The sequence below is a fragment of the Phyllobates terribilis genome, unplaced genomic scaffold (assembly GCF_046119375.1).
Source record: "Phyllobates terribilis strain yellow unplaced genomic scaffold, ASM4611937v1 Scaffold_2__4_contigs__length_985480577, whole genome shotgun sequence".
Lineage (NCBI taxonomy): Eukaryota > Metazoa > Chordata > Amphibia > Anura > Dendrobatidae > Phyllobates > Phyllobates terribilis.
The window spans coordinates 475283749-475427927 of record NW_027362762.1 but is presented as its reverse complement, the minus strand read 5'-3'; the positions used below and the strand labels follow the sequence as shown (position 1 = coordinate 475427927).

The 144179-nt window shown below is 42.0% G+C and overlaps 1 protein-coding gene and 1 pseudogene across 3 annotated transcripts; one reads left to right on the top strand and one right to left on the bottom strand.

Moving 5' to 3' along the window:
• Nucleotides 1–22658: 22658 nt before the first annotated feature.
• Nucleotides 22659–118370, top strand: LUZP1 (leucine zipper protein 1). 3 transcript variants are annotated; one of them, XM_073665756.1, is made up of 5 exons: nt 22659–22923; nt 68447–68510; nt 105220–108293; nt 108645–108789; nt 118082–118370. In XM_073665756.1, the coding sequence occupies exons 3-4, from the start codon at nt 105360–105362 to the stop codon at nt 108786–108788; spliced, it is 3078 nt and encodes a 1025-aa protein (XP_073521857.1). In that variant the 5' UTR covers nt 22659–22923; nt 68447–68510; nt 105220–105359; the 3' UTR covers nt 108789; nt 118082–118370. The 3 variants fall into 3 exon arrangements, with proteins under 3 accessions (XP_073521857.1, XP_073521856.1, XP_073521858.1); XM_073665755.1 differs by having other exon boundaries at nt 108645–108815; XM_073665757.1 differs by lacking the exon at nt 22659–22923 and adding an exon at nt 47097–47119 and having other exon boundaries at nt 108645–108815.
• Nucleotides 118371–142920: 24550 nt separating this feature from the next.
• Nucleotides 142921–143127, bottom strand: LOC141254696 (U2 spliceosomal RNA; annotated as a pseudogene).
• Between the last annotated feature and the right edge of the window lie 1052 nt (nt 143128–144179).

Genomic DNA, 144179 nt, shown 5'->3' with positions numbered 1-144179 from the left:
ATCACAGGGACCTCAACCTCTTCTAGCCGCATAGTGCCTCTAACAGAATCAAGCAACGCCTCCATATTATCTGAGGAGAAATAATATCTCCCAGTCTCCGTTTTTTTGATGGAGGCTAAAGATTCTCTTTCCCCAACTTCATCTGAGGCAGAGCTACTGGCCCCGTAAGAAAAAACATCCGAATCTTCCTCCTGAATCTTCCTCTTTTTAGGGGGAGAGAACATGGAGGATGAGGTGTAGTGAGCCAGAGCAGCGATAGACACCTGGACCTCCTGCCTGACCACTTGGACCTCCTTTCTGACCAGCGATCTGAGCTCATCTAGCAGCGAGGGATTTTCTGCCTTAATTATGCTGTCTGTGCAGAGCTGGCATAATTTCTTCCTATATGATGAGGGCAGTTTTTTGGCACAGACACCACACCTGCGGGATGGGTTCTTATCCTTCTTAGTAGTGGAGGCCTTGTCTTCCTAAGAGAGGGGAAGAGAAGGGAGGGAGGGGATAACAAGTGTCATCACTAGAGAGAGGCTAAGTTAACCCCCCAGTGACCGGACCCCTGTACTACTCACTGTAGCCGGGGGCGTGCAGGGCTGTGCAGATATAGGGATAGAAGATCTGTCATCCGGCATGATAGAAATAGCCTTACCTGGTGACGTCTTCTGGCGGGTTTTTGAAGCAAAAAAAACGTGCTCCCAGCAAGGAACTTCCTGTTCCCTTCCCCTTTCGGTCACCTGCGGGCTGTTAGGCGCGCAAACACGGCGTCCAGTCCCCAGGAGTGCGCTCAAAAAATGTGCATTCCAGCGTGGAGCGCATAATCCCGAACCCGGAAGTGACTAGTGGCCTTAATATGACGTCACTTCCGGGGGCGTGAGCCTCCCAGAGACGCCGATAGGAAGGGGGAGACGAAGGCATGCACGGTGGCCGGCCTGCTTTACCCTCTATGGGACGCAGGAAGACCGGGATGGTCCCAGATCCAGAGCAGACAAGGAAGGAGGAGAGGATCACCCACAACCGACCACTGCCCGGCAAGTAAGGAAAATTTCTATCAATGCTGCCGTGCTGGCCTGACAGCACTGAAAGATCTCTCCATGCCCCAAGGGGGACAGGAAAACACTGGTGGTTGGCGGTGGGGAGGGGCTTTTAACCTCTCTGTGTTCCTGTCCCCCAATACGGCATGGCCGACATCCTCCAATGCGGTCGTGGAAGGCGTATTTGAGAAAAATGTTTTGTTTTGTTTTTTAAAAGAATTTGCATAGGCTTATTTTTAAAGATATAATTTTTCTATATTTCTGCTGACAGTCATGTGAGGGCTTGTTTTTTTGAGGGATGAGAGGACCTTTTTATTGGTACCATTTTCGGGCACATAACATTTTTTGATCGCTTTATAGTCCGATTTTTGTGAGGCAGAATGAACAAAAACCAGCAATTGTTTTTGTTTGGTTCACTGTGTGGTAAAATTGATAAAACAGCTTTAGCCTTCGGGTCAGTATGATTACAGTGATAGAACATTTATATAATTTTTTTTAAGGTTTGCCACTTTTACACAAAAATAATTCTATAGAAAAAATAATTGTTTTTGCATCGCTATTTTCTGACTATTTTCTGCTATTTTTTATTTGTCAGCTGATGGAGCAGTGTGGTGGCTTGTTTTTTGCAGGAAAAAATGTTTTTTTCCGCATTCAACTTTTTGATCGTGTTTTATTCCACTTCTTTTTTCAATGGTTTGATGAAAAAACATTGTTTTTTGACATGTTTATTTTGCTTTTACAGTGTTCACTGAAGGGGCGACAGTTTTATAGATCAGGTTGTTCCGGATACGGCGATACCAATTATGTGCACTTTTTTTGTTTATTATTGTTTTTACACAAATATGCATACTTATTGTGTAGGGTTTGGTACTCACTCAGCCGGGTTAGAGGTAGACACAGGATACGGTTTCTTTAAAAACGTCCAAGGCAGGTTTATTATGCCTGCATAAACCGCACTTTTAGAAGTAAACAAATGACAGTCTTGTTCGGAACAGTGTAACAAAACAGAAAATAAACAGTACATAAAATGTGGCGGGGTCGCCCGCTAATGGTCAGTGTCCTTTTGCACAAACACGCTGGAGATCTCCACACCTCCAGCCAGAGACACTGAATGAGACACTCGGTCTCCATTTTATATGCACACCCTGGGGTGGGGATATGTGAGCAGCCAATCCCACCTGTCTCTTATGACTGCTCGTAAAAACAATCCCTGATACGCCCAACTAACCCTCTCAGCACTATGTGTGCTGGAGCATGCTTTCCCAGTTTTACATCACTGAAGCTACCAACCTCAGCGATACATACAGTGGTGGCCAAAAGTATTGGCACCCCTGCAATTCTGTCAGATACTCAGTTTCTTCCTGAAAATGATTGCAATCACAAATTCTTTGGTATTATTATCTTCATTTAATTTGCTAGCAAGGAAAAAACACAAAAGAGAATGAAGCAAAAATCAAATCATTGATCATTTCACACAAAACTCCAAAAATGGGCCAGACAAAAGTATTGGCACCCTCAGCCTAATACTTGGTTGCACAACCTTTAGCCAAAATAACTGCGAACAACCGCTTCCGGTAACCATCAATGAGTTTCTTACAATGCTCTGCTGGAATTGTAGACCATTCTTCTTTGGAAAACAGCTCCAGGTCCCTGATATTTGAAGGGTGCCTTCTCCAAACTGCCATTTTGAGATCTCTCCACAGGTGTTCTATGGGATTCAGGTCTGGACTCATTGCTGGCCACCTTAGAAGTCTCCAGTGCTTTCTCTCAAACCATTTTATAGTGCTTTTGGAAGTGTGTTTTGGGTCATTGTCCTGCTGGAAGACCCATGACCTCTGAGGGAGACCCAGCTTTCTCACACTGGGCCCTACATTATGCTGCAAAATTTGTTGGTAGTCTTCAGACTTCATAATGCCATGCACACGGTCAAGCAGTCCGGTGCCAGAGGCAGCAAAGCAACCCCAAAACATCAGGGAACCTCCACCATGTTTGACTGTAGGGACCGTGTTCTTTTCTTTGAATGCCTCTTTTTTTTCCTGTACACTCTATATTGATGCTATTTCCCAAAAAGCTCTACTTTTGTCTCATCTGACCAGAGAACATTCTTCCAAAACGTTTTAGGCTTTCTCAGGTAAGTTTTGGCAAACTCCAGCCTGGCTTTTTTATGTCTCGGGGTAAGAAGTGGGGTCTTCCTGGGTATCCTACCATACAGTCCCTTTTCATTCAGACGCCAACGGATAGTACGGGTTGACACTGTTGTACCCTCGGACTGCAGGGCAGCTTGAACTTGTTTGGATGTTAGTCGAGGTTCTTTATCCACCATCCGCACCGTCTTGCGTTGAAATCTCTCGTCAATTTTTCTTTTCCGTCCACATCTAGGGAGGTTAGCCACAGTGCCATGGGCTTTAAACTTCTTGATGACACTGCGCACAGAAGACACAGGAACATTCAGGTCTTTGGAGATGGAGTTGTAGCCTTGAGATTGCTCATGCTTCCTCACAATTTGGTTTCTCAAGTCCTCAGACAGTTCTTTGGTCATCTTTCTTTTCTCCATGCTCAATGTGGTACACACAAGGACACAGGACAGAGGTTGAGTCAACTTTAATCCATGTTAACTGGCTGCAAGTGTGATTTAGTTATTGCCAACACCTGTTATGTGCCACAGGTAAATTACAGGTGCTGTTAATTACATGAATTAGAGAAGCATCACATGATTTTTCAAACAGTGCCAATACTTTTGTCCACCCCCTTTTTTAGGCTTGGTGTGGAATTATATCCAATTTGGCTTTAGGACAATTCTTTTTGTGTTTTTTCATTGAAGACAAATTAAATGAAGATAATAATACCAAAGAATTTGTGATTGCAATCATTTTCAGGAAGAAACTGAGTATTATCTGACAGAATTGCAGGGGTGCCAATACTTTTGGCCACCACTGTATCTCCCCTCAAGGACATGTCCGGCAGCCATCTTACAATTGGAATATCTTTTTCATTTTTTTTTAAATATTTTACAATTTTTTTTTTACATCTTTTTTACTTTTTTCCCTAGACCCTCTATGGGACTTTATCTTTTATTAGTCTGATCATTGGTATTATGTATTGCAATGCACCAGCACTGCAATGCATTATATCTTTCAGTTTTAATCCACGACCCCACTATCAGTATTTGGTCAGGATTCGGTCAGTATTTTTTCTCAGTAGTTGGAGCCAAAACCAGGTGAGAAACAATCAGAAAAATGGTATAGTAGAAACAAGTGCACCAATTCTGCACTTAACACCCACTCCTGGTTTTGTCTCCCACTCCTGAGAAAAAATACTGACTGAATACTGACCAAATACTGATAGTGGGGAAGTGGCCTTACACTGACAAAAGTCTCTTAGACCATGATCCTGGCATGGTCTAAGCAGGTCTCCGTAGAAGACAGATCAGAAGGTCGTCATGTGATCTCCTGCTGTCATGGCAACCACCAGGCCCCCAGGATAAAATCACAGGAGTACCGATTGGTGGGAGATGGAGCCCCCTCCCTCTCCCAGCCTTCTAACTGCTGTGATTGCTATTGATTGCGGCATTTACAGGGTTAAACAACCTTGGGAGCTGTGACACAGCTCCTGGCTGTGATAGCCGGGTCTCGGCTATCACTCAAGCCGAGCTCTCGGCGGCGATTGTTCTGGCACAGCTCCTTTGCCTGCATGATCACCATGTCGCATCGGTATGTCATATGTCGGGAAGGGGTTAACCCCTTATTGACATTGTCAGTAATAGTACATCCTTTTGTCCTATGGAACAGGTACGTACTATTACGCGCAATGCCATCGCGTCCGCACACAAGCTGTGCGGGGCGATCGCAGCCAGGTGTCAGCTGATTGTCATAGCTGACACCCGGTGCTATGTGCCAGGAGCGGTCCAGCACCGCTCCTGGCACATTAACCCCCGAAATGCTGCAATTGAAGTCGTTCGCAGCATTCTGGGAGCAAGGGGAGGTAAGCGCAAGCCTCTTACCTTCTCTCCGGTGTCCCGCGCTGTCTGTGCTGAGTCCCGGTAGTTGCCATGGTGACATCCGGATCACCAGGCATCAGCATGTTAGTTAGATCGTGCTCCATGCACGTTCTAATTAACTTGTGTGTGCAGGGGCTGCAGCCTGCACAGCATAAGGGATGCTGCTGCATTCCTATGCTGTGCAAGTGATCAGCCTGCAAAAAATGAAAGTCCCATAGTGGGACAAAGTGTAAAAGTAAAAAAAGTGTAGGAAAGTGGACAAATTTTTTTTTAAAAATATTAAAAAAAATAAAAAATAAAAAAATACCAAAAAAATAAAAATATACTGTACCCATAAATAAATATAAAAAAAAAAACAATAAAAAGTACACATATTTGGTATTGCCGCGTCCAGAACGACCTGACATATAAAACTGTCCCACTAATTAACCCCTTTAGTGAGCACTGTTTAAAAAAACAAGCAAAAAACTATGCTTTATCATCATACCGCCATACAAAAAAATGGAATAAAATACGATCAAAAAGACCAATGTAAATAAAAATGGCACCGCTGAAAACATCATCTTGTCCCACAAAAAACAAGCCGCCATACAGCTCCATCAGCCAAAAAATAAAAAAAAAGTTATAGCTCTCAGAATAAAGCAATACAAAAAAAATATTTTTTCTATAAAAGTTTTAATTATGTAAAAGCGCCAAAACATAAAAAACTATATAAATGTGGCACCGCTGTAAACGTACTGACTCAAAGAATCAGAAGAGTCTGCCTTATCAATTTTACCACACGCGAAACGGCAAAAAAAAAAAGCCCCCAAAAATTCCTGAATTGTTGTTTTGTCTATTCTGCCTCTCAAAAATCGGAATAGAAAGCGATCAAAAAATGTCACGTGCCTGAAAATGGTACCAATAAAAACTTCAACTTGTCCCGCAAAAAACAAGCCCTTAGATGACTCTCGTCGGCCGAAATATGGAAAAATTATAGCTCTCAAAATATGGCGATGCAAAAACTAGTCTTTCCAAAAAAAAGGGTTTTTTAGTGTGACAGCTGTCAATCATAAAAACCTGATATAAATGGTATCGCTGTAACCGCACCGACCCGAAGAATAAAGTCGTCTAATCACATATATCGCATGAGGAACGGCGTAAAAAATATTAGGGTTGTGCCAGGGTTGGGGCTGTGATAGGATTATGGTTAGGGTTGGGATTTTTTCAAAAGTAAAGAAAAAAAAAAAAAGATGACAATATGGCGACTAGTGTTGAGCGCAAGTGCTTGCTACTTGAATTTGCATCAGGTGTTCGGGTATGCACCGAGTATCGCGAGTGCTCGAGTGCAATGCTCGAGTCTCCGCCCCATATGTTTTGTGGCTGTTATACAGCCAAAAAAACACACGTGGATTGCCTGCCATGCACGGGCAATCCCCTCATGGCTTTTTTTGGGTGTCCAACAACCGTGAAACATGCGTGGCGGGGACTCGAGCATGTAACTCGAGCACCCGCGATACTTGGTGTATACCCGAGTACCTGATGCAAACTCAAGTAGCGAGCACTAGTGCTCAAGACTAATGACAACTTATACAATATGATGACCAAATGTTATCAAATTCTGTATTGTACCTCTGGGTTCAAAATGTTCACTATATCCCTTGATAAAATCCTTGAGGGGTCTAGTTTCCAAAATGATGTCACTTGTGGGAGCTTTTCACTGTTTAGGCGCATCAGGGGCTCTCCAAATTATCTTGATTCCAGCCAATTTTGCGTTCAAAAAGTCACACAGTGCTCCTTCCCTTCTGAACCCTGCCATGCGCCCAAACAGTGGTTTTTCCCCACATATGGGGTATCGGCTTACTCAGGAGAAATTGCATAACAAATTGCATGGTGCAATTTCTCCTGTTACTCTTATGAAAATGCAAAATTGGGGGGTGAAAAACATTTTTGTGGGAAAAATGTGAAAATTGTATTTTTATGGCTGAATGTTATAAATTTCTGTGAAGCACCTGGGGGTTCAAGGTGCTCACTACACATCTAGATAAGTTCCCTGAGGGGTCTAGTTTCCAAAATGGTGTCACTTGTGGCGGGTTTCCACTGTTTAGGCACATCAGGGGCTCCCCAAAAGCGACATAGGGTCCGCTAATTATTCAAGCAAATTTTACATTCAAAAAGTCAAATGGAGCTCCTTCCCTTCCGAACTCTGTCGTGCGCCCAAACAGTGGTTTTCCTCCACATATGGGATATCAGCGTGCTCAGGAGAAATTGCACAAATTTTGGGGTCCATTTTTTCCTGTTACCATTGCAAAAATAAAAAAAATTGGGTCTAAAGTAACATTCGTGAAAAAATTTTAAATGTTCATTTTTTTCTTCCACATTACAAAAAATTCTGTGAAGCACAAGAAGGGTTAATAAACTTCTTGAATGTGGTTTTGAGCACCTTGAGGGGTGCAGTTTTTAGAATGGTGTCACTTTTGGGTATTTTCTGCCATGAAGGCCCCTCAAAATCACTTCAAATGTGATGTGGTCCCTAAAAAAATGGTTTTGTAAATTTTGTTGGAAAAATTAGAAATCGCTGGTCAACTTTTAACCCTTATAACTTCCGAACCCCCCAAAAATTTTGGCTCCAAAATTGGGCTGATGTAAAGTAGACAGGTGGGAAATGTTATTTATTAACTATTTTGTGTGACATATCTCTCTGATTTAATGGCATGAAAATTCAAATTTTGAAAATTGCTAAATTTTCAAAAGTTTTGCCTAATTTCCGATTTTTTCACAAATAAACCCAAGTCATATCGAAGAAATTTTACCACTATCATGAAATATAGTACGTCACGAAAAAACAATCTCTGAATCAGTGGGATCCGTTGAAGCGTTCCAGAGTTATTACCTCATAAAGTGACAGTGGTCAGAATTGTAAAAAACAGGCCTGGTTATTAACGTGCAAAGCACCCTCGGGGGTAAAGGAGTTAAGCAAGGTGCAAATATATGCTCATATTAAAGTGCAAACATTGAAGCTAATAAATTGTGAAAACCTATATATAAATATGAAAGAGCATACAAAGACAATGAATAAATTAAGGCACATAAATCACAATGTATGGCCCATAAATAAAGAAATGTGCTATAATTGTTAACAATAAACCTAAACAACTATATAATATATATAGTGGGCTAATGCTATAGTTTTCAATATATCAAACCCATAATATGGAATCCAAAGCAGTCTAGATTGATGTCAGTGGAGAAATTCCACAGGTATTGCTGGTCAAGCAAGCTTCATCAGGGGAAGGATTCCTCTAACATATTAACATCACATGACATAGAGGCAAGAAACGCAAATACCATTTAACATCTAAACTTAGTTTGAATACTTATTACATTAAAGGGGATATCCGGGACTTTAAAAAAAAATGTGCCTAAGCACTAACAGGCATCTAGTTGCTAACAGAGGCAACTACCTACCTGTTGTACCCGGCGCTAGTCATTGACTGCTCCTACCAGAGATTCAGCTGCTCCCTGTTAACAGAGCAAGGTTTCTCTTCCTGTTGACAGGGTGGGACTACTGGCTTCATGCTGATTGACAGCTGGCATCCCCCAATTAGGCAGTGAAGAGCTGGCTGCCAGTCAGCATGACACCAGTAGTCTCGCCCTGTCAACAGGAAAAAAAAACCATAACGTTTTCATTTTTCAGGCTGCGTAAGGGCTTATTTCTTGCGGCCTGAGCTGACATTTTTACTGATATCATTTAGGGTACTTACAAATGCAATGTTGCGGTGGCCCAAAAAATGTAATTTTGACGTTTTGATGTTTTTTCTTATTGCGCCGTTTACCGATTGGATTAATTTGCTTTATATTTTGATAGATCAGACTTTTACAAACACAATGATACCAGATACAGTGGGGAAAATAAGTATTTGATACACTGCCGATTTTGCAACTTTTCCCACCTACAAAGAATGGAGAGGTCTGTAATTTTTATCGTAGGGACACTTCAACTGTGAGAGACAGAATCTTAAAAAAAAATACGGAAAATCACATTGTATGATTTTTACATAATTAATTTGCATTTTATTGCGTGAAATAAATATTTGATACAATAGAAAAACAGAACTTAATATTTGGTACAGAAACCTTTGTTTGCAATTACAGAGGTCAGATGTTTCCTGTAGTTCTTGACCAAGTTTGTTCCTGTAGTTCTTGACCAAGTTTGCACACACTGCAGCAGGGATTTTGGCCCACTCCTCCATACAGATCTTCTCTAGATCTTTCAGGTTTCGGGGCTGTCACTGGGCAACATTGAGTTTCAGTTCCCTCCAAAGATTTTCTATTGGGTTCAGGTCTGGAGACCGGCTAGGCCACTCCAGGACCTTGAAATGTTTCTTACAGAGCCACTCCTTAGTTGTCCTGGCTGTGCGTTTCGGGTCACTATTATGCTGGAAGACGTAGGCACGACCCATCTTCAATGCTATTACTGAGGGAAGGAGGTTGTTGGCCAAAATCTCGTGATACATGACCCCATTCATACTCCCTTCAATACAGTGCAGTCGTCCTGTCCCCTTTGCAGAAAAGCAGCCCTAAAGTATGTGTCTCCCACCTTGCTTCACAGTTGGGACATTGTTTTTTGGGGTTGAGCTCATCCTTCTTCTTCCTACTCAATGGAGGTTGAAGTGTCAGTTCTTTCTCTCTCTTCCCAGCTATAATTAATCCCATATGTAAAATGTGAGGGTGATATGTCCCCTCTCTGGTGTTGTGTTACGGATTATAATTTTTCTCTATGACTGGGGCCATTTGGATATTTATACCATCATTCGGGGGCCATAAAAAATTATAAACTTGAAATTTATCCTGCTATATTTGGTCAAACATTTAATTAACTCACCCCAATGAGATGGCTGGACCTGGCTCTCTTCAGTGTGACGTATGAGGTTAGGTGGTATTGATGATGTTGCTATTCACAACTGCAAGAATTGTGTCTGCCTGGAGTGCAGTCGACTCTTTGCGATGAATTTTGAAAAGAACTTGCAGCAGTAAGTTCTGAACACAGATGTATATTACACTACATGTCTCCTCACAGTGGAAAAATTTGTCACTTCTCAAGTTACATTTATAGAACTCAAGCAGTGGGGGGCCTGCACTATATACATTACATAGGAGAAACAGACTGTATATATATCACATAGGAGACACTGGGGCTGGAGCATATACATTACACAGGAGACGCTGGGACTCGAGCATATGCATCCCATAAGATGTACTGGATTATTTACATCACAAGACGCAGACAAAAAATTTTACACATTGAAAAGTGTTGTGAACTACAACCCGTGATGAGTTTGTTTTCACACCATTTTCCTACAATAATTATACAATGGTATATTAGCGTACTGTGGCCCAGCCTCCTTACGAAAGTGTGAATATTGTGAGAAAATTAAGTTATTTCCTCCCAGAAGCTGCCGACTAGTCACTGTTCACAGAATGGCTCACTATCCAGTGAGCAGCTTCCAGTGAGCAGCGGCTAAAAGCATGCCGCAGCACTTTGATTGACAGCCAGCTCTGCAGTGTATCTGTACAGAATGAATTGTCAATCTAACTACCAGGGCATGCATACAGTCACTACTAACAGTATAGTTGTTAGGGCGAACACTTTGATATGTTCACTAGTTGCCTGCTCCTGGCCTAATGGATATGATCAAGTGTATGCAAGAAAGAATAACATCAGACACACACAGTCGGATGTAAGCTCTCCTTGATCAGCTTAGGCACAGCTCCAAGTGTCTATATTCAACCCGAAGATAGACGTATATAAACTGTAAATAGGGGCTCGGTTAGCCCTAGAATGTGAGTAACCAGATGTATTCATTGGTTAGTCCATGGGCAGATCCATGAGGTCATCAGGGGGCGTGGTCCATGAGATCATCAGAGGGGGCGTGATCCATGAGGTCATCAGGGGGGCGATGGTCCATGAGGTCATCAGAGGGTGTGGTCCACGAGGTCAACAGGGGGCGTGATCCATGAGGTCATCAGGGGGCGTGATCCATGAGGTCATCAGGGGGCGTGATCCATGAAGTCATCAGGGTGGGTTTCTCCAAGCGATGTGTCGCTTTGTGGTTGGTTAGTCCTTCTATAGAATGCAGCTTCCTCTTGGAACTTCCTTGTACGACAGGATGTAGTCATAAAGTCTCCACCTTTGCCACATGTACAACAGGATGTAGTCATAGGTTCAGTTGCCATCTTGCATAACAGAGCATGGTGTGATGAAACAGGAAATGGCAGCCATCTTTTGATCTAAACAAGCTTATGTAAGGTGAAATAATACACTTTATGGGTCTTTTCTCTCAATCTCCTATGTCTTGAGCTTAATTAAGTATTTGATCCTATGGCTCTCCTCAACAGTCCCCCCTAAATACTTTATTAACCTTTTGTCCCTACTGTGGTACCCTCACCCATCAGTGCGTGATCACCCCTCTTGCTTGGGTGATTGTGACCTGTTGTGCTCCTAAAAATGAGTATAGAATGGCACAACACACAAAGTAGAGGATATGTAACATTATGTAGAAGGTTCTGATGGAGGCATAAACTTCTTGCAGTGGGAGGCGTGTATCCACGTCGGCCTTCCTTTAAGTTTGACTGAAGTAGGAGTGGTCAGGAGCACTTGGTAGGGACCCTCAAATCTCAACTCCAGGGATGTCTTTCTGGCGAACTTCTTTACCAGCACGTAGTCACCAGGTTGGAAAGTGTGAGTACCTTCACTGAAATCTGGATCTGGAATGGATGATAAAACTCGTGCATGTGTTACTGACAATTCTTTAGTAAGAGCAATGACATAATTTACAAGAGTATCACTTCCTAAGGCTAGCTGTTGTGGAAAAATTGACCCAACCTTGGAGGCCCCCCAAAAAGAATCTCATATGGTGTAAGTTTAGTGGGACCCCTCGGAGTGTTTCTGACTGAATATAAGGCAATGGGCAAAATGTCTGTCCAAGGAAGTTTGACCTCCTGACTGGCTTTCAGTATTTTGTTTTTCAAGGTGCCATTTAGCCTTTCTACTGTACCACTGCTCTGGGGGTGATACGGAGTATGTAAACCCAAATCGGCCCCTACCAATGTCCATAGTTCCTTAGTCAGTGCTGCAATGAATGCGGGTCCTTGGTCACTCTCAATTACGTCGGGGATTCCATGTCTGCACACTACCTCAGTCATCAGTCTCTTAACAGTCACTCTGGCAGTCATGTTGGTTACTGGATAGGCTTCAGGCCATCCCGAGAACATGTCAGTCACTACCAGTATATACTCGTACTTCCCTACTTTTGGCATTTGAATATGATCGATTTGAATTCTTTGAAAGGGATAGAGTGGTTTAGCCAAATGTTTCTAAGTAACTTTCTGAGGCGTTGCTGGATTGCATGTTGCACACACAAAGCAGGACTTGCAATATTTTTGGGTGACAGTAGAAATCCCATGTGCCATATAAGTCTTCCAAATCAAGTCATTCATCTGATTCTTGCCTCAATGGGTGATACCGTGTGCCCATTCTGTCACCGAGGGGTACAGATTATGAGACTCCATCTTCATCCTTTTTAGCTCCTGCTTCTTGCCACGACTTCTTTTCATCATCCGGTGTCTTGTTTTGATGTAAATGGATAAAACTTCATAAGAGAACTTTGAGGCCCTTCTTCAGTGTCTTGAGACACGTACACCGCTGCTTTCTCTTTCCTAAATGAATCCTGGTCATGTGTAACCACGGCATATCCCGTATGGAATCTTCCTGTTTCATCTGCAAATCTGGAACCATCGGTGAAGAACGTCAAGTCAGCATGCGGAAGTGGGTCTTCAGACACATTCCTCTTGGAGGCAGCTTCTTCCTGCATCTGTTCGAGACAATCATGATCCTCTGAGTGTTGTAAGGCAGCACTAGTCATCATAATGGGGGATACTCACTGCACCGGGTAAATTAAGCACACTTGCAATGTCCTTCCGGTATTTCACATTTCAGCAGTTTATTATGTTATCATAAACCGCTGTTCACACACATAATGTCCACGAGCCTTTCCAGTGGCAGCTATGCCCACTTGGCTCCAGGTAAACTATAACACTTGGCTTCAGCAAACTATAACAATGTCCATATATCACAATGTCCATATAACGTACCGCTTTTACCTTTTGCAGGGTCTTAACGGTTGCAGTCCATTTAATCCGCCACCACTGTGGCTTTAAGGCTTTCCCAGGTGGGGGTCTCTAGCCGTCGTCCCGTCTAAAGCTACTGGAATGTTTCACTAACACACATCCAGTCTGCGCCTTTCCGGTCTCTTCACCAAGCCGCTGCCTTCCAAGGCCACTGGCATCTACACAAGATCCAGCCTCGACCTTTCAGGCTGCCAGGCTTCACTGTATCACGGTGTCCCACACACACAGGAACAGGCCTCACGCCCAAAACACCGAACACCTGTCTCCCATCAAGCAGGGTTTATATATCCATCTCGTGCACACACACACAGACAGACAGGACCTTGCTGATGTCACAGTCATGTGATCAGACAGACATTCTGTGCGCGCAGGACCTGTGCTATGTCACAGTCATGTGACCAGTCACCTGAGGGGGAAGGTACATGGTCAGGTAAAACACATCCTGGACCATTACCGTAATGCCAGCAAGTCGCTACATTACATATACCCCCTTTGTTCAAACTTGTGGGGTTGAACACATAATATACACAATCACTATAACCCCCAGCTCTGTTCAAACTTGTGGGGTTGAACACATAATATACAATTGTGCTACTCAGCCCCTGGAACATTAGTCAACGACATTAGCCCATTCCTTAGGGACCTACCATTTGTCACTGTCACTGACTTCGTCAGGTCAACTTTCCGGGTCGCAACCTTGTCAGAGCTCCCCCGCTCCCAGTGGTCAGTTGTAACCTTGTCAGGTCTCCCCCGCTCCCAGCGGTCAGTCGTAACCTTATCAGGTCTCCCCCGCTCCCAGCGGTCAGTCATAATCTTGTCAGACCTCCCCCGCTCCCAGTCGTACAGCGGTGTGACTCACATGCCCTGGTATTTAAGGTCCGGTTCGACTCCGTACTGTCCCGTCCTCTATTGGGTCGTTTGTATGGGCTGCTCAAACCTGAGTTACTGGAGGTCTCACTACCTCTAAACCCACGCCCACTACTCTCAGGACATCTTGAAAGGTCCCTAACTCCAGCTATAGCTGTTCTGTTATTTAGGGGGCCCTTTCTCTGTCTGGTCTCATAATTTCTAGACGGCTGCCATTTTCTGCTACTCAGATGATGCTGTCTATCCACTCGCAGTCTAGCGAGATTCAACTGTTCTACCTCTCGCAGGTAGGTCACTCGGTACTCCAACAGCATGCGCATATATCCCAGGCTTTCTTCTGTTCCTACAGTGGAGAATGATACCATGCCGTCTTCGTCTGGTATCCAGTCCTGACGATCACGTGGACTGCTTACTTTCACCACACCAGACTTCTTGACCATCATCTGCATGGCTCGACCATTTCTCCCAACGAGCTTCCTCACCAGAACTTGAGGCACCCGGATGACCTCTTCACACATACTGTGAGCTTTCCTCATCAACTCCAGTTGTCTAACGGCTTGTTCAGTCTTCAACCGGAGAAACCGCTTCATGCGAATACATTGCCAGTGCATGTCACATAGGATAGCCACCCTCTTCACTGTGACTTCGGTCGTGGACAGGACCACCAGCTGTTTAGCTTCTGAGGTCAAGTACACCTTACAGGCTCCCACGGCCTTCTTAAACTCCTCATGCACGGACTCACTGGTGCATTCTTCTCTCAAATCCTCGGGTACATCTACGAGGCACTTGTACCGAGACATTTTGGTCTCACCAGTGGTTTCCAGACGATCAACCAGCTCAGGTTTCAGGGACAACTGACCTCCAGCTTCTTCACCCTGTATGCTTTCCCTGAGCTGACTCACAGCTACAACTTCACGAATTTCCATCTTGACCACTTCCATCTCATATTTATCTGTGGTTAACACACTCTTAGCTCTCCTCAGGTCCACCCTCTCTTGGTATAAGGGAGTGAGTGCAACGTGTTCGCCCTTTTCCTTCTCCAAGAAGGCCTCGTTTACTGAGTGATACTTTGTCAGCCGAATTTTGAGCCCGGAAACTTCTTCGTCTAGCTCCGCCACTCGCCTCTCAGCAGCCCGTCTCTGAAGCTCCTCTTGCTTCCAATGGGTTTGTAGCGAGTCCTTGATCTCGGCTCCTACATCCACCGAATCATCCGAGCTCACATCACTCGAGGAGGTATCTGCTTCATACCTCCCATCACCAGCGGCCAACTCCTGGCCCTGGTCTGCGGCTTCTCCGATAGACTCCTCCATCTGCTTCTGCTCAGCCTCCATCTTGCTGAGCCTTTCCTTAAGGCACGTCTCTGCCCTCTGGAGATTATCACAGAACGTCTGCAGCTCCTTCACCTGAGCTTCCAGACCTAAGGTCCTTCTGCGGAGATCACCATTTTCATTACGGGTGTCCTGCAGAGTGGTCTCAAACACTTGGCGCATGTGCTCTGCATCCACCTTATCATTCTCTAGTTTTCCTTTAACCCTGAGGAGATCCTCATAGTCTTTCTTGATTTGTTGCAGTTCCCTCATGAGTTCACCATATTCCTTCTTGGAGTCACATAGCTCCCGGTTGAACTGTTCGTGCAGTCGTTTTAGGTTTTGGTCACGTCCGGAAACTTCAACCTGCAGCACCTCTTTTAAGGCAGATCGCTCTCTATCCCTCTGGTGTAGTCCCTCATCCAGCTTTTGCTTCACTTGTATCAGCTCTACGTGTACCAGGGAGAACCTATCTTTCAACTCGCACAGCTCATCTTCAAACTCCGCTTTGTCAAGCTCCAACTGAAAAACCTCCTCTTTATTTCTCTGGAACTTTTCCTTCCAATTGTTGACTTCCTTGCGGTTTTCCTCCAGTTCTCGCTGCAAGTTCCTCACAACCTGGTTTATTTTCTGCCTTTCAGACTCCAGGTTCTGCTGGTCTGAGGACACGATCTCCAGGTTTCCACATAGTTGCTGCACGTCACTCTGACACTGCTGGCTGATAGGCTCCAGCTCTTGGTCACGACTGGCCACCTCCTCTTTCAGGGCTGTCAGATCCTTCTGACTCGGTACCGTACCGGAGGTTGCTACTGGCAACGTCACCTCCTCTTCTGCCTCGGAAGGAGGATCCACCCTTGAAACAAAGGCACACAGTACTACATTTTCCTTATTTTCACTTTCAGCCAAGTCTACAGGAGCAACCTTTTTGTGGCCCTTGCGCAGTCTACGAGATGGGGACTTTCTCACCTCGTCTAGCCCCTCCTGACTGACCTCTCCTTCTACTTTCGTAGTGTCACCGTCAGCTACGGGGTCTGTGTCACTCCCCATGGTGTTGTGGACTAACAGGTCACCTCCCACTTTGACGTCACCCCCTTCTACTGGAGCTACCCCGTTATCAACGGTCACATTGTCATTTTTAGGAGGTACCAACCCACCACCAGTAATTTTTTTTTATTTTCTATCCTCCACGCTGTTTTGAACAACCGCCCCTTTTTAGACTCCGCCCCCTTTTTAACAACCACACCGGCAGGGGAATTTTTATAAGAAAAATCAACAATAGTCTTAGGACTCAGTTCACAACAGCTTTTACCACCTCCCCGGGCACTCTGGGACAACAATGGCGCCCCCGGAGAGTTCACAGAATGGTCCGCTGCCTCCTCTCTGTAATGGGCCAACAGCTCCTGCCCTTCCTGCACCACGACCTCTTGTCGTTTCTCCCATACCTGCTGTTGTTTCTCAAATGCCTGCTGCGAGTCCTGTTGTTGTTTCTCCCATACCTGCTGTTGTTTCTCAAATGCCTGCTGCGAGTCCTGTTGTTGTTTCTCCAATGCCTGCTGCCGCGACTCCAACAGGCATTTCAATCGCTCAACAGCTTGAGACTCATCTGCTGCTCCCTTCACAGCCATCATTATCTGCTCCTGCATTTCTTCAGGAAACTCCATTATGCCGAAGAGCGATTGCACACGGTCATCTAACTCCTTCTCCATTCCGTCTGGAGATACTGCACCATTCATGGCCATCACGGTACACACTAGACACTTTACACCGCTCTCCCCGAAAATTTTCGTGGCCCCGCCGAGCCACAGCAAAACCGGATTTGAGTGCGACGACAACCTTCGCAACCCCGCCGAGTTGCAGCCAGATGCTTTAATCCACACTCGTCGTCCTGTGCCGTTGCCCCTAGCAACCGGGCTGCAGTTGCCCCTAGCAACAGGGTTGTCGTTGCCGCTAGCAACCGGGCTGCAGTTGCCCGCATTCTCGAACCATATGTAAGGCAGCACTAATCATCATAATGGGGGATGCTCGCTGCACCGGGTAAATTAAGCACACGTGCAATGTCCTTCCGGTATTTCACAATTTAGCAGTTTATTATGTTATCATAAACCACTGTTCACACACAATGTCCACGAGCCTTTCCAGTGGCAGCTATGCCTACTTGGCTCCAGGTAAACTATAACACTTGGCTTCAGCAAACTATAACAATGTCCATATATCACAATGTCCATATAACGTACCGCTTTTACCTTTTGCAGGGTCTTAACGGTTGCAGTCCATTTAATCCGCCACCACTGTGGCTTTAAGGCTTTCCCAGGTGGGGGTCTCTAGCCGTCGTCCCGTCTAAAGCTACTGGAATGTTTCATTCACACACATCCAGTCTGCGCCTTTCCGGACTCTTCACCAAGCCGCTGCCTTCCAAGGCCACTGGCATCTACACAAGATCCAGCCTCGACCTTTCAGGCTTCACTGTATCACGGTGTCCCACACACATGGGAACAGGCCTCACGCCCAACACCTGTCTCCCATCAAGCAGGGTTTATATATCCATCCCGTGCACACACACACAGACAGACAGGACCTTGCTGATGTCACAGTCATGTGATCAGACAGACATTCTGTGCGCGCAGGACCTGTGCTATGTCACAGTCATGTGACCAGTCACCTGAGGGGGAAGGTACATGGTCAGGTAAAACACATCCTGGACCATTACCGTAATGCCAGCAAGTTGCTGCATTACAGTGTGTAAAGGCATCTTCACCTAGAGCATCAGTATCATCATCCACATCCCCCCTGGAAAGAGGAAGTAGCGTGGACGGGTTGAGGATGGTGCAGCAGACAAGAGTGACATTATCCGGAATCAAGAGGGAACATTGGAGTCTCATATGACGCTGCAGCGACAGATGTTTAGGTTCAGTTTGGTCAAGAATAGCTTTTATGTCGTGTGGAGCCATTAAGAGAACCAGATGTCCTAAGATTATATCAGAAGTTTTGTCCAGAAGCATATGTGCAGCATGTACGGCTCTGAGACAAGTTGGAGAAGCTTGAGACACCGAGTCCAGGCGGGCAGAGTAATAGCCGATGGGTCTTGTTCTTCCCCCATGTTTCCGTGCTAGGACTCCGGAAGCATGTCCTGCCACTTCACTTACAAACAAGTAAAAAGGTAGTTGATAATTTGGGATTCCAAGGGCTGGTGCAGACTGTATGGCCTGTTTAAGAGCGCAGAAGGCTTCCACGGATTTGGGACGTCTTGAGGTCATCGTACAACGGTTGCATCAGCTTTGAGGCATCTGGAATCCATTGGCGACAATATGTAATAAGTCCTAAGAAAGCTTGTAATTGCTTAGGTCCTTTTGGTAGAGGAACGGTCTCAATAGCAAGCTTCCTTTCCCCCGTTAGGTGTTTCAGGTTTGGAGAGAGACAGTGGCCTAAAAACACAACTTTGAGCTGACACCACTGAATTTTGTTGAGGGACACCTTGCAGTTTTGTTGTGCAAGATGAAGGAGAAGACTGAGACTCGACTCTTCAGCTGTCGCCTCATCCGGACAACATAGTAGATCATCCACATACTGAAGGACAACTTGATGGTTAGTCTCTCTCCACGGCCGTAAACAAGAGGCAAGGGCCTGAGAGAAATTACTTGGGTGAGTTCTGTGCTCCTTGTGGTAAGACCGTCCAGGTGTATTGTGATCCTCTGTAAGTGAAGGCAAACAGGTACCAATCTTCTGGATGTAGTGGTACGCTAAAGAAAGCATTGGCCAGATCGATGACAGTGAAATGTTTTGCATCTAATGGTATTTCTGACAACAATGTATGTGGATTGGGCACAATGGGACTTTCTAGTACAGTTGCCGCGTAAACAGCTCGGAGATCTTGAACCATACGTTACTTCGGGGCTTCTCCTTTTAATGTCCTCTTCTTTACTGGGAACAAGGGCATGTTACAGAGAGAGTTACATTTGACTAGTGCCCCATTTTCCAGCAGAGCCTTGATTTGAGTGCCCAAAGACTCTTCCTGGGGAGATTTGAGTGAGTATTGGGGCACCCTAGGGAATTGAGCTCCAGGTTTAAGAATGAGCCATACCGGAGGTACAGCAAGACGTCCAATATCTTCAGGGCCAGTAGACTATAGAGTAGATGGGACCTGTGACATCACTTCTGGCGGAACACTTGAGGTGGTGTTAGCAGATTCGTCCATCATCATGAGCAGAGGTGCGGCTTGAAGTTGACACTCTTCACTCGGATCAAGCGGGTCAGTGATGGTGATGGTGATACCATCTGATGAATAGGCGATGGTCGCTCTTAACTTTTGAAGGTCTGCTCTCAGAAGGTTAGTAGGACAAGTGGGGGACACCACAAGACGCATAAACACATCTTCGTATGGTCCAACCTGTATTTTGCAGGTGAGCTTGTTAGAAGTAGGCTTGCCATCTACTCCCACGCATGTCACGGCTTCAGAGGATATCAGACCGGGAAAAGGCAGGTCCTGTAATCTGATAACACTTCTGGCTGCACCAGTGTCCACAAGGAACGGTAAGGGTTTGCCTTGAACGTTGATACTTACTTTGGCTATTGGACCAGATATAGAATCCAAAGTAGTGGACACGGGCTTGCCCTTGTCCTATCGGATATTTAGATCCATCAGAGCAGCGGTGTGATTGGTATCTGGATGTATCCGAGCTTGTGGTGGTCGTTCGTAGTATTGGTCATTGCATCGAGGATAGTTGAATCTGCGATTATCCTCATTGTGGTTTCTGAATCTGCGTCCTTGAAGAGGGGCCCTACAATCCCATCTTTGGTGACCCGGATTACCACAATTGAAACAGACATCTTTGGTACGAGATGATGGAGGTTTCTGGGTTTGGTGTTGCACATCAGTCCATAGAATATGGGTCTTTTTGTTTGAGGTGGTCATAGATTCTCAGGGAGTGTTTCTTCGAATCCCTTAGCTATCGTTAAGACATCCTTAGGATCCAATGTAGCATATTCAGGTCTAATTGCTTGAAATTGCTTCCGCAGAGCTTCCCGAAGGCCCTCAACAAAAGAGGAAACGAGCAGTGTCCGTTGAACTTTTATTTGGTTACTGAAGCCAAGGTCATTAAACATTTGAGTTAGACGAGCATGATATCTCTCCACCGATTCCCCTGGTTCTTGCGTGACGTCCTTGAAAGATGTTGACTGATCAGCCAATTTATCCAAGGCCCATGTCTTAAGTTGTTGGCAGAACTGAACACCAGAGTCCCATGTGGTGTCACTGACAAGTGAGGCATCATTAAATGCAGTGTCCATAACAGGCCAATATGCATCGCCTGCTTTAAGATTTGCCAGGGAAATGAGATCTTGCCATGTGGCTGAGTAATTCCTTTGGATTTGAAGCATGCTTCTATAGAAAGGCATCGGCTGTATTTCTTGATCTGGGAGTTGGTTCAGCAGAGTAGCAGCTTGCTGGGGTGTAAACTTGACATAAAGGGTGGGCTCCTCAGACGTGGGCGTTGGCACAGCTGGTGGTGGCACCTGAGGCAGGAGTAGAGATGGCACCGGAAGTACAGGTGTAATTACTTGTTTATGAGGAGCAGGAGGAGGTAACTCCTATGGCTCTCCTCAACATAGTGACTGTAGCCGCTCCATGCATGCAAACATGACTAAAAGTTGGAGGCAATAAATTTTCTCCCAGTAGCTCCACTTTTAGTAAGGTGGCTAAGCAACAATGTAACACTATTAACCCTATATCTACAGGTAAAGGTAACAAATTCTATTTAAACTCCCTCATACGCAGACAAACGCTGGTCAAACCCACCGATAAGACGGTTTCGGATGACAGTCTAATGTCTAAGGGGGCCCCTGACAGATGATGTTGGGAAGTAGTGATGGGTAGTCCAGCTCTTTGGTGATCTGGATCACTTGGCTCTCCTCATGAAAAAGAGCCGGCTCTATTGGATCTCAAACAAATCCTTAAATGTGTTTCCCACATGTGAACACATATAGGGGTATTCCCATCTCCAAGATTCTATGCCAATATGTAGTAGGTGTAATATTAATATTAGCAAATACCTCCAATTAGAAATGTAGTATAGTTTTTCTGATTCACAATGTCACTTACCCCATGTGCAGGGCATTGTAGTAGCTTAGATATCCATGGTTACGACCACTAACAGCTAGCTCACTATATGAGTGGTCGTAACCATGGATACCTAAGCTACTGCAAAGCCCAGCACATGGGGTAAGCGACATTGCGAATCAGAAAAACTATACTACATTTCTAACTGGGTGTATTTGCTAATATTATTATTACACCTATTACATATTTGGATAGGATCTCGGAGATGGTAATACCATTTTAAGTTTTAATCACCGCAGCTGAAACTCTGCTCACTCGTGGAGAAAGCCCTTCTTACCGACAGATAGTAATGAAATGGCTGGGTGAGCGAGGTTTCTGCACTGTGGAGGGGTTTCATCTGCTGAAAGTCATTGTTTTACTCCAGTGAGAGCCATTCAGAGACTGTAAGTGGCTCTCACTGGGGTGCTGGCACTTTGATTTGGATCACTCGTGAACGACCCGTCACTATCGTGGTGTTAAAGGGGTTGTCCACTACTAGAACACCTTCTTGATCAAAATGTTGGCCCCTGATAAAATAATAAAGTTTATACTCATCTCCCGTGCTGGCGCCGTTCGTGCGGTGTTGGCACTCGCGGTCCCGCAGCTTCTTTAAGGATCCGGCATGTCCGATTTCAGACTGCCGATCCTCTTGATCTCCCTGAGACAAGCCGCCATCAGATATGTCAGCAGCGCTCTCATAGAGAACACAGGAGCAGTCAGAAGAGTGAGCGCTCCTGTATATGGGACGGTCAGCAGCCATCGCTGTCAGACGATCCATAGGACCCTCATTCGGATGACAGCTCCCTGCCCTGTATGGGGGGCTTTACATTTGTCTGTAGATTGGTGAAGAATATCCTCAGCTTCCACTGCCACATCCCTATTCTACCACTAACAGGCGCCAAAAGTAAATGACTTCCAAATGTCACCTCAGCTTCTTGCTGACTGGCTCCCACCATGTTCTCCAGATAACACACCCCCGGGAAGTCTCCCTGTGCTCCTCTCACGCCGCCTGCTCCCGCGCTTTTACCTCACCCGGTCAGCCCTCCTTCTCCTCCCCAACCACCGCCGCCTTTCCCTGCAGCACCGCCGCTCGTGCCTGTCCTCACGGCTCGGGTTTCTCCCCCTTCCTCCCGCCCTCTCTCCCCGCGCCTCAGCTCATTTCCCTGTCTCCCGGTCTATCCCTTCCCCTGGGCGCCGCAGGGCTCCGCCTTCGCTGAGTAACACCGAGAGCTCGGCCCAGCCTCTCCTTATATGGCCGAGGACTGACGGCAGCAGTGTGGAGGCTGGTCTCCGGGAAGGGAAGCCCACCTTACATTGTTACTATCCCCTGCCTGGAATGTGATGTCTGTGCCCTGCACTGCAGGGAAGGGAAGAGAAGGGGGAGACTGAGGATCTGAGCAAAGGAAATCGCTTTTCTAAGGGACTTTACTCTCTCTGGGCTGGAGCTGCTGGGCGCTCCATGGCGAGGTAAGGAGCTGGGATCTAGAAGGGATCTGTACTGGATCGCATGGGGATCGCTCCAGGTTACTGGATGGATCGCTAAGTTCACTTTCTGTCCCAGCTGTAGTTATTGCTGGATCTCTTCAGCACAATGGCAGAGATCACTTTCTCAGCACAAGGCTTTATGAATGGTGAAGCCTTTGTGGTTGGTGTGCTGGAATGTGATGGATCGTGTGCTATGTGCAGAGGTTAGTGGGGGGGATGACTGCAGTAACCTCATCTGCAGTGGGGGAGATCAGGTGGCTGCTAGCAGCTGCCTGCACTGAGACCCCTGAGAGCTGGGACTCCTCATTCTGGATGGAGGAATTCTAGGCATTCAATGGTGAATATCTAACCAGGCCATTTAATTTAACCATTAACTAATTAACCGCTGTGAGCCTTTGCCGTTTATGATTTCCTCTCCCTGGAACAGGAGGAGTTAATCCCTAGAAGGGGCCTGGCCACCATTAAAAGACCATTATGAATTCCTTATGCCGGTTTTGGCAACCTTGAGGGCTCCGATTATAAAGTCACTTCCTTATTTATTTATTTTTTCCCATAATTTATTTTTTCTGGTGAGGTTAGATAGGAAGCGCAGTCGTGTATGGAAGCTACACGTAGCGTGTTTGTTTATGTGGCGGAATCGGCGCTGTGGTTGTTAGGATACATTTGCTGCAATAATCTGCATGCGCTCCTTGAATAATCTCTGCTCATTCTTGAACATTTCTTCCAGGCTCTGAAGGTGCGCACCGATACATTATGCTGCATCTAAGGCTTGAGTATCTGAACCATATTCCACTATCCTCCCCCCTAAGGATAGGCTTGTCTAGGGGTGACTGGCTATACAGTGAAACTTTGTAAAAAAAAAGTGTGGGGGGGGGAAATAAGCCTCTATAACCAGAGGCTGCATCAAGGTCATTTTCCGGTTCATCCCTGCAGTAAGATTCAGCAGAAAAATAAGTTGCAAGTAATGGGTATTCGTGTCCCTTTTAAAGGTCGTCCTAGTATCTCCATAGAAATCTGAATAATCAAATAATTATTGATGCTTTCAAATGTAATTTGGATATTAATCCAGAACATCAGCCTTAATCTCCTCGGCAGTGTAATGCTTACATGAATTCTGCCAGTGATTGCATTTTATCTGCAGGCCGAAGATAATGGGTCCCTATGATGCCGCAGAGAAAATGTGATGTATTAGGGATCGGAAAGGCTTGATTTTTATATAACGAGCACATGTCATCTATGAGAGGAAAACATGGCTGCTATTGACTCGTACACTACACCTGCAATTATAGGATATCGCGTTCTCTCCTGTCAAATTCTAATCACTCAGTTCTGCAAAAGCTGAGTGACATCCAATGTCCCCATTATATCTTCCACAAGTGACTTTTGCAGTCTTGTAAGTACATATGGCTATCCATTCAGCCATACAGGGATCTAGGACTATATAACTAGACAAGAAGTATGAGAAAGCTGGAGAAGAAATCTTTTGGGTACAATCACACACCTCTTTTTAATGTTGGAAAAAAAAATCAGGTGCTGATTTGTCGGCATTCTCTACCGAAATCTGAGTCTCGCCCTTAATGGTATGTACCCACGATAAGAAGCCGCTGTGGCCCCGACGCTGCAGAACAGCCGGACCACTTCTGCCCTCATTATGCAAATGAGCGGCGCAATTTATTTATTTATTTATTTATTTTTTCACGTGCGGACTTTCCTCATAGAGGTTAAGTCTATGGGAAAGGCCTCAAGAGAAATTGACATGCTGCGGATCTGAAAGACAGACCACATGTGAGATTCCGCGGGTGATCCACAGGAGCACAGAGTGGACATGGGATTTCTACAAATCCCATCCATTATGCTGTAACGTAACATCTGGACGCTGCGAGTTTGATGCTGCATAAATACGCAGCATCAAAGCTGCAGCAAATCCTGATTGTGGGCACATACCCTTATTATCTCCCACAGCTTTTCAGTTTGAGCTGCCATAGGTTTACAGGTATCTGTAGAACATGGAGCATGTGGAAACATGCTGCGGTTTCCGAGCTGAATCCACGTCCATGAATGATGTGTGGCTTATTGACCCGGTTTTCAAGTGAGCTATTGAAGAATCAACGCCTGTATAAATGGCAATTTAGCTCTTACTTTGAAGATAATGTGAGTTGGTTTGTGGACTTTTTCATGTGGAGCTCAGCATGGAATATAAAATCTGAGTTAAAGGGTTATTTCCAAAATCATACGTTTTCCCCTGTTTATAGGATATAGGAATTGTGCACACTCAACCTCATCTCCATTAAAGGGACTCGTGTCAGGACAGAATGACTGTTCACACCAAGTACAGGCGTTTGGTGCATTATGGAGTGGCTGAACATTTAACTACGCCTAACCACCTGCTTGTTTTCCAACTATCCACTCCTCTTCCACTTTGACAGCTCTAGTTTGATAGAGCCAAAGAAGGGCTGAGATAAATGGAAAACAAGTAGGTGGGAAGGTGCACTCAAATGTTTGGCCCCGCCATGATGCACCGAGTGCCTGTACTTGGTTTGAGCATTCATTCTGTGCTGACAATCCCTTTAAAGGAAAAGCTGCAGAAACCTGTTCTCGGGATCAGTGGAGGTAGGTCTCAGGGTTTGGAACCCCACTATCAGCAAGATCTCTCCTATGCCATTGATAAGGACTAAACTTGTGATGTTGGGAATATTGTGTAATAAGTTTTTGTTCAGCTTTTTTATGTGACTCAGTATCCAGTGTATGCCACTGTAATTTATCAGGAACATATTGTTTTACGGGCTTATTCACATGACCGTATTTTTGGTCTGAGTGCTGCCGTGGAAAAAGCTTGGACCAATGTTATTCAGTGGAGCAGTGCAGATGAGCGTTTTTTTATCAAATGTGTGTGTGAAAAGGATTTCAGCATGTGTCAGTTTCCTCAGTAAATCAGATCACTCACCCATTCAAGTCAATGGGTGCATGGTAAAAAAAAAAATGCCTCAGTATAGCATTGCAATTCTTTAACATAGGAATCCATAAAATCGTCTTGTAAGTGATCAATAGCTGCTGCTGTACAAAATGACTGCACATTAGTGACAAATGTGAAAAAAAAATCAGTTTTCAGGATGAAACTCTGAACGATCTTTTTTTTTTTAATACGCTCGTGTGAACCTTCCCTTATGAAAAGGAGAAACAAATGAGTTGCCACATTACAAATATGATGAATAGCAGTCATAAAACTCAATGAAGAGGCTGTTTGATACCAGTTTCATTTCTTCCTGTTATCCTTATTTCAATAATGATTGTTGGGAGAGGTCTTCAATAGGAGGCTATTGGGGGTCTAACACTTTGAAAAAACTGCTCAAACAGTGGCTGGAATTCAGCAATGTATGGGATGGGATGTACAGTACTGAATGGCCACTGCCTGATCTCATGTTGATGGCCTATCCGATGTATAGGTCAGCAATTGTTCTTGACAATTTTGCTGAAGCCACACATCTGTGCTTTATTATGGCTATATGTTGTATCTTTAATTTAAGATGGACATCTTATAGGGATTCTCTAGGCTGAAAAGTTTGGTGCTAAATCATAAATGCCAACACTGTCATGACAGATCTATATTAGCAGCTTAGTTTGAGAGGGTGGTCAATTATAACTTTGTGCAAATTAAAGCAAAAATTACAGCCAGGGGCAGAAGACCTTATTTAATTCTTTGAATAATATCAAGTCATTTATAATTCCACTTCTTGCATGTTGCAAAAAAAGGCCATCACTTGTAAAGCTGCTGGGTTTTCAGTGCACAATTTGAAACTTCTGTGCTGCGTCATCATTCCCCTACTTTGGACCTTTTTACAGGGGATTAGATGTTTTTCTCATTTATAGTGTTTTATGGTTGGTGGTGAGCCACTAAGTCTCTGGAGAATCCCAAATAAGAGCTGATTTTTACCTCTAGCTGCCAGTGAGAAGCGGGGCACACTTGTAAAGTTGCTCTTCTTTAAAACTCTGGAAAGTACCACGTGCTGTTCTAAAACTTTCATGCGGAAGCCTCATTCGCTCAGCAAAATTCTGGATCAATACGCATGTAATCTGACTTAAATATAGCAATACAGTTTTGTCAAAGCGAAAAACCAGGAAGTATAAAAAAAAACAAAGCAGCTTTATTTAAATCATGACAAAATTCAGCATAAAAAATGCATACAAATACGCAATGGAAAAACGCAAGTAATGTAAAGTTCTGAAATTCTGCAGCGTCAAAAATTCAGCAAATACTGATCGTGGCAACGTAGCCTTATGGTTTTTTTTGTTTTTTTTTTTACTATTTTGACCAACCACCTCTTTAAAATTTCTCATGAATCCTCCAAAGACAATTGATTGGCTGCTTTCTCGATCATAATAATAATGTAAACATTGAACAGGGCTACAATGCGCAGCTTCAATGTATAGCAGCCTCTAATAGGTATTGAAGATCAACTGTTAATCTCTTGATTGGCGCTACGTTCAATATGTTTACATCCGGCCACCTCTGGAACGTATAAGCTGGCATAAGTCCTCAATATTTTGTGATCAGACAACCCTTATAAGCTTGACGTTGGATAACATTGTAATTGGTATTCCACATGAGCAGCATGGATGCCCCCTGTGTCAGTATGTAAAGTCCAGAGAAACCTGAATATTAATTCCAGAGATTCTGGACACAACACTGCAGTCAAAATGCAATATGCTAATTGCAAGTGTGCTAATTAGGAATACTAGTATATCCCCGTCAACCATGATGGTTTATTTAAAGTTGGCTCTAAATAGTATTGCAGTCTTTTAAAACATGGACAGTTGATAAATGCTCTAAAGGTGTGGGTCCAAACACTGTTTTACACAGAAATCGACACCAGGACTTCGGTCTGCCATTTCTAAGTCATAAGTTTGGGAGCAGTGAGTACGTTATATCCCTCCCACTCTAATCCAGTCTTCTAGTCGAAGATGCAGTATTGTAATTGGTGTCTTCGTTGCAGTCCTGCCCACTGGTCAATGATTGACATCAAACACGGCACATTCACTCACCAAGTAGGACATCAAGAAATGGTGGACTGGATTACCAATGTGACCGTTCAGTGTTGCAGTTGTGAAATGAGTGACATGCGGCAAGGATCTAACTTATTTTCTCACAGCTATGCAAACCTCTGGTTTACAAAAGGATTTGTTTAAAAATTAATTTTCTCGTACTGAACTGTCTTGGCTTCAATGAATAGGCAAATTTCTCACCACTGCTTCTCTATGAAGTGACTTTCCCTTGCTGGGTGCAATATTTGTGTTTATGCCATACGTTATAGTTCTATGAATGTTTTACTAAATGGCTGCACCAATGTAAATGACACCACTGAAGCTGGCCACAGACGTGAGATGTTCGTCCACAGATAGTAGGCGGATAAAGCTGTATTTGGTGAGATCTCCACCTACTGTATCCTCACCTATCCCTTGTAGATTGAGCCCTCGCGGGCAGGGTCCTTTCTCCTCCTGGACCAGTCGCTGACTTGTATTATTCAAGATTATTGTAAGTGTATTTGCTATGTACACTCCTTTTCACATGTAAAGCACCATGGAATAAATGGCGCTATAGTAATCTCAAGTCTGTGTGTTGGTCATATAGTAATAATTTTTATTTATATAGCGCCAACATATTCCGCAGCACTTTACAATTAAGTAGGGACATATACAGACAATATAAACAATACAATGTCATATTTCAACAGTTACAGGAGGATTGAGGGCCCTGTTCGCAAGCTTACAATCTATATGAAGATATTACATTATCTAAAATCTTTAAAAGTGGTCATACTCCATTGAATATAGATTTCTTTGTTTGGGATGAAAAGTTTTGGGTATCCAAAATGCCTCGCTCTATTTCCTCCGATATCTGGCGTTGGAGGATGGAGACGAGTCACCCATACACATTAGATGGATAGCAGTTTCAACACAAATAAGATGATTCAACCGTTGTTTTGTCCAATATGTATGGTTACAAATACTAAGTTGAAAGTTCATCATTTTTCAGTTCAAGCAGGAGCCAAATCAGTGGCATGAGATCGGGCATGTTGAATTTCAGTATGTCCAATTTTTTGCTTCAAGGAAGAGAAGTCGCTGCTAGGGGTGTTTTGACAGTCTTCTTCCTTTTCTCCATTCCATGTGTATGGGAAGGTCAGGCGAAATAACTGACAGCTGAAGGAGTATTGGGCTGACCACCATGTAAGATGGATTGCCATTTTTTATTTTTCCATTTATTTGGCCTCATCTGTGACTGGCAAGTCACAGGCTGATTTATATGGCAGCTACAGCAGATGTCTGACCCTTCCCTTTCAGCTTAAGGGTAATACAGATTTTGTAGGGTATATATGGTCCATATTGGCTTTTATATGTTGAGCTACAGTGAATGACTGTCTTTATATTGCGTGCACACAGATTCACGCACACACACGACTGATATAGTTAGGTATTCCACCTTTGTATACACACCCTGTGCCTTCAATAAAAAATGTGTATGTTTTAGGGTGTAACCATCATTGACTCAGGGGATGCAATGCAATTGCTACGGAGTTTATTTGCTTCACTTGTTCTATTTCTTTTGTTTAGTTCATCAAACTTTCTTTATTTGGTGATTATAACATACGGTAAAAATTATTACATAAAAGACCATAAGTGATGATGCTCAGCTAAGTCAAAGGGGAAAGAGGGCTTTCAAAGACAGCAAGCTGGATCCCATGAAAATTAGAGGACTGCCTGTAAATTGCACACTTAATTAAATAGGATTCTTAAATTTGATGAGGCTGGAGTGCTTATTTTAAAAATTTGTGTCATAATAACTATATAATCCTGATCTTAAATGACTGAATACACTTGGACTTGTAAGCTTTCTCAATTTCCATCTACCCAGCCTTCCCGACAGCTGCAGCTTATACAGAGCTGTGGGAGAGCTCAGTAGCAGGAGATGCTAAAAGCTTGTCAATCAGGCTAGTTGGGGAGAGATTTAATTTTAAACATAAATATTTTATACAGCTCTTCCTGATTTTATATATATATGTGTGTGTGTGTGTGTGTGTATGTATATATATATATATATATATATATATATATAATATTATATAAAAAAAATTTTTGAGTTAAAGTAGGCCAAACACCCATGTTATAATCTGAAATTATTGCCCTTACTTTTTTTTTTTAGTGTGGATCTGTCCCCAGATTTCGCAATGCAAACTGCATACATTATTAAATGGATCTCTAAGAAATGATGACGCTGGTGCGTGTGTTGAAAATCCATGACTGTGTAATTCTGATATTAAAGTGAGAAGTCTAAATGAAATACATCAGATAATGTGTGCAGTTTGTAACGTGAAATGTGCTGACAGTTGTGTTTTTGTTTTTTTATTACAATGTTTTTTTTTCAGCAGATGGTAAGTGGACTTCTAATATAGTACCTCTTAGTGGTGGTGCTTCAGAAGACTGACGCGGTGTGCCCTACATAACCCCAATGCCCATTGGGACAAATTTCATTCACGTGCTGAAAAAAAAAAAAAAATTTTTAGGCCAATAGTGAGAGCTATATTATATAGCAACTGATTACAATAGTATGCAGTAATGTGTACCCCCAAATAGTAGAAATTAAAACTTAAACCCGTTCCACAAAAAAAAAAGTCCTAATGCAGCTACATTACCTAAGGAACAAAAAAGGCCTCTCACTCAGCCAAACAGTTTTACTTCTTTGCACTGATGAGGGGCATACACCCTGAGGGTATGTGCACACGATCAGTAATCGCTGCGGATTGGTCGCAGCGCATTTGCGCTGCATGCAAACCGCAGCGGCCAGATGTTACAGCATAGTGGATGTGATTTGTAGAAATCCCTTGCCCAATATGCGTCTGCGGCACACCCGCGGGACCTAACATGTGGCGCGTCTTTCCAGACCGCAGCATGTCAATTTCTCCGGTGGGTCCGCATGCGGGCTTTCCCCATAGACCTAACCTCCTATGAGGAAAGTCTGCATGTGTGGAAAAATTAAAAATGGTAACACTCATTAGCATATTGAGCGGAAGCCGCCGCCGGCTTCTCCACAGCGTCGGGGAAGCAGCAGGCTCCGGATGGTAGAAACGTAGCCTAAGACACTTGGCTGCAAATTTAGCTTCAGGTTTTGGCTTCCTATAGTACAGTTTTCCCCAACTCCAGTCCTCAAGGCCCACCACCAGGTCATGTTTTCAGGATTTCCTTAGTATTACCCAGGTGATAATTCCATCACATGCACAGGCAATAATTCCATCACCTGTGCAATACTAAGGAAATCCTGAAAACATGATCTGTTGGTGGGCCTTGAGGACTGGAGTTGGGGAACACTGCTATAGTACATTGATAAGAATATCTACTTCCAATAGGTAACACTAGAGTTTCTGTCCTCTTCCTCTCTGAAGTGGCTATTTGCATATTAATAATTATTTTCCTTTTTATTAGTTCTTGGGTAGCTGCATCCTAAGAGTTTTTGGGCTCTTTAGATGCAAAACCCAAAAATATTAAAATGTTAAATAAAAACTATACAGTGACCAGTAGAATAATGTTAATGGGGTTTGCAAAGAATAACTTTTCAATTTACTTGATATTAAAAAAGCCACTCTTCTGAAGAGCAGAATTTATATGTGTGTATACATTTTTAAGGTCTTTGTTTTATTTTATTGCTTATGAGAAAGGTAAAGCAGGCAAAAAAAAAAAAAAAAATCAGTGCAGTGCTTACAGGCTCTTTTCTATAGAACTTGTAAGTGCTTCTCTGGCGCTAGCCAGATCCAGACTGCTTCACTGTCCCTGCGCTCCTGATGCCACAATTTTTAGGTTAGTGGCACAGCCATGCTGCTGATCTAAATGATCAAGAAGGAGCACAGTGCTCTCTCGGCATGCATGAAGCCAGGAGGCGAGGGAGTAGTGCGCTTCTGCTGAAAAAAGATGATGCAACCCTTTAAGGTTTAAGACATGTTGTTTTGCAGGGTTAAGGCAGGTTTCAGACTGGAGCTGGGATATGTTTAAAGGAAAAACTCAAATGTACAGCATTGCCTATAGGTTCTCTCCTGCGGCAGAGAGGAAGTTATGTATTTTTGGGGTGGGGGAGGGAGCAATATTAAGCATTTAATTTTCACATTAAGAAAGTGCATGAAGACTTCTAATCTTGTCAAACTGGTTCCCACAATGACAGGAAAGGTTAGTTTCTTACTGCACGAACATGATTGCTGGATTATTACTCATGACACTTTTTAAAGTCTGATTTGTCCTAGATGTTGATTGTAAATGAAAAGGGTGGAAAAAATTATTAGGGATTAAAAGGTGAACCTTGCGCCTTGGGCAGTTAGCTCTATCGTGATTACGTCTGAGTAGTAGAAAATACATCTAGAGGCCTCCTAGGAATTTGCTTGCACTTCTGGTTCCACTCCACCTAGTAAACGTCATTTGTGCACCAATCTTCATTCTTAGATCATCAAGTGTTACTAACAAAATTGCCAAGTATTTTATTTTCCCCACATCTTACGAATTCCTATTAAGTTGCACAGATATTTATACTCTTTAATGAGTAATTACAGTGGAAAATTCAGCTTTACAGCAGTTTTCCTATAAGATGTCAGAGAGGTCAAGTCACTGTTACTGTCATAGGCTGACTGCAAGCCGTAAAACCTGGTGATTGAAGCAATAAGTTATAGAAAGTCCTTATCTTGTCACCATTGTCAACGGAACAAAGTCCTCTCCATGAATAATAAAAGCCATCCTGGAGTATTAATTGCAAGCAGTACAGTACTAGTTCATCTGATGAGAAATAGAAATTGTTAGGTCCATGCACTGGTTATTTATAGTTTGTTACTGATTACTGCGCATTCTACCCTTATTAAATATAAAATATACGCTCTCACACATCATAGTCTTGCTGCATACATACTGGAGGTTAATAAGGATGATATCTAGTCAGCTGAATCTCTTCAGGAAAGAAAAAATCCCATCGGTTTTAATACGTTTAGCTCTTGAATTGAAAACCCACACTAATGTGAACAAGCAAGGATTTCTTAGTGTGTCTGTCACAAACTGCAAGCAGTATTAAATAGATATTAGACTTGATGAGGCTGATGTATTTACTTTAAAGATCAATGTCAGAATGGCTACATAACTCAGTCTCCTCCCACTTAGCCTGATTGACAACTCTGTGTACTTCCTCCATGCTGCTGAGATCAAATTCATTAAAAGTGCTGGCGTCTCTTATGCCAGAAATGCTACTCCCTAACGGAGTAGCATTTCTGGCGAGGCGCATGCCACTGAAAAGATGAGCCAAATGAATGAATTCCGTTCATTGTACTGCATTGTGCCATTCATTAAGACTGTTGTGCGCAACGCCGACCTTCATGAATTGGCCACGGGGACCCGCCGTCGCCAGCGGACACTTCCAACTGGATGTGTGTCCCCCGTGGCAGAATGGGAGATATATACCAGGATAAGGGACATACAGCAGAATTGGGGATATATACCAGGATAAGGAACATGAGGAATGAAGAGCAGAAAGCCATGGCTATGTGCTGTGATGCATATGAGAGACATAATAGCAGCTAGTCTCCTTTCACCAGCTCAGAGACAATTGTAAGCTATGAGCACAAGCCTACAGATGGGAAAACTGGTGACAATGCAGGAAACAAGTCATATTATGGCCAAAATCTGTGTCAATCCTCTTGCAGATATATGACCGCTTATTCAGAAAAGTTACTTGAGAGCACAGTTACCCCTAAAGTCTCTAAATAGCTGACGCAGCAATTAAAACACTAAGGCCCAGATTCCTCAAAGTGATAAGGCCAGAATTTTGGAGAAAATTACTTTGAAAATTCGCAAAATTCATGCCGGTTTTGTCCATTTTCACCAAAATGAGTGGAGTTGGGGTAGGACAGGGGCTCGTCTAATATATGACATGCTCTTCTAATTAAGTAAGGAAAGCCACAGCTAATCTTCCCCCAGTCCCTGACTAGAGTAAGATTTGTGGTGAGGTGCAAGCCACTTTTTAGATGCTCCTGGAGCCTCTGACTCCAGCACGCCCCCTCCACAAGATCGACGGGAACAACGCCGGTCTGGATGAATCTGGGCTAATAGTTGCAATTGTTATAGAGGTTTTAACACCTATAAAGACTGTGCTTATTTGATGCTGTCAATTTGGGCTGAAATACTCCCTTAATTATGTAAGCCTTTTACACATGTTTTATGTATGTTTTTTTCTTGTTTGTGCACATCGTAGGATCCAGATAGCCATTGTTTATGCTAGAACTAATACTTTTCTAGATATGACATTTCCTGATCCTAGAAGTATAACATTTGACTGACTCCTTTTAGCATCGGTCAGACTTATTTAGGAGTAGTCCGAAAATATCTTATGTCCACTAGCTAATGTACTAGAAATAACTTCTATCGTGTTCTCTGGAAGTGCAATAAGCTTTGGCTTGATCTTTTTTTTTTCCTTAACGCTGTTTTACCTAAGAAAGTCAACCAGTTTCTTAACTATATAAAGGAAAATTTTAAGTTTCTAACCCCCTTTGCTGCTGGCCATGAGCTGCAATGTTGTCCTTCACATCTTTAGGTCAGAGAGCAGCTTTTTAGCATCCATTTTTATTTCTGTTTTCATTTGTGAAATCTGCATTGCCTACTGCAGTGTTCCGTTTCTTGCTGAGTTGTATTTTCTTGCTATGTGTTTTTTTTTTTTCTTCTTTTTCTCTTCACTGCAGTAATCATCTAGACTTTGTCTTTTGCATTAATTATGATCCCAGGGCTCAAGTTCACAAGGTAGCTGAGAGATCAAGCAGTATTTTATGTTAGGTTTCACTGACATTGGAAAATGATTTGGGCAAATCAGCATTGATGCTATTTGGGCTAATAAATCTAACCTCTGTATATTATAACTCGATTGGGGTCAATTTGTATCTGACATCACTACAGGGTGATGATATGGGTTATGTTTAAAGAGGACATGTCACCAGGTCAAAAGTGGTCAGATGTTGCTCTCATTTTAATGTGTGTGTGCCAATTCTTTACAGCTAAAAAAAAAATGAAAATGAAATCTTCAGCACAAATTAATAATAAAAGTGTGTGTGTGGGTGGGGGGGAGCACAAAATCTGACCAGGTGCAGCCTGATAACAAGTCATCTTATAAGAAGACCTGTCACCAGGTCAAAAGTGGCTAGTTTTTACTCTTGTCTTATTCCTGCTGGTCAGTAGCGTAGGTACCGGTGGGGCAGAGGGCACGGTCGCCCCGGGCCCCGCGCTCTGAGGGGGCCCGGCCGGAGCTACGCTATTGTAACTGTAACGGCATGCCACTACAGTTACACTCCGGGCAGAGCAGGGAGACCCGATATCCCTGCACTGCCAGGCGGCTGCTATGGGGCCCTTGAGCAGGAGGGGGGGCCCCTGGTGCCAGCAACGCCCCACCCCCTACGCACATAACCGCATCCGCAAGCTCAGTGATGGGAGCGGGAGCGACGCTCCCTCTCCCATCAGTCCCCATAGCGTCCGCTGTGTCTGATATCACTGACGTCATCACTTGGCGCCCAGCCCGCTGTGCTGAAGATTTGTGCGGGTCGGGCGCCCGGAGCAGCGGGAGAACGAGGAGGAGCAAGAGGTGAGTATTGTGCTTATTTATTTATATTTTCTTATTGGGGAGGGGGGGATTATGCTACAGACTGCCTATGGGAGGTGGGGGGGATTATACTACAGACTGCCTATGGGAGGTGTGGGGGGGGGGGAGATTATGCTACAGACTGCCTGGGGGGTGGGGGGCATGGGATTGTGCTACAGACTCTGCCTAAGGGGGGTGAGGGGATTGTGCTACAGACTCTGCCTATGGGGGGGTGAGGGGATTGTGCTACAGACTCTGCCTATGGGGGGGTGAGGGGATTGTGCTACAGACTCTGCCTATGGGGGGGTGAGGGGATTGTGCTACAGACTCTGCCTATGGGGGGGTGAGGGGATTGTGCTACAGACTCTGCCTATGGGGGGGTGAGGGGATTGTGCTACAGACTCTGCCTATGGGGGGTGAGGGGATTGTGCTACAGAATCTGCCTATGGGGGGGTGAGGGGATTGTGCTACAGAATCTGCCTATGGGGGGGTGAGGGGATTGTGCTACAGACTCTGCCTATGGGGGGGTGAGGGGATTGTGCTACAGACTCTGCCTATGGGGGGGTGAGGGGATTGTGCTACAGACTCTGCCTATGGGGGGGTGAGGGGATTGTGCTACAGACTCTGCCTATGGGGGGTGAGGGGATTGTGCTACAGACTCTGCCTATGGGGGGGTGAAGGGATTGTGCTACAGACTCTGCCTATGGGGGGGTGAGGGGATTGTGCTACAGACTCTGCCTATGGGGGTGAGGGGATTGTGCTACAGACTCTGCCTATGGGGGGGTGAGGGGATTGTGCTACAGACTCTGCCTATGGGGGGGTGAGGGGATTGTGCTACAGACTCTGCCTATGGGGGGGTGAGGGGATTGTGCTACAGACTCTGCCTATGGGGGGGTGAGGGGATTGTGCTACAGACTCTGCCTATGGGGGGGTGAGGGGATTGTGCTACAGACTCTGCCTATGGGGGGTGAGGGGATTGTGCTACAGACTCTGCCTATGGGGGGGTGAAGGGATTGTGCTACAGACTCTGCCTATGGGAGGGTGAGGGGATTGTGCTACAGACTCTGCCTATGGGGGGGTGAAGGGATTGTGCTACAGACTCTGCCTATGGGAGGGTGAGGGGATTGTGCTACAGACTCTGCCTGTGGGGAGTGCATTATACTATATTGAGGACTATCTGGTGCATTATACTATATGGAGGCTATTTATACAGTGTGGGGATTACAGTTAGGGTCATACAGTGTGGGAGATTATGTGGGGTCTTTGTATAGTGTAGGGGCCATCATACTGTGTTGGAGACATCAGTTTGCGGGCTACTAAGGGGTCAGTATACTGTGTGTGGGGGGGTAATATACAGTGAGGGGGCATTATTCTGTGTATAGGAGAGCATAATACTGTGTAGAGAGGGGCTGTACATGGGGGGGGAGACTCAGGACATTATTAAGTGTTAAGTGGGCACTTATACTTATAGGGGAACTCAGGTTATTGTGACTGTCAAAGTGGCACACAGAGGGCATTATTACTTTGTAGGGGGCAAAATGTGGGCACTGTTTTCTAGGGCACTTGCACTGCTTTCTCCCAGGGCTGTGGAGTCTGTATAAAATGGACTGACTCATAAAATATATAATAATAGAATTGGGTACAGTAGTACAATGCAGTTTGTGGGGGAATATTTTTTCATAAGAATTTGGGAAAGTTATGAAATGTCCTATAAATGTCTGTTCTGTTCCTGATTTAGGCTTTTAGTTGAGATTTATCTGCGTTGCACTTTATGTTCATGCTCAGCACAGAGGCAGTGTTGTGGAGTTGGAGGAATAGGATCCTACTTCTGCACCTTTTTATATAGGAGTGCCGTACTTCATACCTATATTCGGTTTGTTGAACACTCATATTATAGCTTGTCTAAGTGGTGCATGTCTTTGACAATCAGATGGCCCAGACAGTGTTTTTTTTGCCAATGGAAGTAAACATTAAAGGGAATCTGTCACCACTTTGGAGTTATCAGACCTCTACTATGGGCATATAGGGTATAGAAAAGTAAATGTATACATACCTGTATGGCCCATGGTAGAGGTCTGAATGCAGAGAAATGTAGTTTTATCTTCTTGGTTTTACCCAGGCTTGGCGTCCCCCAGACGCTAAGCTATCCCCGCCCATCTGCTTATTATTCCACCAAATCCCTGCCTATGTCCACGTTTACCATATTTTCGCCCCTCCCCGCATGTCACAGATCCCTGTGACGTGCGCTTTTTTCCCTCACCCCCCTGCGCATGCGCAAAGCGCGGGTCACAGGGAGAGCGCTTTGTTTCCTCCCGGGCCCGTCTGGCTGAGCACAGTGCCGCAGCTATATATATATTTTATTTCTATTTTGGAAATTCATTGTATACTAACTTTCAGTTAGGTCCTGTAATGACGTGGTGACCTGCAGAGAATTACATGCCCTTATATTCTCAAAAAGGGTCACCATCTCGATCAGCAGAACTGCCTATAAGATGCAGTTGCATGGACTGGTCCACAGAGAGGCGAAGTGGGTGTCCAGAAGTTCATATCGAACATAATGATGATGACTGCACAGTGCCTGTCACTTAGAGCTAATGTAGGATATCATAGATCATCCTCCAGACTATATTCTTATAATTATTAGCTTATTAGAAGAATATATAGGGAAGAACAATAACACTGTTCTCCCAATATGCTGATATGTTACGATCTATAGCTGGTCATGTGATGCTGTACCGATGCAATATGGGACTTATAGCCTAGTATAGAGGAATAAAATGCAGGATGAACACTAAGAATCAAGATTGTCGCTGAACCACATGGATGTACAGATACTGGAAAGAAGTGAAGTGCAGACTGTGACAATCAGGTGGAGGGTGCACTTACAGTTTTTTTTTGTTTTTTTTTGGGGGGGGGGGGGTTCTGTAAGTAGTCTTGGGACAGCTGGGTGACCTGGAAACGGTAATAGCAGACATATCGGTTGTTACCCAGTTCTTCTACAAATCAAGATAGTTGTGTAGGACGACCCTTTTTTTCCTTCTTTCTCTCCATTACAGTCAATGACTATTATACATGTTTACTACTTTCTTACCAGAACTATGATGGATCCATTTTCCAATGAATTCTGATGGATTTAATGATGTAATATGGTCAATTTGTGTCTTTGACAGCAGATTATATTGTCTGGCCCTTACAAACATTAGAACCCAGGCGGAGGAGGAAAATGGCAATGTGTCCAGCCTTGGTTTTCTTCTCCTAGGCTTTTGTAAAGGTGTAGTAATGATGTTATGTGCAAGGAATGTGCTATTTACAGTACCTGTGAAGGTGAAGATTCACTGGTGGTTACCAGATGGCATACTAAGCAATACACAGCTACAGACAAACCAGAAGATTCTTGTGGTTCGTAAAACAGTGAAATTCCCCCCCAGGCAGGTACTGTTTGTTTCTTTAGTTGACTCGAAGGAATGTCTCAATTATTTGAGTTGAAAGCAAGTCGTTTAAGAATTATGTTTTGGGTGTCTCACACAGAATGTCTTGCCGCCGTTCATTTAAAGGAAGATATGCAATAAGTACTTCGACTTCTATTTGGAGGCGTTGCTGCGATCGTAGACGGTTGCATTCCTTTCTGACACCAACTGTATGTTATAAAACTCATTCTCCATCAATCTCTCAATATTTCTTTAGAACATTTCTTCCCATGATATAAACGTGTTACAAATTAAGAAAATCTGCTTTGCTACATTTCTTGGACTGGCAAAATACTTAATATCAGGTCGTCGTTTTCCTATATAAGACAGTTAAGGCAGAATTTTAGATCAATATTGGGCAAGGGTCACATCGTTGGCCATAAATATTAGAAAAAATAGTGCAGCTCCGCTTATATGACTGGTTCCATCTGGGGGTCTATCAGACCCCATTATAGTTGGAGTATGTTTGTCAACTTTCAGTCACTTTAGTTTCAGTACCTGTGATGGAACTGTGAATGCAGATATTAATATAAAATTAAGTGGCTGTGTAACTAGAATTTCTAATGTACATACGTTTCTGTAATTGGCACAAAGCTGAAGCGACCGGCTCCTATTCGTTGCAGGTGCTTGTTTTTGTAATGAGTTGGCAATTTTTTATTTTTTTTTTTACTCTTTTATAGCACCATTAATTCCACAGCGCTTTACAGACCTCAGCATCGCTGTCCCCATAGGGAATCTAGATTGTGAGCCCCAATCAGTATGTCTTTGGAGTGTGGGAGGAAACTGGAGAACCTGGGGAAAGCCCACACAAACACTGAAAGAACATACAAACTTCTTGCAGATGTTGTCCTTGGTGGGATTTGAATCCAGGATCCCAGAGCTGCAAGGCTACAGTTATACCCACTGAGCCACCGTGCTGCCCAAATTAGGCCAAATGTCTCATTCTAACAGGGTTTAGAGCCTCCATCCGCCGTTCTGTCACTTAAGACAGCAAAATTTTGATAATCATGGTATGTAAAATAATTTGGCCTGCTTACATTAAATCATTAGTCTATGGCCAGCTGTAGTTTCTATGTGAGTTGAAAATGTCTTTTGCCATTTTCTATCCGTATGGTATGCTCATAATGGTCCTATGGCACAGCGTCACATCCTTGTGAAATGCAGACAGTCTTATTTTATTCCTGTTGGTATTTATGACCCTGTAAATATCACACAGGCTGAAGTGCACCTAAGTCAATAATTCATCTGCCTGACCTCTGAATCTTGTGACTACACTGTGGAGTCTACCTCCTGCGTTGTTAAGAGTGAGTGTGTGCGACAACGTCATTTTGTAACTATATATTGTAAAAGTCCAATTTATTTGTCAGGAGCATTCTTTTAAAAACTAAACCATATAAATATATATTATATATAATTATTGCTGCCAATCCTATCCACCGATCAGCCTTAACATTAGAACCAATGACTGGTAAGTGATTATTTCAGGACAAAAGGTGGGATGTTTTTGCCAGAAAATTGAGTCTGTTCTTGAAGTTGATGTGTTGGATGTAAAAAAAAAAAAAAAAAAAAAAAAAAAAAAAAAAAATAGGCAAGAGCAAGTATCTGAGCAACTTCAGGGGCTAAATTGTGATGGCTGTCCAATTCCCGCCCTCCCCCAACACCCACCCTTCGCCACAGCTCCATTTCCTCAGATTGTCTGCTGTGTACACACACTGGTCTATCATAGGCTGACCTGGAAGTTTGTGCATTTCTGTGTTGCCAAGGGCAGGATGATTATCTCTGGTAGTTTACTAATCTGTACTTTATAAATAGTTGATTATTTGGTAATTCCTGCACATAAGCGGAGGAGAATGAGCCTTAGTAAGTAGGTGCCTGAATGGTCACTTTATAAGGAATTTCCATTTTCACAGTTCAGAAGCACACAGAAATGATTGAAATTAACAAAATTGGCCTTACATGCTGACTGTGCTTCCGGTACCAGCTTATCCTCAAGAGAAATTGACATGTTGTAGATATGAAAAACACACCGCAGGTGAGTTTACGCAGCGTTAAAAAGAAGCACAGTGGACATGAGATTTCTATAAATCCCATCCACTGTGCTAGAACTGTAAGACGCTGCGTTTTTGATGCAGCGTCAAAATGAATCAAAAACTCATCGTGGGCACGTAGCCACAGCCGATTCCTGACTAGTCTATCAATCCTCAGCAATATTCCCCACCTAGTGACACCCTTATATACCTGCATGACGTATCTTCTGCACTGCTGTGCCAAAAAAAGTCAGCATTATTATATGGCCGTCTCTGTAGCGACTCAAACTATGTAATTGCCTTAGTATTTATGCCACTCACTGTAATTGAAAAAACAAAACACATGAAATAGGCTTTAATTCAAACATGTCACAAATGCAACATTGAATCAGAGGTACAAAAGCTAGAATTACGGTTTTTCGCCTTTCCCCAAAAAATAGAACAGAAGGAGATTTAAAAAGTCATGTGTATCCATTGCATACAATGTTTTAATTACTTATTACATGTTATGTACCTAAAATTTAGACCTATGAAAACTACAACATTTACAACTTTGCCAACAGAAATATTAAAAAATAACACTAAACAATTTCTTCCAGAATATGGCAACCAAATCTTAAATAAAACTATAAACATTTGGCATTGCCTTAAAAGGGTACTCTGAGGAGACAAAAGATTTTTGTACTGTCCCTGCCCTCATACACTATAAAGATGAAATGCCCAGTGCACTTTAATTATTTATTCAACACTTGTAATTCTGTGTGACAGGAGCTGCTCCTCACTGCTCACCGCTCCCATCTGGGACATTATGGTACACAGCAGTGTGCTCCTCCCTCACCCCCCTGTGAGTAACAGCCAGTCTTAGAAGAGGGGGCATGGCCACGCCCCCTGTTCTTTACATAGAAACTGGTATTATCAGGATACTCACTGATAACAGCATAGAGCAACACACTGCTGTAATGTCCCAGGCGGAGGTTTGAGCAGTGTAGTGAGAAGCAGCTCCTGTCTCACCAGCCCCCTGATAATGGCTTCCTGTCTGAGGTTAGGGTGTGTGGGCTGCCCCGCCCCCCCCTCCCATCTTCTAGTAGCAGCCAGCCCCCTGTTAATATATCCTTCACTGCAGGGCTACTAGCAGGGAGCAGGTCATGCCCCCTCTCCTCGGACTGCAGACATGGAGACAATATCGGGGCTGGTGTAACAGGAGCTGCTTTATCCTATCACCCATGACAGCACCTACAACAAGAGAGGGGATCCACCCTTCCAGGACAGGAAACCTACAGAATAAAAGGGCGGCGCGCCTCCACCACCTCAGTTGGTTTCCTGTCCTTGTTAATATGGCGGCAGAAGCCCTACTTTCTGTGCTAATCCGGGGGAATCCATGGCAGAACAATAAGAAAGCGGATGTCCCCATCAAGCATTATGTAAGGTTGCGATTCAGTCTTCACCTTGCACCTTCTATAGACACTATAGGCTTGTTCTGGGATCTTCTGCTGTCCTTTCCTTTAGGAAAACTGTTCTACAGGCTGTGGTCCCACCCTAACTTTAGAATTTTTTCTCTGTAAATCTCTCGTTGTAGGTGCTGTCATAGGTGATAGGATAACACTAAATTACTTACCGGTAATGTGTTTTTCCTGAACCCATGACAGCACCCTTATATTCCCTCCCATCACTGGTAGAAGTTGATCACTTCTTTTCCTTCATGGTGTTTGATTCACGTGGTGTGTAGAAGCAAAAATCATGGGATATATAACTATTAAGTAGTGTCCTCTCATGCTCTGTAAACAACTGAGGTAGTGGAGAGGCGCCGCACTTTTATTCTGTAGGTTTCCTGTCCTGGAAGGGCGGATCCCCTCTCTCGTTGTAGGTGCTGTCATGGGTTCAGGAAAAACACTTTACCAGTAAGTAATTTAGTGTTTCACTGCACTGCACACACCTCCATCTGGGACATTACAGCAGTGTGCAGCTCCATGCTGTTATCAGCTAGTCTCCTGATAATAGCTGTATCTCTGCAGAAAACAGGGGTGTGGCCAAGCCCCCTTTTCTTGGCTGGCTGTTACTCACAGGGGGGAGTTGCACACTGATGTGTGACGTAATGTCCCTCGCGGAGGGGGGAGCAGTGAGGAGTAGCTCCTGTCATACGTAATTACAAGGTTTATAAAAATAATTAAAGTGCACTGGTTATCTCATCTTTATAGTGTATGAGGGCAGGGACAATACACTTTTTTTTTTTTTTTTAATCTCCCCGGAAGTACCTGTTTAAATCATACCAACCTGCGGAATAAAGTTTAAGGTATTACTTATACAGCATGTCTGCAAAAATATTAACGTTAATACACTTTTGGGTTTTAAAATGCTTTGTATACGCCTACATGACTTCTTGGAGGGAGGGGTAGTTTCCACTATTGGATCACTTCTGAGGGGCTTTGCAAATATGGGACCAAGAGACTATTCCACCAAATTAGCACACCAGAAGCCAAATGGTGAGCCTTCTTTTCTGAAGTGATAAAGTATGACCGCGTATTGGATGCACTCTTAAGAAATTCTGTACCAAAATATTTATTTATTTTTTTCTCTAGTCACCTAGCAGTCATCAAAGCAAAAGGTGGCTACTTTGAAGAACCTAGAATATAAGACATATTTTCAGTTGTTTCACACTTTTTTGTTAAGTATATAATTCCACATTTGTTAATTCATAGTTTTGATGCCTTCAGTGTGAATGTACAATTTTCATAGACATGAAAATAGAGAAATTTCTTTAAATGAGAAGGTGTGTCCAAACTTTTGGTCTGTACTGTATATACGTCTATCACAGTCCTGCTCATCGTTATTGGCACCTATGAAGTTTAAGTACATACTGTGGAATATCTCCTAAAAAATGAATCAAGTGAAACCGTTTTTTGTATAGAGCACTTGTGTTAAATACAAAAGAGCAAATGATAAACAATAATGTAAAACAAAAAACAATGGGAGTGACAAATAGAAAAACCTAAAGCTTGCTGTGTCACTGGTATTGGCACCCTTTACATTAATTTAGTATGGAAACACATTTTGACTCGCCTGTGGTAAATCCCAAAAGAGATTCACCTGTGATTACTTGTCGGTGACCATGTGACATGACTTAGCCAATGAATGATGACTTCAGTGTTTTAAAAAGCCACATGGTAGGCACTGTTCCTTTGTCACAATGGTGAAGACAAAGGAGCTGGCTGAGGACATCAGAACTGCTATTATTAGCAAACACAAGACTTCCAAAGGGTATAAGGCCATCTCCAAAGAACTTGGTATCCCAGTTTTAACGTTGTGCAATGTTATTAAGAAGTTTGTCAAGAACCTCCATGGACGTGAGGGAAAGGGGGAACATTGACAAGAGATGTCTTTGAAGGTTGGTGCAAATGGTGTAAGACAAAAAACAAAACAAACACCACGTCAAACATCCAAAGACCTGAAAGCCAACCTGGAACAGTCTGATGTCATGGTTTCAACAAGTACCATATGCCGCACACTAAACCAAGCAGAGCTTTGTGGGCGAAGGCCAAGGAAGAAACCATTGCTGAAGAAAAGACATAAAAAGGAACGACTGATCTTTGCCAAAGAGTACCTTGGCCAACCACAAGCCTTCTCGGAAAATGTTCTGTGGACAGATGAAACAAAAATAGAGGTTTTTGGCAAATTTTAAACAGTTTGTTTATAGACAGCGCAATGAAGCTTCTAAGGAAAAGAACACCTTACCAACAGTTAGGCATAGTGAAGAATCCAAAATGCGATGGGGTTGCTTTGCTGCGTCTGGTACTGACAGTATCACAGGAATCATGAAATTAGAGAATTATCAAAAGATTTTAGAGCAAAATGTCCCACCCAGTGTAAGAAAACTTGGTTTAAGTCGAAAATCATCGGTCCACCAGCAAGACTATGATCCAAAGCACACATCCAAAAGTACACAGGAATGGTTGAAAAAGGAAAAAATGGACTGTTTTAAAATGGCCAGCAATGAGTCCTGTCCTCAGTCCAAATGAAAATCTTTGAGGTGAGCTGAAATCTGCCATTTGGAAAAAAAAAACCCTGTAAACAATCAAGAGCTTCAACAAACTGCAATGGAAGAGTGGGAGAAAATTACAGCTGAGAAGTGCAAGAAGCTTATAGATGGCTACAAGAAACGTTTGGAGGCTGTCATCAATGCCAAAGGGTGTGCAACCAAGTATTAATTAGGATTGTGTTTATTGTTGCTCATGCTGTTTATACTGTTTCTTCTTGGTTTCTCAACTTCCATGTTGCAATTTCAATGTTTTATTGTATTTTGGACCACCAATTAAAAATTTCTGAGGATATAACTTTTGTACATTTCCATTTATTTCTGAAGATATTGTACAGTCATATAAAGTGCTGCTCACCATTATAAAATATATATATATTTTACACAAACTTATTTATATTTTAAACATATCACCATGAAAAATCAGATGACTCTGCTTGCATCACAATATAGAGCAGGGGAGCTGGGTAAATTGGTATATAGGTTTGTGGGAAAATATCCAGTGTTTTAGTTGGTTGTTTGGTTTTTTTTTCATCAAATCCTCTGCTCTTTCTGGGCTTTTAGGGCCGGTCACTGGACTGATCGCTGACTGACCGCTTTCTTTGTAAGTGTGCATACAGAGATACCTGTCAGTCACTGTTAGGACCGCCCACTGGACCAGAAAAGCCCAAAAAGAGCAGAGATTTAAAGTATACCTGACAGCTGACACAAGTTGTCCGACCCATGGGCGCATGTATCAGGCACTGGCTATACGATCTCAGCCAGTTATGTTTTTCTCTGAAATGTCGCAGCGTTTCAGAGTCAAGCATATTTTTAATAGCTGCCGGGACTGAGCAACCATGATGGAGATTAGTCAGGCAGGTGGATCCCCAGTGACTTCTCTCCGCTCACTATTCTGAATTGACAGGTCTCTGCCTATTTGGAAGTGTTAAATCGCCCTATACCGCCACCACAAGAGAAGATATAAGGAAGGGGTGTGGAAGATGGGGTGTGTGTTTGTTTTTTTGTTATAATTTTTATATTCCTTGGGCTTGCAGGCATAAACATAAACTTTTCTATACTCGCCCAACGTAGGACGTGCACTGCCTCTCTGCTGCTACTGCCCTTGCATAGGCTACAGAGCAGATGTTTTGACTGTAGCACAAGTAATTCTTGCACAATAGCTGAGCATCACCGCTGAGCCCAGTGGTTGTGTACAAAAGACATGTCCGCTATAGTCATGACATTGCTGCTCCGGTTGAAAGATGGTGCTAGAATTGTAGTGGGTGAGCATATCTGAGTTTTATTATCACTAGATTCATGCTACCTAAACCACAGGCAGCATTAGTTTGAGCTAGGTCACGCAAGTACAGCAAGGTATGTTTTCTGTGACATGCGAGGGCTACAGAGATTGACTTGACTAGTTCCGTGCGTCTTCCTGTCCTGCTTCTCTCTGCTCCACCCCAGGGAATTTACAGGTTTCTCTCTATGTACACACAGTAGAGACCTGTCAATCAACTGCAGCAGTACAGGTAGAAGCCGGACGGGGGAAGTAAGGAACTATTTAGGCTTCTCCCTCTACTCCTTGGGTGGCTTTTTAAACTATGCTTTCTCTGGGTGCAGTTGTCCTACCAGGATCGATCTGATTCGTGCTACCTGTGGTTCGGGCATCAAGAATCTAGTGACCGGTTCCCTTAAGTCTGCAGTCCACGGAATCTAATTAATCATCTTCCTATTGTAATCAAAGTAGAACCAACCAGGCTGAAATATTTCTTTTTTTTTTTTGTCTTATGGTTGTCGGGTATGGTTAGAACATGTGTATAATTATTAATATTCTCTTCTGCATTCTTGGGTGCATTACACAATCCGGTTTCCAGTTTTTAATGAGTTAAGTTCGAAACCATCAGAGAATGTCTTGTTTTGACATGTTTTGTTGAAGTATTTCTACTGTCGACCTGTGCACAAGTAATTATTCAGAATATTTAAAGGAGTGTTGCATGTTCCAACACAGATTGCTCTGCTAACTGAAAGTAATCTGGTAAGTTTCAGTACATATTTGTTCTAAGTAATGGGTTTCTTTTAAAAAATAAGTTCTGTAGAGAGATTGATAGATAGAATCTTATTAACCAATTTTATGTTTGAATGCACACTTCTTAAGGATAGTCCATCAATATTAGGACAATGAGAGTCTGGCTCTAAACATGCTTGCCAATCAGAAAAGTGAAAACAAAAAAATGTGCTTTCATAGCATTTTTATTTTATCTACTATGGCATATGCATTGGTGTTAGCTGATCATGGTCACGAGATATGGAAGAGCAGTACTGAAAATGATAAGTTGGTATATACTATAAGTTTATTGGGCCATGGATAATGGGTATTACTACTATTCTTTAGCACACCTTGCTCCTCTTAAGGCCCCGTCACACTAAGCGACGCTACAGCGATCCCGACAGCGATACGACCTGTCAGAGATCGTTGCTGCATCGCTATGTGGTCGCTGGTGAGATGTCAAACAGTCAGATCTTCTCAACGACGCAGCAACGATGCGGCGACCCGTAACGATCTGTATAACGATGCACGCCTATGTGTTTCTGTGTCTGAGTCGTCAACAAGGTTGTTGGTAAGGTGTCAAACACACCGATGCATGCTACCCAGCGGGGCCGCAACGATCAAAGAAATGTCCAGACCATTCCGACACGACCAGCGATCTCAGCAGGGGCCTGGTCGCTGCTAAGTGTCAAAAGTAGCGAGGTCGCTGTTGCGTCACAAAACTTGTGACTCAGCAGCGATCTCGCTAGCAATCTCGCTTAGTGTGACTTGCTCACTGGATAGATTACTAATGTGTCCACCTTGGACTTCTGTGTACACCACATGTTGGTCATTACAACAGAAATACTTTATCACAGAGGCCATCATTTTAGGAGTAGTGATTCCCAACAAAAGGTGTGAGATTTTTCTATAAAACAATAGAAAAAAAATTAGGGTTTTATATAGGATAATGAGGCAGTGTTTTATGACCGCTGTACATCTGTCTAGGATTGAAAGCATGGACTTTTGATCGTTAGGGGTATTTTATTATGCTTTAATAAGGAATTGTACTGTGTGTTTCCATTGACTAAAATGACAAATATGTTTGCAGTGGTTAGAAATCTGGATGAACGTTTAAAGAACTGATGGCTTTAGATTTGTTAAATTAAACTCCTGAAGCCATGCAAGTATTGTAACAATAATTTTTGTGTTTAGGTGACATACAACTTTTTAGTAGTAGGATCATATGTTAAAATTCATCATGGTCAATTATTTTTTTTAAAAGGTACCCTTCCAGAATTGGGGCCACTTCTTGAGACCTTTTGTCTTTTGAGACATTCATTTTATTTCATGTATTTTATGCGGATGCACTGCTTTTTTTTGTGGGGGGAGGGGGGTGTATTTATTTTTTTTATTTGTGTTTTTTTTTTTGTTTTTAAGGAGTTTTTTATTTTCCTGGAGAGATCTTGAAAGGTTTTTCTTTTTCCTTCCTCTTCAGTCCTATGATTTGACAGTGTCTAAATAGGAGCAGATTTAATCAGAATCCCCTTCAAAGAAGTGACATGTCCTTCTTTTTTTTTTTTTTTTTTTAGTTCAGGGAAGTAAATTCTTAAACTCATATGAACATCAGTATGTTTTCTATACGAATGAGTAGTGATCCATTCCAAGAAAGTCCTATATTTCCCTGTGAATATAGGCTTATACACATTAGATGGGTACGAAAATCTCTGCAGGACTGACCAATCTGCTCACAGTATTGTAGGCCTCACACATGCAGTTCAATTATATAAAAATCTTACAAGACCCAAATAGCACAAAACTTTGTCCTAGAAATATCTGTGACACTTTTTATTATTGGTAATAATTTTAATAACCAGACTTAATTAATCATTTCACTGATTCCATTAATTAATGACAAAATATGTGTAACAAATCAACTCGGTAATCTTGCTCTAGCACGTAATTAAAACAAAATGTCCACACTTGCGGCACTAAGCGAACGCTGATCAGCTATTTGTCTGCTGATCGGCGGTCGTTTTATAGAAGGTTTACACCGGTAGACTGCACTTATAGGGGTTGTCCACTACTATTTAAAATATGCCAAAGCATTTTTATGATGAAAAGCAGCTTCTTTTATAATTACCTCCCTCTGCCTTTTCTGCCTGTGAGCGGCGCTATCACTGGCCGCTCACAGGCAGCACGTGACCTCTCCCCGCTGACGTCCCATCTATTGAGTCGTGACTAGGGTCCCCGCGTTGGCTGCTGGGTTGTGGGCGAGGTTACCCCACCGCGTCACACCCAGCATCCACCACGCGCTTTCCCAATGAATGGAGAGAGGGAGAGCGCGCGGTGGATGCTGGATATGACATGCGGGGATAACCCCACACACAACCCAGCAGCCACCGTGGAACGCGGAGGAGGAGACCCCTGGCTGCAGCCTGGACTTGTCGTGACGTCAGCGGATGTCAGAGCCGGCTGTAGCTGGGGGTCACGTGATGCCTGTGAGAGGCCAGTGATAGCGCCACTCACAGGCAGAAAAGGCAGAGGGAGGTAATTATAAAGAAGCTGCTTTTTATCATAAAAACGCTTTGGCATATTTTAAATAGTAGTGGACAACCCCTTTTAATACTCTCAGGGTATGTGCCCACAATACAGATTTTAAGCAGAAATGTCATGAGCATTTTTTTCCTCTCACTGGTAGAAAAAAAATAAACTCACGCGGATTTTACATGCTTTTAGGCATGCTTTTTTTTCAAGCGCTTTTCCAAGCGATTTTGAGTATCACTTGGAAAAGGGCTTGACAAGTTGGTCACACAATATAAATCCATGCCAGTTGCATGGATTTATATTGTGTGACCGAGATTTCTGCTTAAAATACTGCACCTATGCTAAAAAAAAATATTCATACGGACCTCTCCGACGGCTCCCGACGGCGTCCTCTCTCCTTGGCGGCCTGTGGTGTTCTGCCAGGACCTGCGGTGACATTTAGTCAGCTGATGCTCACGCGACCATCACCTGACCGCTGACGTCAGCGGTCGCGTGACCATCAGCTGACTAAATGACGTCACCGCAGGTCCTGGCAAAACACCACAGGCCGCCAAGGATAGAGGACGCGCGCTGGGAGCAGACCAGGGGCCATCTGAGAGGTACATATGAATATTTATTTTTTACTTTAATTTTACTTTTAATTTTTTTTTTAACTTGCAGGTACCATGGTATCCGGGTTGGAGGAGAGTATACATGTGGGTATTATTCGGTTCAATGCAATGCAGCGATTTAGCCGCGAAATCGCACAATAAAGGGTCGTGTTGCGGATTTTTCCGCAGCATGTGCACAGCACATTCGGATTATCGTTGGGAAACATGGCAGACATCTTAACAAGCAATTTTGCGTTTCCGCTGCAGTATAAACGCATTAAATCGGCATCGTGGGCACACAGCCTCGCTGCGATCAGTAATTATTGTGTGCGCATAGGCTGTCATTGTGTAAACTGGACGTGCTGCCGAGAGTGAGGATCTTATAAGCAAACCAGAAGATCATTTCACCTAACGAATGAGTATTGTGCTTGTATGTTGGGTGATCGGCAGCCTGTTTACATTGCACAATTATCTGGTGATGAGCGTATATTGGAAGTCTCCTTCCCAATAGGTAATGTAAATGCAGCTTAATTGTACACAACTTAAAAGAAGGAGAGGTGGCTGGAAGGATGCACTGGAGGTAACTTAAATGCTGCCAGTTCACCTGGAGCAAAAATAGAAGTCTGACAAAAGGTCATGAATTGAACTTTTCAATAAAAAAAAATTTGTTTGCTGCATGAAAAGTCCGGTGGTCTATGTAACTTTAGTGACTGTGTTTCTTGCCTTTTGCAGACTGATGTACCTCTTTTGTTCTGCTATGGAACTGAAATAATTTTTTTTTTTTATAACTGATAAGATGCAGGCAACAACTTGCCACTAATCCTAAAAAATCACTTTCACCTTATCTAGTATAACAACATATCATTTCTGTAGCACAAAGAAATTTGCCTCCTTAATCTTACCTTTTTATTGTGTGGGTTTTTTTTTTTTTTTTTAAAGTTTTGTCCATTGTAAATACCTGTGTACCGTTCCCCCTACTGACAGCCTCTTCATAGTGAACTGCCTTCCAACTCTGCCTTTGGATTGCTTCCTGCCATACTCCTTGTCACACCAAACACCCCCCTCCCCAATACACAATAGATAGTTTGGCTGACAGCAATCGTTCAGCTGATGGCTTTCTCGCCCAATATCCCCATATACAGGAACCCTTGGCTGAGAGCTCCTGTGTTCTGAAACAGCAATAGGGCTAAGAACTAACATTCAGGTAGTTGCTAACGATCTGCCTGTTCTGCCCAGTGCTGATCTCTGCCGGCTCAGAGCAGTCACTGACCATTCCTGGCGGTGATTCTGCAGCCTCCACTGACGTCACGTTGACAGAGCCACATCTTTTTTTTGGCTCTGCTGTGTTGACAGGGAATTTCTGCCAATGTCATGCTGCAGTGCTGGGCCAGCTGTCATACTACAGTGAGCCAGCTGTCAATCATCAAGACTTTTGCTGTGTTGCCCCGTTGTCTGAGCAGACCAGAAAAGATTAGGTGATGTGAAGCAGGGGAACCACCAGCTAAGCCAGGAGGGATTGTCCCTGTTCAGAACAGGCAGGTAGTTAGCAACTACCTGCCTGTTAGTTCTTAGCCCTTTACACAAAAATAGTAAGTCCTGGCTAACCCCTTTTTAAGTTAACTCTATGGAGTTTTAACTTAATATTGGAATAAATTGGATGATTTTATCCAAGTTCTGGAGCATTTTTCACTTTCTATCTAGATCTACTGTCTCACTGACAGATCTGAACATGACCTTTCACATACCTGGTATAAATGAAACGAGCTTGACTTTTATATTCAGCAAAACACATTTGGTATTGTTTTGGGCACTTTCTGCAGACCCAGCAGGAGACCCTTTTTTATTTCTTTTAAACTGCACAATACAACAATTAAAGGGCATATGTCGGGATCATATGGGCATGTAGGTCATAAGAAGTTGAGTAAAATGATATCTGCAATCCGATTTCTAATTCCAGTTTTCTTAATATGTAAAGTAGCTGTTAAGAACTATGGGCTGGAAATAGATCTCCCGAGAATCTGCCTCCAGAACTTATTTTCAATGAAAGAGGGTGGTACATGCGTGAGACATGTAATGACTGACTTTGGGCTCTCCTGATCTATATGTATCACACTTTAAAAGCTATGTGCCCACGATCAGGCTATAGCAGCGTTTTGGAAGCGGCGTATTTTCTCTGCTTCGAAAATGCTGCATTCTAATCATGCAGGTAAACCTGCATGTTTTCATTGAACAATTAGAATTTACCGCATCTAATACATTAGATTGGGGACATTTCTGTTGTGGGGGGGGGGGGTTACTCAGTAGATTCCTGTCACTGTGAAAATGCCCTCTTTCGCTTGCTCAGAGCAGAAGTGACATGTCGGCAACAGAGCGCACTGTCATTGCACAGTGCAAGTAAAGAGCAAGCGAGCAGAAACCTTCATCGCCACCGCAAGTGATGTCATATTTGCCTGTGGTAGCGACAGGAACATCTGTCATGTGAGCCAAGTATGTGATCTGCATATTCTCGGTCACAGTCCAACTTGCATTGAGACAAGCCCATCTAGTCTTATTGTAGCCAGGAGTATGCATGTCGCATACTTTGTCACGTGACCGCCATTCCCATTACTGACACTGGAGAATCCTCACAGCACGCAGCGCGCACGGTGTGAGGGTTCACAAGTCTGCGGTCACATGAGTGACTGTAGACTTGTAGTTTTCGACTGGACAACTCCTTTAGGCTATGTGCCCACGAAGCAGAAAAATTCTGCAGCGTTTCTGCATGTTCTTTGCAGTAAAAAACGCTTGCGGATTTTACACACGTTTTGGCAGCGTTTTTACATGCGGATTTGACTTGCGTTTTTCAAATGCATTGTGACCTCAAATCAGCATGCAGAAACGCACAAATAATGGACATGCTGCGGATCTTTCCGCAAGGAAAATCCGCTGCGGAAAATTCCGCAGCATGGGCACAGAACATGCAGATTTTCATTGGGGTTCATGGGGCACAGATTACCAAGCATTTACGCTGCAGAAATTCCGCATCAAAAACGCATAGTGGGCACACAGCCAACTCTAATTGTATAAGCCCACTCGCCATCATCACAGGCACCCAAGTTCTAATGTATCATGTGATGTAATATGAAGTGAGCGGTGATTAATAAACGAGGAGAATATGTAATACTTGTATATTAATAAGTGGCACAAAATCATGTCCACAACATTTAATATAATAAAGTGGCCAACCCCTTCAAGCTTCTTACACACTTGTGATACACATTGACACAATATAGTTTTACTTTAGTCATCATCAAATTTTTTTATATTTAAAAATATATATATATCTATATATTTGAGCCCGCTGAAATCCTGAATCTTCACATGTAAAGGGTGTATTAATATTTAGTTAATTCAGTTAAAGTGCCACGAACTGCCACCACCGAACTGTGTCTGTCATAGGTATTGAGGGTATCGTGGATTTTTTTCAGAAATATTTATTTTCCAGCTGACCAATAGTTGTTCACCTGCGAAGATGGCGCTTTATTACGACCTCCATGTAGTGCAAAGGAATACATAACAAATGTTGGCAATGGTCTATCTGAATAACTAAAATATTTGAGACCTACTTGGGACACTATAGTTTCCAATGATGGATGGCAAAAAGATTCCTTCTGGCGGTAAGGTGTAGAGTTGACACCTGATGCTATGAAATGTGGAGTCTGCATATGCACATGGGCTTTCCTCTGTTTGCTTTTCTCAGTTCTGCTAGCGTCTGTTTGCTGTTACCGTCTCGTTGTGCTGCCACATCACTCTTCATGGTATTGGAGCCCTGTTTACTAAACCGTCTCGCTGGATGTGTTGGGTCGGTGCTACCTGCTCACCTCCGCCGGGGACTCTTCTTACACTCCTCTAAAAATAGGTGACTTGACTGATTCATTATTGATGAAAGAAGCTGAATTTGGAAAGTTGAGAACTTTCTTTACCTTTTTAATAGTATGCTCCTACAGTGTTTGCTATGTATACTTTATACTCTCTCAGATATGGATTGATCTTCTGTAATTTTTTTTAATATTCAACAGAGTAAAATACAATAGTTTTAAGCATTTAATAACTGCCAATCTAAAAAAATCATTCAATGATGCCTTTTTATATTGCCTTTTCCGATCATATTGTCAGTTATATCGGTTAGCATTGATTTTATTCTAGTAAAACTTCCCTAACAATGAACTCTAACCTTTGGCAATATCCCCCCTGCCTCTCCGGAAACCTATAAATAAAAGGTTAATGTAATGTTTAGTATTTATCAGATCAAGAGTAGAATGAAGAACCTGCTTACATTACACATAATTTGGGAGTACGTCTACACCGATGTGCACGTGAGCTGCAATTCATAATTTGTGGGGGGGTTTGTCATTTTTTTGTTTTTCTGTATGTTTGCAATGGTGTATTACATTGATTGCACAACATTTGATGAATTGCCACAAATTCAAAGATGGTTATTATTTTTGGCTCTTGCTTTTTTTTTTGTGCGTCTTTTTTGGAGTAAAATGTCACACAACCCTTCCAATGAGCATTAAAGTCTTAGGTTAGTCTTCATATAAAAAGAATTTATTTTTTACGCCACTAGGGTACTGCAGTACAATTCAGCCAAAATGTTGCTACATTTTGAAAATCTTCAAGTAATAAATTGGGCCCTGTCAAAGGGTGGATCCCCCCAAAAAAAACGTCCCCAAGGGGCTGCTTGTCCCTAAGTGGACAAACTATTACCTACCTTATCATTGAGGTTGGCGCCTCTGCCCCTCAACTACTGTCCCTGGGCAGCCCTAAGTCACTCTAATAGATGTAATAAAACAGTCAAGGATGGATAATGGTAGGCATAAATGATAAGGCAAATGGAAAGGTACTTTTCTCTATGATGTAATTTCTATTGCCTATAGACCGCCTCAGTGGGGGTGCCAACCTCCGTGGCAAGGTAGACAATAGTTTAGGTCTACCTAGGGATAAACAGTCCTTGGGGACTTTTTTTGGGGGGGATCCACCCTTCGACAGAGGGCACGTCCATATCTGCACAGAGCCACTTTATCTTATGTAGGGGGGTTAACCCCAGTTTCGTTTTTATTTTTGGTTTAAGGGATTATTTTTTATGTTAAGCATGTGATGGTTCCTTGAGCTATAAGCAATTCTTGTTATACGAAGTGATAAATTGGGCCAAAACATCTCCATGACCAAAATAATGTCCATAATTTGAAAATCACATATTTGAATAAGGCACAAATAAAAGTCATTATTAGGCTGGGTTCACCACCAATATACAGGCCGCAATGCATGCTCTGACTGCAGGCCTCCCGACCAAAACTTATAGCCTCGTGTGCTGAGCTTGTACGTTCGGGGTTGCTGTACGTGTATGGACTGTGAAATACACCCATGTGAACCTGGCCTTTCACGCATTCTTACTTGAGGGTGGGAAAAAGGCACAAAAGCAATACTGAATCTGCTCAGTAGACTTCAAAATCAAACCTGTGCTCGTAGGTGTAACAATTGGTAGGCTGGTGTAGTCAGCTATCCCTTTTTTTTTTTTTTTTTTAAATGGCTCACAATGCTTTTTCAATACTAGTAATCCTGCAAAAAAAATAAAAAATAAATGAGTGTTTCCCGTGAAGGTAGTGTGAGCGAAGCCAAAGAAAGATGGGTTTGCTCTCATGCAGTATAGCTACATAACGAACTCCTAGTTCCAATATGTCTACCCTTATTTTTCTATGCTCACTATAATGGATGGACTGTACTGGTTCACACATTGATCCATATAATGGTTTAACATTTTTGCAAATCCGAAAAATGACAGTCACTTGCAGGGCAGTGGAGTCTGTAAGCCAAATGTCCAACTCCTCAATTTCCCTGTCTCCAACTCCACGACTCCGACTCCATAGTCCTGCCTCACTACTGAGCGTGTACATAAAGTGTAGCACAGATTCATCTCAACTAAAAGCCGAGATCCTCAGATCAGGAATAGGACAGACATTTATAGCACATTTCATAACATTCCCAAATTCTTCTGAAAATAATTACAGCGCATACTGTATTCTAATCCTGTACTCAATTTAATATATAGGACCTCCGAGTCCGTCCATTTTATACCGACTTCACCAAAATGGACATCAACTCCACAGTCCTGGTCACTTGGGTGGTATTAAATCCAAATTTTGAGCAAACTGTTAGTTGAACATCCAAATGTTTTGAGAACAATTAATGTAATGTTGCTGCCCGGACATAAAACACTTACCTTGGCTCATCTGGCTCCACCTTATATGATGAATGGGTCAGCTGTTTGCTGCATGGCCTTTCCTCTCTGTAATTTGCTAGTAAAGCATAAGCGCTGATATTCTTTACACCTTCATCAGGTGTTAACAGCAATTAAACCACTAATTATGTAAGTCCGCTCCCTGTAGTCCCAGATGCCCATAGTGCTACGGTAACTCTTACTCTTTACAAGCATTGATTATTATCCAGATGGGCACCAAACCATATTAAGCTCTAATTTGCTGTCTTACCGAAATTGTATAATAGAAAGAAAAGAACCAGGTTTGTTTTTTTTTTTGTTTGTTTTTTTTCTTCTCCTTGTAGAAATATATGAAATGAAGATCCTAAACCAAACCTTCAAAACACAGAGGTCTGGACTTTGTCTGGCTCCGTCTGAATATTCACTTTGTTTTCATTTAGATAAACTGTTCTATTTTGGTCTGAGAAAAAGGAAATGTCTTGATTTGGTTGCAGACTTTGAGCGCAGAATTAAGTTTGTAGCCCTCCTTCGCCAGGGCAGTAAATTTCAATCATTTTGCGTGTCGGTCTAAAAGCGAGGAAATGGACCTCTAACTTTAGGAGAATACACTTCTTGGCGTTGCTGCATTGTTGATTATGTGGCCACAGATATGTCACTGAAAGGTTTGCACACTTTACAGCACATCCTATTGTCTGCTGAGTCACTGCCTCCATGTCCTTCCCCTCCCCCTCCGGCCTTCTGTCCGTTAAAGATTAGCTGTTAACACTGTCATATATGAAGATGTTTTTCTGGGTCCAAGTACACCTCTTGATAATGTGTCTGAATATGGCCATACCATAAACCTAAAGGATTGTGCAGATAATGATAGAATGATGGAACGATGTTCACCACCTGGTCCTACTTCCTGGTGCCAGACAGATCAGATACTCTCACTGTTATGTCCCCATAAATGGTGTCTTATGCACTACATTGGCCTCCATGGTGGTCTTCTGTTAATGGTATGCACTGAACAGCTGCGCCTGTGCCCCACAATTAAACCAGCTATTTTGGGGCTGGCGCAATGACTTCTACTTACAGGTGACACTTTCCTTCAGAGTCCATCTTCATTGTGCGGTGCCCAGTGGTCCTGCCGGCTACAAGTTTTGTGCCTTCTAAGGCATAATGCACACAAGCATATTATGGCTCCGTGCAGTTTTTGTGCTCTAAAAAAGAGATCTGTTATCTCTAGTTGTCAAAGGGGCCATACTGTACCTTTTTGTGTCTAAAACTCATGGGTTTTTTTTGTTCTCAATTCTACGGGGTTTCTGTGCCCTTGTACAGCATCTGGTTGCACCTTATCAAGCCTGAGACCCCCTTTTGAACAACCTTTATTTGGGATGATATAATGTTAGTTCTGGCGATAGACCGGGAATCTGCCCCTCCATGGTACAACTATGCACATTGAGGCCTTATTCAGACGTCTGTGATTTTTCTCATGCTTTACAAAAAGAAGCGTTGTTGATCACATTTTCACCACTGTCTGGTCAGTGTTTTAGTTTTTACCATCAATGATTTATATTAATAAAATATATATATATATTTATTTATTTATTTTCACGTTTGAAAAAACCGCAAACAAAACTGCAAAGCTTCTCCTGTCCATTAAATATTAATCTCAGACGGTATATGGATGCCATCCATGTGCTTTCCGTTTTAACTGACCCTTAGAATTACATGGGTAATTTTTATCCCTGACTTAGTTCAAAAACTGACATGTTGTCGTGACTCTTATTTTGCAGAGACACGGTCTGCTAAAACACACGGAGACATGAACAGCACTATTGACTATAATTAGCAAGCCTACTCTCCGGGAAAAACGCACTTACAATACGTAGGTGAAAAATGGATGACTGAGGCCTAACAGACTTGTTTTCCATGGATGGAGGTGTTGCATGGGAATGTGGTGTTTTAAGGGAACCTTCCAAGTTTTGCAGAAAGTTATGTTTAAAGGGCTGTGCTCATCTTTTCTTAAAGAGATCACTGTTCGTTGCCCCCTGGCTTCCTGCTTTGTGCTCCTGAAGATTGTCAATTATTTACCTTTCGAGGGAGACATGCAGGGGAACTGATGCTGGTTGGATTCAGCAAACTGGCTACCTTCAGAGTGAGCACAAGCCTGCAAGTGTTGTGCGATCCTTCACTCGATAACTGACTACTCTGAGTCTGCAAGATAGTCTGTAGCCTAAGTGACAAACTTAAGATTGCAATCCCTTTAATGTCAGTTCATTTTGTTTAATTGTATTCAGTCAAGAGGTGAATCTGGACAGCAGATGCATGAGAAAAATGTATGTGTGAATAAACTCTAAAGTCAATGCCTTATCACTGTCCATGCCCTATCACTGCCCTATATGACTTGAATGAAGTCCCTGAGGACAAGGCTTGTGGTGACCTTTATTTTAGTGTAAGGCCAAAAACTGATGCCTCAATTTGCTGTTTGCACAGAAAACACTGTTAACCCACAAAATCCAGTTGTTGTTTTTTTTTGCTTTTTTTTTTTTTTATATAAATGAGCACTTTGAAAATGCAGCCGCTGCTGCCCACCCTTCCCATTGCCTTCACCCTCAAAGCCATAGCAGACAAAGGAACCAACCAGCAAATCTAGGAGCCAGACTGATCACCAGGAATTAATTTGAAAAGTAGTGTAAACCAGGGGTCGACAAAGTTGTTCAGACTCTAGGCGCCAGCCAACATTTTCTAGGCGCCACTGGCGACTAGGCGCCTGGGTTTGTCGAGCCCTGGTGTAAACCATAGATATCTAATTACAGATTTAGATGATCTTGCTGGAATTGCAATATTTGGTTGCCAGCTCTATCTATAAGGGTAGGTGCACACAACAGTGTTCTCTCCATCCAAGAGAAACAGTCCAATTATTCTGATCAGAGTTTGATCAGAGTGACATCAGTTTTTCTGAGTTGGAGGAAAAAATTCTCCATTCTGTGAGTTTGTGAAAATCTGACTGCACGCGAATGTCATCCTAGAGCGGTCCAATATTTTTCACAGAATTATGAACTTGCAATGGCACTTTTGATCTGGCACTCAGATAAAAATCGGACATGTCTCTGATTTAATTTTATTTTTTTTTCTTCCCTAAAAGAAAAAAAATCGGACATGGGCGCAGCCCCATAGAATATCCTGGGTACGAGTGCTATCCATGAAAGCCAAATTATGGCACTCGTCCGACATAAGCCCTAAGATATCCTGAACAGCCAATTGATTGATTTGCGTTCTTTGTTAGAAAATCTGACTGGTGGGGAAGCTCACACACTTACTATGTGCTACGCTAACTATTACTACATACCATTTTGTGGACCATGTGGTAACAGAGTGGGCTAATATAAAATTAGTGAAGGGATACGAAGGACAGAGTGAGGGAACAATCCTCCATTCAATGCCAAAAAGTCAGGTGAGTTGTCAGACTTTGTTTTGAGAAGAGCAGATGGTATGCAGGTTGGGAGTCCTCAGAGCAGATCCGAGAGTGCTGCTGAAATGAAGGTGTGAAGGAATGACTGCACTCCTCATTATCCTGTGACACACTGTTTTCTAATGAAACTGTTACATTACAGCCCTACACAGTTACTTGTTTTTCACTTCAGGTCTGTGCAAACAATGAGCCTTGGGAGTGGCCAGACTTCCTCTGACCCCGCTGCCCCCACAGCTGATGTCTACACACTGCTTTCAAATGTAACTCTTCTACTTTGGGAGTCTTCACCAGACTAGGTCAACTGGCCTGTGCCTTGTCGTCTTGGGGTGCTTTCACATTGCGTTTTGGCACCCATTCAGTGGCCCAGTCGGTGCTTACATCCGAATCCCCCCCCCCCCCCCCCCTGCTCCCTCCGCAAAACTGGATTCGGATGTATGGTCCGAGGGGACTATAGGTTATAATTGTGCCATGCATCATTTTTGGGGCGTGTACGCCTACCGGAGGTGGACACTCAGATGTAGTAGATGTCCGCCTCCAGTAGGTGTACGCACCCGAAAATGATGCATATCAGAGCGCATGTTCACTCTGTCGGCACCGTTATAGTCTGCAGCCCCATCGGAGCATACGTCCGAATCCTGTTTTGTGGGGGGTTCAGACATAAGTCCTGACAGGGCCACTGAACGGGTGCAAAAACACCATGTGAAAGTACCCTTACCCAACAGATTTGGGTTGTGATATATAATTTTTTTTTTTTTTTTTTGAGGGCCAACCTCCTAAAGAGAATGTCTGTCTTTGATTCATCATCTCACATGATGTCCAGGTGCTAAATCTAGATGATGTGCCGAAGGCTGATGTGTATGCAGGGGCGTACATAAAAATCATGGGGCCCCATAGCATATGTTCTAATTACCCACCCAAAAAAATAAAAAATGTTGTGTTATTTGGTAGGGTAACAGGAGAACATATCTCACATATTTGCATCCCCTCTCCCCAGCCAACCAGCCTCACAACTTTCCAGCCCACCAGTGGCCTTTAATGACCACCGATCTACATGTTTGGCCGTTGTAGTAGCCTGCTTAGACAGACTTGGCTTCAGATACACACAGAACAGTCGATAATAGATTGTTCAGTGCACTTAGTCTGCCATTGTTTTTGGCAGCAGAGGTCCTGTTTACTCATTCATGTTATGAATGAATGAGCATTTTGCTCATTTGTTGGATGATCAGCAGCCTGTGTACACTGCACAATTATTGGGAATGAGCCTTCCTACTTACAGTATGCTCTTTTTCTACTGGTTGACAATCTGCAATGCTTTCAGTTGACATACTGAGGGTCGAGGCTTAGAGGGGTTGTCAAGATATTGATGACCTATACATAGGATAGGGCATCATTATCTGACTGGGGGGATCCAACACCTGACTCTCCCACGATCAGCTTTTATAAGCTTTGACTTCAGCTACCATTGTAGCGGCCACTGCTGGATACTACATGACAGCTCATATTAAAGGGAATCTTAGCTGATGTGCAGTACTCAACAGCGGCTACAACACATTTAATGGAGATTTGCAGTATTTAACAGTATTTTTTTATTGTACTGCAGACAGGGCAGAGGGGAGACTCCTGCTCTTGGAGATTGTCTTACATCTTCTCACAAATAGTTTATTTTATTTCAGAATTTTAATTGTGATGAGATAAAATAGGATCAAAATAATGCAGGGCATTAAAGGGGTCACTCTGTGACTGCAGACTTGTGAATCCTCACATTGCACAACCTACATACTGTGAGGATTCTCCGGCATCGGGAATGACTGTCATGTGACCGCAAGCATGTGATTTGCACACTCCCGGCTTCATTCCGACTAGACTGTTTCTAGCCTCACTCAATACACTTCTGCGGCGCCATCTTTGAGCGCAGCTTCTGACTGGCCGGATCTTGTTTGGTGCTCCTTTTTAAGTGAGATTTATTTTATATTATATTACAAACCTTAATTAAAGGGTTTCGCTGGTAATAACTTATTCTGATCCCCCACCACGTGACATCAGGAAAGACAACATGCTCATTCAGGGAGTAACCTAAGCAGGCACAGATCTTGTGTCATTGAACGACACGTCATCTGAGGCAGAAACACAAGCGAGCTGATTGGGTATCGTGACGGGAATCAGAATCTCCACGATGGAAAGTAATTTTGATGGAATGTAAATTACAAGGTTACTCAGGGTGTGTGGAGACGCATTAAGTGTTTTTCTGTAGAACCCCTCTTAAAACTATTTGTGCTGTACATTGGTATAGCCAAAAGCATTGCACCCTATTAATTTGTAAATAGGTGGTGTGGTGTGTGTGTGTGTATAATAGGAGAATGGAAGTATTATAGTCCTATGGTATCGTAGGCAGAACAAGCATCCCATTTATTCTCATAGGTGACAATGCACTTTCATTGTTTTGTGAATGCTACCTTTTGTGACCTGACCCACAAAACCTAGGGTATCCCTCCTAAGGGAACATCGTCCGGACTAAATAATGTGTTTTATGCTTGGATTCTCAGTCTTGACCCATTTTATTTTATTTGCATGTCTAGTCTTGCAAGTGTTAATAAAATGCATGCAGTTCTTTAAAAGGAAATTAATCACTTCTAGAACAAAGCTTAGTAGCTGGAAAACTATGCAGACAAATCGTTCTGAGCAGACCTCGAAACTTCCTGCACTGCCAAGTCTCCTTAGATATTGAAATGGCTTGTTAACAAATGGACAAAAAAGGAATTGGGAGGTATGTGAATCATGAATGTAAAATTGTATGTCGCAAGATATAGTGGGACGTGTAGGATATTTCTGCTACATACAAAGTCCGCTATAAGGGCAGGTTCATCCGAGCATCTAAAAAATATTTCAGAGCTTCATCCAGAAAAGCGGGATCATTTTTCTCACTTGTCAACTGTGTGCAATCAAGTTTTTTTTTTTTTTTTGTGGATCTATAATATTTTTTTTTTCCCCGCTGATTTGGTAACTAAAAAAAAAAAATATTTTTTTCACAGACACGACTTGGACCAAAAATGCGATAGTGCTAAGGAGCCCTAACTGCGATTGTTTCATGTGATATTACAAATTAGTTCAAAGGGGTTATAAATGGTTAGAAAAGCGTGGTTGCTTTCATCCAAGCACCAGTACCTACCTGTCCACCGGTTGTACATGGTATTGTGGCTGGTTACTTCAGAGGAACTGAGCTGCATTTACAGGCGTGGTGCGGTTTCTGAAAGATCTGTTTTTCTAATCTTGGATCTTTTAAGGACAAGCAAAGTTAGAAATTTTGGTGGAGCCTAGTGAACGCACTATAGATTCCATAATTTCCTTATGGAGAAATGACATTGTTGAGGAAGAAACCTGTGCCTCTCCCAGTTGAACTAATATTTAACAAAACTCATTATTTAATGGTTAAAGGCCCCACACACATTAGATTAATGTCGGCTGATATTGACGTGTATGGGAGTGTCGGCTGCCTGGTCTGAAGAGGTGTACATCAGGCATGTCCGATTTTGGCCAATTGCACTCTTCTCCTTTTAGATGGGGAACAAGGAGGCGCGCGGCCAAACGAGTGCTCCTGTGAGTGCTAGTCTACTAAGATAGCTGTCGGCCATAACATTGTTCGGTCGACCACCATCTAATGTGTATGGCCAGCCTTACATGCATAACATTTTTTCTTCAGCATCCAATAGCTATTCGTGTGATCTGCTGAATCATTGTAACAATGCCAACCATTGTGCACATACTTGGTCTTCAACTAAAATCCTTTAGATAATTTGGTGTAATGTCACAGTAAGGCTGGTTTCACACATCCATGTGTAACTATCCGAGTACATACCAGCCATGGACCTCCTGCCATGAACTCTGCAGCCTCACACTCTATATGAGCCACAATTCACATTTTGTCTATTTGCCTGGTACATGTATGATTCCAAAAAGGATTTTTAACTCTGCAATGACTAGTGACCACCGCATGGTTTGTGATTGCGTGTATGGAGTTTCCAACAGCAGCTATAAAGTTATTGAAAAGTGTGGTAAAGATTGTTCTGTGCACAAGGAAATGTTGTCGGTCTGTCTGAACAGTCCAATAATTGCATGCCGATCGGTTTAATGGCTACAATTGGGCAGTGTAAATGGGGCCCTCACTTTGCCAAATGCAGTTCACATCTGTAAGATGCCCTTCCCAACTGTAGACCATTTCCTTCTGGCGTGCCGTGACTAGAAGTGGGGATGTGATATCTTGTTGTGACTCACACTTTACATATGAACGGCTTTCACAGCTCCACCCGCATATACAATGGAATGACTGGTTGTGTCACAGTGTTATGAAATCTGGGAGGTAAAAGGATGATGTAGAGGTGCTACTTGCCTAATATGAGGTAATACAGTTCAAATGGGGGCAAACGTACTTTAACAGCCCTATGACTGGTGACTCTTTAAGAAAGTAAATGACCCTTCTAGCGACCAAAAGGGAGAGGTTGCGTGAGAAGTACCCTGCCACAGAATACCTGTAGGGTGCTTGCTTTATGTGAATTTTTTTATACACTTCGACAATTTTGTTTGAGATTTCATTTGATCACAAAGATTAAGGACGTGTTACGAAAGTCCAAGACTATGCAATTAAAGGTAACCTGCTGGTGGTGCACAGGTAGCATGTGATTTCAGCTACATATGCTGTGAAACGTTGCAGCGTAGCAGAGAAAAACCTAGTTTTTTAACCACTACGGTCCAAGCCGCATGGGAGACTAGTCGGACAGGTTGGTCACCGGTGGTTTCTCCCCTCCCACAGCCTTGCATGCATGCATAGTGAGAGACCTATCATTCAAGGGGAGCGGGTGGGGAAAAGCCACCAGGGACCCACCTGTCCAACTAGTTTCCAATGTGGCTCAGTTCATGGCTGCTTTTAAATGATGCATTTTCTTTTCCTTCGGAGTTAAACACACATGGCCGAAATCATGCAGCCAGTGTCTAATACATGCTTCTCTGGGGTCGGGCGGCATGTATTCGCTGTCAGATTCCCATTTAAAGGGGTTTTCCGGACTTGGAAAACCCCGTGTCCATCAGCTGCAGTTGGTTTTAAAATAAAACAAACCGTGCTTTACACATCCTCCCCGGGTCCCGAGCGGAGTCTCTACCTCTGCTGCGGGTGTCTGTTACGGTCTGCAGCGATGAAGTCATGTCAACAGGACTGCAGCCAATCATTGAGCTATGTGGCTCATGCCATTAACTCTGGCAGAACTGCTGTGTCCATTTATTGCGTGCAGTGCTGTCGCTATGAAAACAGCGCTGCATACAATAGCAGATCCCAGGAACAAAAGCAGAGATTCAGCCTTAGACCTGGAAAGGATGAGTAAGGCACAGTTTTTTCATTTTAAATTGCAGCTGGGGAAAAGGGTTTTTCCAAAATTGGAAAAACCCCTTTAGGTATCAAATTAGGAAGTGACGTATATATTTAGTGTACTTGGACTTTTCTTAATCACATTGTTAACATTTGACAACCAAGCCAAATCAAAGGATAAGTGGCACATCAAGCAGGAAGTTTGTGTCGGTAGAGACCTTCACTATTTATAATCCAGTAATTGGTGTATTTGCATTGTGTTCAGCATATATTCCATATTTATCATAGCTGACAATTTTCTGTATGAATAACGTTTGTTGCTGTCCCATGATGGGGGGCGAAAAAAAAAATTGTGAATATTTATTATGCTTACTTTATACATACGTATAGGCAAAGGCTTGTCTGCGTGGGGAGAGAAGCCGCCGTGAACCCACCTGTACAACTAGTTACCCACGAACCTCTGTCCCTGACAGCTATTAAAACTGTTTGTGTCTGAAATGCTGCACCATTTCATAGAGAAACATTCCTGGCTGGGATACTACAGCCAGTGGCTGATGCATGCTGGCCATAGATTGGACAGAATGTATCAGCTGATGGGTTCCCTTTAATTCCATAGCTCTGTTACATACCTAATCATCGCTGTCCCCATTGGGGATCACAATCAAGATTCCCTATTTAGTGTGGGAGGAAACCTGAGTACCCAGAGGAAACCGATCATTCTGCGATGATACAGAAAAAATATATCTTTGTACCAGGCAAGCATGAGGAGAACATACAAACTCCTAACAGATGTTGTCCTTGGTGGGATGTGATCCCAGGACGTCAGTATTGCAAAGCAACCAGGGCTGTGGAGTCGGTAAGCCAAACCACCGACTTCAGCTCTTCAATTTCCCTGTCTCTGACTCCACAGCCCTGCCTCACTACTGAGCGTGTACATAAAGTGCAGCACAGATTCATCTCAACTAAAAGCCGAGATCCTTAGATCAGGAACAGATCAGACCTTTATAGGATATTTCATAACTTTCCCAAATTCTTATGAAAACATTTACAGCACATACTGCATTGTACTACTGTATCCAATTTATTATATATTTTCTGAGTCGGTCTGCTTTATACCGACTCAACCAAAATGGACTCCGACTCCACAGTACTGAAAGCAACAGTGCTAACCCCTCAGCCACCAATTCTTTTTGGTTGGCACAGTGGCCAGAAATGCTCCACCTAATGTATCCAGTACTGGTGAACACATATGTCCAGTGTGCTTCTGCCCAAATGAACTTGTACAGATGTAACCCCTTCACGACATATGACATATATTTACATCATGTGCTGTGTCCCTGACTTTGATGCGGGCTCCGACGCTGAGCCCACATCTTTCCCCACACATGACAGCTGATGGAGTTTTTCCCCGTTTTCCTGTAGATTATGTGGTAAAATCAGTGGTGTCATTCAAAAGTACAACTCGTCCCGCAAAAAACAAGCCCTAATCTAATATATATAATCGTCTTATCCCGTCTGTCTCTGTCCGTCCAGGAAATCCTGCGTCGCTGATTGGTTCGGCCGCGGCCAATCAGCGACGCGGGATTTCAGAAAAAGATGGCGGCCGTTAGCGGCTCATCTGCCGGACGGAGGTCAGCGGCGATGCAGCCGGGAGATGAGCGGTGCTAGCTGCTCATCTCCCGGCTGCTAGCAGCATAAGTACCCCGACCTGCGGCGCCACTGACCCCCATGCGGCTACCGTCGGGAGATCAGCGGCTTGGGCCGCTGATCTCCCAACGGCAAGTGTGAAGGGAGGGACGGCGCCGCTGCCCGGTCCTCAGTAATTCGGTTCGCTGATTGGCGCCAAGTTTAAACATCGCTCTGCACAGAGGTCAGCGGCGATGCAGCCAGGAGATGAGCGGCGCTAGCTGCTCATCTCCCGGCTGCTAGCAGCATAAGTACCCCGACCTGCGGCGCCGCTGACCCCCATGTGGCTACCGTCGGGAGATCAGCGGCTTGGGCCGCTGATCTCCCGACGGCAAGTGTGAAGGGAGGACTGGGGAGCGGCGCCGCCGGTCGGGATACTTCTGCTGCGAGCAGCCGGTCATCTCCCGCAGAGCCGCTCCCCGGTCCTCACTAATACAATTCGCTGATTGGCGCCAAATTTAAACAGGCTCTCTGTCCCTCACTAACACGGTTCGATGATTGGTCGCGGCCGCGACCAATCAGCGATATTGGTGCCAAATTTAAAAACCTCTGTGCTGATTGCACCCGGGGTACCGCATACATATTCTAGAAAACCCGATGCGTTTGAATCAGGCCACCATCTAGTACATCTATATTGGCGGAAATATAAAAGCGTTATAGCCCTGGAAAGAAGGGGAGGAATCCAGAGAATCCTAGGAGTAACGCCTCCTTAGTAAAGACCATGAAAATAATCACTAAATAAAAAGGCCCAAATCTCTGCAACCATATGGCCGGTTTAAAAACAGAAAAACGTAATACTCGTGGAATGAGCAGAAATGAAATATGAGCAAAAACTGTCCACTGTGACCTGGTGCCAGCTCATCTTTAAAGACATGCAAAAACAGCCAGGGGCACCAGAACAATTGTGTAATGGCAAAATGACTTGGTGTAATCATTATCTATGTATATGATAATAAGTATACAACAACGCAAAATGAAATATTTTATAATTTTAAAATGCAATCTTTTAATCATGGGACAATCCCTTTATCTCTGGGAAACTTTAGACTTGTGTCATTAACTATGTTGCTTAACAGCTGTGTGGTATAGAGGGGAATATGGCTCACTATATACCATAATTGTGATACACTGGTAGTAATAAATGTGCCTCTTTTACCCAAAGAGCTCCTGTCAGGCGATTCATTCTCCCCAAACTGGCATTCTATAGAAAATCTACATTGAAGGTCAGGCTAGTTTTACAGAAGTGGTCGGCATGAGTGGCAGAATCTTTATCTGTTGCTCGTGTAAAAATGTCCATGTACAATAATTTACCTGTAGAGGAAATAATCATTTGCTATGTAACTGTTAGTGCCTTTGTCTACATGGGTGTCACCGCCTGGTGCTGCATGTTTGACCCAAGCTCCAATCCTGTCCTCTGCTTGATATATGCTTCTTTTATCTTTTGCAGATAGAGATACAGGGACTGATGTGTACTGGCCCTGCTCATGACTGGAATGTTTAACGCTTGACAGGTTTGTATCCTTTGACTTTTATTTGTTTGCTAACTTTTTTTATATATCCTTTTTAATGTGGATTATGATGTTTGAACTTGTAAAATTTGTAGATTAATTTGCAGTCCTATGTGACTAACCAGATTAATCACTGTTTTTGGTATAAATTATATTACCACATGTCAAACAATTTACCAGTTGGTGCAGTAGATTCTAAGAAACCAACAGACTCAGCAATCATGATCTGCATGTTATTGAGTCTGTGTATTTGAATAGTTAATTGAAAGGGGGTGTGTTCAAAATAATAGCAGTGTGGCGTTCAATTAGTGAGGTCAATCACTCTGTGAAGAAACAGGTGTGAATCAGGTGGCCTTTATTTAAGGGTGAAGCCAGCACATGTTGTACATGCATTTCTCCTTGAAAGTTCGAGACATTGTTCAGAAGAACAGCGTACTTCGTTGATTGGAGAGGGTAAAAGTTATAAAGAAGTGCAGACAATGATAGGCTGTTCAGCTAAAATGATCTTCAATGCTTTAAAATGGAAAGCAAAACCAGAGACACGTGGAAGAAAATGGAAGACTACCATTCTAATGGATCGAAGGATAGCCAGAATGACAAAGTCTCAGCCAATAATCAGCTCCAGGATAATCAAAGACAGTCTCAAGTTACCTGTGAGTACTGTGACAGTTAGAAGGCGCCTGTGTGAAGCTAATCTCTTAGCAAGAAGTCTCCACAAAATCCTACTGTTTAAAAAAAAAAAAAAAAAAAAAAAAAAAAATCCTGAAGCGGGCACAATTTGCCAAAGAACACATCAACTGGCCTAAAGAGAAATTGTGAAACATTTTGCGGACTTATGAAAGTAAACTTTTTGGGTCCAAGGGCCACAGACAGTTCATCAGACGACCCCCAAACTGCATTCAAGCCACAGTACACTCTGAAGACAGTGAAGCATGGTGGTGCAAGCATCATGATATGGGCATGTTTCTCTTACTATGGTAAGACTGCATACCTGGGATCATGGACCAGTTTGCATATATTAAAATACTTGGTCATATTACCTTGCGCTGAAGAGGATATGCCCTTGAAATGTGTGTTTCAACAAGTCAACGACTCTAAACACACCAGTAAACAAGCAAAATCTTGGTTCCAGTCCAGCAAAATTGAGGTTATGGCGTGGCCAGCCCAATCCCCGGACCTTAATCCGATAGAACACTTGTGGGGTGACATAAAAAAAGCCGTTTCTGAGACAAAGCCAGCAAATGCCAAAAAATTGTGGGATGTAGCCAAAGCTTCCTGGGCTGGAATAACAGTTGACAGGTGCAAGAAGTTGGTTGACTCTATGCAACATAGATGTGAAGCAGTTCTAAAAAACTGTGGTTATACAACTAAATATTAGGTTAGTGATTCACAGGAATGCTACAGCCTCAAAAAAAAAAAGTACATACTGTGAGTTTATAAAGACAAATGCAGACACTATTTCTTAGAACAGCCCAATGTTCATTTGTTGTTTTCTGTAAAGTAGTTAAAAGTTATGGAGATTTCTCCATGTTTTGAATTAGAAAACAGTGTGTAATGATCCCAATGCATGGAAATAAAAACATGTATTACAGAGCTTAAAGGGGTTATCCAGGACTTTTTTACTTTGACTAAGAACGGACAGGCAGGTAGCCTGGAAGACGTCCTTTATATTGAGTGATAAAAGATGATTTGTCAGCAGCAAGGCATCTGATATGAGGCATACAGGGATCACACTCCTCAGCAGTCTATAACCTGTATGTCCATATTAATAGTTTAGATAGGGCAAATGTGGTGACGACAGATTCCATTTAAGAAAAAATAAATAAAATGTTCCCAGAAGACCCATTTAATTGATGCACTTGCTGATGCTGACAACTATGGGATTGCGCTATTCTGTGCATTGACCCTTCAGCTTTTTCAAGGCACAGCATCACCCATAACCCAGCTCTGTGTCAGTAATTACAACATTTGGATAGGTTATCACTGGGAGTACATAAAGTTGTGTCCCAGCAGTAGCACTGCTTGTGATCAGCTGACCACCATGAGGTCAGATTAAGGCCATGTTCACATGCAGCATTTTTATATTTTTTTTGCCATCCAAAACCTGCTCTCTTGGCAGTAAAAAAAAAAAAATTGAGTTTTTGATGTGGATTACATATGTAATTTGTCTACAGTACTTGTTAATAAAGTTAGTTTTAGTCACCAAAAATGCAGCAAAATCTTTTTGCAGCATTTTTGCACTCTCATTGCTTTCTATGGGGGGAAAAAATACAAGAATTGATATCTGCAGATTTGAAAACGCTTCAATGCTCAAATTCAGTCTGGAGAAAAACATGTGTGTGCATGAGATTTCTAAATCCTCACGGCTTTTGCTGTTACTGCAGAAAAAAAAGCTGCAAAAATGCTGCGTGTGAGTCTAGCCTAGGGGTATCATATAGGGGTTGTCCGGCCTTAGAGTGACTGCGGACTTGTACCCTATGGGACTGCAGACTCGTGAATCCTCACAGCGCATGCGCTGCATGCTGCGAGGATTCTCTGGTGCCAGGGGCGGTGGGCACGTGACCAAAGTATGTGATTTGCATACATGCATTGAGCAAGGCCATGCCCTTCCAGTCGGCACATGAACGTAAGTGTACTGAGCAATGCCAAACCCATCTGGTCAGATTGCGGCCCTAAGTATACAAATCACATACTTGTAGTCACATGACAACCGGCTCCAGCCTTTTTTTTTTTTTTTTCTTCTTTAAATATATTTTATTGCTTTAAATACATTTTCTTGTTTCCATTTTTTTCTTTCTTTTTATTTTTTTTTTTGTCAATGGAATGGTTAGGGCTTTTTTCGGAGGCGAGGTGACCGTTTTATTGATGTACATACAGTACAACATTTTGATATCTTACTTTGTTTTTTTTTTATTCCATTTTTCCATTTACCTTTTTAAGATAATTCCTTAATTTCATTTTTATTTTCAGTCCTCAGACTTTTAGGCACCCAGCTATACCAAATATGTATTTTTTTTCTTCTTTAGTTTTGATTTGGAATAAGGAAGTGATATTAACCCCTTTACAACCCAAGGTGGTTTGCTCGTTAACCGGTTCCTGACCGCCCACTGTAGATAAACGTCGGCGCTTGCCGGGCTCTGTGCAGTGCCGACGTTTAAAAACGGTGGGTGGTCTCGCAGTGCTCAGGACCCCCAGGGTCCTTCAAGCACTGCGATTCCGGTGCAGAGCGTTAGCTCTGACAGGGTACATCATCGGGACCTGATTAGATCAGGTCCCAGTGATGTTAACCCTTTGCTGTCTTCTATATGCTGTGATCTATAGTGATCACGGCATATAGGAGACAGCAGGAAGAGAGGGGGTCGTCTTACTTACTTCCGAAGACCTCCGTTTCGTTTGAGGACCTGGGGTTGCTATGGCAGCTGGAGGTCACATGACCGCCTCCAGCTCTGCCATATATGGTGTCCTTCCTGTCTGACTTCAGCCTGTATGTAGCTGAAGTCAGACAGGAGACTCTGACTGAAACAGTCAGTGAAGATCTCATATAATGTAATATATGTGTATTACATGAGATCAGTGATCAGAAAAATAAAAATTAATGTCCCATACAGGGACTAAGTAAAAATGTAAAAAAAAAGTTTTTAAACTATTAAAAAAAAAAAAATCACAAAATAAATAAAAATAAATAAATAAAATATTAAACCAATAAATCCGTAAATTATTACAAAACCAAAAAAAGTACACATATTTGGTATCGCCGCGTCCGAAACAACCCGAGCTATAAAACTGTCACACTAATTAACTCCTTCTGTGCACACCGTAATAAAAATAAATAAAAAACGAAGCAAAAAAATATGCTTTTTGATCATATCGCCAAACAAAAAGTGGAAAAAAATGCGATCAAAAAGCAGAATAGAAATAAAAATGGTACCACTGAAAACGTCATCTTGTTCCGCAAAAAAAAGCTGCCATACAGCTCCATCAGCCAAAAAATAAAAAAGTTATAGCGCTCAGAATAAAGCAATGCAAAAAAAAAATTTTTTTTTCTATAAAATTGTTTTATTGTGTAAAAGCGCCAAAACATGAAAAAAATACAGTAAGTGTAGTATCGCTGTAAACGTACTGACCCGAAGAATAACGCTGCCTGATCACTTTTACCACACGCAGAACGGCATAAAAAAAAACTCAAAAAACAATTCCTGAAGTGTTTGTTTTTGTTAACTTTACCTCCCAAAAAACGGAATAGAAAGCGATCAAAAAATGTCACGTGCCCAAAAATGGTTCCAATAAAAATTTCAACTCGTCCCGCAAAAAACAAGCCATCACATGACTCTATCGGCCGAAATATGGAAAAATTATAGCTCTCAAAATATGGTGATGCAAAAACTAGATTTTGCAAAAAAAGCGTATTTTAGTGTGTGACAGCTGTCAGTCATAAAAACCCAATATAAATCTGGTATCTCTGTAATCGCACCGACCCGAAGAATAAAGTAATCTAATCAGTTATATCACACTAGGAACGACATAAGAAATAAATAAAACAAATATTATTCACCTGCTACTGATTTGTTTATTATGTCTCCCAAAGATCCCAGTAAGGCTCTGCTCACATTTATCCTGTGCTCTGCGCTGAGCACTTACACCAGAGTTTCCGTGTAAATCTCTGAAATACGTGATTCAGCCAGAACCCATGATGGAAGATTCCCTGTAATGAGGCAGATATAGGCCACTGTGGATGCCGTCTAGCCTGGGATCCCACGGTGTCATTTGTTTTAGGCGTGCATAAAAGTGCGGTTGGCCACAGTTTTGTGCACTTCTGAAAAAAAGGACACCACTAAACAGAGGCCAGACGGAGTCCAGAGTAACTCTGCTGCCTCATTACAGTGAATGGATCCTGCAGGGGTTTCATCTGAATTAAATCACTTGGAAAATTAGATGGAAACCCCGATGTAAGTGCTCAGCCTAGAGCGCCGGATAAATGTTACGTAAAATGTTCCCAATAAAAGCTTCAACTCAGTCCTCAAAAAAAGCTAGTCCCCACTCAGGTCCATCATCTGTTAAAAATATAAGGGACTTCCAAGTTACTGGTAGCAGAAAGGCTCTGGAAAAGCAAAATGGTCCTTGCCCCCCAAAAGAAATTCAGAAAATTTTGTGCTCCCAAATCCAAATGCCTATTCTACAATAATTTGTTCTCCAATTGTCAAATAGCGCTCCTTCCCCCTCAAATCTCACCGTATGGCTAAGTGGTACGATACAGCCACATATGGGGTATTGACACTTTTAGAAGAAATTGTGTGACACCTTTCGGCACCATTTTTACCCATTGCCCTGTGTGAAAATGTAAAATCTGAGGGTAAAACATTTTTTTGTGGTAAAAATATAATTATGCTTTTTTCACTGCCCAATGGTATAAATTTAAAAATTAAAAAATGCTCACTACTTCCCTAGATGAATTCCTTGAGAGGTGTAGTTTACAAAATGGGGTCACTTGTGGGGGTTTCTGCTGTTTTGGCATGTCAGCGACTCTTCAAATGTGACATGGTGTCTGCTGCCTATCCCAGCCAACATAGCGCTTCTTTCTCTTCCGAACCCTGCCGTACACCAAAGCAGTGGTTTTCCCCACATATGGGGTATCGGCGTACTCAGGAGAAATTGTACAACAAATTTCATGGTGCAATTTATCCTGTTACCCTTATGATAATGCAAAATTAGGGAATGAAAAACATTTTTTATGGGAAAAATGTGAAAATTTTATTTTTACGGCTCAATATTATAAACTTCTGTGAAGCAGCTGGGGGTGCAAGGTGCTCACCACACATCTAGATAAGTTCCCTAAGGGGTATAGTTTCCAAAATGGTGGCACTTGTGGGGGGTTTCCACTGTTTAGGCACATTAGGGGCTCCCCAAATGTGACACGGCGTCCGCTAATTATTCAAACAAATTTTACATTCAAAAAGTCAAATGGCGCTCCTTCCCTTTCAAACCCTGCCATGTGCCCAAACAGTAATTTGCCTCCACATATGGGGTATCAGCGTGTTCAGGAGAAATTGCACAACAAATTTCATGGTGCAATTTTTCCTGTTACCCTTATGATAATGCAAAATTAAGGGATGAAAAACGGTTTTGTGGGAAAAATGTGAAAATTTTATTTTTACAGCTCAATATTATAAACTTCTGTGAAGCACCTTGGGGTTCAAGGTGCTCACCACACATCTAGATACGTTCCCTAAGGGGTCTAGTTTCCAAAATGGTGTCACTTGTGGGGGGTTTCCACTGTTTAGTCACATCAGGAGCTCTCCAAACGCAACATGGCGTCCGCTAATTATTCAGACAAATTTTACATTCAAAAAGTCTAATGGCGCTCCTTCCCTTCCGAGCCATGCAGTGAGCCCAAACAGTGGTTTTCCCTCACATATGGGGTATCAGCACGCTCAAGAGAAATTGCACAAAAAAATTTGGGGTCCATTTTTTCATGTTACCCCTGTGAAAATAAAAAAATTGGGTCTAAAGTAACATTTTTGTGAAAAAAGTTAAATGTTAATTTTTTTCTTCCACATTCCAAAAATTCCTGTGAATCACCTGAAGGGTTAATAAAGTTCTTGAATGTGGTTTTGAGCACCTTGAGGGGTGCAGTTTTTAGAATGGTGTCACTTTTGGGTATTTTCTGTCATAAAGACCCCTCAAAGTGACTTCAAATGTGATGTGGCCCCTAAAAAAATGGTTTTGTAAATTTTGTTGGAAAAATGAGAAATCGCTGGTCAACTTTTAACCCTTATAGCTCCCTAACAAAAAAAAATTTGGGTTCCAAAATTGTGCTGATGTAAAGTAGACATGTGGGAAATGTTATTTATTAACTATTTTGTGTGACATAACTCTCTGATTTAAGGGCATGAAAATTCAAAGTTTGAAAATTGCAAAATTTTCAAAATTTTCGCCAAATTTCCGATTTTTTCACAAATAAACGCAAGTGATATCGAAGAAATTTTACCACTATCATGAAGTACAATATGTCACGAAAAAACAATCTCAGAATCAGGGGAATACGTTGAAGCGTTCCAGGGTAATTACTTCATAAACTGGCAGTGGTCAGAATTGAAAAAATTGGCCCGGTCACGAAGGCAAAAACAGGCTCTGGCGCGAAGTGGTTAATGACCAGGCCAATTTTTACAATTCTGACCACTGTCACTTTATTAGGTAATTACTCTGGAACGCTTCAACGGATCCCCCTGATTCTGAGATTGTTTTTTTGTGACATATTGTACTTCATGATTGTGGTAAAATTTCTTCGATATCACTTGCGTTTATTTGTGAAAAAATCGGAAATTTGGCGAAAAATTAGAAAATTTTGCAATTTTCAAAATTTTAATTTTTGTGCCCTTAAATCAGAGAGATATGTCACACAAAATAGTTAATAAATAACATTTCCCACATGTCTACTTTACATCAGCACAATTTTGGAACCAAAATTTTTTTTTTTATTGGGAAGCTATAAGGGTTAAAAGTTGACCAGCGATTTCTCATTTTTCCAACAAAATTTACAAAACCATTTTTTTAGGGACCACATCATAATTAAAGTAACTTTGAGGGGTCTTTATGACAGAAAATACCCAAAAGTGACACCATTCTAAAAACTGCACCCCTCAAGGTGCTCAAAACCACATTCAAGAACTTTATTAACCCTTCAGGTGCTTCACAGGAATTTTTGGAAAATGGAAGAAGAAAATGAACATTTAACTTTTTTTCACAAAAATGTTACTTTAGACCCAATTTTTTTTATTTTCACAGGGGTAACAGGAAAAAATGGACCCCAAAATTTGTTGTGCAGTTTCTCCTGAGTAAGCAGATACCCCATATGTGGGGGAAAACCACTGTTTGGGCGCACGTCAGGGTTCGGAAGGGAAGGAGCGCCATTTGACTTTTTGAATGTAAAATTTGCTTGAATAATTAGTGGACGCCATGTTGCGTTTGGAGAGCCCCTGATGTACCTAAACAGTGGAAACCCCCCACAAGTGACACTATTTTGGAAACTAGACCCCTTAGGGAACTTATCTAGATGTGTGGTGAGCACCTTGAACCCCCAGGTGCTTCACAGAAGTTTATAACATTGAGCCGTAAAAATAACATTTTCACATTTTTCCCACAAAAATGTTTTTCAGCCCCCACTTTTGCATTTTCATAAGGGTAACCAAAGAAATTGCACTATTCAGTTTGTTGTGCAATTTCTCCTGAGTTAGCAGATACCCCATATGTGGGGTAAAACCACTGTTTGGGCGCACGGCAGGGTTCGGAAGGGAAAGAGCGCCATTTGACTTTTTGATTGTAAAATTTGCTTGAATAATTAGAGGATGTGCCCCTGATGTGCCTAAACAGTGGAAACTCCCCACAAGTGACACCATTTTGGAAACTAGACCCCTCAGGGAACTTATCTAGATGTGTGGTGAGCACCTTGAACCCCCAAGTCCTTTACAGAAGTTTATAACATGGAGCCGTGAAAATAAAAAAATCTAACTTTTTCCCCTTCTCCCATGACAGCACCACCTGAGAGAGGGTATCCGCCCACCAAGGACAGGAACCTACTGAATAAAAAGGCGGTACCTCTCCTCCGCATCAGTTTTGGTTCCTGTCCCTGATGGGAGCCTCACCAGGTGGTACCTCATTTACCTGGATTATGGACGGTGCGGCCTGGAGGCCGTGGAAGCAGCAGATGGTCCCTGTTCCCAGCCCGTCTGGCTGCTGCCCGGGTCTGCGTGTGGGGAGGAGGTGCTGTTTTCCTTCGGATGCCTCCCCGCGTGCGCCGGGGCCTGCGGCCGGGTCTGCGCCTCGCAAAGATGAACTGAGCGCGCCGGCCGGCAGGTCTTCCGGGCTGCGCACGTGGGGGTCGCGTCGCACCCTGTGACGGAGCGCGCCGGAAGTCCGGGCTGCGCACGCGCGGGGTGCTGACGCGCCCTATCACGGAGTGCGCCGGAAACCGGGTCTGCGCATGCGCGGGTGGGAAGCTGTCATCCCGCTGCAAGCGCGCCGGGTGCCGCTGGGCTGCGCAGAGGCAGGTGGATCTGCGGGTAGCGCGCCAGCTGGCTAAAATTAAAAAAAAAAAAAAAAAAAGAAAGGAAAAAGAGAGATGAGCACGCTGCCGGAAGGGGAGGAGCCTAAAGGAGGTGGAGCCCTACTGCTTTTAAGGATGGGGAGCAATCAGGATGGCGGTGTCTGCATCCCCGCCATGATGAATGAGGAACCGCAGTCACCTGGGCAGCAGCTGTCACCGCCACAGGAAGTACAGCAGCAGCCACAGCCATCAAAGCAGCGCAAGCAGCTCAAACAAATGGAACGGGAATCTTCCCATCGACAAAGTCATAGCAGTGAGGGGCGTACGAGTTCCGGCAAGACTGGTCAGAAAAGACTTCGTCAGTCCACCTCCGCCAGATGGGAGCCCTCATGTGAACGGCAACCACCGCCTCCGGAGGCGAAGAAGTGTAGTGCTAAAAATAAAAACAGGGAGTGTGCTTTATGCAAAATCGGTCTTCCCACCTCCTATGCCAAAAACCTATGCTCAGACTGTATTCAGAAAACCATTGCAGAGGAGTCCCCCAGGTTTTCTTTAGAATTAAAGGATCTAATCCAGACAGAGGTCAGAGAGTCTTTAAGAGGCTTAACCTCACTCAAAAAGAAGAAGCGAAAACTAGTTTCTTCAGAATCAGAGGAATCAGTGGAGTCCCGTTTTACGAGAGAACTGCCTTCCTCCTCTAATCACTCCTCATCGTCATCGGAGTCTTCGGATGATAATGGGGGGGGCAGACCTTGTTTTTCGGTTGATAATACTGAGAGACTAGTTAAAGCCGTCAGAGGGACTATGGGTATTACCGATACCAAAGTGCCCAGAACAGTCCAGGATGTTATGTTCGGGGGCTTAGACCAAAGGAGGAGACGCTCATTCCCGGTCAATGACAGGATTAAATCTCTGATAGAAAGGGAATGGAAGAAACCGGATAGGAAGGGTCAGCTGCCGTCATCCTCCAAGCGGAGGTACCCCTTTGAGGATGAGGATGCGGCTAAATGGGACAAAACCCCTAAGATTGACGTGGCCATTTCAAAATCTTCAAAAAAATCCACTCTGCCCTTTGAGGATTTAGGAGCCTTAAAAGACCCGCTGGATAAAAAAGCGGAGTCCTTCCTTAAGCAAACCTGGGAGTCGTCAGCAGGGGCCCTTAAACCGGCAGTAGCAGCGACCTGCACTGCTAGATCTATGATGATCTGGCTTCAACAATTGGAAGACCAGATCAGGGGGAATGTGTCTAGGGAGAAAATTCTATCAGACCTTCCTCTTGTGCAGGGAGCGGCTGCATTCCTGGCAGATGCATCGGCAGATTCAGTTAGGCTGGCTGCCCGGTCTGCAAACCTCTCTAATGCAGCCCGTAGGGCGCTATGGCTCAAGAGCTGGCCAGGAGATGTGCAGTCAAAGTCTAAACTGTGCTCAATCCCTTGTGAAGGGGACTTCTTGTTCGGCAAAGGTCTAGATGACATCCTAGATAAAGCCGCAGACAAAAAACATGGATTTCCCACGGTGTCTGGTTCCCGATTTAACAGTTCCTTTCGGAAGAGAAAATACAGCCGCAGTAAAGCTCCCAGAGACCAAGGTAGCTGGAAAGACCGAAAGCCGTATAGCAGAGGCTTCATGTTTGGGGGTCCCTCCTCCGAGAATAAGAAAGCCCCTAAGTGACAGTTCCCCCCAGGTGGGAGGAAGATTGTCCCACTTCCTGCCGGCCTGGAAGAAAATTTCATCCAATTCTTGGATCTTAGGGATAATCAGGAGGGGGCTCACACTAGAGTTCAAGAGCAGGCCCAAGAACACTGTCAAAATATCAGCCCCCAGAGGTTTAGTGGAACAGATAGCCTTACAGCAGGAAGTTCTCTTTCTGCTCAGGAAAGGAGTTCTGGTGGAAACACCTGTACCCGAGCAAGGAAGAGGATTCTATTCGACCCTCTTCCTAATAAAGAAGCCGGACGGCTCCTTCAGGACCATTGCGAACTTAAAAAGACTGAACGACCATTTAATCTACAGGCCTTTCAAGATGGAAACAATAAAATCAGCCATAAAGATGTTATTTCCGGACTGTTTTATGTGCGTCCTCGATCTGAAGGACGCCTACTACCACGTCCCGATTTTGCCAGATCATCAACAGTTTCTAAGAGTAGCTGTACAATTCGGCAGGCACGTAAGGCATTTTCAGTTCGCAGCTCTTCCCTTTGGCATTTCCATGGCGCCGAGAGTCTTCACAAAAATCATTCTGGAGGTCACAGCGCACTTGAGGGAAAGAGATATTTTAGTCATCCCTTATCTGGACGACTTCTTAGTAGTGGGCAGATCAAGTCAACTCTGTGCTCTAGCCCTGGCGGACGTCATGGCCAGTCTAAGACGCCTAGGTTGGCTGTTAAATCTGGAGAAGTCAAGGCTGGAACCAAAGAGGGTTCAGTCTTTCCTGGGTCTCATTCTGGACTCGGAAAACCAAACCTGTCTTCTGCCAGAGGAAAAGAAACTGAAGATCAGATCCCTAACATCTCAGATTGTCAGCAATCCGACCATCACCCTGAGGAGTGCAATGTCTCTGTTGGGTACAATGACGTCTTGCATTCCGGCGGTTCAGTGGGCCCAGCACCATTCCAGGTGTCTTCAACAGGAGATTCTGGCAGCGGACAGGCGGCTCAAAGGTCGCCTGAATGGGAAAATATCTCTTCCAGATGTTGTGATCAACTCCCTGGACTGGTGGACATCTCCGGTCAACCTATCTTTGGGGGTTCCTTGGACCTTCCAGGTGTCGGATACAATTACAACAGACGCAAGTGCGGAAGGTTGGGGAGCTCACCTAAGGGATCGTTCTGTACAAGGCCTCTGGTCGGACAGCGAGACAAGCCTCTCTTCCAACATGAAAGAGCTGTTGGCAGCCAGAAACGCGCTAAAAGAATTCAGTTCTGTTCTTTAGGGTCCTCACGTCAGGATAATGTCAGACAACAGATCAACAGTCGCCTACATCAACCATCAGGGGGGTACCAGGTCTCTCCCTCTGATGTTAATAGCGGATCAGATCTTCAGTTTTGCCGAGAGTCGGCTGGTTACGCTCTCGGCACTGCATATAAAAGGGGAAGAGAACATAAAGGCCGATTTCTTGAGTCGTCACATCTTGAAACAAGGAGAGTGGGAGTTGAATCCAGCCGTTTTTCAGCAGATTGTGGATCGGTGGGGACAGCCCCAGATAGATCTATTTGCAAACAGACACAATCGGAAGACCGAAACCTTTTGCTCCCTGAATCCAAAAGAGGGGGCGTTTGCGGTGGACGCGCTGCAGATTCAGTGGGATTTCACTCTAGCTTATGCCTTTCCCACTTTAGTACTGATCCCTACTATCCTGAGGAAGATCCGAGAGGAACGGGCGAGGGTTATATTGATCGCCCCGTTCTGGCCCAAGAGACCATGGTTCACTTGGATGAAGAGAATGTCCCAAGCAGATCCATGGGTTCTTCCGGACATCCCGGATCTCCTCAGGCAGGGCCCAGTCTGTCATCCCCAAAGAGCGGGCCTGCATTTGACGGCTTGGATTTTGAGAGGTCGCTATTGACGCAAAGGGGGTTTTCTCCAGATCTTGTTACTACCCTTCTAGCAAGTAGAAAGCCCATAACAACTAGAATCTATGGTAGAACCTGGGCTAAGTTCTTGTCTACCTCGGGTCAGTCTGCCAAAGGGAGGGTTCCTATTGAGGCCATACTAGAATTCCTCCAGAAGGGGTTAAACATGGGACTAGCCACCAGTACTCTTAAGGTACAGGTATCTGCTCTGGGGGCACTGTATAATTATGACTTGGCAGCAAATAGATGGATCATTAGATTTATTAAAGCCTGTCATAGATCCAGACCTATTCCTGTTCCAAGAATGCCTCCTTGGGACCTTAATTTAGTTCTGGAAGCATTAACCAAACCTCCCTTCGAGCCCTTAGAGAAGGTTTCAGAAAAAATCTTAACTTTAAAGACTGCGCTATTGGTGGCCCTGACATCAGCTCGTAGAGTCAGTGACTTACACGCACTATCCATTAACCATCCATTCACTCAAGTATGTATGGATAGAGTAATCTTAAGACCAGACCCGGCCTATCTTCCAAAGGTAGCCTCCAAGTTCCATAGGACTCAAGTAATCACTCTCCCTTCCTTCTATCCTAATCCTAGGGATTCTGAGGAATATAAGCTTCACACCTTAGATGTTAGGAGGGTGTTAGTCCAGTATTTGGAAGTGACAAAAGCCTGGAGAAAGAGTGACGCTTTATTTATATCCTTTCAGGGGGCTAGGAAAGGACTTAAGGTTACAAGGGGGACCATAGCTAGATGGGTCAGGGATACTATTACCTTAGCCTACTCTTCTAGCAATCTGCCGGTTCCTGAGAACCTGAAGGCCCATTCCACCAGAGCGGTAGCTGCTTCCTGGGCTGAGAAGGCGGATGTGCCCATCGACATTATATGTAAGGCGGCAACTTGGTCATCCCCTGCTACATTTTACAAACATTACCGTCTTGACCTTTCCTCTTCTACTGATCTGTCCTTTGGTAGAAGGGTGTTGCAAGCGGTGATCCCTCCCTCTGGTATTTAATCTCTATAAATCTCTCAGGTGGTGCTGTCATGGGAGAAGGGGAAAAGATCCTAGTTACTTACCTGTAACGGGATTTTACAGAGCCCATGACAGCACCCTATTAATTCCCTCCCCTTTATCACTGTGGTGTGCACTTTTTTTAAGGTGTTTAGTACATATGTTGAGGTGGTGGTTATGTATTAACCTGTCTTCGGAGGCCCTCTCATGCTCTGAAACAAAAAACTGATGCGGAGGAGAGGTACCGCCTTTTTATTCAGTAGGTTCCTGTCCTTGGTGGGCGGATACCCTCTCTCAGGTGGTGCTGTCATGGGCTCTGTAAAATCCCGTTACCGGTAAGTAACTAGGATCTTTTCCATAAAAATTATGTTTTAGCCCCAATTTTTTTATTTTCACAAGGGTAAGAGGAGAAAATGGACCCCAAAAACTTTTGTGCAATTTCTCCTGTGTACGCCAATACCCCATATGTGGGGAAAATACAGTGTTTGGGCGCACGGCAGAGTTCAGAAGGGAATGAGAACTGTGTGACTTTTTGAACGCAAAATTGGCTGGAATCGAGAGTGGACGCCATGTCGCGTTTGGAGAGCCCCTGATGTGCCTAAATAGTTGAAACCCCGCACAAGTGACCCCATTTTGGAAACTACACCCCTCAAGGATTTTATCAAGGGGTATAGTGAACATTTTGAACCCAGAGGTACGACACAGAATTTGATAACATTAGGTCATCATATTGAATAAGTTGTCATTAGTCTTGAGCGCAAGTGCTCGCTACTTGAGTTTGCATCGGGTACTCAGGTATGCACCATGTATCATGGGTGCTCAAGTGAAATGCTCGAGTCCCCGCCCGCATGTTTCACGGTTATTAGACACCCCAAAAAAACCATGCGGGGATCGCTTGTGCATGGCAGGCAATCCGCGAAGCATATGGGGCGGAGGCTCGAGCACCCGCGATACTCAATGCATACCCGAGCATCCGATGCAAACTCAAGTAGTGAGCACTTGCGTTCAACACTAGTTGCCATATTGTCATCTTTTTTTTTTTTTTTTTTTTTTAACTTTTGAAGAAAAAAAAAAACAACCCTAACATTAGCACAACCCTAACCCCAACCCCAGCCCTAGAGTTTATTTTTTACGCCGTTCCTAGTGCGGTATAAGTGATTAGACGACCTTATTCTTCGGGTCGGTGCGACTACAGAGATACCAGAATCATATCAAGTTTTTATGATCGACAGCGGTCACACACTAAAAGACACATATTTTGTAAAATCTATTTTTTGCATCGCCATATTTTGAGAGCTATAATTTTTCCATATTTTGTCCGACAGAGTCATGTGACGGCTTGTTTTTTGCGGGATGAGTTGACGTTTTTATTGGTGCCATTTTCAGGCACGTGACATTTTTTGATCGCTTTCTATTCCAGCTTTTGGGAGGCAGAATAAACAAAAACCAACAATTTAGGAATTGTTTTTTTTTTTAAATTTCTTTATTCTACTGCACGTGTGGTCAAATTGATAAGGCAGCTTTATTCTTTGGGTCAGTACGTTTACAGCGGTACCACATTTATATTGTTTTTCTATGTTTTGGCGCTTTTACACAAAAGCTATTTTATAGAAAAAAAAATTTTTTTTGCATCACTTTATTCTGAGAGCTATAACTTTTTGATTTTTCGGATGATGGAGCTATATGGCGGCTTGTTTTTTGCGGGACAAGATGACGTTTTCGGCGGTACCATTTTTATTTATATTCGTCTTTTTGATCGCGTGTTATTCCATTTTTTGTTTGGCTGTATGATGATAAAGCATTGTTTTTTGCTTCCTTTTTTATTTTATTTTTTTACAGTGTTCACTGAAGGTGTTAACTAGTGGGACAGTTTTATAGGTCAGGTCGTTATGGACGCGGCGATACTAAATATGTGTAGTTTTATTGTTTTGTTGGGTTTTTTTTCAGAATATTTATTGATGGGTACATTTTATTTTTGGTGGATTATTTTTTTTATATTTTTACAAAAAATTTTTTTTTTTTTTCACTTTCTGAAAGTTTTTTTTACTTTGTCCCACTCTGGGACTTTCACTTTTTTTTATTCTGATCGCCTGCATAGCACAGGAATGGAGCACCATCCCTGTGCCATGCAGGCTGTCAGCTCTGCACAGTGAGAAGATTGTTTGGTCATGCACTGCGCATGACCAAACAGTCTTCCTGCTGTCTGGTGACCCGGATGTTGTCATGACGACATCGGGTCGACATGGCAACACCCGGGAAGCCACGGCAGACAGCGCTGGAGGCCGGAAGAGGAGGTGAGTATTGCGATCACCTCCCCTTAGCCACCGCAATGCTGCGATCGACTTCGATCGCAGCATTGAGGGGGTTAATGTGCCGGGAGCGGTGCTGGAACCGCTCCCTGCACATAGTATCGGGTGTCAGCTGTGACAATCAGCTGACACCCGGCGGCGATCGCGCACGCACAGCCTGTGTGCGCGCGCGATCACGATGACGTACTAATACGGGTCAGGCTCTTAAGTCCCAGGACACAGAGGCATATTAGTACGTCATGGGCTTTAAAGGGGTTAAATATCTATATAATTATTGCCTGTTTTTTTTTTTTTGTTTGTTTTGTTTTTTTAAGTACCACGAAGAAACATTAAGGCAACAGCAGCTAGCTAGTTAATTCATATTCTGTAATCCATAACATCTACATGATTGAGTACAAATGGGTTTCCAGAGTATAAGTTCTATGATTATTTTCATTTTTTTTTTCTTCTTATAAAAGTAAAGCTTTACCATTAATGCATTCAAAACCATTTTAGATAGATTTCCAGTTATGTTCATACACTCCTCAACATTGAAATCACAAAATGGATAGATATGCTACTGTTACTGACATGCAAATGATGGAAAATTGGAAACAAATTTTCAAAACCTCCCAATTTATTCAACATAGAGTATGAGCGCCACACACACAAATACACGCACCTCATTGATGGCATGCCATGCCGTGTTGGTGGTTGTCTGAGGAAATTTCTGTCACGATGAACGCACTTGAGCAGATCGTCAGGATCTGCTGATGGCAGCTCAATGTGCAATGGCCAACTAATGATGTCCCAGACATGCTTGAGGGTAGATAACTCCGGAGATTCTCGCAGTACCTGGCTTTTTCTTGTTGAAATCTGGCTCCTGAGATCTTTTGGAGAATTAGTTGTTCCACGATCGACGCAATGTAACGCCAAGCTGTTAGTACACCTAGAATGAAGACTAGAAGTGTCCAGCTACCATATATTGTCTCCTCACACCATAATCCTGGTGGGAGTAGCACCAGTGTGGCAGTCTCTTCATGGTGTTGCCCATGTTGTCGCCATACCAATCTCTGGCTATCATTGCATCCAAGACAAAAGTAGGACTTCTTGTTGAAGAGGATAGGCTTCCATTGCCATCTTACTCTGCACCATGAAGGCCTTTGAGAGCGGTGATGTGAGGATAATGGAACACCTGTAACTTGACCTTCGGCTGGTGCCCATTATTGTCTGAACACCTTTTGATGGTGTATGTAGACTGTTTGATGCTTTAGACTTGGTATGTGATGTCCAATATCAATGGCAGTACAGATTAGATCACTATGCAGAGGTTCGCCTCTGCACCTTTTACTGTTGTTCCAGTTCATCGTTGATCTCCCTACCGCAGGCACACACAATGATGAGCAGTGCTGACATCTTGGCCTATGTGCGTTGCGGTCTACTGGCGTAATAAACCAAGGTCTTGCTGTTCAAGAAGTCTGTCCCTTTCAGTTTGCCATAAGCGGCGATAACTGGCATGTCGACTAACAGAAGCCACCCCACAAAACTGGATTTGATTTTTTTTTTTTTTTTTTTTTTTTATTGATGCTTCACGTGGTTGGAAGAAAAATTTCTCAGTCTGACTTTTATGCCACTTCCACATGTCACAGATTGGAGCTAGGTGCTTCAAATCCTGATCATTTGCAACATGCTACATCTCGATTTGCATAACATTACTTTTTGGTGTTAAAATTTCAATATTGAGTGAGTTGAGTAAAAAGAAAAAAAAATAATATTTTTTTCGCTAAATCAAGTTCTCTACCCAAATTTGAGATCATAACTGGATTGGCACAGAATGATGGCATTAAAATGGCAAAGCTGCTCAACTACAGTTGACAATAAATTCAGGCATTAAAACTCTTTACATCAAATTCATTACATTGAATTTTCTGTGCTGATTCCATACTAAAAATTCTGAGCAATTTATAATACATGTGGATGATGTTTTGATGACCCTGTATACATACATGGAACAAAAAAATCAATGCAGAATTAAGGGTATATTGTATATTCAGAACAGAATTTTAGAACTTTTGTAAAATCTTCTGTATAAGAAGTCTGACTTGAGTGGCCCTTACCCGCCACCATAGTATTATACCGGACAGGAATAGATTTATAAATGTGACCCGTATAAAATTGTTTGCACTGTGTGGAAATTACTGCTGATGACACAGGGGTTTGTTACTATCCTTTAAAGTGATTTAGTCTTGTCTTCAATCCTACTCTTACAAGTTTTTAAGGAATCTGCCAGCAGGTTTTTTCCACTTAGTCAGTATGATTTAGCCCTAATTCCCGCCATGTGTCATATACTGGGCTACTTGCTGTAGTTTTGCTAAAATCCCTGCTTTATCAGCAGATTATAACTAGAGGATCAGTAAACCTGCTGCCATGTAATCCTCCATATTCATGAGCTGTGTATAACCCCATCTCTACCACAGGTTGGCAAATGTCTGCCTATGCACAGTGTACCTAGAAAACTGACAATCAGTGGTGTGGGTGAGGTTATACAGAGCTCCGCATTCAGAGAGCTGCTAGATCTGCGCCGAGAAAACTGTGCTTTCATCAGAATGATCCATGCAAAGGGAGAACTGGAAAGACACCGTGCAAAAATAGGGTCTTATCTGGGTAACAATATTGAGAAAATAATTTGATAGTGCTCACCTGGTCGGGTTGTGTGCACACAACCACTAATAACGCTTAGGCTGCTGCAGACCCACGAGGGGATGAAAATGCAGGTAATGGAGAAACAAATGGGTTAGTTCTGCGCGGCCAAGTAGAAAGTATGAGGGATACCAGTCTGAGTGTAAGTGGTTTATTTAGTCGACTAAATAAAACACTTACACTCGGATTGGCATCCCTCATACTTTCTACATGGCCGTGCAGAATTAACCCATGTTTCTCCATTACCTGTATTTATCAGAATGATAGCCAGCAGCCAAGTAAGTGACACATCACTGGAATCAGGATCTTTGTCTCTACATTATCCTAATCTCAGATGGGATAGTAAAAACCTGATGACCGGTTTTCTTTAAATTAATGTCCCCTGGCCATTCTGGCTATACCAGTCTTTGCCAAATCGTGCCAGGTCTCTCTATGCATGCACAGTGAAAAGAGGTGTACGCCGCTTGGCTTGACTATTGCACACCGCTTGATTAGGGAAGTCCACTTACTATATTCTGACTACACATAGATAAGGCTTCTATAGGGTTAGCCATTTTCAACCCATTTTCTATGGCCATAACATTAAATGAGATGGACTGTACTGTACCCTCTAAGTACACCCCATCAAAATACTGACACCCCATACAAGAATTGTCCATGCATCTTGCATAGATTTTTGCTTTCTGGACCTCTGTTAATATTGCCCTAGACATGTTGGTGTGAGCCGAACTGACATCATCATAAACTGATCTTGCTATAATCATGACAGATTGGCTATTCCCTATTCTCCAAACATTTAGGTAGATTGACTTTACACATGTCTGTTCACTTGCTTCCTAAAGCCATCCATACAATCAACCATGACGGGAGCATCTGGTAACTACTGCATCGCCTCCTTCTCTGGATGGTATTTAAGTGCAATTTTGTAACATTCTGCTTGTCATCCTTCTGAGTCACGTCTGCTCTTAAAGAAAGGCAAAGAGATATTCTTAGCTGAACATTTTCATATTTCCAGAGAATATAGGTGTGCCTTTTGCCTGCAGGATCATACAAGTCTAGTTTTTACTGTAAGAGATATTTTAGTGTGGGTGAGGTAGACTGAGATTAATGTAAACCCTGCCCTCTTAGCCAATCCTCCTCTAAACTATTACTACCTGACTTGGGTGGTGCTTGGTAGACCGTAAAGAATGTCATGCGTTACACTTTTTTTTCTTTTTTTTTTAAATTTGACATAAAATTCGATAGGCTATCACTTTTTTTTCTTTGTATATTGAAAGGCAATCATGTAAATAAGAAAACCTATTATGAAAATATACAAAACCCCAAAGTGATAATTACATATTTTGTTAGCACTCACTATTTATTTTAGACACTTTATATTGTTTTTCCTGTATCTCTTATGTGTTGGTAGACATGGTAGAGCCTAAATACTAATGACACCCTTTTATAAGAGCTTGTAAACCTACTGAAACACTTGTATCTTTTATAGTTTCCATAATCTGTTGACTGGAGCAGTTGTGAAAATAGGCCTTGTTGAAGGATCATGAGGACTGTGAGATGCAGTAATTGATACCTCTGCCATATCACAACTAATTCCAATGAATAAATAACATTTTACAAGCTTTATATGGTTTGTCAGGAAAATCAGCTGTTTTTTTTATTTTTTAAGTATTTATTTATTCATAATAATTATCTGCCATTATAACCGTATGAAGTTTGTAAAAGGATTTTTACCCTTTTCTTTCTCCAACCTATTACGTAGTGATATGTCGAATTCTGGCTACCTGTCTTTAACCACTTCGCGCCAGAGCCTGTTTTCGCCTTTGTGACCAGGCCAATTTTTGCAATTCTGACCACTGTCACTTTATGAAGTAATTACTCTGGAACGCTTCAACGGATCCCCCTGATTTTGAGATTGTTTTTTCGTGACATATTGTACTTCATGATAGTGGTAAAATTTCTTCGATATCACTTGCGTTTATTTGTGAAAAAAAACAGAAATTTGGCGAAAATTTTGAAAATTTTGCAATTTTCAAGCTTTGAATTTTCATGCCCTTAAATCAGAGAGATATGTCACACAAAAGAGTTAATAAATAACATTTCCCACATGTCTACTTTACATCAGCACAATTTTGGAACCAACATTTTTTTTTTTTGTTAGGAAGCTATAAGGGTTAAAAGTTGACCAGTGTTTTCTCATTTTTCCAACAAAATTTGCAAAAACATTTTTTTAGGGACCACATCTTATTTGAAGTGACTTTGAGGGGCGTTTATGACATAAAATACGCAAAAGTGACACCATTCTAAAAACTACACCCCTCAAGGTGCTCAAAACCACATTCAAGAAGTTTATTAATCCTTCAGGTGCTTCACAGGAATTTTTGGAATGTGGAAGAAAACAATGAACATTTAACTTTTTTTCACAAAAATGTTACTTTAGACACAATTTTTATATTTTCACAGAGGTAACAGGAAAAAATGGACTACACAGTTTGTAGTGCAATTTTCTCCTGAGCACGCTGATACTCCATATGTGAGGGAAAACCACTGTTTGGGCGCACTGCAGGGTTCGGAAGGGAAGGAGCGCCATTTGATTTTTTGAATGTAAAATTTGCTTGAATAATTAGCGGATGCCATGTTGCGTTTGGGGAGCCCCTGATGTGCCTAAACAGTGGAAACCCCCCACAAGTGACACCATTTTGGAAACTAGACCCCTTAGGGATCTTATCTAGATGTGTGGTGAGCACCTTGAACCCCAAGGTTCTTCACAGAAGTTTATAATATTGAGCTGTAAAAATAAAATTTTCACATTTTTCCCATAAAAACATTTTTCATCCCTTAATTTTGCATTATCATAAGGGTAACAGGAGAAATTGCAGCATGAAATTTGTTGTGCAATTTCTCCTGAGTAAGCCGATACCCCATATGTGGGGGAAAACCACTGTTTTGGCGCACGGCAGGGTTCGGAAGGGAAGGAGCACCATTTGACTTTTTGAATGTAAAATTTGCTTAAATAATTAGCGGACGCCATGTTGCATTTGGGGAGCCCCTGATGTGACTAAACAGTGGAAACCCCCCACAAGTGACACCATTTTGGAAACTAGACCCTTTAGGGAACTTATCTAGATGTGTGGTGAGCACCTTGCACCCTCAGGTGCTTCACAGAAGTTTATAATATTGAGCCGTAAAAATAACATTTTCACATTTTTCCCACAAAAAAATTAATTTTGCATTATCATAAGGGTAACAGGAGAAATTGCACCATGAAATTTGTTGTGCAATTTCTCATTACAGGGAATCTTCCATCATGGGTTCCGTCTGAATCACGGATTTCAGAGATTTACACGGAAACTCTGGTGTAAGTGCTCAGCGCAGAGCACAGGATAAATGTGAGCAGAGCCATACTGCGATCTTTGGGAGACATAATAAACAAATCAGTAGCAGGTGAAGAAGTGGTTTTATTTATTTTTTGCGCCGTTCCTCGTGCGGTATAAGTGATGAGATTACTTTATTGTTCGGGTCGGTGCTATTACAGCGATACCAGATTTATATCGGGTTTTTATGATTGACAGCTGTCACACACTAAAAGACGCTTTATATTTGCAAAATCTAGTTTTTGCATCATCATATTTTGAGAGCTATAAATGATCTCGATGGTCCAGATGGATGGAGTGGAGGATGGCTGGTTGATGGACACCCCATGCAAACACGGCTACGGCGCTAACAAGCAGGAGGTGGAGTAATGTTTTGGGCTGGAATCATGGGGAGAGAGATTGTCGGCCCTTTTAGGATCCCTGAAGGGGTAAAGATGAACTCCATAATGTATGTGGAGTTTCTCAAACAGCACTTCCTTCCTTGGTTCAAGAAGAAGAACCGTGCATTCCGCAGCAAGATCATTTTCATGCATGATAATGCCCCGTCTCATGCTGCACATAACACATCTGCATCTCTGGCTGCTATGGGCATAAAAGGGGACAAACTTATGGTGTGGCACCCATGCTCCCCTGACCTCAACCCCATTGAGAACCTCTGGAGCATCATCAAAAGGAGTGTCTCTGATGGCGGGAGGCAGTTCACATCTAAGCAACAGCTCTAGGAGGGTATTCTGTCCTCATGCAAAACAATTGAAGCAGAAACCATCCAAAACCTGACAAATTCAATGGACGAGAGAGTTCAGAAGCTCCTTTCGAACAAGGGGTCCTATGTGCAAATGTAACATCACCTAGAATAAAGTTTTGAGTTCAAAACTGTTTGATTTCAGTTTGTAATAACCTGCTAATGCTTATAATTTCAAAAATGACCATTTTTTTGTTCTTTATTAAAATGAAAAGGTTGAAAACTTTGCTGTGCATAATAATTTGGAACATGCATTTTGAGTGCAGTTTTGAGTTTTTTATTTTTTAAAAAATATACTGTTATCATAGGCAGTTTGTACAAAAACCTTTCAATTGTACTCTAATAGTTATTTGCCTGGAAAATTACAATGACTGCAATTCCTATAGGTAATTTGGGAAAATCTAAGAAAATATTATTTGCATAATAATTTGGAACACAGTGTATTCTTCGGGTCAGTACGTTTACAGCGATGCTACACTTACCGTATTTTTTTTAATGTTTTGGCGCTTTTACACAACAATTTTTATAGAAAAAATATTTTTTGACATCGCTTTATTCTGAGAGCTATAACTTTTTTATTTTTCGGCTGATGGAGCTGTATGGCGGCTTTTTTTTTTTTTTTTGCGGCACAAGATGTTTTCAGCGGTACAATTTTTATTTCCATTTTGCTTTTTGATCGCCTTTTATTCCACTTTTTGTTTGGCGATATGATGAAAATGCTTTTTTTTGCTCCGTTTTTTTTTTTTTACGGTGTGCACAGAAGGAGTTAATTAGTGTGACAGTTTTAGGCTATGTGCCCACGATGCAGGAATGCTCAGGATTTTTTCCTGAGCGTTTCTGCATCTCCCTGGCAGAAAAAAAACGCATGCGGATTGTACACGCGGATTGTACATGCGTTTTCCTGCCAGGGACATGCGGAAATGGAGCGTTATTCACTGACATTTCCGCATGCGGATTGACAAGCGCTTTCCAAGCGATTAGCATCACTTGGAAAGTGCTTGTGACAACTAGGTCACACTGTATAAATCCATGCAAACGGCATGGATTTATATAGTGTGACCCGAGAGAGTGGTTAAAAATAAAAAAATAAATGTATACTTACCCTCCAATGGCCCCCGGTGTCCTGCTTTACACTCCTTTCTCCCTTGCCGACAGCGGTGGATTGAAAGACCTGCCGACATCAGCGTCGCGTGACCCGTCACATGACTCTGACGTCAGCGCAGGTCCTTCAATCCACCGGGAAGCAAGGAGGAGCGCAGCGCGGGCCGCCAGAAGGTAAATATACATTTATTTTTTATTTTATTCTTCTTTTTTTTTTCTTTTTTTTTTTTTTTTACAGCTTTTTTAATGGTACCTGGGTGTGGATGAGACTTTCCTCTCCTCTACACCCGGGTACCATCCGCACATTAGAACGCGCCAATTACGCAAGTACAGATGCAGTCTTGCAGAATTGGCGCGTTCTAATGCAAGTCAATGGCGGTGAAAACGCAGCTCTTCCACAAAATAATTGGTAGTGCTGCGTTTTTTTCCCGCAATGATAATCCGCAGCGGAAATTTCCGCAGCATGTGCACAGCACATGCGGATTATCATTGGGGAACATGGCAGGCCTTCTACCATGCGTTTTTAATGCGTTTCTGCAGCTGCAGAAACGCATTAAAAACGCATTGTGGGCACACAGCCTTATAGATCGGGTTGTTTCGGACGAGGCGATCCAAATATGTGTACTTTTTTTGTTTTTGCATAAATATACGGATTTATTGGTTTAATATTTTATTTATTTTTATTTATTTTGTGATTATTTTTTTTTAACAGTTTGAAAACATTTTTTAGATTTTTTTTTTTTTTTACATTTTTGCTTAGTCCCTGTATGGGACATTAATTTTTATTTTTCTAGTCACTGTTCTCATGCAATGCAATAGACATGTATTGCATTGCATGACAGCTCTGCTGACAGTTTTACATTGTCAGTGTCTCCTGCTAGACTTCAGCTGCAGGCTGAGTCTAGCAGGACATCGTACATGGCAGACCCGGAGGCGGTCATGTGACCTCTGGCTGCCATGACAACGGCCGGTCCTCTCAGACATCAGGGGGCCGTCGGAGAAGTAAGTGGACGACCCCCTCTCCTCTCACTATCTTCTAAATGCCGCGATCACTATAGATCGCGTCATCTAGAAGATGGCAAAGGGTTAACATCATTGCGACCTGATCCAATCAGGTCCCGATGATGTCCCCTGTCAGAGCTGTCGCTCTGCACCGCACCCGTTTTTGTACAGTGGGTGGTCGGGAAGCGGTTAATACAGGCTTATAAGCCAAGCCTGTATCTTTCCTGGCAGATGATGGTTGTGTTATTTAGCCATCATCTGCCTATAACAGCTGTAGGTAGAGTGGAGTTCCACCCATGACTGTTAACCTGTGACAGCGGCATGTAATGCCCGCTGTAGGGTAAACCTCATTGTACGCGCATTGTGATGCGATCGTGGGGTTCCGATGGATTGTCATGACAGGCGAGGGTCTGCTGAAGAAAATGTCTAACAGTTCCAGCAAAGTGGACAGGATTTATAGAAATCTCCACTCACTCTGCTTTTTTTTTTATTATAATGTGCGCAGCCCTAACTGACATGCTCTGCATGTTTGAAATCCACAACATTTCAATTTCTCCTGTGAGTGCGCTGAGACTTTTGTGCAGATTTTTCCCATACAATTGCATTAGATACGAAGAATCCGCAGGTAAAAACCCCACATGGGTTTTCATTGTGCTTCCGAGTTAAACTCACTAAAGACTCATGTAAGATACATGACTGTATCCTTAGTTTTGTCAAAGTGAAATGGCAGAAGTATCAAAAACAAAGCAGCTTAATTTATAACATAACATACTAAAAAGAGACCAAAGCCATAGCTTCAAAAGTGCGATGAAAAAAAACACAAGTAACCGAATTTACCGAATAGGTACAGACAGTTTGCAACATCAAAAATGCACCAAGTACTCATCATGGGAAACTAGCCATTGGTATGTTCACACATCTCATTTTTCCGCTCTTTTTTCCTTGAAAAAGCAGCATTTTACTGTCCCTGCTAAGTGAATGAAATCTCATGCACACGTTGCTTATTTTTTTACTTTTAGATTTGAAGCCATTTAAAATCTGCCGCATATCCATTCCTGCAGCGTTTTTCAGAAAAACACATTTTTTCTTTCTTTCTTTTTTTTTTTTCATGGTTTGGGCAGCATGTATCGGCCACTGGCTGTAGTATCTCAGCCATGAATGTTTGTATTTGAAACGCTGTGGCGTTTCGGAGGAAAACATACTTTTAATAGCTGCCGGGAACCAAGGGGATTGGGTGACTAGTTGTACAGATGGGACCCTGAAAAATCACACCAAAACACCTAACGCTTGGATGCTGTCACACTACAGAAAAAAAAAACCTAATAAAGGCTGAGGCTTTTCAACGTAAGTAACAAAATCTGTTTTGCAGCCTGTCAAGTGTAACCTGTTTCTAGCAGGAGGGACATCAAGACTGTTTAGTCTTTCTGTATTTGCTCATGTTCTTCTGTCTGTCAAACAGTATATCTAGCCATAACATGAGTTATGTTCGGGCAAGCCATAAGGCAATGCATACTGGGAAGTGAGGGATAATAACTACCAGCATCTATAATGCTGGCAGAACGCTGATTAAAGTGGTTTCCCCATCTCCAAGATCCTATCCCAATATGTAGTAGCAGTAACCTCCAATTAGAAATGTAGTATTGTTTTCTGATTCGCTATGTATGTCTTTTTCCTCATGTGCAGGCATTTCAGGACCTTAGGTATCTATGGTTACGACCACTGATGTAGTGACAGCTAGTGGACGTAACCATGGATACCTAAGGTCCTGCAATGCCTGCACATGAGGAAAGACACATAGCGAATCAGAAAATCTATACTACATTTCTAATTGGAGGTATTTGCTAATATTATTATTATTACACCCACTACATGTTGGGATAGGATCTTGGAGATGGGAAAACCCCTTTAACCCAATTCTGACGCAGGGCGTAATAATACATACTTGTGCCCTGGACTTTTATTGACCAGGTACGTATTATTACGCCTCATCGATCGCGCCTACACAGAGGATCGAAGTCTATCGTAGCATTTCCGGAGGTTAATGTACCGGTAGCGGTGCGGGACCGCTCCTGGCACATAGTACCAGGTGTCAGCTGTTAAAATCAGCTGACACCCGGCGGCCCCCCTCTTACCTTGGATCGCAGACCCCGCACTGTGTGCGCGGGGTCCCGAATGTTGCCATGGTGACCCGATATCCTCATGACTACATCCGGGTCACCAGGCATCAGGAAGTTAGAGAGATTGTGTGCAGTGCACTATCTATCTGACTTGTGCCAGTGCAAAGCTGACATTTTTGTGAAAAGAGTTTGATTTTTATTTTTTTTTTATCTTCACGGCTCTACGTTATAAACTTCTGAGAAGCACCTGGGGATTCATGGTGCTCACCACACATCTAGAGAAGTTCTTTGAGGGGTCTAAAAAAAAAAATTTTTTTTTAAGCAGATTTTTTTTCTTCAACTAAAAAAAAAAACAACAACAAACAAAAAACTGGACATGTTTGGTGTCACTGCAATCATACTGATGAATCATATTGCATGGTCATTTTTACTACACAGAGTACGCCGTAAAAATAATTCTTCAAAAAAAAGTCAGCATTGTGTGTTTTCACAATTTTACCGCATATGGAATTTGTTTGCTGTTTTCCAGTAACACTATGTGGTAAAATGAATGGTGTCATTCAAAAGTCCAACTCGTCCTGCGAAAAGACATGCCCTCCTATGTCTAAGTGGACCGAAAAATAAAAAGTTATGGCTCTGGGAGGAAGAAAGGGAAAAAAACGAAAATGGGAATTGGCTGCTTTGGGAAGGGGTTAAATCTGTGTGGTGAGGACAGCAAGACCATCATTCTCAACGGGTTTTGTGTGAAATGACAGCAACACATTAGCGGTCTACTGACAGGGTGACTGTGTCATTAACAGTAATTTGTTAGGTTGGAAGGAAGGGGTTAATGAACGGAGGGCATAGCAGCCCTCACATGTATTAAATCTATACCACCATATTAGATATACTTTATTTTTTTCTGTAAAAAAATGTAAATCCATTTGTGGATTACATGCTACTCCCGAATGATAAATGTTAGAAATACGAAGTCTGTGTGCCGTTTGTGTAGAGGAAGAATGCTGGCTGTTCTTTGACTAGTTATTAAAAACAGGTTTGACTTCATGAATTCAATGTGTGATGCAAATCGCTAATAAGTGAAATTCATCTGGTGTTCTGACGCGTAAGCGCTGCTGCCAATCCCTGCTGGCCTTGAGGTTGGTACACTTATTCGGGTACTTCAGATTACTCACTGACCTATCACAATGAGGAGCTCATCACAAGAACTTGGTGAAGCAAGCCGATGCCAAACGATCATGACTAAGAAAAGCCCAGCTGCTAATGGTTGTAATGTCCATAAATGCCCACAAAATGGCAGTGCCCACTGCAGTGCATAATGTTCAATCACAGCTATTGTCTGCTTGCTGTAGGTTAAGTTACATTTGCTGATAGTTCATATAAAACCCACAAGCCTATTGGCCCAATTTCACTTCTAGATTATAGGGATAAAAATGCTACGCTATGTAATTAGAAACATTTTTTTTTTTTTTTTTACAGAAATTAATACCAGCTCAAGGAAATTGTGCTAAAATTAGATAGCATCTGTCTTTCCTCTTCCAACAACAGTGAAAGGGCTCCTATAAGTGTATTATATAAAAAGGCCCTACATTATGTTTTTTCTTTCAGAATGCATGTGTTCTGTGAGGAAATTAACACTAACACAAAATAAGAATAAAATTAAAAAAAAAAAAAGACCGTGTGAAAATTGCGAGATTTCTATTTCTTTTTTTTTTTTAATTTTAAATACAGATCTTTTGTGCACGTAGACTTGCGCAAATCCTTCTTCATGTAATCCAAGACCTACCAATAACATTGAGATCAGGGGGCCATATCATCACTTTGTCGTTGTCCTGCTGGTGAATAAATTTGGAGTCGCACACCTCCCTGATATTGTTGCATAATGGATAAGTATCTGCCTGTATGTCTCAGCAATGAGAACACCAAGAAATGGGCAGATCAAAGACACATCATGCTTTTCATCAAAATAGGAAGATGCCCAGCAGTGCCATCAGCTCAGAACTGGCAAGAACTAGTGGAACAGTTACACCCATCTAATGTTCAGAGAAGTCTGGCCCAGTGGTGTGCCACCAATGGCGGCAGACCATGCAGACGCTATGGGACCCATGAGGTGGGGAGCAGTGCCAGCACAGGCATTGGGCTTCCTACGCCCGACATCACACTTGTCTTCATACTGAATGCAGACACAGTTGAATGCACAGACTGAACAGGGAGCTGTCTGCTCCCTTCTCCATCATTCTTGCTGTACATCTGAGCTCTGACAAGGTAGCGCAGTGAGTGTGATGACGTCACTACATCGCACCCATTATGCAGAGCATCAGGCCACACACTACAGAGACGGGAGCAGTGTGGGAACGGGGAGAGATGAGGGTTTTATGTGTTTTGTTTTTTTGACGGCACAAGCTCTGAACTAGTGAGTCAAAATTTGATATACTGCATTCTGTTGCAGCCAAATATGTTCGCTGAAGGGTTGGAGAGCAGCACAATAATAAGTGTCATCAGGGAATAGTGAAGCATAATAGAGCTTCCTTGCAAGTTTGGGTCTGGGTTTCCGCAAATAGTTATTGCATTATGGATCTGTCTAAAAGCCATAACATCAGTGAAGCGTTTTGGTTTTTTTTTTGGTTCCAAATTTATTTGGCAGCATGACAATGACCCCAAACATATCGCCAATATCATCAAGTACCATCTTCAGTGTAAGGAGGACAAGAAGTCCTGGAAGTGATGATACTGCTCCTACAGAGCCCTGATCTCAACAACATTGAGTCTGTGTGGGTTTACATGAAGAGACAGAAGGATTTGCAAAAGGCTACATCTACAATAGATCTGCGGTTGGTTCTCTGAGATGTTTGGAACAAGCTCCCTGACGAGTTCCTTCAAAAAACTGTGTGCAAGTGTACCTAGAAGAATTGATTCTGTTTTGAAGGAAAAAAATGGTCACACCAAATTATTGATTTTTAATTTAGATTTCACTTTTGTTAATTCACTTTATTTTTATCAATCAATAAAATGCAAACTATTTAACATTTCTATTCTTTTAAAGCATTCTTACTTTACAGCATATTTTCCACACCTACCTAAATCTTTAGTGTAGTATAGATAAATATAGTGCCCTGCAAAGTCAGGCGTCACAAATATCTGTGAACTCTGATGGTGAGAGAAGCCAGCTCTTTAGCCATCTTTATACGCACACATATGTAATTGGTGTAAGGGCCATTGTGAAGTCTGGTGGGTAGGAGGCTCTGCAGGAGACCTACTAAATCCCAGGGACACAGTGTTCCTTCTCCTGGAGATCAAGGAGGCCAGCCAGTGCCTTTGCTGTGGTCGTTGTCGTGACTCCAGCGAAACCTGTGCAGCCGCATGGGACATAGTGTCCTGCACGGTTCACGAAGTGCCCAACTGCCAGACGATGTCAGTTAAGTATCAGAGGAGAGATGTCTAGATACAATCCTTAGTTGCCAGCAGTGGGAAGAGAGCTGAGGTACTTTCCTGTAAGGCTGAGGTGTCATGGATATAAAGGCCCAGGTTCAGGGGAGACATTTTAGCGCACTTATAGTGCTATATGTAGCAGGAGTGAGGAGATCTGCTACACATTGCAGGAAAAGAGCTGGGGTCATCACACCGAGTGGCTGTTGGCTCAGTGTACTGAATAACTGTGGAGAGCTGTAATCAACTGCTCCAGTAAAAGCGAGTTTTTCTTCCTGTTGCATCTGAGGTCTGGACATTGCTTATTGAGACCGGATGATCCTGCAACCCTACACTCTGATTGTTCCCTGCAGCACATCATTCTATGTAAACACGATGTGCTACCAAGAAGGACAGTCTGTTGAGCACAGGACAATCGTGCTGTGTGCATGGAAGTGAGGTCGGCCTGTCTAAACAGACAATTAAAGGACAGCTGATCAGCTTCTGTATTGCTTATGGGTGGACGTTTAACAACCACCATCAGCCAGGGTGAGCTGTTGGGTGATTGGCACCCTGTTTCCTAGGAACGCCTGTTTCCAATAATCAGCCAGTGTAAGGCTATGTGCGCACGTTCAGTATTTGATTGCAGAAATTTATGCAAGGTTTCTGCACCTCTTGGCAGCAAAAACGCACGTTTTTACCGCGATTTGGTGCGTTTTTGCATGCGTTTTTGATGCTTTTTTTGTACAGCAATGAATGCTTTTTGGAGCTAAATAAAGATATTTGAAAAAAGAAACCTGGAACATCACTTTAACCCTTGGATCACCGTCGGACCTGAGGTGAGTATATTGGTTAATTTTAAATGATTTAAAAGCCTGTTGTATTTCAAATAGTGTTTTATTCTTTGTGTGTGTGTTTATTTAACTCTTTACTTACAGGTTTAGTAATGATGGTGTCTGGTTGACACCTCTTCATCACTAAACAAAGGGCTTGGTGTCAGCGACACCTAATCTCTTAGAGTCTAAAGTCTGCATGTGAATGGGAAGGTAAGAACCTGCTGTAATTAAAACTGCCTGTGGCTTAGAGGCGGAGTGCTCCGTCAGAAGGCCTATGCATATATACGAAAAAAACTGACTGTCACATCCAAAACAGAAGACTGGTGTGTACAGGTGCTTACTAGGAGCAGCCATCTCCATATACAGCTAACAGAGTGCTACCTATGAAGACTGGACATCTCTCCATACTATTCCAACAGGGTTGGGGCTCAGAGGATTTCCAATATTTTGGAATGATAGATCGTGCTGCGGATAAAGCTTATGAGGCGGCTCCTCTTTTGTGTCCCCCCTATAGGGCTAGGATAAATTGATGATAAAACAATTTAAGGTGAGCCATGTATCCTTTCCCTGCTATAATGGTCTGAAAAGTAGAAAGAAAAATGGCAAAAAGGTATTCTCAATCCCAACATATGTGCAACATAGTACCCCTCTTTCTTCCACAATGCCAGCATCTATCATACACAGAGGGCAATATAGAGTGTTACATTGTTGAGCACCAATACAATCTAGTGAGCATTTAGTAACTTTTCTCATGTTGCAGCTCAAGCCTTGGGAAATTGAGTGTGGATATGAAGGCATTCTCCCAATGTTTAGGTCTTTGTTTCCAAGGTTCTTGTTTTTACCAACTCTTTACAAATACAGGAAAACTTAAAGGGGTTGTGTCAACATCAATAATTGTAAAAATTGCAAAGTGCTTTTAAAAACAAGTAACTTTGCAGTTCTAATCTTATAAGAAAAAAAAAAATCTCCTCCGTTCTCAAGAATGGAGGTTTTCTTTAATTTTGTTTACTCTCGTTGTCTAGCTTACCGACCATCACTGTAGTCTAGCATTGTGGCCGAACACGTGCAGTTCTTACAGGCTCTTTTCAATAGTGTGCTGTAAGTATGGACCTAAAGCTAACTGGAATGTAGGATCTGGCCGGTTTAGTGTCTATGTTCACCTCGAATGCTGCTGAATCAGCGAGTGCACAGTTTAGACCAGCGGCGCAACTTTACTGCTATTCCAGTCTGTGACTTGTCAGGACAATGTCGCCCAACAGGGGAGAGGTGCTTTCCCAAATATTAAACCTGAGAGCAGCCCTTTTAAATTGACCCAGTAGCCTGTAGAATCATGGTGAAAGTCTTCCTTGAATAGAAAAATTATGTTTCTGTAGGAGCTTACCGTGTATGGTGGACTTCACAACTCTGACTGCCATTACAATACAATTTATTGCTATTAAAATGGTAACATGTTTTTTTGCTAGATTTGGTGTTTTTATAAGTCTGTAGTTTTTTTTTTTTTCTCCTTTTTTCAATGTTTTTATTTTTGGCACTTTCATGTACTTTATTGGTATTCTGTTTTTGAGACAATCCAGAAAAAAATATTTCTCAAAGCAAGGCCTAGCAGAAAAACTAATCGGATATTATTGTGTTAATGCCTTTCCAAAATTGTAAGCTTGAGTTAGTTTTCATTTTTTATTAATTTTTTTTGTATCCTCAGCACCAGCTTAAACAGATGGGTTTACTGTGTCATATAATTGCTGATTCAGGTCATGCAGTCATCTGCTGTGTTTGGTTGAGAACTAAGAACTTTGATTACATGATAAAATGTTCATTTGCAGGCATGTGTATGTATAATCTATACTTAACACTAGGACTACTGGACTCGTGACCCCGCCTAGAACTACTGAAAGGAGTCATTTTGACTCCTTGCTTGTTTTCGTTTATTTTTAGAGTTTCATTTGTGGTTATTTATTAATAATTATATTTTTTGTAATGTATTATTATTGTGAGATCCAACAGTAATGCTTTTGATTGTTTTTTTTCTGCTTTTCTTATTTTTCTACAGAAAATAACAATAATTATAATAGACGTTTTTCAAACATTTTTTTTTATTCAAGTGCACACATATAAACAACAACTGAAGAACAAAAAGCAGAGAAAATGTAGGTGGAGGAGCATAAAAATGAAAATATGGCGCAGAATTCACCTTCTAAACATTTGGTGTTTTGCATTTTAGGCATTGCCTTTGATTTATGGCAGTACATTGCCCACACAAAGACTTACCACAAGTCTTACAATTTCCGACAGATCTATTTTTCTTGCACTTTTCTTTGATCTGGCAAAATTTTGTTTAAACCATCACTTCTGAGCATGTAGAAACTTGGGACGTGGAACCCTTTTCCCTATCTGTGACATAAGGACCACTCAACTCTCTCACAAGCGTTTGCAAAAATGCCTTGCGTGACATTTTTTGGTGGGTAATCTCCTTGAATATTATCCATGCATTTATACCCGCAAAGTCTAAGGCATTTTCAAATGCATGAACAGGCCATCTCCTTGTGCATGTTCGTGTGGTATATTTTCGTGCCATCTGATCCACTACATCTACTCCATATTTTGTTTCATTGTAAAACTTTACCGTTTCTGGAGTTTTTTTAGCGGAATCAGACGCAACAACAACATCTGGATGGACGGAACTCAAAATGACAACATTTTTGTTGGGCTTTCCTTGATATACTGTAAGTGTAAAATTGTCTTCATTTCTAAACACTTTAGTGTTGTACAATTCCTCTTTCATGGATTTTATTTCTTTAGGCACTTCTCGCCTTATCTTGTTCAGTGTTCCCACGATGGTTGTTCCTTTGCTTTTTAGCTGTTTAGCTAATTTTACTGAAGTAAAATAATTATCGGTTGTAACATTGCGACCTTTTTTCAAAAACGGGTCCAATAACTTCATTACCACATGGTCAGCTAAACGGTCCTCAGCACGGCGTGTGTCATCTTTGCCTAGATAAGTGAAGCCATTTGCCAGATATTTGCTCCTCTTATCAACAGCTAGCCAATATTTGTGGCCATATTTATTTGGTTTGGAAGGCATGTACTGCGTGAATGGACACCTAGTTTTGCTTGGGAAAAGTTGCTCATCCACCATTATGTATGGGCCAGGTTTGTAACACGCAATAAAATTTTCAATAAACCTGTCCCACACAGTAGAAAATAGAGCAAACTTGTCCGTTTGCAGTCTCTCCGATCGAGTAGATTTCTCATCAAATCTGAGAAACCTCATAATTTCAACAAAGCGGTCCCTAGACATTGTCGCTTTGCAAAACGGTATTCCCCAGTCATTACACCAAATACTGCTAATCGAGTGACGGTTCGTGCCAGATATTCCACGAGCATAGAATATCGCAATGAATGCATCTAGTTCCTCATCAGATAGAGTAAACTGTAAATTATTGTTCCTGCATGCTTCTGCAAGCGTACAGTTCTTTATATGGGTCAATATATATGAATCAAAAAATAAACGCCATGCGCTCAAAGGACTATCGATAATGATATTTCTTCTGGCGTATCCTGTAGGGCCAGGTGCTTCTCGAAGAATATTTTGGCTGTCACGCCTACCAGGCAAGTGTTCTCCAATTTCAACAGGTTTCCATTGAATACCATCCGCTGAAACTAGTATTCCTTCAGATTCGCCTTCTCTGGTGTTTGTTGTTGCATTACCTTCGCCGCTATCGTTATCTGTTGTTCTTTCATTTCTGGGACGTTTTGCTGATTTTTTCTGTCCACGACCAGGAGGATGGTCACGAGGCAACATAACTGCATGAGCCCGATCCCCAGTTGATGTGCTTGGAATATCTGTAAAAAAGTTGATGAATATTTAGAATTTTTGTTTTGTAAGGGTCCGTGCACACTGGCTGGATTAGCGGCGGAATATCCGACCGGATATTCTCACCACAATCCGGCCCGTACCTGCCCGCTCAGGTACAGAGCGGAGTTTCATACCTGAAGCTCCGCTCCGAACCCCGGGCTGGAGCCGCTGTCTGGGACGGAGCCGTGCTCGCGCGTAAGCAAGCGCTGCTCTGTCCCTGACAGCGGCTCCAGCCCGGGGTTCGGAGCGGAGCTTCAGGCATGAGCAGGCAGGTACGGCCTGTATTGCGGCAAGAATATCCAGATGGCTATTCAGCCAGAATTCTGCTAGTGTGCACAGGCTCTAACTCAGTGTGTGGAAGAACAAATAAATACACATAACTACTTACCTTCTGGATTTGTTCCTTCTGAGTCTTCAGATTCACTTGATATGTTCTGAGGAATGAAATCTTCATCACTGTCAGAATCAAATACATGTTCCTGCAATTCGGATTCCGATTCATCCTCCGGTATGGATTGCAAAGTAGCCAGAATATCCTGAGGCTTTATCAAACGTCTTCTCTCCATATTCCTCACAAATTCCATAATTCTATATAGTTCCCTGCTGAAAAATAGAAATGAAATGAAAACTAAAAGAAATAATAACTGTTCTGCCACCTTCAAAAGCAGGTGGGCTGAATCAGTTGACAGACAGCTAAACTATTTCATAACAATTCATACCTGTATGAGTCTTCAGAGCTCGTATGTCTGCGTCTGTTCTTTGTCTCTTCAGCTGAACTGAAAGTAAAGTTACTATCCAGAATACTGTCTCCTGCTAGGACCTTAGAAAAACACCACCCTTCATTAGCATAAGATAAGAGCCTAGAGTAAACAAGCTATTTTGTTCAGCATTACACAGTAATACAAGCAAGTAAAACACAAGGAAAATGTGAAAAGTTGACATGTAAATTGAACTACATCTATATGAACATCAGGGTAAATAAGACAGAGTGAAAAAATTATGCACAAAACTTTATAGCAACATTTAGTGACAAAAGGACCTCAAAATATAGTAGGGAGTCAAAATGACTCTCTTCAGTAGTTCTTGGTAAATTTTGAAAAAAACGCGCAAATTTTTCACCAAAATTATTTATTCTCACAAAATCTTTTTTCACATCATATTTGAGGAAAAGTCACCGAGTTTCAAGCCGGAATTCTGAAAAATGTAGTCACAGAAGAGAAATAAAAAAACGAAAGGAGTCAAAATGACTCCATCAGTAGTTCTAGTGTTAATACAATCACACCTTATATGCATTTCCATTTTTATCCTTTTCATTAGATTTCTTGCAATGCAAAGCATATTGGTTTGGGCATGTTGAGTGAATATTTGTTTGTTTTGTATAACATCCTTGTTGATTAGGCATGTGTAAGTTCCCAAGTAGGAAAACTCTTTTCATATAACCTATTGGCACATGGAAATGTTGTAGAGGAACTTGGTACCCCCTTTCTCTCTGCTGCTGAGAGTATCTCCCACTATGACAAACTCCCACACTATAATTTTACTTGACATACTTTTACTTTACTTAGTTTAAAACATGGAATATGTTTAGATGGTTATCTGGTTACCACATTTTAACAAGCTATTATGATATATACACATGATTTTAAATCTAAGTAACCTAAACTTTTGTATTGTAGGTTAAGATGGTCTCTGGATGTCTTATAAAGTGTGCTCCTCAAGAAGAAAAAGGATAATTCTGAAACTAGTAAAGTCTTAACTAAACAATTGAACTTTTAAGGACTAAAGTCACAATTTATTTTTTGTGGAGAATAAAAAAATGGAGCATTCAAGTCGTCATTTACGTTTTAAACTACAAAGTCTTGGTCGACGTTTAGATGATTTGGAAGAAGCAACAAGAAATCTACAAAAAGCTGAAGATGAAGTCCTTGACCTTCAGGATAAAATTATACAGGCAGAGGGGAGTAATTCTAGCTTGTTAGTAGAAGCAGAAGCTTTGAGAAAAAGAGTGCTCAAGATTGAGGGAAAAGATGAAGAAGTGAAGAAAGCAGAGGATTTGTGTAGACTAATAAAAGAGAAACTGGAAAATGCGGAAAATGTTGCCCAAGAACTTAGACTGGAAATTGAGCAGCTCCAAAAAAGAATGGGTGAGCTTGAGAAGCTAGAAGAGGCTTTCAACAAGAGCAAAAGTGACTGCACTCAGCTAAGTCTTAGTTTGAATGAAGAAAAAAACATGTCTAAAAAGTTATCGTCTGAACTGGAAATACTTAAAGCCAGAGTTAAAGAACTGGAATCATCTGAAAGTAAACTGGATAAAACTGAACAGTTTTTAACAAGTGAGCTGGAGAAAATTAAGTCTTTGACCCTTAGTTTTGCTAATGAAAAGAAAATTTTGCTAGAAAAAGAAAAGCATAGTGAAAAAATAATTTTAGAACTTAAAGAAGAATTGGAAATGAAGGGAAAAATCACAGGGGAGCGAAGTAGAAATGAATCCAATGCTTTGGAGAGGTCCACTGATCAGCATGTAGAGCATAACAAATTCAACATTGAAGATGGCCTAACATCTAATTCATTGCAAAGAGTTGGATTTGATTACATTAAGCAGTCAGAAATTCAGACAAGCAGCAACAATGAAAATGAGAAAAACAACTACCAAGAAGATAACAAAATAAAAGAACTTAACCAAGAAATTGAAAAACTTAAGAATAGGCTAAAACACTATGAGGGGCTTGAGCAAGAATTAAAACAGTTAAAAGAGAAACACCGTGAATTACAAGAAAGCTATATAAGTGAACAGAATAAAAACAAACTGGTTACTGAAGAATTACAAACGTTACAAAGACAAACCAGTCAGTATAAAGAAATTGAAAATGGGATTCTTGAAACTGAAGACCTCTCACGAAGTAGATATAAAAGTGATAGAGCAAAAAGTAAAGTTGCATCTACTGAGTCTATTTCAAAATATAGTGCACAAGATTTATCACCTCAGCCACTTAAAACTGAAAGATATAGAAATTCAGAATTTAAGAGACAACTTTCAAACTCTAGTTCAAGCAGTAGAAAAACTTCAAGGTCCAATCTTATTGATATAACTGGAAATCTAAAGAAAGAGGAGAAGGTTGTGCTCTCCTATTTTTCAAGTAGTAAAGATTTTGGCATTGTGCATAACGATGCTAAGAAACTTAAAGACCAGCCATCTGTTTTAAGTCGATATCCACCCGCTGTTAAAGAACAAGCTCCACAAAAGTCCTGGAAAGGGTCTACATCAAAACAGACAGACAGATCTATGAAGTTTTTTGGTGAAGATTATTCCATTAAACTTTCGCCAAATAAGGAGATTTCTTTGGAAAATGAAGATATTGAAAAGGGGACCTCTGGTGACATTTCAAAGACTATAGTTGACACTGAAAAAACTATTCCAAAAGAGAACAGCTTGTTAACCTCAGCACTGCACTCAGAATTGAATAACCTTAGTCCAAAAGTTAGTGATGCTCCAACAAGCACAGATATTGTATTTGAATCAAAATTCCAGATGAACTCGGGAGATGTAGAGAAAAAGTCCTCCTCTCAGGATAGACTGTCGCGATATGGAGGCATTTTTGTCCGGGAAGATAGTGTCACTAATGTTGAACAAAACCCTAAATCAACAGCTTCAAGTCATGAAGAAACCAGTCCACAAATAAGTCAGACCTCAAGTACACACAGATCTTCCTATGGTAGGGATAAAACAAGAACTAGGGCCTCAAAACCACAAATTCCTGAAAAGCCTATTATTTTAGAAATGTCAGACCACAGAGATCCTGAGAAAAGGACTAGGCTTTCAGGACTGCATACAAAGAGACAGTCAAGTTCTAGAGAGAAAGTCTTAAACCTGGATAGTGCTAGGCATTCCTCTTTTGAAAATCACAGCTATTCCAGTCCAAAGGAGACAGGACGTTCTAGGAAAATATCTTCTGAAAGCTCCGATAATACAGAGATAAATTCTCACACTCCACCAAGATCATGCAGTCCACGAGAATCATTACAATCAACTGTAGTTATTAAGCCTATTATAATTGAAAGAGATGTGAAAGAAATTATGAGTGACTACACAGCAAGGTCAAGCTCCGATGTAAGCAGAACATCTAACAAAGTGAGTAGTATAAAAATTTATCCATCTGAATCCATTTCTTCTCGCACAAACACAGATGAGATCACTAGAGAAAGACATACTTCCACAAGTAATATTAGATTGTCTGCAAATGATCAGCCGCTAAAAAACAACATCAATATTCCACTTGAAATCTCTTTAATCAAAGATGACATGATCTTAAAGGTGGCAGATAAGGATATGGCTTGGAATCGTCGGGAAGTGAGCAAGAATCTGGATCCAAGTACGGTCTCATGGAAAAGTCATAATATAAGAGGAACAAATAATTTTGAAAGTAAATATGTAACAAGTAAAAGCTCCTGGAGAAAAGGAGGTTTTGGTTCCACAGAGGAACTGGACAGACTTGGTAATGAAAAAGATGACCTGGATCCCAAGACTAGACGAAAATCATGTTTTGATGACGACAATCCTTCAAGGTCACATACTAGTGAGTTCTACTCAAGAAATAGAGTTTCGACTGTAAACAGTTCGAGCGCTGTACCGGAATATATCTCTAAAAGAAGCCAAAGCAGTTTAAGTGCAACAGAAATTCTAACAAGGCGAAACACTTCAAGCAGATCGGTAACATCAGGACAAGCCTCTTGGACTCGTTCTAGTTTTGATGTAGGTATTCAATTTTTGTTTTATGTTTTAGAAGGATTTGTCTTATGTTTTTGCTACTGCATTTGCATACTGCTTTAGCTGCACTGTTCTGACTTTTTGAGATGAACAAGATGTTTTTAGTGCTTTGCAATCTCCAGTTTGTAGAATGTGTACAGTGTATGCTTGAACCTATGGAATGCAGCGATTTCCTCATATTCCGTGATTTCTTTTAACGTATAAAATATTATTCACCATCACCTTACGTCTGGTAGGGCTTATGTACCCAGTCTGTGTTTCATAAATATTTTAACCAATTTTCTTCTTATACCCTTTCCTTTCATTCTATCAATGAATCTTTTTATTTCAAACCAGGTTGATGATAATTTAAATTCTAGAAGAAAATATTCAAGTGACAATTTGTACAGGACAGACTCCACAGGATGGAAGCAAAATCCAATAAGCCAGAGGCATCAAAAAAGCATGGTGGAGGAACGGATCCGGCAGTTGGAGCAATAAGGTGTCAACATTTAAGTAAATTATAAGGTATAGACCTTGTGTGCTATTTCTACACAGTAAATGTTAGTCTATCCTTTAAGTTTTTGTTTTTCCTACACTGTTAAAGGGAAACTTTGATCAGAAAATGACCCATTGTTTAACCTCTTCCTGCAGCAGCCAATTTTCATTTTTGCATTTTCGTTTTTTCCTCCCCTTTTATCATTAGCCATATGGTTTTTTTCAGCTTTCTGTCAACATAAACGTATGATGGCTTCTCATTTAAAAGTTTAACCTGTTCCACAAAAAACATCATACAATGTCCTGGAAAACGGGAACAAAATTTCAAGTGCTGTGAGATTGCAAAAAAAAAAAAAACCCTTCCAACATTTGTTTATTGGGTTTTGTTTTTCTGGCTCTTATTGTGCGGTAAAAATGACATGGAATGAAGACTCTCCATGTCAGTATGATTAAAGGGAACCTGTCACCAGTTTTGTCATGTGTCATCTAAAACAATCATCTTTATCAGCGCCTGTGCTGCATTACATAAATAGTTATATAACTCCCTGACTCCCCCTGTATACTACCCAAAAACATTTTAAAGTTGTCCTGCGCTGCATGTTAATTATGCTGGTCCGGTGCGATAGGCATCCTTTCTGGGCTCTTTATCCCTCCTCCAGGCTGCTGCTCTTTGTTCTCCTGCTTTGATCGACGTGGATAACACCTCCTGGGTCATCCACATAGCCGGGTGAAATCTCACAACTGCGCACTATGCTTTGCCCTACTGCAGGCAGAGCCGAAAACAAGTGCCGATGAAGGCTTGTGCAACTCCTTCTCTTTTCATGTTTGGGGTTGTTGTCCTGCAGAATAAATTTGGAGAAAATCTACCAACTCCATCATGGTATTGCGTAATGCTTAAGTATTTGTATTTTTCAGTATTGAGGAAACCATTAATCTTAACCAGATTCTCAACTCCATTTGATGAAGTGCAGCCCAAAACTTGCAAGGAACCTCAGTGTTACCTGCAGACATTCATTATTGTACTGGTCTTCAGCCCTTTGGCGAACAAACTGTCTTATGTTACAGCCATATCACATTTAGACTCCGTAGTCCAGTGCACCTGCTTCCATTTTTCTGCACCACTTAAACTATGTATAGTCCATAGTTGAGTCACTTGGCCTTGTTTTTATGTTCAAGGTATAGTTTTTGGCTGCAATTCTTCCATAAAGATCACTTCTGGCCAGATTTCTCTGAACAGTATATGGGTATAGCTGGCTCCCACTGGCTGCTACCTGTTCTGAGCTTATGGCACTGCTGGACATCTTCTGATTTCAAAAGGTAGTAAGCATGATTAGTCTTTCATCTATTTTACTATGTTTCCTTGACTAACCATCTACAGCACTCAACATTTGTCCATTTCTTGGTGACCTCATTGCTGATGAAATATAGGCAGATAATTATCCATCATGCAATACCATCAGGGAGGCATCTGATTAAATCCAAATTAATTCTGCTGCAGGATAACAATCCCAAACATGCATCCAATGTCATTAACCCTTTTGCGCCAGAACCTATTTTTGCCTTCGTGACAGGCCAATTTTTTCAATTCTGACCGTAATAGCTCTGGAACGCTTCAACAGATCCCACTTATTCTGACATTGTTTTTTCCTGACCTCTTGTATTTCATGATAGTGGTAACATTTCTAAGATATGACTTGCGTTTATTTGTGAAAAAATCGGAAATTTGGTGAAAATTTTGATAATTTCGTAATTTTCAAACTTTGAATTTTCATGCCCTTAAATCAGAGAGTTATGTCACACAAAATAGTTAATAAATAACATTTCCCACATGTCTACTTTACATCAGCACAATTTTGGAACCAACATTTTTTTTTTTTTGTTAGGAAGTTATAAGGGTTAAAAATTGACCAGCGATTTCTCATTTTTCCAACAAAATTTACAAAACCATTTGTTTAGGGACCACATCTTATTTGAAATGACTTTGAGGGGACTTTATGACAGAAGATACCCAAAAGTGACACCATTCTAAAAACTTCACCCCTCAAGGTGCTCAAAACCACATTCAAGAAGTTTGTTAACCCTTTAGGTGCTTCACAGGAATTTTTGGAATGTGGAAGAAAACAATGAACATTTAACTTTTTTTCACAAAAATGTTACTTTGGACCCAAATTTTTTTATTTTCACAAGGGTAACAGGAAAAAATGGAATACACAATTTGTAGTGCAATTTCTCATTAGCGCACTGATACCCCATATGTGAGGGAAAACCACTGTTTGGGCGCACGGCAGGGTTTGGAAGGGAAGGAGCGCCATTTGACTTTTTGAATGTAAAATTTGTTTGAATAATTAGCGGACGCCATGTCGCATTTGGGGAGAACCTGATGTGCCTAAGCAGTGGAAACCCCCCACAAGTGACACCATTTTGGAAAATAGACTCCTTAGGGAACTCATCTAGATGTGTGGTGAGCACCTTGAACCCCCAGGTACTTCACAGAAGTTTATAATATTGAGCCGTAAAAATAAAATTTTTACGTTTTTCCCACAAAAAATGTTTTTCATCCCCTAATTTTGCATTATCATAAGGATAACAGGAGAAATTGCACCATGAAATTTGTTGTGCAATTTATCCTGAGTATGCAGATACCCCATATTTGGTGGAAAACTACTGCTTTGGCACACTGCAGGGTTTGGAAGAGAAAGGAGCGCTATGTTGGCTGGGATAGGTTGGAGACACCATGTCATAGTTGAGGAGTCGCTGACATGTCGAAACGGTAGAAACCCCCACAAGTGACACCATTTTGTAAACTATACCTCTCAAGGAATTCATGTAGGGAAGTAGTGAGTATTTTTTTTATTTTTTAATTTATACCATTGGGCAGTGAAGAAAAACTAATTATATTTTTACCACAAAAATTGTTTTAGCCTCAGATTTTACATTTTCACACAGGGCAATGGGTAAAAATGGTGCCGAAATCACACAATTTCTTCTAAACGTGGCAATACCCCATATGTGGCTGTACAGTACCACTTAGCCATATGGCGAGACCCGGGAGGGACGGAGCACTATTTGACTCTTGGAGAACAAATTATTGTAGAATAGTTTGCGGACTCCATATACACAGCCCCTAAGTGCTAGAAGAGCAGAATCCCCCCCGACAAGTGACCCCATTTTGGAAATTATACCCCTTTGGGAATTTACCTACAGGTGTAGTGACTATTTTGACTCCATGGGTCTTTTCCAGAAACAAGCAGCAGTGGATGTTGCGGAGTGAAAATTTCAAACTGCCGTTGAAGTGACCAGTACGCTGTAGTGACCAGTACGTTGTGCCCAGCTCATGCTTCTGGAGACATGCATCTGGAGACATGCACATTGTGGGGCTCAGACGGGAAGGAGGAATTTGGATTTGGGAGCACAAAATTTTCTGAATTTCTTTTGGGGGGGCAAGGGCCATTTCGCTTTTCCAGAGCCTTTGTGCTACCAGTAACTTGGAAGTCCCTTATATTTTTAACAGATGACGGACCTGAGTGGGGACTAGCTTTTTTGGAGGACTAAGTTGAAGCTTTTATTGGGAACATTTTACATAATGTTTATCCAGCGCTTTAGGCTGAGCACTTACATCGGGGTTTCCATCTAAATCTTCAAGTGATGTAATTCATATGAAACCCCCGCGGGATCCATTCACTATAATGGGTCATCAGTTACTCTGGACTCCTTCTGGCCTCTGTTTAGCGGTGTCCCTTTTTTTTCAGAAGTGCACAAAACTGTGGCCAACTGCACTTTTATGCACGCCTAAAAAAACTGACACCGTGGGATCACAGGCCAGAAGTCCACAGTGCCTCTATCTGCCTCATGACAGGGAATCTTCCGCCGTGGGTTCTGTCTGAATCACGTATTTCTGAGATTTACCCGGAAACCCCGGTGTAAGCGCTCAGCGCAGAGCACAGGATAAATGTGAGCAGAGCCTTACTGCCATCTTTGAGAGACATAATAAACAAATCAGCAGCAGGTGAAGAATTGGTTTTATTTATTTTTTACGCCGTTCCTCGTGTGATATAAGTGATTAGACGACTTTATTCTTCGGGTCGGTGCGATTACAGCGATACCAGTTTCATGTGGGGTTTTTATGATTGACAGCTGTCACACACTAAAAGACCCTTTTTTTTTTCAAAATCTAGTTTTCGCATCACTATATTTTGAGAGCAATAATTTTTGCATATTTCGGCCTACAGAGTCATGTGACAGCTTGTTTTTTGCGGGATGAGTTGATCTTTTAATTGGTACCATTTTTGGGTACGTGACATTTTTTGATCTCTTTCTATTCCGTTTTTTTGGGAGGTAAAATGAACAAAAAACAGCAGTTCAGGATTTGTTTTTAGAGGATTTTTTTATGCTGTTCTGCTTGTGGTAAAAGTGATAAGGCAGCTTTATTTTATGTTTACAGCGATACTACACTTTTATATAGTTTTTTTTATGTTTTGGCGCTTCTACACTATAAAACTATTGCATAGGAAAAAAAAATTTTTGCACCGCTTTATTCTGAGAGCTATAACTTTTTTTTATTTTTCGGCTGATGGAGCTGTATGGCGGCTTTTTTTTTTTGGGCAGGACAAAATTACATTTTCCGCAGTACCATTTTTATTTCCATTTGGCTTTTTGATGCCATTTTATTCCACTTTTTGTTTGGCGATATGATGAAAAAGCATAGTTTTTTGCTCCTTTTTTTTATTTTTTTTTACGGTGTTCACAGAAGGGGTTAATTATTGTGACAGTTTTATAGATCGGATTGTTCTGGATGCGGCAATACCAAATATGTGTACTTTTTTTTGTTTTTGCATAAATATATGGATTTATTGGTTTAAATTTTTTTGGGAAAACATTTTTAGACTTTTTTTTTTTCATTTTTACTTAGTCGCTGTATGGGACTTCAATTTTTATTTCTCTAATCACTGTTCTCATGCAATAGACATGGTATTGTAAAGTGCTGCGGAATATGTTGGTGCTATATGAATACAAATTATTATTATTGCATTGCATGAGTGCTCAGCTGACAGTTTTACACTGTCAGTATCTCCTACTAGACTTCAGCTGCTGGCTGAGCCTAGCAGGACACCGTGCATGGCAGACCCGGAGGTCATCATGTGACCTCCAGCTGCAATGACAACGCCAGGTCCTATCAGGCATTACGGGAGCCGTCGGAAAGAAGAGTGGACGACCCACTCTCCTCTCATTATCTCCTAAATTCCGTGATCGCTATGGATCGAGGCATCTAGAAGATAGCAAAGGGTTAACATCATTGGGAACTGATCTAATCATGTCCCGATGATGTCCTCTGTCAGAGCTACTGCTCTTCACCGCACCCGCAGTGCTTGCAGGACCCTGGGGGTCCTGAGCACTGAAGGACCACCGACCGTTTATGAACGTCAGCGCTGCAAAGAGCCCAAGCAGCGCCAACGTTTATATACAGTGAGCGGTCGGGAAGCAGTTAAGGACTATTCTCATCATAAAGAAGAACAAGAATCCCTGGCAGTGATAATATGGCCCCTCCAAAGCCTCAATCTCAACATAATCGAGCCTATGGGGGATTACATGAAGAGGCAGAAGGATTTGCAAATTTCCTACATCCATAGAATATCTGCAGTTAGTTCTCTAAAATGTTTGGGATGACCTCACTGCCAAATACTTACAAATACTGAGTGGAAGTGTATCTTGAAGATTTAACATATCAATTCCGTTTTGAAGACAAATGCTGGTGACACAAAATATTGATTTTGATTTAGATTTCTCTTTTTTACTCATTCACTTTGTATTTTGTTAATTGATAAAAGTAAATGAGCACTTCTATTTTTGAAAATTATTCTTCACCTTACAGCATCTTTCCACCCTTGCCTAAAACCTTTGCAAAGTACTGAATTTAAAAGCAAAAAATACATGTAGCACAAAAAAACTGATTTAAACCGGTCGTTTTCTGATGATTGCTTCCCTTTAAGTAGGGTTAACAGTTACTCCAACCTACTTGTAAACTGTAAGGTCATTATTTATATATCTCGGGGAACTGGCTGATCAGCATTTTTGCCATTTTATGTTGTAAATAGAATGGAATGCTTTTCTTTTGTCTCTCATTTAATTGTTTTCAATGATCATTCCTTTTACAAGAATAAATTTGATGGTATTGAAAAATGGTAATGACAAAGAAAAAGGTTTTATTTAAAACATTAACATAGGTAAAATGTACTAAATTCGCCTCAAATGTTGCAAAAAAATCGGATTCTCCTGAATCTGATTATATTTGCAGTTCATTTCATAGAATTTCAGGCCTCCATTTTGCTGAATTGTGGAGAACCAGGTAAAAGGTTAACCATCACTTTTATTATATTTTTTTGTCTCGTCTCCTCGCAACTCCTCTGTCCTTCTGCAGCCTCTTCTGTCTGCTTTCCACTGTTGCAAAACATCCTTTTTCTGCATTGGGGCTTCCGGCACTGAGAAGACCTCTGATGTCACAGCACGCATCGTAATGTCACTTTTTGTGCAGTGACCTCAGAGACCTCCCAGTCCTCTGTGCCAGAAACCCCACCACAGTGTGAAAAAATATGAAGGAAGTTGTCAAGCGATAGGGCATGCAGAAAGGAGAATGCGGGGTAGTGTACAGTTGAACATCTTGAATATTTATATTAATATTTGTATGTGTGTATTATAACTTTTTAACTTATTTAAAAAAAACAAAAAAACACTACATTATGCACTACAGTCTTGAAAGAGCTCACACTAGAAAAAGGAACATTAACTTCGATGCGCTTTGAATTTCCTTGCCAAATTTGAAGCTTTAAAGATTCCCTCATACGAATAAACTAGATTGTATATCACATGAATAATAATCCATTCTTTGGAGAGGTTAGCTAGTGACTTCTTAACAAATGAAATCAAATCTGTAGGTGAAAATGTGCCATGACTGCAGTGCGAAAGCACATGGACATAAAAATTCACCGCTCCTTGAGTATGCATACAAGGGTACTTTAAATTACATTTCTTCAAAATATGCAGCTCAAATCGCTAACTATTGTAGTCATTTAACAAGCTGTATGAGCCCACCTGTCATGACAGTGACTACACAGACTGGTAGCAAATTGCATTGACGATGGTCTTCCCAAATTGGAAAAAAATTATTATTATCTCAGGCCAACCTCCATTCCTACTGTTAGTTTTTTTTTTTAATTGTTTTACAGAATTTTTGGGGGGATTGTTCTTATGGTTGTAGACAGTTAATAGACCTCCAATCTCATTAGAAAGAAAAACCTTTCAAACGTAACACAATCTTTAGCTTTATGCAGATTGCTACATTTTTTTTCTTTATTTGCCTGCTTTGCACCTGCTAATTTCTGGGATGCATACTCCCTCCTTCAACAACTGTGTGACCTGACAGATAGAGGCTTCCTTGGAACGGTCCCTCCCAGGCCACTATTTGACTTATTGTCTGCGTTGCAAAGTTTGGGTCCATGATGAGATGAGGCTCTGTAGTCACCTGGCTATGAAATGTCATTTGATATTATTTGCCGCAAAATGGCATGTGGTACTTGCTATATGCAGCATCGAAAGTTACCAGAAGTAATCAGTGGCCATACATTTTCTTTGTTAAACGATGATTACATAAAGCAGGGTCCCTGTCCCCACTTGGTGTCACTTAAAGCTGAGAGGTAAGGATCATAGTAACATGCTGTGATCTTTTTGCTGTCTTGCTGGACATGCTCCTCGCCAACTTCAAACAGAAGCACCCTGAATATTGCACCTAATCTATTGAAATATCATTTGATGGCTAAGATTCTGGGCTTTATTTTCATACTAAGATCTGGGCTCTAAGTTTTATATCCGAGGCGAAGCTAGCAGGGCTGTGGTGTTGGTAAGCCAAACCTCTCACTCCTCAATTTCCATGACACTCACTCCAACTCCGACTACACGACTCCCTCATACATGGCTCATGTTTAAGTGATAAATTTACTGTAGCACAGATTCATCTCAGCTAAAAGTCTAGACCCTTAGATCAGGAATAGGACAGACATTTATAGGACATTTCATAACTTTTCCAAACTCTTATGAAAAAATATTCCCCACAAACTGCATTGAACTACTGTACCCAATTTATTATATATTTTAGGAGTCATTTTATACCGACTCCGACTCCACCAAAATGGACACAGACTCCGACTCCTCAGCCCTGGAAGTTAGGGGTTCAGCTCAAGTGGGGTGAAACTTCTAAGTGGGCCCTGTTTACAACTACGGTGCTGCACCCTAATTGTGGATGTAGGGGAACCTCATCAGTCAGATCACCAGTCTGAAAATACATCTCTATACCAAGACCAGAACTGATAACACCACCATACAGTGACATATAGTGGTAGATACAGTCCTGCAGACCATACAAGTGATTACAGCACAGTTATAGATGATGACTTACAGCTGACGTTCTTTCTGATGGCGTTTTTCACTTTTTCTGTCTCTTCCATCTGGCCCAGACAGACATGACAACTTCTCTAGCCACGACTCCTCTGCAGAGATTACAACAAAGACACATTTGACTTCTCACATTTCAGCCCCGTCCCTATCAATTCTCAACTCTCTTCCTGCCATATGTCACCCTATTACTGCACTTGCTGTGTGGTGCAATAATATCACTCCTCTTAATGCCCTGATATAGGGTGACATAGTTTAGGGAACCGTAGCGCCGGATGGGGCCCTCTGAGCGTGGGGCCAAGGACGACCGTCCCCCCCACCCGGTGCCCCCTTGGTAGCTACGCGACTGCCTTATATTCTAGCCCTGGCAAGCCTTTAAATTGAAAATACATTGACAATGAAAGGTGTAATAACTTGCATTGCTGCAACTTGCTAATTTTATACACCTAATCTAAAATTCAGCTGAAATGGCTAATTCTGAAAATCTGACCTCTACGGATGACTATTATTTGGAAATTTTACATGTACAGTGGCAAAGGATTGTTCACGAGGGCCAGTGACGGGCTGCAGCACCAGGAACAGCAGATGTTGCTGCTGGTGAATATTTTACTACAGGCAGGGAAGAGACATTAGTAACACCTCTCGTGGGGGGATAATTAAAAAAAGAAAAATGCTGGAGTGGTGCTTTAAGCTGGAAACTGGGCTGGTGACCACACAGATATATGCTGGAGCATTAGTAGTTTTCATAGGCCCATTCTTTTTAAAGTCTAACTTTATATATATATATATATATATATATATATATATATATATATACTTTAATACTTTTTTTTTTTTTTTTTTCTTTATTTTAGGTCTGAGTTCTAGAAGAAAATGGACTTTGTCATAAAATCTGAAGATGACACTGTGTATACCCGTTGGGTTTCCAAATGATGTGCGCTTCCTAGTACTAAAGAAAAGGACCTCGGCCATCTTGTTTGATTGTGCCCTTTCCCCTCTTATTTTTTTTAAAAGCTTTATCAATTCATTCGGAAAGGGAATAAATGCATGATCTCTCAGGGTAAAAAGAAGGGCACATTTACTGCAACTGTATATAATACGAAGTACTGAAATAGCTTTTTTTGCAGGATATATATATATATATATATATATATATATATATATATATATATATATATATATATATATATATATATATATATATATATATATATATATATATATATATATATATATATATATATATATATATATATATATAAATAGAGCGAGAGAGATTTTTATATATTGCAATCCTGGCTTGCATGGCTACTGCTTCTAATTGTGTAGGTACTGAGTACAATGTTATAAAATCCACTTTAACTTATAAAATATGTGCAGGGCAAGTAGGAAATTGTGCAAGCATATTGTCTGTACAGTCTGGTTGTGTAAGTGAGCGCTAAGCATGTAACTTTGTATAATTAACAGGTAAATGTAATGTTTCTTGCACATTGTGTATGTATATAGGAGCAAGGGAACAGATTCTCATGAGCATGTGAAAACCCTTCTGTCTCCCACATCTAGAATTTTCACAATCATCCATAGATGTGGTCTTATTGTCTTTAAAGTGTTTTTAAAAAGAACTTTTTTTCGTTTTTAAACCTGGTTTATTTTAATTAAAACCGAAGTTGTATACAAGACTACTAAATAAAATGTATTGTCTTATGTACTAATATTTAAGATGATCGCAGTGGGAAAAACCAAAGGAATTGCATGATTTGCATCATATGCACTTACAGATTATGGCTTTTATTAAATGATCTTTTTATTTTTAAACATATTGGTCACTTGCACATATTCCATGTAGGCAGGTTTGTGGGCTGGAAAAATGTAAAAGTCCCAGTGGTTTCATTAGTTCTTGGAGAGCTGGGTTGATATATTCTCATAAATGTTGATTGAGCCATTAAAGGAATATTTTTAATACATGTAGCCCATGGATGCGTAGTCTTGTACAGAGGCCAGTGAAGACTTTCTCCCTTAGGACATGTGCACACTATGTTTTTGTTAGACGCTGGTGTGTTCGTTGAGTTGTTGACGCAAAAGGTGCTTCAAGAAAACACCGGTGGGATTTTTCCTGAAGTGTCTTCTTTGGCATCCTGTGGGCAGCGCTTGTGGCAGCGGCATCGCCGCTTCCTTTTTTTTTTTTGTTGTAGTTTTGTGGGTTTTTTTCATATTTGCTATATGTAAACTAGTGAGTGGCCTGCAAGCGGAAGTTGTCTAAACTATGGTCAGGTCATTTCTTTTAACTGTTTCACAACTTTGAAGCTGTTAAAAGGCTCAAGAAGACTGAACATGTGCACAGCAAGTAGTTTTGACACTGCAGTTCATATGTTAATTTGCATCCTCCTCCTGAAAAAGCTGTCATGTGCACATACCCTTACACCAGCAGATAGGTTTTTACTTAGTCTTTTAATTAGAAAATATATGCAGTATTTATTTGTACAATATCATTTCTAATAACTGTATTAAAATAGATTGGCAAATCAAATTGGTATTTATTATTCCTAATTTTTTTGGGTTCCTACAGAACTTAAATTAAGTAATACATTACCTGCGGATGTTGGGAAACCTTAATATATTTCCCTGTTGTTTTGTCACTAGTTGAACAGTTTTTTTCATTATTCATAAGTTTTACTCCAAATAAAATTTTTACAAAAATCTGATTTAAAAAGCAGGAACATATAACACTGCCAAGGCTTCTTACCCTATCTCAGCACTGTACCAAATGGCTTAAACTGAATATTAATCTATAACAGACTGGTTTCTAGGGAAGCTTGGGCAATGTCTCCATAATCCAAGTCATAAGAGACCATGTGCTGACTGCAGAGGAGAGGAGTCCCGATCCGTACAGCGAATTGTATTCCTGACCAGATAGCCCAGACATGCAGTTTTCCTAATTGTATGAAGATAATAGGCCATACAGAATGGTGCTGTAGCGGTTTGTTTAGAAAGCTGTATTAGTGGTTAAAATCCCTGATACTGGTATTTTTTTTCCTTGTTTTGGCAGGTGATAAATTGCAGTCTGCAAAAAATGTTTAAACATTTAAGTCAAACCTAAGCTTATTGTTATATAGATATTGCAGGGAAAGCATTTAATATAGCTTTGACAAATGTGCATCATGTTTTGAAGACATTCAGAGTATCTTGTTGATAAATTGTTGATGTGGCCAATACTTGGAGGGTTACATAATACCCTGTTAAAGTCGCACACAATTTCACGGCTAAATGAAAGGGAATTTATCAGCAGGATAGCACACCCCAAAATATATGTACATCTAGTTTTTTCAGATATTTCAAAGACAAGTCCAGCAATACCTTTACATGTTCAGTCTGAGCCTATGTTACAGAAAAAAAGTGTTTGAATTTATATGCAAATGAGGAGGCTGAAGATCTGAAGCCTCTGTCACTCCAGCTCTATTCCCCACCCAGCTGTGCCTCCTCCTGCTTGACAGACAGCTCCTTTGCTTGAACTCACAGAGCATAGAGGCTGTCAGTCATGCAGGAGGAGCTGGGAAATAGAGCTGGAGTGACAGAGGCTTCAGATCTACAATATTTCTTCAGCCTCATTTGCATATCCATTCAAACACTGATTTCTCAGTAATGGAGGAACAGATTGGCCATGTAAAGGTATTGCTGGATTTGTCTTTGAAAGAACTACATATAATTAGTTTGGGGGTGAAATCTTGCAGACCGATTCCCTTTAAATAATCTCTGTGTGTCCTCTTGGGGAAAAACCTGCTGAGAAATTGGAAGCCACATTAGGAATTTCTATTCTTTACATATGTGGTAGATCTCCAAGGGTCCTAGGGTTTGTTCACACGCGGCGGATATGCAGTGTAATACAGTAGCAGCATTTTAGGTGAGATTTTATTATGTAAACTACCTAAAACCTGTGCTGCAAAATTTATTTTGCAACTTTTTCCCTTCACATTTCCTCTTTATGCAGTAATGGGGTGTAATCTGTGATAATTCTGTATCTCATTCAGATTTTGTCACCGATTTTTGTTAGCATCTGCCTCTGATTTTTTATTTTTTTTTTACCAGTAAAAGTATGTTCCATTTTGGATGTACCCTAAATGTAATTCAATCATATGCCTGACGCCATATTGTCTGACAAACCCAGTCCTGTACTACCTATTGGCCCTTGTAGATATAGTACCCGGCCCATAAAGGGCACAGCTGAAAAGTTCTATTGTTCAGCTGGTCTGTTTTTGAGTTGTTTAAGCTATAAATATTAAACTTTTTATCACATATCTGTGAAACATGGGTCGCTCTCAGATTGGAAGACCTGTCTCGACCGTCGGGTCTCCGGACCTGCACTGGCTCCCATATATATGAAGCAGTTCTGGCTGGCTGGACGGTCTGTGTCACAGATTTGTGAAAACAGCCTGAAAATTGAGTAAATTTCATAGATTTTTTTTTCTTTTTTCAGACCATGGAGGGGTAATGTAGCATGCATGAATTGTTGGTATTGCCTGTGTTTTCTGCATACTCAATGTTGCATATAATCTACTTAGGATAAAAATTGTGCATTCGGAATGATGTAACGTCTAAATGTATTGAAACGCCCCCCCCCCCCTTCCTCTTTATATTGTATAGAAGTGTAACTTATCTCTAGCTGTAACCAGAACTGTGGGTGGGGGGTAAGCAGATTCCCCCTGATATTTATGGGGTTCACAGCTTCAGCTGACTGTGTTACGTACTGTACCGCTGCTTTATACTGTCGGCAGGGTTTATTTTTGTCATTTTGGATATAGAAGAGCTAATGTCTACAATGTACATATAGAACAGTTGTATCCCCAATATATTTTTATAAGGACAGTAGAATCAAGCAGATTTTTTTTTTAAAGGAGGTTAAACCGAGCAGCAGTGTAAGCTGCTACAAACCTGTGAAAGAAAGCAATCTGAAAAATATTGTTAAATCTAACGTTTTACCTTAAAAAAAAATTGCTTCCTAGTGAGTGACTCTAATCAGGACCAGGAAAAGGACTGCACAACAAAAACTTCTATGCTGGAAACTGTCGCTGTCGCAGTCCATTTATTCTGCCACTATGTGGAGGTGCGTTTTTGTTTTGTTTTTTTGCCTGCTTACTTGTGATGTTACTGGTTAGCACACAGCAACACATGGGCAATGTAACCGTTCTTGCACATTATCTCTGATCCGTAAAAGTATTATGGACTGAACTGTATACAGCACATGTAATCTGTGATTTACCACTAACTGTTATGGAAAGAAACCTAGAAGTTGCTACCTTGGACTTTATGCACAATATTTCTCATTATGCTTCAGATGAATTATTTGCCAACTGGTTTGTTTCTAAGCATCTACTAGGAAATGTATCTACATAAATAGTAAAAAGAAAACCTCTCATTACTTCATGTGCACTTATGGCTTCACCCAAGTGTTTCCCGGAGCCATATGTATTCCATACAAAACAATAAAACTCTATTTTCATATGAGATCTCAATTAATGTCATTCCTCTACCTATTTGTTTTTCTTGATTTTGCCTGTACAGATGTCCATTATCGATCTTTGATAATAAAAAATAGTTTTTACAAATGTTTGCCTTTTCTTTATTAAGGGGTTTCGGCAATCCCGATGATGGCTTATCCTTAGGATTGGATATCAATGTCAGATCAGTCGGGACACCTTGGCATATCTAGTTTTGGAGGGGCCAAGCGGGGCAGTCTCTTCGTTGTCCAACCTGTTCCGTCTAACTGAATGCTTGACTACTCAGTTGCTTGCTGTAGTTTTGATAAAAATGCTTTTTTTAGCATAAGATTATCAGAGGACTAGTAACCCTGCTGCCATGTAGTCCTTCATATTCATGAGCTTTGTATAACCCCAGCTTTCTGCCTATGCACAGTGTACACATAAAGCTATCAATCAGTGGTGTGGGTGGGGTTATACACAGCTCAGCAGAGAACTGGTAGATCTGTAGCAGATAAAACTGAATGACAGCAAGAAGTCAAGTAAGTGATACATCATTGGAATCGGGGTCTCTGTTCCTACATTATGCTGCTCTTAGAGGGGGTAGCAAAAACCTGGTGATAGATTCCCTTTAACACCTTCACGACATGATGTAAGTTTACGTCGTATGTCGTGTCCCTGCCTTTGATGCGGGCTCGCACGCCATGCTTTCACAGTACCAAATCGTGCTGAACCACATAACCGGTAAGGCACGCTGCTTTCCGCATGGAGATGGAGCTGAATCTTGTTGTTTAGGAAATCTTGAATGCAATGTATTTTTTTTCTTCCTCCTTTTTTGAATTCCACGTCAGCTCCAAGTTGCAATTTTAAGTTTCAGATGTTACTCAGCTGTAAGGAATGTCATGTTCAGGCAAAATCAAGCCTTGTGTCTATAAGCGTGTCTGAACAGGTAACCGAGAAGTCCGGCTGCACTAGATTACTGAAAATGCCAGATCTTGTGTTTTCCACATCTGCTATGTGGAAACCTCAGCAGAGTTCAGGCAATTGGATCATGAAAAAAAAAAATGTTCAGCAGGATTTTAATTACTACCTAAAGAGGAGCCAGCAGAGATTTGGGGGTTGTGGGTTAAAGCAATATAGTTTTAAAGGAACATAGATCAATAGAAGTTCTTCACATCCCGCTTCATCAATTCTAATCTGATCTAATACATAGAAGGATACATTTGATTTGAGTGCTACATTTTTGAGCATGTTCACTAAAGCCTAAAATACAGCAAGATCGGTAAAATATTTGTGAGGCTTTAGAATTGTGAAAGGGTAATCCTCAAGGTAGAAATCAGTTGTTTATTGAAAAGTTCTGACACTTAGAGTAACCATCCATTTGTTTTTAATTAAACATAGCAATAGTACACGTAAAAATAAGCAGCTTTACAGTATATCTTATCAGAGAAATCTGCTTCTTTCCCCTCCCAAACTGTTCTTTCACTCTCAATTCATGGGTAAAATCTGTAAAATTTATATTCAGTAAAGACAGATTTTCCCATTATTGAGATAGGAGATGACGGTTGGTGCTTTTAAAATTCTATGGTGGGTAGAAAGAGAGTAGCCAGAGGCAGACAGACATTCTGCTGCAGGTTCTTCTGAAACAGTTACAGTTCTCCATAGAACTTTATGACCACCAACTGTCTCTACCTATCTCAGTAATGGGAACATTTGTACCCACTGAAGACAGATTTTTGCCTGTGACTTGAGAATACTGACAATGAAAGATCAGTCCGGGAGGAAACATAATCAGATTTCTCCAATAAGTTATATATTATAAAGTTTCTTATTTTCATGTGTATTGTTGATTTAGGAAATTAAAGAGTGTTATTGAGAAAAATTAAAACCCATACAGATCTCTCCAGAGAAGGGGACATATCGCATATGGGGAAGAGAAAAAACTAATTATAACTGAGGAAGGGAAAAACTAATTAAAACAGGGGAATTAAGAGAGAGATCTGACACACAGTCTCCATTGAAGTAGTGGCCCCCTGCAGTGAACAGGTAATGAGTTTTGAAAAAGACATTGAGGCTGAGATTCTTTTAATAGCTGACACTACCAATCGTTTATACAGGCCAATTGGGACACCTGTTACAGGTAGCACATGGCTTCAGGGGTGCGGTTTATAGAGCAAGAGGAACAGAGCTATTCAATTTTATATATTTAATCCAGAAAGATAGGCAGTGTTTACAAAATATATACGTGATGACACAACATGGGAACAAACCATTCAATATACACAATTACATGGAATAAAAAGAAATAACGAAAGGAAACTACAAAACCTGGTCATAGAAATGTCCCAGAGCTTAGCGGAGGGAAGCAATACAATTGGGAAAATGGAAAGAACCCACAGCGAACTATGTCTTCCAAGGACTGACAAATGCCCTAGACCCAATACTGCTTTTACTAGCTCAAAGTTACGGGACACATACCTCCCCTTGATGAGCTCATGTGGGGGTGGATTGTGAGATGTGCTGGGTCTGTTAGAATTTTATGAGATGCCCAACTTACAGGATATATTTGCCCCTGAAGGTTGCGGGCTTTAGATATTGATGTCATATTTCTTATGATTTTACCATTACATAGAGATCAAACATGGCCAAGTTCGCATCATCTATCGGACGCGTTAAGTTGGAAGGGTTCTAGTGGCCCCACAGTGATGTGAATGAATGCATCACTTCCGTCCCTCCGATACGACGAAATATCAGATCGATAGAAAAAAACAATATTGACATCTGGACAATGAAGACACAAAGCCTGGAACACTCTCAGAAAAATCTTTTGAACCTAGAATGCTTCTTCCTTGGAACAAAGTTCCTTTGACTTCTCCTCCTCTGCGTAAACCGATCTCAGCCTTGTCTGTTTCCCAGAAAATGTTCCTGCTGTAACCATCTGGTCACTGCAGGGGGTCCCTGCTTCAAAAAGGAGATGTGGTGTTAAGGTCCCGTCACACATAACGAGATCGCTAGCGAGATCGCTGATGAGTCACGTTTTTGGTGACGCAATAGCGATCTCGTTAGCGATCTCGTTATGTCTGACAGGTAGCAACGATCAGGCCCCTGCTGTGAGATCGCTGATCGTTACAAAGCTTCCTGGACCATTCCTGGGTCGTTGTGCTCCCGCTGGGCAGTGTGCATCGCTGTATTTGACACCTTGTCAACGACCTCGCTAGCGATTCAGAACTGAGACACGTAGAGGTGCATAAATTGGACTTTTCTGCGTTCATCGTCCCCGATTGGTGGTCGCTACTGCGTCCTTGTTTTTTCAGATCCCACCAGCGTTCTCCGGCTGTGACTCCACTTTGAACAAATCAGACATCTTTAGCGAAGTAGGTATTGTTTGGGGTCTCAAATGAGTTTCCATTTTTAATTCATTTATAGGACATCTACCAATTATCTGCTATCATTGCTCTTCAGGGAGGGAGGGAGGGCTTGGTTTCTATCTGTATATATATGCTTTTGCATGGGCAGATATTTTAGGGGTCTCGTGCACACACACCCACACAGCACGTTTTCTGACACGTTGTCGTGGCCAACCGCTTCAGAGTTTTTCACACGCCAATTAACATGAAGCTTAAATCAATAGACTCTGTTCTTTTGGCCTGTTGCACGCTTCAAAACTTTCTTCGTCGACGTGATGCAATTACGTACTGTCCGCCTGGCTTTGTGGACTCTGTGGACTGAGCCAATGGGGAAGTGGAGCTCGGTGAATAGCGTGCAAACGATCCTGCAATTGCAGGCCTTCAACCAGTGGGACATGGCAGAAACACCCATGATGCGAAGACCTGCCGCGACAACTGCTGCCAGTATTTTAACGGTCCTGGTGCCCCGTCACACATAACGAGATCGCTAACGAGATCGCTATTGAAGCCAAGCCCTCCCTCCCTGAAGAGCAATGATAGCAGATAATTGGTAGATGTCCTATAAATGAATTAAAAATGGAAACTCATTTGAGACCCCAAACAATACCTACTTCGCTAAAGATGTCTGATTTGTTCAAAGTGGAGTCACAGCCGGAGAACGCTGGTGGGATCTGAAAAAACAAGGACGCAGTAGCGACCACCAATCGGGGACGATGAACGCAGAAAAGTCCAATTTATGCACCTCTACGTGTCTCAGTTCTGAATCGCTAGCGAGGTCGTTGACAAGGTGTCAAATACAGTGATGCACACTGCCCAGCGGGAGCGCAACGACCCAGGAATGGTCCAGGAAGCTTTGTAACGATCAGCGATCTCACAGCAGGGGCCTGATCGTTGCTACCTGTCAGACATAACGAAATCGCTAGCGAGATCGCTATTGCGTCACCAAAACGTGACTCATCAGCGATCTCGCTAGCGATCTCGTTATGTGTGACGGGGCCTTTAGTCCCACTTCACAGGAGGTGAAAAGCTCCATTTTGGTCTCATCTGACGATATCACCTCCCATGCCTCCTCTGGATCATCCAGATGGTCATTGGCGAACTTCAAAAGGGCCTGGACATGTACTGGTGTGAACAGGGGGACCTTGCGTGCCCTGCAGGATTTTAATCCATGACAGCGTAGTGTGTTACTAGCGGTAATGTTTGACTGTGGTCCCAGCTCTCTTCAGGTCATTGACCAGGTCCTCCCCATGTAGTTCTGGCTTGATTCCTGAACTTTCTCAGAATCCTCCTTACCCCACGAGGCAAGATCTTGCATGGAGCCCCAGGCCGAGGAAGATTTACAGTAATCTTGTGTTTCTTCCATTTTCTAATAATTGTGCCAACAGTTGTTGCTTTCTCACTAAGCTGCTTGCTTATTGTCCTGTAGCCCATCACAACCTTGTGCAGGTCTACAATTTTGTCTCTGGTGTCTTTAGACAGCTCTTTGGTTTTGGCCATGGTGGAGAGGTTGGAGCGTGATTGTGTGGACAGGTGTCTTTTATACAAGTAACGAGTTCAAACAGGTGCAATTAATACAAGTAAGTGCTGAGTAGGAGGGCTTCTTAAAGAAAAACTAAGGTGTGTGAGAGAGAGAATTCTTGCTGGTTAGTAGGTGATCAAATACTTTTCATGCAATAAAATGCAATTTAATTATTTAAAAATCACACAATGTGATTTTCTGTTTTTTCTTTTTAGAGTCTGTTTCTCACAGGTGAGGTATACCTACGATAAAGATTACAGACTTCTCCATTCTTTGTAGGTAGGAAAACTTGCAAAATTGGCAGTGTATCAAATACGTATTTTCCCCACTGTAGAGTCACAATTTGCACAAAACTCTACATTAAGGTGCAACCCAGTGGTCTCCCACTCTTTTCTCTTTAAGCTGACTTAATTTGCACAAAACTTTTCATTTAAGGAGCTATTTAGGACTTTTTTCTATGGGGCTTAGCACTTATCAACAGGTAGTTGCCAACTACCTGACTCTTCTGCTGTGTGGCGATTTCTCCTGCTTCCTGTGATGTCAGGTCAGAGCAGTTCCTTCTCTTCTCTTCTGCTCTGCTCTGTTGATAGGGTATCACTGTTGATATCATGTTGACTGACAGCCAGCTCCCCATTGCCTAACTGCAAGAAGCCGGTGGTCAATCAACATAATGTCAGCAGTGGTGCCTCGACGACAGAACAGAGTGGAAAAGAAGGAACTGCTTTCTTGATGTGACATCACAGGAAGCAGAAAAATCAGAAGCGGTTCAGCGCCCACACCTGAAGTGAGTATAGTTGTCATTTTATAAGTGGGGAACATAGTGATTGAGAAGGGGTTGTCCGAGTAGTAGACAATCCCTTTAAAGTGAATACATTAAAGTTTTGGTGCATGGTATGCCATTTTTGATTCATGTGGGTCTATGTTCTTCTCTGAAACATTTCTTGTATCTGCGGTTTTATAACTCGTAACTTTGTATTTGATACTGTGTAGTGTACTTAAGTTTATAGGACTTGTGTTATTTATACAGTTAAAGAGGGCCTATCAACAGGTTAAAGAAGGCGTATTGTTTTATTCTTGCTGCTCCTCTGAGTATTCCAGGTCTTTTTTGTTTTGTTTTGTTTTTTAGTGTTAAAATCACAATAGGTTAATTTTCATGGTTTTTACTAAGGGGTGTATTGCTCACAGGGCAGCATAAAGACATGCCCCAACAGAATTTAAGCAACGCTCTCTTGGTAAAGATCATAAAAAGTAGCATATTGGGTGCACTAAATAAAAAGGCCCATCTCTCTGGAATTGTAGGGTGGATTTTAAAACAAAACAAAAAAATTAATTTACAGAACACTTAAGAAGCAGCCGCAATAAAATAAAAGCAAAACTAGACACTTTTGACCCAGTGACAGGTCCTCTGTTAAAGGGTTGTCCCACAATAAAATATTAATTTAGACTGTTACATCATGTAGAACTTTAAAAAAAACAAAAAAACAAGTGGAATAATAAAAAAAAAATGCTCCTGGTATTAGTAACATATTGATGTTCTTATGATTCCAGAACGAGGGTGCCAAGAACCGAGAACAACACAGGGTGCCAATAGAAGTGACTTCAGTCAAAATATTACATTTATGATGGTCTAACAGACTAAATTGTTATTATTATAATTAATTGTGGAACAACTCCTGATAAAGGACCTTTCACCAAATATTTCATGTTGAACTGGACACCTGATGTAACAATGGTTGAAGAGCTAAATAAAACTTTTTTAAAAAAATTGCATCTCTGTCGTGAAGATATTGGCAATCAAAGTATTTGACCCCTATGAGCTAACACTCACTTGGACTTAAACAAAAAAAATTTATCACTGAGGGTGTGTACTTCTTCTCCCTGTATGATGCTGACCAATTATAAGCAGGCAGCAACACAGCAGAAAAGAAAACACCCACAGTAGTACAGTAGTTTAGAGCAGATGTAAATATATAGCACTGGTTTAACCTCCTGCATGATTAGAGCACAGATGCCTAACACCTTTCAGATAAGGTTGCTGTAGGGGGTGGAGAAGCACAGCTGAGTTTAGCTATGTCACATTACAAACCCTTCTACCAGCTCTCCTCCTGTTCTAGCACAGTCACCCCTGTTGTACTGCCCCTCCCTCACACTGCCAGTCCAGAGATGTGACCTTAATGAAACTTATGTCTGCTACACTCAACTTATAATTGCTAAAGAGTGAGATCAGAGTAGGCTGTCATATCTCGCAGAAAAGTAGTCCTGAGCAGACTGCTCCTGTTTGAGATGTAATGACCGCCTTCTCTCACTGCAGAGCGAGTACAAGTTGCTTGAGCACAGAAGACATAATTGTGATTACATCTCACACATTGACAAACCTGCTCTAAACTACAGTGGGGGCCAATGTTCTTGCCTTTGATTGTTGCTGTCTGCTTATGATTGATAAGCATAGATATGAGTATATAGCACTCATGTGAAAAGGAGCAAGTGCTCAAGAAGCGTTCCATTCCGTAAAAATAAAGTAAAAAAAAATAGATCTTTTTATTTTTGGCAGTCCAGAAATATATAGTGTAACGTTTCGGCCCCAAAACATTGACCTTCATCAGACACAGATTGCTGGGAGATGCAGGGAGACAGAAATCCGTCAATCAGCATAGTCCTTCCATACTTCTGTATTGTGTGATATATTCTAATTGACCAGCATACCTGAGCAGTACACCGATCTTCACATCAGCATAGTACGCATGATGTGAGGATTCACAAGTCTGCATCACAGAGTGACTGCAGACTTGTACCCTATGGCCGGACACTTATTACATACTGTATCTATTACCATCAGACCAGTAAATAAAAATAATTCTGAAAGCAATTCTTTAACAATAGTTACATAATCTCAAAATATTAGCAATCAGAACCTCCATGTCCTCAGTATTTGTAAGCCTAAACCAGGAATGGGTAAAAAAAATGCAGAAGTGGTGCACATGTTTCTAATCTATTTTTCCTATAATTGTTCCACTCATGATTTCGGCTTACAAATATTGATGTAAAAGCCTCACCAAATACTGAACATGTGCACGTGGCTTTAGGGTTCAGAGCCGATGATTATTTCACACAGTCTTTGGGGTACGTGCCCACGATCCGAAGTAACAGCGGTTTGGACGCAGCTCACCTGCGTTGTGTCCAAACCGCTGCGTTGTACAGTACAAGCGCAGTGGATTGGATTTATAGAAATCCCATGCCCACTGTGCTTCTATTTGCCAGCGCGTAACCTCACCCGCGGCGCGTCTTTAGGATCCACAGTGTGTCAATTTCTGTTGTGGAGACGCAAATTTCCACAATAGAATGGATAGGTTGCGTTAAATACGAATGGTGTAGTAAACACATGCGGATTTAGCTGCGTGATTAGAACGCAGCGAATATACACTGCGTTCAAAGCATTGCTACTTCCTGATTGTGGGAACGTAGCCTTAAGCTACGTTCCCACAGAGTTTTTCGTGAGTTTTTGATGTTGCAGATTTTCTGCAGCATTTCTGCACCTATTAAGTAAGATAGGTTACTTGCATTTTTTTCATAAATACGCCGTGTCAAAAACTCATTGTGGGAACGCAGCCTTACTCTGCTTTGGGCCTTTGTGTGGCTCCCAGGTTATGTGCACAGTACGCCTTTTAGATGTATGCGAACCAGCCAAGTTTTTGGGGAGGAAAGCAGTTAAAGAAGTCCAGTACTTTTTGTATTACCCCCCCCCCCCCCCCAATGTATTTCGCCGAAGCCCCTAAGGATTTTTGTAAATACCTTACGTTGCTGTTTCTGCCTGTGAGCGGCGCTATCCTTGGCCGCTCACAGGCATCACGTGACCCTGCGCTGACGTCACGACAAGTGAGGAGTGACTCAGCGCTGGGGTCCCGGTGGACGGGGTTCTGCCCTTGTCACACCCAGCATCCACCGAGCGCTTTCCCAATGAATGGGGAGAGGCAGAGTGCGCGGTGGATGCCGGGTGTGACGCGCTGGGGGGGGGGGTAACCGCTTTAAGGACACGCTAGCATCTCTTCTTCTGTAGCATCTTTTTTTGGTGTCTGGTCAGTTTTTGCAACATTTTTTTAATATGTATTGCATAAACTAGTGATTGGCTTCAAAGCAGATGCGGCCAGAAGAATGGACTGCTCACTTCTTTTAATCGCTTTGTATCTTTGGAGACTAGAAAAGGTTAAACTAAGCGCCAAAGACTGAACATATGAACAGCAGGTCGTTTTTATATTACAATGATATGTTCATTCTTTTTGACATTTATTTTCAACTTTTTCAGGCGGGATATGGCGCATAACCGCCTGAAAAAGATGTCGTGTGCACATACCTAAGAAGCATAGGCTCTGAGAAATGCCCTTTCTGTGCTGAAGCCCTAATGCACAATGCATTTCTGCTGTTCATAGACTAAGGAGGATAAAATTGGCTGGTGAATGCCACTGTACATTTTTCACATTGGATTATGTCCTTCTGTTGCTGAGCACCAGCAGTGGAAATTCTGGGTCTAAGGGACTAATAGGTATTGTACTTCTGCACTGTGTGGATACATAATGAAATAAGGCTGCAGAATAACTGTCTCCAGGGATTTATGTTGGCACACAAGAACAATCGCCCAAAGATAATGTTACATCAGCAGTAATCAAGCAGACTTCCTTTCCACATGTCGCCAGGCACATCTAACTAAGAAAATGGATCAAAAGCTAGACTGAAAATATCGCACTTGATAATCTTCAAACAGGAGCAGGAATGAGGTCAATGCATGCAAAATAGTTCTCCAGAAGGCAGAAAACGGTCTTTCAAGGGCCACCTTCTGGAGAGAATCCACTCTGCATACTTTTCCCAGGAAGAATAACCTTAAAATCTCTTTATTTATTTTTTTGCTAATGGAAAATCAGTAAACTAGAAAAAAATGATGTCAGTTTAATAAAAGCCGTTCACGTTATTTTGCATGTGTTAATGCCACCTGCTGGCAGAATTACAGCAACATCACTATCCATGTACATTTATTTTTTTCTTATATTTTAATACAATCATACTTCAAACGGATTTTACATTTAAAATTTATGTGAGAAATACATTGGCTACCAAATAAAACACTTGGCACAACTGTGTACAGATCTCATTGTAGGTAAAGTGTGACCATAGGAAAAATATAATCATTTTGAATAAGGAAAAAAATATTATTAGGCTCAATAAGTTATTAAAAGGCAACTGACATTTCATAAAAGATTTTATATATTAAAGGCACTTGCATAGTGTTACTGATCAGTGAGGGTCGTGGTCCTGAGACCCACACCGATCGATCAAAGCGTCGCTCTGAATCTGCATGCTCAGAGTATAGATTCATAAGTATGTCTATGGGTGTGTACATTCACTCTCACAAAAATTATTGAGCCCATACACCGCTCTGTATGCCCAGCTCATGCAAGAGCTGCAGACCTCAAAGTGACTGTCCTCCTATGTAGAGTGTAGGCTTAGTGCTTTCAATCAATGGCAGGGCCGAGTTAGGTAGAGCTTATCATTAAGAGAACTTTTCTATCCCCATTTTATGCTGCTTTCTAGATTATATGCAATTCAATTTGCCGGACCTGATCCACTGCCAACATTAGTGATCTGTTATTATTATTATTTATTTAAATAGCACCATTGATTCCATGATGCTGTAAATGAAACAAGAGGGGATTATAGGGAGAGAAAATAGGAAGCGCAGGCTTCTAAGTGTAGTAGTTAGATTCCAAGGGTATATACTCAGTATCAATCCACTCACCTATTTGGTGTCTTGAGGCACTGCATGCAGATCCAATCAGTGGATCACTCCATTCCTTTTTCCTTTCTGTTTGCTGCAGAAATCTGGGAGCTAATGAGTGCACTGGACAGTGCTTTCATGGGCGATACCACTTTGTAAATGTTTTTCCCAGCAATATGCGCTCCTGAAGGATGATGATGGAACTCGATATTCGGATTCAAAGATAATTTTTATTTCAAACTAAAATACAATCTTTGAATCCGAATATCGAGTTCCATCATCATCCTTCAGGAGCGCATATTGCTGGGAAAAACATTTACAAAATGATGCTGTAAATGAGAAGGGGTTACATACAAAATACAGATATAATTGTCAGTAACCAAAGTAAAAATGATAGACTGGTACAAAAGGAAGAGGACCCTGCCCTTGCGGGCTTACATTCTACTTGATGATGGAGATTTAGGTTGGGGAGTTGCAATAGCTCTGGTGGTGTTGAGGTGCCATCATGGTCATTGCAGGCTGTAAGTTATCTTGAAGAGATGGGTTTTCAGGTTCCATCTGAAGGATCCGAATGTGGTGGATAATCAGACGTGTTGGGGCACAAAATTCCAGAGAATGGGGGATATTCTGGAAAAGTCTTGGAGGTGATTGGGTGAGGAACGAATAAGTGTGAAGGAGAGAAGGAGGTCTTGGAAGGATCGGAGATTAGTTCAGAGATGTACGGAGGAGACAGGTTGTGGATGGCTTTGTAGGTCAGTTTTAATAGTTTGAACTGGATATGATGGGAAATTGGGAGCCAATCAAGGGATTTGCAAATGGGAGAAGCGGAGGAGTAGCAAGAAGAGAGATGAACTAGTTGGGCAGCAGAGTTAAGGATGTACTGAAAAGGTGCGAGAGTGTTAGCAGGTAGGCCACAGAGGAGGATGTTACAGTAGTCGAGGCAGGAGATGATGAGGGCATGCACAAGAATTTAAGTAGATTGAGAGTTGAGGAAAGAATGGATTTTGGAAATATTTTTGAGCTGGAGGCGACAGGAGGTGGCGAGAGCTTGAATGTGCAGTTTGAAGGACAGGGCCGAGTCAAGGATTACTCCGAGGCAGTGGATTTCTGGTACAGGAAAAAGCGTGATGTAATTTATTGTGATAGATCAGGTAGGGAAGATTCGTGATATGGAGGAAAGATAATGAGTTCAGATTTGTCCACATTGAGTTTGAGACAGCGAGAGGAAAAGGAGGAGGGTATGGCTGATAGACACTCAGGGATTCTGGACAGCAGTGGGGTGACATCTGGGCCAGAGAGGTAGATCTAATTGTCATCAGTATATAGGTGGTATTGCAAGTCATGGAACTTTGAGTTGTCCCAGGCCATTTGTACAGATGGAGAAGAGTAGGGGTCCTAGGACAGAGCCTTGAGGGACTCCAACAGAGAGAGGGCGGGATGAGGAGGTAGTGTGGGAGTCGCTAAATGTGCGGTTGGAAAGATATGATGAGATACAGGATAGGGCAAGGTCTTTGACGTCAAAGGAAGAGAGGATCTGTAGTAGGAGGCAATGGTCAACTGTGTCGAAGGCAGAGGGCAGGTCTAGAAGGAGGAGTATAGAGAATTGTCTATTGGCTTTAGCTGTAAGTAAGTCGTTAGTAATTTTGGTCAGAGCCGTTTCAGTGAAATAGTGGGGACGGAAGCCAGATTGTAGGTTATCGAAGAGCGAGTTAGATGAGAGGTGGGAGGAAAGTTCAGTGTGAACATGTTGATCAAGGAGTTTGAAAGCGAATGGGAGCAGCGATACGGGACAATAGTGGTCGGGTCGAGGGATGGCCTTTTGAGGATAGACGTGATTGTGGCATGTTTGAAAGCAGAAGATAAGGTTGCAGAACTTAGTGATAGGTTGAAGAGATGGGTTAGGGATGGGATAACTGTGGTGGTGAGGTTGGGGAGGAGGTGGGATGGGGTCAAGTGTGCAAGTGGTGAGGTGTGATTTGGAGATATGTTGCCACTAAAGGGATGTCCTAAGAACTGCCCCTTATCTGACAACATCCATGGCTCCTCTTTTGATTAGCTGGCTTGGAGCGATATCATCGTTGCAGTATAACTCACGTGTGATGTCATGCCTGATTAGCTTATCAAAGAAAGAGCTGCAGATGCTAGTAGCAAAGAGGTTGGATTAGAGGGCCTGTCTCAAAATTTCTGTTGTTCGAACAGAAGTGTTCGAAGGGGCTGGGGTCCATTCTCTGTTCTTCCACACCATTGTCACACAACCCTGCCTTTATGGACCTTGCTTTGTGTATTGGGGTAAAGTCATGCTGGATCAGAAAGGGACTTTCATAAACTGTTCCCACAATGTTGTGAGCAAAAAATTGTCCAAAATGTCTTGGTATGCTGCAATATTAAGATTTCTCTTCACTAGAACCAAGGGTCTCATGTCGTGTGGTTATTCTGCTGTTGTTAATGCCAGAGAAGGTTTAGAACTCTAAACTTACAGAATTAGAAGATCTAGTCTTCAGAACTTCCCTAAGAATGAATGGAGTAACAGTGCGCATGACCACCGCTCCATTTACACGGCCCTGGTTCTTAGGATCTGTGGGGATCCCAGTGATTGGAAAGGAATCTCCTTTCACACACATAATGGATAACATTGAAACTTGAGAATACCCCTTTTACAGATGAGAAGAACTGTGATCTGGCTGTTGTGAAGAATCACCTTTGTCTATTCAGGGCTTGATGCATTAATCTAGGTTTGGCAGGTGTCATCACTTGCATGGAAGAGCAATACCTGAATGCATGGTGCCTATTCTAAAATGTGGTGTAAGATAAACAGACATTGTGCAATTGTCACTACCAGCTTTGTGTCAATTGTTTTCTTATTGCAACATGATTGTGCCCCTTCGCAAAAAGAGTGTCCCATCAAAATATGGTGTGGTGGGTTTAACCCGTTCACCGCGAAGCCTCTTTCACCTTGCAATTCTGAGTAGTGTTACTTTATGAGGTAATATCTTTGGAACGCTTCAACATATCCCAGTGATTCCGAGATTGTTTTTTGTGACATATTGTACTTTGTTAGTGGTAAATTTTGGTTAATATGATTTGCACTTATTTATGAAAATATCGCAAAATTGACAAAATATAAGTTATACCACACAAAATAGTAAATAAATAACATTTACCACATGTCTACTTTACATCAGCATCCTTTTTTGAAACATTTTTTTTAGGAAGTTAGAAAGGTTAAAAGTTTAACAGCAGTTTTTTATTTTTCCAACAAAATTTACAAAACCAATATTTTTACGGACATCATATTTGGCATCAAGTCTCAGAACCTGGCTTCGCCTCATGCCTGAGTTCGCCTTGCCTCATGCTTCTGAGCTATATTGGCTTCATGTCTTAGAACTAGTGTTGAGCGATACCTTCCGATATCGGGAAATATCGGATCGGATTGGATGGGACCGATACCCAAAAAATATCGGATATCGCCGATTCCAATACCGGAAACCAATGCAAGTCAATGGGACACAAATATCGGAATGAAAATAAACCCTTTCTTTCCTTGTAGGTTAATTCTACATGAAGGAAAACAACTAAGAATAATGTAGAATGTATTACATGAAAAGCCAGCAATTCAGCAGCGGCATACACCGGTACCCGACAATTTAGAACAGAAAGAATAAAGCATCACACATAGATTAGATAGATAGAAACATGTCAGTCACATATATAAGAAGTACAGTGACAGTGTTGCTTACTGTACTTGTCATTTAGTGTTAAAGGATTTATTAAAAAAAAATAATAGTGTTTTCATGCACCGTCTCTTTAAAAAAGCCGGCCTGCAATTCAGCATCGGTACCCGACAATTTATAACAGAAAGAATAGAGCATCACACATAGATTAGATACATAGAAACATGTCAGTCACATATATAAGAAGTACTGTGATAGTGTTGATTACTGTACTTGTCATTTAGTGTTAAAATAAAGGATTTATTAAAAAAAAAATTGGCGTGGGGTTCCCCGTAATTTTAGTCTCTAGCAGAGGTTAAGCAGACGGCTGGGGCAGATGTTTGAAGCCTGGGAAGGGGGTAATACCCACGGAGCTTCCCAGGATACTAATATCAGCCCCCAGCTGGTCGTGGGAACCATGGAAAGGTAAGGATGAGGTTGCTTTATTATTTTACTTTTATTGCAGGAGATCGTTGGCTCAGCTGGAATGGGCGTGACGGTAAGTATGGTTTAATTTAGAACATTAAAGAATTGTGTGTTTATTTCAATTAAAGGACTTTATTCTGGGTGCTTGTGTTATTTTTTTAACTTTGACTATGGGGTTATTAATGGGGGTGTCTTATAGACGCCTCTCCATTGCTAACCTGGGCTTGATATCAGCTGGCATTATAAGCTGACATCAACCCCAGCCCTATTACCCCACTGCCACCGCTACAGGGCAGTGGGAAGAGCGAGGCTAAGTGCCAGAATTGGCGCATCCTATGGATGCACCATTTCTGGGGCGGCTGACGGCTGGTGTTTCTAGCCTGGGAGGGGGCCAATATTCATGGCACCCTTCCAGGGCTATTAATATCAGCCCCCAGCTGTATGCCTAGCCTTTGCTAGCTATTAAAATAGGGGGGACCCCACGTCATTTTTTTGGTGGTCCCCCATTTTAATAGCTAGTAAAGGCTAGGTATTCAGCTGGGGGCTGATATTAGTAGCCTGGGAAGCTCCGTGGGTATTATCCCCTTCCCAGGCTTCAAACATCTGCCCCAGCCGTCTGCTTAACCTCCGCTAGAGACTAAAATTACGGGGAACCCCACGCCAATTTTTTTTTAATAAATCCTTTATTTTAACACTAAATGACAAGTACAGTAATCAACACTATCACTGTACTTCTTATATATGTGACTGACATGTTTCTATGTATCTAATCTATATGTGCTGCTCTATTCTTTCTATTTTAAATTGTCGGGTACCGATGCTGAATTGCCGGCCGGCTTTTTTAAAGAGACGGTGCATGAAAACACTATTATTTTTTTTAAGAAATCCTTTAACACTAAATGACAAGTGCAGTAAGCAACACTGTCACTGTACTTCTTATATATGTGACTGACATGTTTCTATCTATCTAATCTATGTGTGATGCTCTCAGGGGTGGATTAAGAGTAGCAAGGGCCCCGGGCAGTTTAGAAGGCGCGGCCCCCCCCCACACACACACACACCTGATTTATCACGTGACATGTCACATGATCCCCTGTGATAGATCATGTGATAGTTCACGTGAAATTAATTTGGCACAATATTAATTATAATATTTTTTTTTAGGCTGTGTGCCCACTATGCGTTTTTTAAGCGTTTCTGCAGCGGCAATTCCGCTGAAGAAACGCTTAAAAAACGCTTGGTAGAAGGTCTGCCATGTTCCCCAAAGATAATCCGCATGTGCTGTGTACATGCTGCGGAAGATTATCATTGCGGAAAAATCCGCAGCATTACCAATTATTTTGCGGAAGCGCGGCGTTTTCGCCGCCATTGACTTGCATTAGAACGCATGGAATCCGCATCCCTGCATCTGTAGATGCGGAATCCATGCGTTTCAATGTACGGATGGTACCCGGGTGTGGAGGACAGGAGACTCTCCTCCGGACCGGGTACCATAGAACCTGTAAAAAAAGAATAAAAAATAAATATTATACTTACCTTCTGATGGCCTCCGGTGTCTTTATCCGATGCATCCTGGCTTGCCGGCAGCTCGCGATGGTCTGAAAAGAACCTGCCGTGACGTCATTTAGTCATGGGACGGGTCACGCGACCGCTGACGTCGGCAGGCCATCAGAAGGTAAGTATATATTTTTTATTTTTTACCATTCTTTTACGGTCACACTATATAAATCCATGCTGGTTGCATGGATTTATATAGTGTAACCAAGTTGTCAAGCACTTTCCAAGTGATGCTAAAATCGCTTGGAAAGCGCTTGTCAACCCGCATGCGGAAATGCAAGTGAAGAACGCTTCACATCCGCATGTCCCTGGCAGGAAAACGCATGTACAATCCGCATGTAAAATCCGCATGCGTTTTTTCTGCCAGGGAGATGCAGAAGCACTCAAAAAAAATCCGGAACATTTCTGTATCGTGGGCACATAGCCTTACATTAATTGTATGACTCAATATTGAGCACACGTAGCCATCTATACACAGCGGGAGGCTGCACGTAGCCATCTATACACAACGGGAGGCCGCACGGCGCCAACTATACTCAGCAGGAGGCCGCATGCAGTCACGCACACACACAAACATATACATACATGCATAAACACATTTGAAACACAAAAATACATATAAACAGACATCACACAATGATATCTGCCTGCACACACACACACTCACACACATACATACACACATACACACACAGACTCACCATCCCCTGGCTCCATTCCTCCTGCCTGCTCTGACTTCTCCGTTGCAGCAGTGCAGGCCGGGCGCGCACTGTGTGACGTCACAGCTAAGAGACACGGCCGCGCACAGGGCCGTGTCTCCTAGCAGTGACGCGGCCAGGCCAGCACAGGGAAGTTAACTGCTGTAGTGCTGGCCCGGCCGATGAAGAAGTAGCGGCGGCCACTGCTGGGGGAGCGGTCCGGGGCCCCCCTCCCGCCACTGCTACCGGTATGTGCCGCGGCGGCCCACACATACGAGGGCAATCCGGCATTAGACATCCCGCCCGGAGCCACGGGCCCCCTGCAGGCTCGGGGCCCCGGGCGGTAGCCCGGATTGCCCTCATTATAATCCGCCTATGGATGCTTTATTCTTTCTGCTCTAAATTGTCGGGTACCAGTGTATGCCGCTGCTGAATTGCCGGCCTGCTTTTTTAAAGAGACTGTGCATGAAAACACTATTATTATTTTTAATAAATCCTTTAACACTAAATGACAAGTACAGTAAGCTGAGCGCTGCCATCCAGCTTGTCATCCTTCAGAGACACTGCAGAGCGCAGGCATTATGGGAACTTCCGATTCCGGTACTCGATATTCTAAAAGTATCGGAACTCAGTATCGGAACTCCGATACCGCGAATATCGGTCCATACCCGATATTTCAGTATCGGAATGCTCAACACTACTTAGAACTTGTTTTGGCCTCATGGCACATTACCTGGCTTGGCCCCATGCCTGACTCTGCTTGACCTCAGGGCTTAGCCCCATGATTTGGAATTTGGCTAGGTCTCATACCTCAGAATCGAGCTTAGTCTTATGCCTTTGAACTGGCCAGGCCTCATTCCTTATATGTTCGAATTGGCTTAGCCTGATGTCTCAGAACCTGGCTTGACCTCATGTCTTATGCCTCTGTATTGACCTGGCCTCATGGCTTATGAGTCAACCTTGCCTTATACCTCTAAGTCGACCTGCCCTCTATCCTTCTGAGGTTGCCTGGTTTCATACCTCAGAACCTGACTTGAACTCGTGCCTCTGTATTGGCCAGGCTCTGCAGCCTGTATCACACATGATGGGCATTAGATACAAGGCTCTGCGAGCTGTATCACACATGATGAGCATTAAATACATGGAACTGCATACTATATCGCACATGATGGAATTAGGTATGTTGCTCTGCAGGCTGGATCACACATGATGGGGATTACATACACGGCTCTGCGGGTTGTATCACACATAATGGGGATTACATATGCGACTCTGCGGGTGGTATCACACATGATGGGGATTAGATACAGAGCAGCTCATGATGGGGATAAGATGCATGGCACTGCAGGATGTATCACACAAGATGGGCACTAGATACATGGCTGTGCAAGCTACACCACACATGATGGGATTAGATACACGTCTTTGTCGCCTGTATCACACATGATGGGCATTATATTCAAGGCTCTGTGGGCTGTATCACACATGATAGGCATTAGATACGTGGCTCTGTAGGCGGTATCACACATAATGGGATTAGATATGTTGCTCTTTGGGGTTTATCACACCATGATGGGCACTAAATATATGGCCCTGTGTGTTATATCACACATGATGGGGATTAGATACATGGCTCTGCGGGCTGTATCACACATGATGGGATTGTATGTGGCTCTCCGGGCTCTGTAACAAATGATGGCTATTAGATATGCGGCACTGTGTGCTGTATCACACATGATGGGCATTAGATACATGGCTGTGTGGGCGGTATTCCAAATGATGGGATTAGATACGCATTATTGTGGGCAGTATCACACATCATGAGCATTAGTTACACGGCACTGTGTGCTGTATCACACATGAGGGTCATTAGATATGTGGCTCTGTGAGCGGTATCACACATGATGGAATTAGATAAGTGTCATTGCAGGCTACATCACACATGATGGGGATTAGATATGCTGCTCTTTGGGATGTATCACACCATGATGGGCACTAAATATGTGGTACAGTGTGTTGTATCACACATGATGGGGATTAGATACATGGCTCTGTGGGCTGTATCATATATGATGGGGACTGGATACATGGCTCTGCGGGCTGTAACACAAGATGGGTGTTACAGAAAGTGGGCACACTAGGTGAGGTGGATCCTCTAAGCCCAAGGTCCGAGGCAAACTGAAAGTCTTAATAGGGGTCCTGGAAGCTGCAAGTGGACAGGAGACATCCTTCGAGCCACAGGTGGACACCTGCTGTCCCCACGCGCCTCAAAACCAGGAGGAGGGAGGAGGACAAATTAACCAACGAATGAGCAGCTGTCTCTCCTTACCACTGCTGGTGCTGATTACTTACTTGCTGCAGGTTCTCCTGCAGACTAACCATGGCAGCTGCCACACAGCCAAAATAAAGGCCAGGGCCCATTGTGACACAGGCAGTGTTCCATTCACTGATTCTATCTACTGCAAGCAGTCTACCTGGCTGGCTGAACAGCAATAGGATGCTCAGACAGACAGAGGCAGCACTTCAAAACAAACACAACAGACCAAAGTTTTTGTTTTTTTTTAATCTGCAGACAGAAAATGTAGAAGTCAGTGCTCCACCAGAGGGAGACAACATTTCACTAAAGAAATCATAGCGGCCCAAAAAAAAAAACAAGGAAGAAACGTGTGGTACTCAGTAACACATACCTGATGGGTCAGTTGAATTAAAACAATAGCAGACGATGACAAGGGAGCTGGCTCGGTAGGTGTGTGTGTAACAATGTACCAAAGGATAAATACATTGTTGCATCTTATCACACCTGTAGCAAGCAGCCAGATCCTTGTCTGACTGTCCATCAAGAACAAAGGGATAGATACAAAAGATATATGATAGATACAGTATATAGATAATAGCTAAATAAATATATAGATAACATTACACTACATAGGTAAAAGCAATGCACAGACACACTAAATGTTGCAGAGTTGGTCAAGTTCAGCCGAAACGAGTTTGTCATCTGGCTTGTGAAACATTTAACCTGAAAAAACAAGTGGTGGAAAAAAAAAGAGCAAACAAAAAAAATCCCTAAAAAATTCAACAATCAATATAAACAAGATACATTGCTTTCAATTCATTCTGTTTTTGTAAACTGGATTAGGAGAGGAGTGCACCGGTCATGGAGGTACTGCAATACCAGGTCAATGCGTGGAGTGGACAGAGCAAGCTCTTTTTCCATCTCCCTGTTCTAAAAATCCATTTAATATATGGTCCCCAGATAGGGGACATATCAGATATTAAACTGATAAGAACAGATTTTTTTTTTCTCATAACACTCAGAACTTGAGTCTCAAATCACAAAAAAACTATTTCAAATTCCATCATCGTGTTATTTAGTTGTTTTACATTTAAATATATCATAATTTCTGTATTAACATATATGCAACACATAATGATTACCAATATTTTCACTTAGCACAAACTGTTACACTAACATTTTAACTAGTGATGAGCGAATATGTTCGAAATCCGACCTCAAATGTTTAATTCGACACGAATACGGCACAATCGGATTCGCGATCGGGAACGCGAGCATTTTTACTTAAAATCGGCAAAAATCGGTAACATTCGGCGAAGAAGTGCGGGAAAATTATTGACAGTGCTTTTAACAGTTTTGCTAGCATACTGCTTTTGTATGATGAGCAGGGGGACGTGTTTGATGAAGGGAGGGGTTGGGGAGCTCAGAAGATGTCAGAGGAGTGGCCTGCTTGTAATCTTTTTATTTCCTGTAACTTTAAGTGTGCAAATCGCGGCTAGCCAAGCAGAGCACAGGAAGCATCTACACTGTCCAGACACTCCACACTGTCGAGACACAAGGGCTTCTGCCATTGGCTGCTGAAATCACATGTCCTCTCTATATAAAGAGCGGCCATGTTACCTGAGCGCCATTTTATGCATGTCACTGGTCACAGACACTGCTGCTGCACCCTGCTCCTGTGTAATGAGAGATTTTAGCTAGATAAATAGGCGGTTGTTTGGAAGTCAGATAGTTTAGATAACTAGTCTCCTGTGTGCCTGTGAAATCGACCTTGCAGCAGATTTTTTTTTTCTTGTGCTGTTACTGAGGTTCAAGCAAAAACAGCAGGGCCCATGTCATAGAACAGTGTTGTGCACTGCTTTTATTGTGCTCTATGCATGAGTATCCCTTCAATCTATTTTTTCACTTGCTAATGTGATACAGCAAGCAAGCCCTAGTAGCCCACCTTTTCATTTTGTGGGATTGAAATTCAGCGGTATGCAGAGCTCCTGAGTGCAGAGCACAAAAATCTTTTTTTTTTTCATTTGCTAATGTGATAGTACAAGCTATAGTAGTCCACCTTGTCATTTTTAGGGGTGAAATTCAGCTGTATGCACAGTAAAAA

Bases quoted from the DNA above. Each gene is read 5' to 3' on its own strand.
- LUZP1 (XM_073665756.1), top strand. From the start codon at position 105,360: ATGGAGCATTCAAGTCGTCATTTACGTTTTAAACTACAAAGTCTTGGT. The intron at 108,294-108,644 runs GTAGGTATTCAA...ATTTCAAACCAG, and splicing joins GGACTCGTTCTAGTTTTGAT to GTTGATGATAATTTAAATTC.